The sequence below is a fragment of the Chelonia mydas genome, chromosome 1 (genome assembly GCF_015237465.2).
Source record: "Chelonia mydas isolate rCheMyd1 chromosome 1, rCheMyd1.pri.v2, whole genome shotgun sequence".
Classification (NCBI taxonomy): domain Eukaryota; kingdom Metazoa; phylum Chordata; order Testudines; family Cheloniidae; genus Chelonia; species Chelonia mydas.
Genome location: NC_057849.1, coordinates 140808304 through 140934162, shown reverse-complemented (window position 1 = coordinate 140934162; position 125859 = coordinate 140808304). Strand labels below are relative to the sequence as shown.

At 42.2% G+C, this 125859-nt stretch overlaps 1 protein-coding gene across 3 annotated transcripts; it reads right to left on the bottom strand.

Annotated features, from left to right (window-relative positions):
• Positions 1 to 21525: 21525 nt before the first annotated feature.
• PDK3 (pyruvate dehydrogenase kinase 3) lies at positions 21526 to 122642 on the bottom strand. Of its 3 annotated transcripts, none has more exons than XM_037901894.2 (11): positions 122316 to 122642; positions 85576 to 85717; positions 76535 to 76606; positions 65112 to 65296; positions 60551 to 60640; positions 48350 to 48427; positions 47681 to 47757; positions 45876 to 45977; positions 45511 to 45621; positions 36418 to 36531; positions 21526 to 34199 (listed from the first exon to the last, which is right to left on the bottom strand). In XM_037901894.2, exons 1-11 carry the CDS (start codon positions 122419 to 122421, stop codon positions 34056 to 34058), a joined length of 1221 nt encoding a protein of 406 aa, XP_037757822.1. In that variant the 5' UTR covers positions 122422 to 122642; the 3' UTR covers positions 21526 to 34055. The 3 variants fall into 3 exon arrangements, with proteins under 3 accessions (XP_037757822.1, XP_043393929.1, XP_043393928.1); XM_043537994.1 differs by lacking the exon at positions 122316 to 122642 and adding an exon at positions 121577 to 121751; XM_043537993.1 differs by lacking the exon at positions 21526 to 34199 and adding an exon at positions 36910 to 37111 and having other exon boundaries at positions 122316 to 122602.
• Between the last annotated feature and the right edge of the window lie 3217 nt (positions 122643 to 125859).

Sequence of the window (125859 nt, the reverse complement as noted above, 5' to 3'; positions counted from 1 at the left end):
CTACAGTATAGCTTCTGTTAGATGGCACCCATAATTGGTAGGCATGTAACCTTTTAATTAATTTCCAATTAATATTAAGTTGTTAAAGATAAGGGCGCAATAAAACCCAACTTAGCTTTCAGGTTCAAACTTCTAGGTCAGTTACAGAATATGTATTTAGAGAGGACCACTAGGAAACACTTTAGTGATACAACTGAACTTTATTCAGAAGGAAGATGATTAGTTAGGCAGACAGGCATGCAGTTACCACATACACAAACACTCCCACTCAAAGATGAAATGGTGTATCAATGATCAGTCCACTGACAAGAATGAAGTACTGTACACCTTGTGATCCTGGAAACACCCACCCCTACCCATGATGTTAATTGGAACTCCCATGCAATTAGCAAAACTACTTTTTATACTTCATAACACTGCTAATTAACATTAAACTCCCCTTTGTCATAATTATATTTCCACAACCTTATTGGCTCTTTATATTATACATTATTTAAATTAACATCTGCATCAATGTCCTTCCCATACTATCAATATAGACAGCGTTTTAATCAAACTTTTACAATTCTTAAAAACACTGAAAAACCTTGCTTAAAACTAGTTATAACAAAACCATAATGGTCATGTCTTTGCTAACTCTTACTTTCCCATAACGCACTTTCTCCAACTTGCCTTTAACTTCTCACACTAGCATCTTCAGTTTCCCATATTCCTCTCCACTGAGGCTCCTAACTTCTACTTATTCTTAACCCAAACCATCCGATAGGCTACAGGTGCAATGAATTTAAAATAATGCAATTCTAAAACAGCTGGGTATTTATATTCAAGAATCAGTCCCTATCCTTAGTGTAGACATGGAAAAGTTAGTTTCCACATACAAGACTATTTCCTTCCTTTGTCAAGTTCACCACCACTAGGTTTGGGCCAAGGATGCTTGCTCTTGGCTGGGTTTTGGAGAATCTTTTGTTGCTGGTTTTGAAATAGATATTTCACCTACTCCCTTTCCTCCCCCCTCACCTCTTTACTACAGCTTCTCCCTCATTCCCCTCTCGCTACAAGCCCTGATTCAGCAAAGTATTTCAGCATGTGTTTAACTTTGAAGTCAATGGGACTGCTTACTTACTTAAAAATAAACATGTGCACAAGTACCTTGCTGAATTGGAGAGCTGCAATCCACAAGAAAATTCAATTACATTTAGTGAAAGACGTGTTTTCTAAACTAGAGGGTCACACAATTGTTTCCGTAGGCCAAGTAGACTGTGTACACCAAAGGAGCTCCTTACCTTCCTCCACACAAGCTCTCTGTGCTCTACTCTCCCATCCCCTTACATTTCTTTCAGGAACTTCCTGAACCTGAACCGCCCCTTCTGTGCACATCCTCTCCTCAGGCCAGGTGCTCTATGTGCCCCCCATCTCCTGCTCTGCCACATACCAGGGTTCTGTCCCTCTCCTCCCATACCATTCTCTCCACCATCCCAGGGGCTCCATGTATGCCGCCATTGCACCTTCACAGGTGCTCCACGTGCCTCTCAATTCCACCCATGTCAGAGGCTCTGTGTGCACCCCCATTCCCCACTTCTTTAGGTCTGAGAGATAAAACATTCAGTGTCAACACTTTAAAACTGTTGGGAGGGAGGACAGAGCTGGGGTAGGAAGCGGTGTTATGCTTGAAGGCAATAATGGCTGCCATCAACCGGGTCTTTGGTCTATAGACAATTACACACTGGCTAAAGCTGTTGGCTCTGCTAACCAGATGCCATGGGCTCCATGTGTCCACCATTTTCATCCTTCTGGTTTTTCAGTTTTACCCAAAATCAACAGAGTTCTTCCCGCTGGTGCCTAGATGTTGGTATTCAGGTATGCTGCAGTATCATATACCATGAGTTTCAGGCTTTCCTTAGTCTTTGCCCAGATGCAGTGGAACCTTTGAGCTACTCTTAGCTTTCCCTTTTGATCCTGATTTCCCCCCCCTCCCCTGCACACACTTCCCCTAGCCTTCACAGTGGAGGCACTGAGGGCACTGCTGGGTGTTCTGGATTACTTGAAACTACCATTATTTAAAGACTCAATAGGAAAGTTTTGGCCTGGCTGAAGCTCTAAACAACACAGCACTTTTGACTTTCCCTTTCTCTTCCCCATTAAAAATTAGTCAAACATCTCATGACCCTGATTTCACTCTTTTCCTTCTTTGATCTTAAATTTACTTTAGCAGTTGCAGATGAAACATTCTTCTGACAGTCATAGCTATCCCTGAGCATAGGGGAGGGTGGAAGCTGCAGAGAAGAGCTAAGAGCATGTATGAGCTGGAGATACATTTTATGCTCTAAAATAAAAATAAGGATTTTAAAAATAATTGAAAAGGGCCGAGAAACAAATGATTTAAAGGTACAAGTCCCCACCAGAATCATCGGTTACACAAACTTTTCCCCTGGATAAGATGGATTTTTAAAAAAACAACATAATGACTTTCACACAGCAGACCTGCTTCCTGTGTATGTTGCTTAACAGTAGTGACCAAAATAATTTGTATTACTTTTACTCATAGGAACCCTTTAGAGCACTGGTTCCCAAACTTTAACAACCTGTGAATCCCTTTCACTAAATTGTCAAGTCTTGTGAACCCCCTCCTAAAAATGAATATTTCCAGGGATTTTCTCTTTTACCTGAGTATAAATGATAAAAGCAGTGATCATGGAAATATAAAATTTGTTTTTATGACATGCTTATTACACACTATTTATTATTATTTATCATTACAGTATTTTTATTACATTATGAAAACGGCTTCCAAAATCTCACTTTCATAGGTTGTATTACTTTGAATAAGCCTGTTATAAGACAAGGCTCCTATGTTTCATCAAGGAGTATCAGATGTGAAACAGCATGAAGGGATTTAAGAAGCCAACTCAAAGAGTTCCTCCTACACAAGCATTCAGGTCTTGAGCAGTCCAGCCAAACAACGCACGTTACAATGAAGCTTAAACTTGTTCTGCATAATAATTTTAAAACAATACTAGCTGCCTATTTAATTTTAAAAACAGCAAAAAATATCCACCTCCCTTTCCATTTTTTATCAGGAGTCTTGAAGTTTAAATCTCCTCAGTGTGATAGATATGCTTGCTTTGATCTGCTTAGCTCTTGGAAGCCCAGGGGCTCCGGGCTGCTGGCCCCGTGCTGCCCAGGGTCCCTAGGGACAGCCCTGTCTGCCATTAGGGAATTTTTCCCCCAAACCCTCCTGTAATATTTCACAAACGCCAGTCTGGGAACCACTGCTTGAGAGCCAATCCAGCTCCAGGAGAGGGAGCTGCACTCTTAATTCTTCAATACATTTGTCACACAAATGCCATTTACTAGTTTTTGACCCCATTGTCTTTAAGACCCTGATGTTTTGAAGACAACAGGCTTCATTCTTATCTCAGTTATACCAGCGTGAACTGGGGGGTGTTGCAAACCCCGGTGAGAACAATCTTGAAATTAATAGGCACTGAGGGATAGCCGGTGCCCCAACATATATCAATTATCTCCTCCAGTTTCAGCCAGGTACCAAAATAAGTTAATGAGTCATAAACCAAATGTAAACTTTTAAAAGAGTGTTTACACAGGAGCTTGAGGTGGCGTAAGTAAGTTTATTTTAAAACTGATTTGACTTGAATAGTGTGGGGCTAGGTGGATAAAATGAAACATACTCCCATTGGAGGTAGAAACCTGGAAATCAGTAATAGGAAGAAGCATGTATTGAAGAGATAAGTAGATTTATAGACATTCACAGTGTGGTGTGTAAGGTTAATGATAATTTGTCTGAATCGGCAGAGATCATATCACAAAGCAACAAGGAGAAAGCTCTTTTCCACATAGCTCTGATGTGAAAACATCTAGAATACAGTGTTCAGTTCTGTATACTTGCGTAATACATATTTAAACACATATAATATCTGTCTATACACACACCCCTAATCTAATATACACAGACACACATTGATTGGTTTAATTTATCAGGAAACATTTTAAAGATGAGCTAAACACATATAACGTGTAGGTGACAATTATGTGGGAATATTAATGACCATTTACAAATATTTCAGGGGCTGAGAACCAATGAAAGAAAGGAAATATTTAGAGTAATGCAAGAGGGTACTGATAGGCAGAAAGTCATACAAGGAAAATTTTAGCTGAATATCAGGAGACAGACATTTAAAACTAAAGTAGTCAAACATGAGATGGCATACTGCAGGGAGTAATCCTGAATTGGCAGGGATACAGACTCAAAGATCTAACAGGGCTTTTTGCCATCTCCAAAGTATGTGATTATTTTAATGAATTCTAGGCATACAGCCAGCCTGATCTCCCCTTGTTGCTCTGTCTACTCTTTCCTTTTCATCTTCTGTTATATTCTCCTTCTGGACCTTTTCATTCCTTCTTTCATGTTAATATGGGCCCAATCCTGTCTTCACTCAAGCAAGATTTCCTTAAGTTAAGTTGTAGTTTTGCCTACATAAAAAGACTGCAGGATTGGCTAATAGAGTCACCTCTTTCTTATTCACACCATTTCCCTTCCTTTCTCCTGCTCAAATTGTCTTTAGCTGTGTTTCCTCCTGTCATCCTCTTCCTTTCTGTCCTTGTTTTACATTGAAATGCTCTAAATTGGTTTAAAAATCATCCTGGTGGCTCTGCCACCACAAAGTTCTGCCCTCTCTGTTGTGAAGCCCAGGAAGAGGTCATTCTTCCCGCCAGTCATTAACGTGGGGAAATGCTGCTGGTGGCCGTGCTGAACCAGAAGCAAGAGGGCAGACAGCCATGAGAGTCATTGCAAGAGCAACTACAGTAAGAGGATTTTAAACCAACTGAAATATCTCTAAGGCACTTTTTAGAGTAGAACCACTCTTTAGGGTGGACCACAGAAAATAAAGCTCCTGTATCAACCAAAGTGAAGCAGCACAGTCTCCATACTCCCCTTCCAAAAACAGTGTGGCCGAGATTAAAACTCCCCTTGTTACAATGTACTCCTGGGTTTGGCCTTCTTTCAGTCATACACCTTGGTATACTCATCCACCCATGACTTCAGTGGAGTGACACCTGTAGAACAGAGCAGAATTTAAAGAGCTCCAGGAACCATTGCTTCAATGAACAAATTGCTTGGGAACGGATTTTTGATACATGATACAGTTTTCTACTGTGCATGCTGCGTGGGTTGGTAATGTTTTCCAGGCAAACGTCACTCTTTTTGGCAGGGCATGTGCATTAATACAAGGCAGGGCTTCAACACAGCCAGCTTGCAACCTAGTCTGGAAATACAGTCAAGAGGAAGAACACCACCAAGCAGAGACAAGTTGAAAAGCAGCTCTCACTTTATTCAACATAGACCTAAGTTCTGGATTCAAGTGCATTACAAACTAACTCCCGCACATACAGTTCCCCTAGGGCAGGGAAGAGTGTTAGTATTTAGGTCTGTTTGTTTGCCTGGGATAGAATTTTGGATTTGACTTTTTGATGCTCTTATACTAAAATGTGTAAACAAGGGACAAAGACACGTGATGTTGCTTCTGCCTAGTCAGGTGGATTTGTTAGTACAATGGGAATGGATAAGAGCAGTTGAAGTGTTACTTGAGAGCACATTTTAAGATTGCCTCAACTCCTATCTCAAGGTAAAGTCAAGCAACCAGTCAGGAGGGCCAGAATGGGGCCCCTCTCCCACCAAACCTCGTGAAGGGAATGGGGCAGGAGTGAGAAGGGAGGGAAGGCATAATTGATCCAGTCTGACCAGCTGATAACTAGGGTCTCACCCTGAGAGCAGGTTCCAAGCCCACCCCTGGAACACTACCTGATGCATTTGGTGTTGGTGCGAAAGGCAAAGAGATTCCTGATCGGAATCCCCCAATGCTGGAAAATGTCCATGGACACAGAGTCATAGAGTTCCCATTCATGTCGGCCACTAAATTCCTGCTGAGAGCATCTGCAATAATTTTCTGAGTCCCCAGGAGGAAAGCTGCTGACATCAGTATAGTGTGCGCGAACCACTTCACACAAAGCACTCTTGACCCTGTGCCCCTTTGCTTGTTTATGTAGTAAACTGTAGTGAGTCCAACATGATGAGAATGTGGTGGTATTACCCTGAAATTTAGGCTTGGGGGTGCCTGCCTATCACCCCTTTAATCTTCTCTTCCTAGGGTATGGGGGTCTCCAGGATAGCTAAGGAAATACTTGATGGACAGAGATATAACCTTCTGATAAAGTGATTGACACAGGCATTATTCTTTCCAAACCAAAGTATCTTATAACTAATAATCCCTACTACAATGTAATCTACAAATAGAAATCACACACAAATCCCTTATTGCCAATTAAAGAGCATTTAAACTACAATAGCATCCAGTTTAAATAATTCTAAGTGAGCTGCTTTGCTACAAATGGCCAGTTTGTAACAAATTGCTGACAGCTGTTCCTAACTTATACTTTAAGTTTTACAGGGATAAAATACACAAATACACACACACACACACACACCCCTTCCTCAAACATACACATCTTAACTTGTAGTTAAAAACTGACAAGCTCAGCTATCTGCTCATTCAGCGGCATTGTTACAAACGCTGCTGCTGCTACTGTAGCTGCTTAGTCAGCTCACTCTAGTCAGCTCCCTTCCTCTGTTCACAGTTGTAGTTCACTCCTCACAGCTTCACTCGCTCTGTCCTTTTGTCCCCTAGTTATTTGGTTTCCATGTTGCGGATGCGGTGGCTTCTGCTGATGTTACAGCGGCCGAACCTGCTTTCTCGAGCCTCGGAACGTGCTCTCCTCAGGATTCTAGACTCATTCCAGCAGCTCTTCTGTCCTCTTGGTCAGCCCTCCGATCTCTCTCTCTAGCCGTTCTTCCAGCAGCTCTTCTTGCTGGCTTCTGCCTGCTGGCAACTGACCTTTTATACTGTCCTAGTGGGACTTCCTTATATACCCTTATACAATTACCTCATTCGCACATGCTCAGTACCAACCATACCTCAGAATTATGATTGACAGCTCTGACCTTCAGAACAAGTTGTAACCAGTACAGACGAGCTGTGGTTAGCCAACTAGTTAGCTAGCTGATCTTTCGCTCACCCCGTACGGCACATGCTCAGTAGCTACCTATTAATATCATTGCACATGCTCGCTGCTTTGTTTACCTCAGAGCCATGATTCCCTTATCTATCCCTACTGCTCGTGCTCCAGATTTGGGCCCTTTCATGGTCATACCTCATTTATGTGATTTTTACTACTAGGCATGCTTAGCTTAGAGATCTCTCAGTTCTAGTCATGTGATTTATGTCACCCAATGGTAAGTGACCTGCAGTTATTACTTGGTCAAGTGACTCCTGCTTATTCAATAGGGAAGCCAGAGATACAAAATGGAGGTTAGGGTCACAGAATAGAGTCTGGGAAATTTTTCCCGTATCAGTGGAAGTGGATGGACGGGAGAAATGTGTGACATGCTCTCCGTACTGCCTGAAGTTCCAGGCGGTTGATGTGCATCCTGGATTCCTGAGAGGTCCAAGTTCCTTGCGTCATATGTTTGCCTATGTGGGCACCTCATCCATTGAGCGATGCATCCATAATGATCTTCATGGTTGGGGAGGATGAAAGGAAAGGCATTCCATTACGAACAAAATCTGGGTCCGTCCACCACCAAAGGGAGGAAAGAGCTTCAGGGTGGGTGGTTGGGGGCACAGTCAGTAGGGAGTGCCTGGAGTGGAGCATCAGAGAATGTGCTCTCTCAGACAGCAGAAGCGGAGATGAGCAAAGGCAGTGACATTTTCGTGCATGCCACCATGTGGCCAAGAAAGGAAAGGCAAGTTCTGGCTGGGACCAAAGGATTTCAGGTTACCGAAGCAATCAGCTCTAGCAGAATCAGGAACCTGTCCCATAGTAAAAAGAAAAGGAGTACTTGTGGCACCTTAGAGACTAACCAATTTATTTGAGCTTAAGCTTTCATGAGCTACAGCTCACTTCATTGGATGCCTAAAGTGGAAAATACAGTGAGATTTATATACACACAGACCATGAAAAAATACACATTGTAAGGAGAGTGATCACTTAAGATGAGCTATTACCAGCAGGAGAGTGGGGTGGGGGGAGAGAAAACCTTTTGAAGTGATAATCAAGGTGGGCCATTTCTCTCGTTGGAGTTTGTTTTCAAAGTTTTTTTGTTGAAGGATAGTCACTTTGAGATCAGAAATCGAGTGACCAGAGAGACTGAAGTGTTCTCCGACTGGTTTATGAATGTTATAAAGAAGTATACAAAGATGGACTAACAGCCGTCAGGAACAGTATCCCCGATAATGTCATGGCAAACCTGGTGGCTGAACTTTGTGACTTTGTCCTCACCCATAACTATTTCACATTTGGGGACAATGTATACCTTCAAATTAGCGGCACTGCTATGGGTACCCGCATGGCCCCACAGTATGCCAACATTTTTATGGCTGATTTAGAACAACTCTTCCTCAGTTCTCGTCCCCTAATGCCCCTACTCTAAAAGTGACTATTCTTCAACAAAAAAACTTCGAAAACAGACTCCAACGAGAGAGTGCTGAATTGGAATTAATTTGCAAATTGGATACAATTAACTTAGGCTTGAATAGAGACTGGGAGTGGTTGAGTCATTATACTAAGTAAAACTATTTCCCCTTGTTTATTCCTCTCCCCCGCCCTCCTCACTGTTCCTCAGATGTTCTTGTTAACTCCTGGAAATGGCCCACCTTGATTATCACTTCAAAAGGTTTTCTCTCCCCCCACCCCACTCTCCTGCTGGTAATAGCTCATCTTAAGTGATCACTCTCCTTACAATAAAAAGAAAAGGAGTACTTGTGGCACCTTAGAGACTAACCAGTTTATTTGAGCATGAGCTTTCGTGAGCTACAGCTCACTCCGATGAAGTGAGCTGTAGCTCACGAAAGCTCATGCTCAAATAAACTGGTTAGTCTCTAAGGTGCCACAAGTACTCCTTTTCTTTTTACGAATACAGACTAACACGGCTGTTACTCTGAAACCTCTCCTTACAATGTGTATTTTTTCATGGTCTGTGTGTATATAAATCTCCTCACTGTATTTTCCACTTTATGCGTCCGATGAAGTGAGCTGTAGCTCACGAAAGCTTATGCTCAAATAAATTGGTTAGTCTCTAAGGTGCCACAAGTACTCCTTTTCTTTTTGCGAATACAGACTAACACGGCTGTTACTCTGAAACCTGTCCCATAAGTAGGTAGGCATGTGCAGAGACGATGTCAATGCATGCCCCGATGAACTCCTGAGGCTGTGTGGGAGCAAACATCAACTTTCTGACATTTACACTGATTCCCAGGGAGGAGAGCAGTAGAAGCAGCAGGAAAGTCTATGCTCGAGCCTTGTGTCTGAACTGTGCTGCTAGCAGTCAGTCATCAAGAAAAGGGAAGACGAGGGCCCTTTGACACTGGAGGTAGCCCACCACTATGGAGACCACCTTGGTGAAGACCCAGGGAAAAGTTGTGAGTCTGAACGATAGGACCCTGTATTGGAAGTGCCAAGGGCCCACTGTAAACCTCAGGAATCATCTGTGGGTTGGGTGGATAACTATGTGAAAGTAAGTGTCTTGCATATCCAGTGCTGTAAACCATGTGCCTCTTTCTAATGAAGGTATGAGTGTGACCATACAGAACTTTGACTTGCATATGAAGCAGTTGAGATGACAGGTCTAGGATTGGTCTCCATCCTCCCTTTTTCTTGGGTAACAGGAAGTAGGTGGAGTAGAAGCCTGTCCCTTGGAAGTCTGTGTGCACAGGCTCTATCGCCCCTATCTGTAGAAGGGAATCCACTTCCAGAGCAAGGATACTATCATGAGAGTGGTCCCGGAGGCAGGCTCAGGAATGTGGATGATGTAGCATCATGAACTTGACTGTATAGCCATTTTTCGAATGACATCCAGGACCCACTTGTCCACTGTTCTTGCACTCCAGGCTGATAGAAAGATAGTTAGATGATCCCCAAAGGTTGTGGGGTGCAAGAACAGTGGGGTGCAAGGTGGCTGATGGCTCCCTAGATGCTTTCAGAAATATCACTTACATGAAGATAGAGTGTGTGATGTCCAGGGCTGTGGTGACGGGCCAGGTGGATGGGACCATTGAGTCTTTTGACACTTGTGGGAAGGCTCATAGGGCTGCTGACAGGAAAACGGAGGAGCTCTGTACTGTTGTGCAGGAGGTGGCAATAGAATTTGCACTTAGGTGCTGGTGTATAAAGGCCCAGCGATCACGGGGTCACACTAGAGTCTTTGAGTGTAATGAATCATCCATCTTCTGGTTGAAGAGGTGAAATTCATCAAAGGGAAGGGCCTTGACTGTGTTCTGTACCTCCCTTGGAAACCAGAGGACTGTAACCAGGATCCCCCTCCTCATCATGATCCCTATGGCCACAGTGCTCAAAGACATGTCCACCAAATCTACCATGGCCTGGAGTATCATCCTGGCAACCAATATGCCTTCCCCTAAAATAGCCTGGAAATATATGATTTTATGAAAGTATGCCGATGACTGTGAATATGATGTCACTAAAATTTGTTTCATGCAAAAGGTCTCTTGTAAGGTATCACTACAAAGCTTATAATCTACTGAGAGTGGTCATCCTATTTGTATAAATGTATCATTCTTGTATCTGAAACTAGAAATATGAAATATAACTCTGAGGGCCTATTGTAATTATGCAAAGTATGGGCCATTAATGGTGGTTTGGACTCTTGATGGCTCCCATCAACCAGGACAATTGACTGTGGATGGCTCTGTTTGCAGGCAGGCCTTCCTGTGAGTCAGGCTGGGAGGAATGAAGGCTTGGGGTCTTACAGTGACATGTGATCATGTCACCTGAACTGGAATCCATCTTTAACCTGGTGGTTTTCCATTGAGGAGGGTTGGGAACCCAGAGGGACAAAGGATTCCCACCTTATGCAAAAGATATATAAGTGGGTGGAACAGAACAAAGGGGCGCCATCATGAGAAATCCCCTAGCTACCACCTGAGCTGGAACAAAGGCTGGACCAGGGGAAAGGATTGTGCCCAGACTAGGAAGGCATCCAGTCTGTGAAAGAAACTTATTGAAACATCTCTGGGGGTGAGATTTTATCTGTATTCAGTTTTATTACTGCACTAGACTTAGACTTGCGTGTTTTATTTTATTTTGCTTGGTAATTCACTTTGTTCTGTCTGTTACTACTTGGAACCACTTAAATCCTACTTTCTGTATTTAATAAAATCACTTTTTACTTATTAACCCAGAGTATGTATTGATACCTGAGGGGGAGGGGAGCAAACAGCTGTGCATCTCTCTCCATCAGTGTTATAGAGGGCTAACAATTTATGAGTTTACCCTGTATAAGTTTTATACAGGGTAAAACGTATTTATTTGGGGTTTGGACCTCATTGGGAGTTGGGCATCTGAGTGTTAAAAACAGGAACACTTCTTAACTTGCTTTCAGTTAAGTCTGCAGCTTTGGGGCACGTGGTTCAGACTCTGGGTCTGTGTTGGAGCAGACTGGCGTGTCTGGCTCAGCAAGACAGGGTGCTGGAGTCCCAAGCTGGCAGGGAAAGCAGGGGCAGAAGTAGTCTTGGCACATCATTTGGCATCCCCAAGGGGGTTTCTGTGATCCAACCTCACAGCATGGTCCTGCTGGAGAAGTTGATCCACAAATTCTAGTAATTGGCCAAAATTCAAAAAGTCATAGTTTGCAAGCAATACCATGTAATTAGAGATGCAGAGCTGAAGGCAGACGGACTAAAAGACCTTACAACTCAGAAGGTCCAGTCTTTTTACACTCCTTGTCAGTGGGAGTGGAACATGGGTATTGCTGTCTGGCCTGCTCAGTAGCAGCTTGAATAACCTTGGGTGGAGGTAAGCAAACAAAAACTCAGACCCCTTCGCTGGTAACACCTTTGGGGTGGACAAACAAGTTGCTTGGGCCAGTTGGAGAATGGTAGCACTGATTGGTAGTGTCACTCTGGTCGGTACAAATGCATGCAGAATGTCCAGTAATGGATGTTGGAATGTGGAGGGCCTTAACCAACCTTCATAACAGGTCCTGGAACTGGTGGTAGTTATCCGGGGAGGGGAGGAGTTGATGCTGCTGCATCCAGAGACGAGGAAAGGAACCACTCCAGATCTGGCAGTACTGCTAACCCCAGTTCTGAATATCTACTCGATGAAGGCTGGAGTGGCGAGATAGGGGACTCCTCTCAGGCGGATTGAGAAGGCGGATACTGGAGCCAAGATCCCCAGTCTTGCCAACCAGGAAAATATGGCGGTTGCTGGGGCGGTCCCAATGGAGATCGGTATCAATGGGTCCTGTGCTGAGGGAAGGGAGGATATTGCCATTGGGCAGGCAGAGACTTAGGATGCTCTCACTGTTGGTACAGGAGTGGTGGACTATGTGCACAGAGTTCTCAGACGCCGAGGAAGTGCACCTGACCCTTGTTCAAACAGCAGAGCCGTTGGAACTGAATGAACCGCAGGGGAGTGCTCAGGAACATGACCTGAAGATGGCAAATGCAAAGCAGGAGAGCGGAGTCCCTTTGGAGGCGAATGCACTGGAAGATGTGGGAATCTCACCTCATTTATGGCAAACAGTTTATGCAGTCCAGGAGCCAACACTAGTCTCCCTGGTGCCAGCGGCACGTATTCCACCAATGGAACCAGAGCCAGAATGGGGGCAGAGGGCTGTCTTGGAACCGATGAGTCTCATGACTTTGGTGGTACCAAGGAAGAGGGGGTATGAGGCTCAGTGACTGGGACCAGCGTGTCCAGCATTCTATGCAACTTCTTGTTGTGCTTGTGGGCCTTGGAACGTGCCGTTTCTCCATGGCTGGAACTCAGGGAGGAGCAGTGTCTTTCTTGAGCCTTGAGGAAGACTTACTGCCACGCTTATGTGCATGCTTCCTTGCCTCATGGTTAGGCCCTGGCACAGGGTCCATAGTGCTGGTACCAGCAGAACCAGACTAGAGCTCCGTGGTAGGAGGTGCACTCCTCAAGTGCTCAGGCCAATGTACAGGGAGGGTTCCCTGGCTTGGACCCAACTGTGGCCTCATGGCAACCTCCATGAGGTGCTTCTTGAGGTGGAGTCTCCAGCCTTCCTGGGTACGGTCAGGGAAGGAGTGGCAGATACTGCGTCTGGATGCAACGTGGGCTTCCCCCAAGCAGTATAGGCAGCGTTGGTGCTCATCGCTGATTGAAAACGAGCAAGAGCAGGAAGTGCAAATCTTGAACCCCAGCATCTTTGGCATAATCCAGTACCCAGGCTTGGGTATGGGGGCCGGAGGGGGAGTAGAGGTCGGAAACTGCCAAAGCAGCACCGCAAAGTCCTTGAAAACTACTACTAACACTAAAATGTACTACAAAAACAATAAACATGCTAACATATATACAAGAATAAAACAGTTTTTTCAGAAAAAGTTGGAAAGTGCGTTACAAGGTACAAGACAACAGCAGAAGCTCCAACTCAGACAATGTGACAGTGAAAAGAAACTGAGGGCACATTCGGTCCACCCCGCCCTTTATTGCCTCAGTTGAAACCATGAGATGATACAAAGGCTCATGCATGGACCAATGGACGCTATTTGCTTTCCCCTCTGCCCAATAAATACACAGCCTGGCATTATATCTCAGGAGACAGATAGGGTTTGACTCAGCTATAGGCTCATTCATTAAGGCCAGTGATGACTACTATTAAGGGAAGTGAGTCCTATGTATCACACAATCTCCAATTAAGTAAAGGGCTCAAATGAGTCCATTACATATTCCTGAGATCTCTGAGAGTGATGAAAACAGAATTCAATGTGGAAGAGATTTGCCAGTGAGCTAACAAAAGTCCCCTCAAGACTACAAAAGGATACTTTCAGAATGTTTATGATTTTATCCTGAAATTATTTATTTTTCTGAATAATCCTTTCTTTTTCCAAAAACACAATAAGGGTTATTTTCTGCCCAAATGGCCTTACTTCAATAAAGCCTCCTTATGAGAGGAGAGCAGATAAATAATGACTCAGTAACATCCTGCATGTGAACTGAAACACAAAATGGCTGCTGCCTCACAACTGAGCCAAAGGCAGGACAGAGATTCCGCTACATGTAAACATGGAGAACAAAATTACTATCTCCTTTCAGCTGTCATTCTTAAACTGAAGAGACTTTTAGGGTATGTCCTCACTGCAGAGTTAATCAGAGCTTTGACTCAGGTGTTGGCCCAACCTGGCCACAATCCACACACAAAACATTCTCACCAGAGCTTGATGGTGATTTCACTGGCTTTTTTGGGGCTATATGCACTCGGGCTGGTAACCTGCCCTCTTTGCTGAGAGGACACAGGTTAAACCACATGAGTGCTAAGTCTTCTCATCCCTTCTGACAATTTCCCAGGTGTGTTCAGGAGGACAGAGGTTATCCCACAATTCCCTGGAAAGAATCATAGCAGGTAAGCTTTCTGCAGCACAAAGAACCATGGGATACACACACCACAGAGCAGTACCAGTGAGGACATAGTAACTTCGGTAGCACTTTGCAGTGCATGGCTAACACCCAGGGGCTGATCACCCAAGTTAACTACAGTGAAGAAACGTCCCCTTACAGAAAACAGGTGCAATGACAGACAGCACAAGTTCCAAGCTTTTTCTTTGCTGTCAACCAGAGACCACACCGGGTCTGGAACTCAAAGCATAGAGACATCTAGTGGCTGAATAATATACTGCAAGTAAATGTTTTGTGTTTCCTTTGTTTTCCTCCTATTTTACTTTAAAAAAAAACATAGTAGCTATTCTACAAGCATCCTGTTGCAATATGTAATAATTTAAAATATAGAATTTGTGCTCAAATAAAATCCTAATCCAACACATACATTACATAAAGATTTTAAAGTTTTTTTGTAAAATACAATTAAGAAGCACTTTGGAGGAGAGTCCTCCCAACCAAGACTAACTCTGGTGAATGAACTCTACAGTTTCAATTGCAGTTTTGTGTCATGGGTCTGCCACAGATTGTGGTATCTTCCAGTCAAAGTTAATATATTTGCAAGGGTTAGGTCAGTCTCTCCATTATCAACCCACCAGGGCTTCCCCAGCAGCAAAGAAGGTGTTATAGTACCATGTTAGCTAACACGTGGCAATTAACACATAGTAAAATCCTAGTGTAGACAAGGCAGCTGTAAGTTTTCTCAGATGTTGGCAGGCTCTCCCTTAGCGTTCAGCTCGACCAACTAATTCAACTGCCATGTCCACATAAAGGTTTTACCAAGTGTTAGGTCACACACCATTAGCTCACACCTTTTGCCTAGCAAACATAAGGCCTAAGCCTGGAAGGAAAACTGACCTTCAATCCATAATACCATTGTGCTCCCCTTACTGCTCCTTTGTGATATAGAATGGTGGCCTGTTTGTTTTAAAATATTTTTATTTATTCTGTATGCTAAAATGATCAGGTCCTGACTCTTTCCAGGATGACTTTAGCAATATTTGGAGAAATGGGAAGAGGACATCACAGGAAGCCAAAACTTGACTATCAGGTCTCTTCAGGTGCATCCACAGTAAGAAAAAGGGTAATTGCTTAGGTACCGCATGGTAACTAACACAGGGAAAATCCTAGTGAAGACAAAGCGCTTTGTAATTTTCACAGGTGTTAGCCAGTAAACTAGGGAGGGAGCCAATTCCACATGCTAGAGAGCCTGAGACTGCAAATGCAGGAGAAAGAGATAAAACAAATTTAGCAGGGAAGCAACAATCTTAATGTCACCTCTACCAACTCTACACCAGGTGATTTCTATCCTACCTAGGGGCAATTCTCCACTGGGAATCTTTGATCAGTTTAAAATATTCCCTAGTTCAGCCACAAGTTACTGGGCTAGATGTAGGAATATTTAGTAATATGCTATGGCCTATGTTATCCAGAAGATAAGACTAGATTGTAGTAGTCCCCTTGTGTCTTAAAAATCTATGATTTCTTTGAGGAAGGAGCTGGAGCTCATGTGAGTTGATCAGATTTGGGTATTTGGACTTTTTTGTTGTGTTTTCTGGCCTTTGTGGCTTTAACTTCGCATTTGTAGTTTGTAAGAAAAACTGGTCTCTTTAGGGATCCTTTTGGTGTGGGTTTGAGCTCCTGTGCTTAACATATTGCAATATATAATTAGAGACAAAGTTAGAGTAGATCCCTTTAAGAGCTCAGATTCCCATCCTGAGAAGAAAGGGAATCAGGAAGTATGCCAGACTCCTTGCCAAGTGATTATCACCCAGATAACTATGTGGAAGAGGATGATGGAGCTTTCCCAGGGGACTGAACTAGCAAAGATGTTACAGACTTTCCCCCAAAGATTCCTTCATCGGTGAAGCTGCAGTTGCATGGTAAATCCCAGGTGCTCACAAAGACTGACCTGCCCTTGTGAAAAAGTCTCATATCCCAGCTGGTGTAGGTCCTCACTCCAAGTCCCATCTCACTGCAAAACAAGAATTCATGGGCTGGGAGTAGTTGTGGCAGAGTGCCCTTTCTGTGGCTACTGAGAGGGCCTCCACACAGATAGAGTGCTTCTTGGCCTCCTCTGTTATGAAAGTGGACGGAGGAACAAATTCAGAGAAGTAGCAGGTTGGCAGAGTCCTGGAAATTTTAAGGTAAAAGAAAGTAAGGAAAAATGTTGCTTGCCCTTGCCCCAAAATAAGACTTACAAATGGACTGCAATGGATAAATCAGGGATACTGAGCTGCTGTTCCATTTGAATAGATGGAGGAAGAGACCATGGAAGGGGCCATCAAGTCCCAGAATCCCATAAACAAGCATGAACAGCTTCCAGCATTGGGAGGGGAAGGGGGCCAAGAAGATGGGGATGAAACCTAAATCTCTGTTTGGAGAAGAGATCAGATCCAGAAACACTTTGTTTTCCTTTAGAGGTGCCCATGGTTAATGGCACACACCAAGAATGTATGTTATAAGATGCAATCTTTTGGTTCATAAAAAACCTAGCTTTAAACTAACCCTTCAGCAGCTCAAGAAAGCAGATAAAGAAATCAAATAGTCTATTACCTCAAAATAATGATCCTCATGTTTTTAAGCATATGAAGAGGGTAAAATGCAGAGGGGAAAATTCCACATATACACAATCACCAAGCTCCACAGTGAATTAGAAGAACACATTCTATTCCTAGCAGAGATGTGCCTGTTTCAACTTAATCTATTCCAAATACAGAAAACAAGGAGGATCTTTTTAATATTCATACTGTCTGTGTACATAAGTAAAAAGTGACAGAAGACTTTTCCTGCTTAAGAATTAACATTAGTTTTCATCAGAGACAAACTCATTTTAAGTCAAAGAGTGATTCTAATAAGAGGCCAAGTTTCGTAATTTCATGAAATAGCCCCAGAGGTTTCAGTGAGACCACTCATATGAGAAAAGATTGCTGGATCAGGTGCAGTATTTGTATCTAGTTACACCAATCGTCAGTAAAATTGGTGCCAGCTACTCCAATGGCCGGCTGCCTGGAATTCTATTTTGAAACCCTAGGTCCCCCAATTAGAGAGAAATCAGAAATCAATTCACTGTTAAAGTCACATGGATAAAATGACCTCAAACGTAGGTGCACAAAACAAGTTTATTCTTTAATTAGAATGCAGCCAATCAATGATGGCCCAGTGCTATCATTACTGCACCACCAGACAAAGTGACTCCATGTGTATTAGTCGCTTGAAATAATGGCGCTCCAGGACAATGCAACAGGATCATCTTTTGTTTCAGGACTTGGGTATTTTATCTCAAAGCAGGAGACTTGTAACATTGTCCAGTGCCACAAACATTGCTTAGGTGTAATTTATGACTGGCAAAGTTATTTTCATGCCCCATTAAAATGAAGATGTTTAGTTTGTGTACTGTAAAACAAGAACTTTGAGCAAATAACACCACTTGTATAATAAAGCATACCGTGCAATATTAAAATCTAATGCTTTTAAATATATCAGCAGATTCAGACTCTTATTGAAACACATTTGAAGATCCCGAGTGCATGGTATCATGTTTGTGCAATAACACTTAAACTAGTGTGCTACAATACAGAATAAACCTTTCCGGCTTAGACACCTGATGCAGTATACACAATAGTTCTCAAAAAGTGATGTACTTAGCACAATATCGGGCACCATCTTGCAGAAGATTAAGAGTTGTTGATGCCAGCCTCTTTTAAAGATAAATAAAGGTCACCCGTCTCCTGCTGCAAAAACTAAACCTTTAGTTCACCAACATCCAGAAGTACAGAAACTACCACTCATGTAGCATAAAGAATGGTATAAGAACATAAACAAAATGAAGAGAGAAAAGAATAAAATAGGTTCCTCTAACTGAATACAAGGTTAAATAGTTTATTTGCAACAAAACGACTCACTCTTATATAATGACACAGTTGTCTTAAGCTTAGATATATAAAAGAATCATTCATGGACCAAAGTCATGTACTAAATGTGCTTCTACAGAACAGTGGGCCTATTAACATAAAACAAACATAAGATCAAGGTGAAACAAAACAGGAAAAATAAAAAACTTTACATAGAAAAAGAATACCAGTGAGAAGTCTATACCATAACACAATGTGCAGCATGCTAAAATTCGTTTCGCATTTTAAGTGCCCACACACTTCACATACATGGGGAAACCTGTGTCACTTTTTAAAGACACAAAAAATACTAGTGAGCCTACCCACTGAAAGGTTTCAGAGTAGCAGCCATGTTAGTCTGTATCCGCAAAAAGAAAAGGCGTACTTGTGGCACCTTAGAGACTAACAAACTTATTTGAGCATAAGCTTTCATGAGCTACAGCTCACTTCATCGGATGCATGCAGTGGAAAATACAGTGGGGAGATTTATATACACAGAGAACATGAAACAATGAGTGTTACCATACACACTGTAGCAAGAGTGATCAGGTAAGGTGAGCTATTACCAGCAGGAGAGGAGTGTTATCACTTTTGTAGTGATAATCAAGGTGGGCCATTTCCAGCAGTTGACAAAAACGTGTGAGGAAAAGTAGGGGGGGAAAATAAACATGGGGAAATAGTTTTACTTTGTGTAATGATACATCCACTCCAAGTCTTTAGTCAAGCCTAATGTAATGGTGTCCAGTTTGCAAATTAATTCCAATTCAGCAGTCTCTTGTTGGAGTCTGTTTTTGAAGCTTTCTGTGGAAGAATTGCCACTTTTAGGTCTGTAATCAAGTGACCAGAGAGACTGAAGTGTTCTCCGACTGGTTTTTGAATAATTCTTGATGTCTGATTTGTGTCCATTTATTCTTTTACGTAGAAACTGTCTGGTTTGGCCAATGAACATGGCAGAGGGGCATTGCTGGCACATGATGGCATATATCACATTGGTAGATGTGCAGGTGAACGAGCCTCTGATAGTGTGGCTGATGTAATTAGGCCCTATGATGGTGTCCCCTAAATAGATATGTGGACAGAGTTGGCAACAGGCTTTGTTGCAAGAATAGGTTCCTGGGTTAGTGTTTTTGTTGTGTGGTGTGTGGTTACTGGTGAGTATTTGCTTCAGGTTGGGGAGGCTGTCTGTAAGCAAGAACTGGCCTGTCTCCCAAGATTTGTGAGAGTGATGGGTCGTCCTTCAGGATAGGTTGTAGATCCTTGATGATGTGTTGGAGAGGTTTTAGTTGGGGTCTGAACATGATGGCTAGGGATGTTCTGTTATTTTCTTTGTTGGGCCTGTCCTGCAGTAGGTAACTTCTGGGTACTCTTTTGGCTCTGTCAATCTGTTTCTTCACTTCAGCAGGTGGGTATTGTAGTTGTAAGAAAGCTTGATAGAGATCTTGTAGGTGTTTGTCTCTGTCTGAGGGGTTGGAGCAAATGCAGTTGTATCGTAGAGCTTGGCTGTAGACAATGGATCGTGTGGTGTGATCTGGATGAAAGATGGAGGCATGTAGGTAAGTATAGCGGTCAGTAGGTTTCCGGTATAGGGTGGTGTTTATGTGACCATCACTTATTAGCACCGTAGTGTCCAGGAAGTGGATCTCTTGTTTGGACTGGTCCAGGCAGAGGTTGATGGTAGGATGGAAATTGTTGAAATCATGGTGGAATTCCTCAAGGGCTTCTTTTCCATGGATCCAGATGATGAAGATGTCACCAATGTAGCACAAGTAGAACTGGGGCATTAGGGGATGAGAGCTGAGGAAGCGTTGTTCTAAGTCGGCCATAAAAATGTTGGCATACTGTGGGCCATGCGGGTACCCATAGCAGTGCCGCTGATTTGAAGGTATACATTGTCCCCAAATGTAAAATAGTTATGGGTGAGGACAAAGTCACAAAGTTCAGCCACCAGGTTTGCTGTGACATTATCGGGGATACTGTTCCTGATGGCTTGTAGTCCATCTTTGTGTGTGGCCAAACTGGACAGTCTCTATGTAAAAGAATGGACACAAATCAGACTTCAAGAGTTATAACATTCAAAAACCAGTCGGAGAACACTTCAATCTCTCTGGTCACTCGATTACAGCCTAAAAGTGGCAATTCTTCCACAAAAAAAAAAAAAAAAAACTTCAAAAACAGACTCCAATGAGAGACTGCTGAATTGGAATTAATTTGAAAACTGGACACCATTAACTTAGGCTTGAATAAAGACTGGGAGTGGATGTGTCATTACACAAAGTAAAACTATTTCCCCATGTTTATCCCCCCCCCCCCCCCCACTGTTCCTCACGCTTTCTTGTCAACTGCTGGAAATGGCCCACCTTGATTATCACTACAAATGGTTTTTTTTCTCTCCTGCTGGTAATAGCTCACCTTACCTAATCACTCTTGCTACAGTGTGTATGGTAACACCCATTGTTTCATGTTCTCTGTGTAAATAAAATCTCCCCACTGCATGCATCCAATGAAGTGAGCTGTAGCTGACGAAAGCTTATGCTTTCTTAGTCTCTAAGGTGCCACAAGTACTTCTTTTCTATCCACTGAAAGTAATCCAGTGTAATACAAAAAGTAGCAACACTTGATCAATGTTAAAAGGGTGGGATTGAAAGTTACAATAAGGGTGGGATTGTCTATATGAAAACATAATTTACTTGTTTAATCATAAAGAGCAATGCCAATTTAACTTGATTAAATGTTCATTTGACTGTATTTTTTTCCCAATCATAAACAATTTCCAATCACTTAGACTAAGAGCAAAGTAAAATGAAGTGTTGGCAGCTACCAATTTAAGTGCTTTGCCTTGCTAACTTTCATTGCAGCAGAAGCAAATGAGGCACATACTGTCCTCAGAACAGGAGACACATAAAAAGGAATACGTTTGAATGAGAGATCCAAGAGCAGGTTGTCTCAAATGTGGATAGGAAACAGTCTTCTAATGAATTGCTTGGAATGAGTCACTGGCCCAGCTGATGCTTTTGATGACAATGTGTAATAGATTAAATTTACTAATTAATTTCATTTTATACTACGGTTTGAGAAATCAGTACAACCCCTACAAAAACGAACAGCCCCAATGGCAAGAGACACTATGAATAAAGACAAATTTGACTCAAACAGCTTACACATTTAATTTTTCTATTACAAAAATTCTTCAGACAAAAAAAAAACCTTGTACAAAATATTTTAAAACTGATTACTATTTAAGACTTCTGGCTACACTGGCAGAAAAAATCCACATACTAAATAACCAGATTGAATTGCATAAAATAAGTTTGCAAAATAAAAATGTATGCATAGTGTAAGGGAGATGAGTACTAGCATCATTAATTCGGTCTTTGATGTGATCCTGTGTCTTGGAGCTACACATCTTAATTATATTGCTGCTGTAACTAGTAGCTCTCTATTCTAAAGACAGCTACTGTCAGACATTATATAGTACATACTGACAGATTTTGCTATTTCAATGCTGTTATTAACCGCTTCCTACCTCTGAGATGCCAAAGGGCAAGCAGTGAGGAAATGCAATGCAGATTCCTTACAGGTAATAAAAATATTTCTTCAGGAAAAAGAAAGTGACCTCAGACCTAGCAATATGTTTATTCTTGTAATTTAGTTGAGCGGTTAGAGAAAGAGACTGGGAATCAGGGAACCTGGGTTTCAATCCCTTTATCTGCCCCAGAAGTGTTAAGTAACGAACTCCTCTGTGCCCCCCATTTTTCCTTCTATACAATGAGGAAAATTATATCGTGCTTACCTAACTTTACAAAGAGGTTTGAGGATTTCAAGATGAAAAGTGCCTGCTGTTATTTTGACAGTTCAAATGTCCAATGTTATCTAAGAACATTTAAAGCCACAAAGATGTATGCACAAAAACAAACATTACAACTCAGAAAAAAAGAAATAGCATTTAATTATGGAAAAACGTGGCAACAAGACAAACTATCCAGACATACATATAAATACTGCACATTGGAATTTTAAATATTTTGCAAGTCTATTTTTCTCAAATGTAAGTAACATATTCCAAGACAACAAATAATGCTTCTCCATGCAAATTCAGTCTTCAAAATTAAAATAATTTAGGTATGAAAAATAATCCACTATATACTCATAATAATTAACCTTCCTGCGGTTGATTTTGTCATCCTTATTATTACTGAACTGGAGTGCTTAATAAAAATTCCAGTAGAAAATATTACCATCTATAGCTGAAAATTATTCTGAATTACAGTATCCGACAAGAGTCTAGCTATATCTAATTAAACTGGATTAGCATGTCTCTGAAAAGCATTTATAACACCGGGGGGGGGGGGGGGGAAGCGCTTTGCAAATTCAGTCCCATTTCATTGTTTAATTCTTAGCTATGACAGTATCAAAAATCCAAAGTCAGTCATTCCTCATCTGCTACATTAAGCATTTTAGTTTAAAAATGCATAAAATTTAAAAATAAGATGCACGTGTAATAGAACCAGTTTGCACACTCAAATCACTCATTGCCATCACACTTACCAGAGAAGAGGATGCACTAGAATTCTAAGCGTTTTGCTAGCTACAGGCTCAATTTAGACACAAAAGAGTGCAGATACTTGTCCTTTTCAGCTGCAGAACTTTCAACAGACCTTCTACAGTTTATAGGTCATGAAGCCCAGGATTTCACAAGGCAAACACGAGCTTCTGGACAGCTCAAGTGCAGGAACTTAAACTGCCAAGGAATCACTATATCTCAATGAAATACATGGGAAGTAGCCTACACTGACTGCTGGCACGGTATCTATTCAACTGAGAGAGAACACTAATATTAACAGATGGGTGCGTCACTACGACCACGTGAAACATAGTGCTATCATCTCTTTAACATGGCTGCAGGATCTGCACTTTTTGTAGAGCCTTGAATTTGAAAAAGCCTTGAAGGTGCTTGGATACATTGGTGATGCACACAACACCTAGAAAAGTAAGTTCTACTGCCCCACCTGCAAGTGTCACAGTACGTTAGCAAATCCCCAAAGCTGCTTTTGAAGCTTTAATGGCTTAATTATTGCTTGGGCTAAAAGAATCCTTGAGCAAAACCTAATCAAGTGTCAGAAGTGGCTGTATGGATTCTTCTCAAATGCAAAATGACAGCTGGTCTGTCCAACATGCTCACAGGACCCATAAGAACACCACAGTTTGCCCAGGACACCCAGGGTTTTAAGCAACGGCAATATCCACCAGTTGCCTTTTGCCTTCCTTCAGTCAGCAACTGGCATGCCAGATCCCAGTAAATCTCAGATCTCAATTTTTTTATACAGCTTGAACCAGATTGTGATGTACAGGAGTGAAGACTATAGAAAGATATTAGAATGGCATCCTTCCCCTTTTTGCTTCACTTAGGAATCACTTATCTTTTGCTTATATGAATGGCGAGATCAATCTTTCCCTGATCGAAGGGCTATGTCCTGTCTACCAACAAGTTTCCAGAGACTTTAGCAGAAAGTTTGGACGAGTTTTAAAGACGTATCAGAAAAATTAAATTGTACAGCAAGGAATTAATTACTTAAATTTCAAGCTTTTCGGGGCAAGGGTCTTCATATGCATTTGCACAATGCCCAACAGTGGGACCCTCATTCTCATTGGGCTTCTGGTAATAAATATCAAATAAAAATGGTCAGGATTTTCGCAACTAGTGATCTGAGCCACCATGAAAGAAGCCTGATTTTTATAGAGTTGGCATGCAGCTCTTGGGAATCAGGCTGGATCTGCAATCTTTAAGAGAGTTAACAGGCCCCACTGAGCACATGGCTTCTCAGGGTGGAATATAAAAGGAAGGGGAAGCTGGGTAAAAAGGGGAAATAGAGGGAAGAGTGTGTCCTCTCCCCTGCTGGCTGGCTGAGGCAGGCAAAGCCTCTGGAGATTATTTGCCCAGTGTTTCTCAGCTGATTTGGCTTTTTGTTTTGTTTTGTGAAGATTGTGTGGAAAAGGCCTTAAAAGGTTTGGCGATTTATTTCCGTTGCCTTGCTGGCGAAATGGCCCACCAGCTTACAGACTCCTTCAAGTTGCCTCCAGTTGGGCACCCAAAATCATTTAGCAAACAGACAGTGAGATAAAAGTCAAACAACCTACAGTAATCCTTGCACCAAAAAATGCTGGACATCAAGTTTAGAGAGAGTATTACATGTACAAGTACTGAAGCTCCATAATTCTTCATATTCTTCAATATAAACCTTTTCTATATACATGCTATTGTGTACGTGTACCTCTAATAGGAGAGCTTTTTCTGGAACCCAGCATCAGAGTTTTGCTGTGGCCTCTGGACATTTCAAAAGAGCACTTCATACTTACAAACTGTCACACTGACCAACTGACTGGTAAGTGGCAACTTACTTTATTTAAATTTACCACAGGACCCTTTAAGCTAAAACAACCACTGCAGTTGAATCCACTGACATTGAGGTGAGGATAGGGAGTGTTAGGAGCGCCTGTTAGTACTATCACATTCTAGGCAATAATTTCCCAATTCCTAGCCAAGAAACCTGGGACATTCACTCTCCTATGAATATGCTGAGGGAACAGCAACTAAATTTGATTCAGGAAATATACCGTATATACTCGTTCATAAGCCGAATATTTTTGGTAAACAAGTGACGCATCAAAGAGCAGGGGTGGGCTTATAAACGGGTTTACACCAAAATTTGATGATTTTAAACTCTATGGAATCATTGAATTGAATATCTGATACATTGTCATTTTGTTTACCTGGAGCGTCTGCAGGCATGGAGCCCCTCAGCCCATGCCTGCAGACACTCCACGTAAACAAAATGTACCGACCCACCAGCGGCTTACCCTGACAGGCCGGGAGCCAAAGTTTGCCAACCCATTTATTGATGTCAATACTCCAGCCTTTTAAAGTTGCAAAGGCTTTCTTTAGTAGACTAGATTGGCTTGAAAGGAATACTAAAAGAGCAGTGCTGCAGATCTGCATGACATTTGACTCATGCGTTTCACAAAATGCTATGCCTTACAAGCCAATCAGAAAAATACAATGAACGATAGTACTACAGCACTGATGTCAGTCCGCTACTGCGTAATTTGATCTCTTCATGCACTTCTACCAATGGACCTCATAAGTCTCGAGCCAATATGAAAATATAACGTGCAAAATCGATGGAATCTCTAATGAAATTGAAATTGCCTGTTATCCCCACAGACATGCCAATCTACAGGGCTGCTTTGAAATAAAGAACAATCATTTGACAGCGATAAAGCAGGTGATATTCCTATATAAAGTCCTACAAAATCTATAACTACAATAATAATAATAATCTATTTTCATACTAGTATTTAAAATGAACAATGGTGAAATCAAAAGAAAAAGGTCTGCTTATCATGCAGCGTTCAAACTTAAAGTTGTTGAATATGCAGAAGCAAACAATAATTGCGCCGCTGCTCATGAATTCTGTATCAGTGAGAAGCAAGGAAGAGAATGGCGAAAAAATAAAACACTAAAAGACATGCCAAGAAGCAAGAAAAAATGTCCAATGAGGTGCACTTCATTTCCTGAGTTGGAGAGAGAGATCTCAATAATTGGGTTGCTGAATGTTGACAGTATGGGTACATTGTCACTAGAACTGGAATTTGTCTGCGTGCTCTGCAAATGTCGAAAGACGACAAATACAAGTCAATAAAGCCATCGGTATTTGTCGCATCAGCCGGTTGGTGTACTCGCTTCATGAACCGTCATAGTCTCTGTTTTTGTCAGTGAACAAAGATAGCGCAAAAGCTGCCGAGAGATCTGGAAGAAAAAACGAATCTTTCCAAAGGTTTATTATAAAATATCGAAAAGAATAGGCATTTGAACTGTCACAAACAGCAAATATGGACAAAACACCAATGACATTGATCTCCGGAGCAACAGAATGGTAACCAGTGTTGGCGACAAAAAAGTTTTAATTAAAACCACTGGCCATGAAAAAATCCATGTTACGGTGGTTTTATCTTGTTTGGCATATGGATCAAAGCTCCCTCCTGTGGTGGTTGTTTTTTTTTAAAAGAAAAACCTTTCCTACAAACATGAAATTTCCTGCTGGTGTCATTGTACATGCACACGAAAAGGGATGGATGGACGGAAGTGGGACTATTGAATGGCTGGAAAAAGTGTGGAATAAGAGACCAGGAGCACTTTTCAAGAAACCTGCTATGCTTGTTTGGGACATGTTTAGGGCACACAAGACTGATGAGGTGAAAAATGTGGCCAAAAATATGAAAACTAATTTGGCTGTAACACCTGGAGGCTTAACTTCAGTTCTACAACCTCTTGATGTCTGCCTGAACAAACCCTTTAAAGACAGGCTACGCAAAATGTGGTCTGAATGGATGTGCTCAGGCATGGGGAAGTTAGCAAAAGGCAGGAATCTTATGAAGCCTGAAATCAATCTGGTCGCCCAGTGGATCAAGGATGCGTGGGTGTCCATTCCCTCGGAAATGACAGGAAAAATCATTTAGGAAATGCTGTATCAGCAATGCACTTGACGGGTCAGAAGATGCCATATTTGATGATGACACAACAGAGGCTGATGATGAGAAGGAATCAGAGTCTGAAGACGACACTGTCAACATCTACAATGACAATGCAGGTGCAGCTGTGACTGAAGCAGAGTTTAATGAACTGTCTGGTGAATCAGACACTGATTCAGACTCTGAAGGATTTTAAGACTTTTTAAAGTCTCATATTGTTCTAAGTTACTTGTTTTAAATATCCATTTACTGATTTTAAATATTGACTAATTTTTAAGGTGAATACATATTTGTTCAGTTATTATTATTATTTTACAACAGGTTTTTCGTTAGATTACATTAAAATAATTCTAGCAAAACCTGAAGTGGGTTTAGCCCACGAAAGTTTATGCCCAAATAAATTTGTTAATCTTTAAGGTGCCACAAGTACTCCTTGTTGTTTTTGCTGATACAGACTAACACGGCTACCACTCTGAAACTTAATAGTTGTGTTTATTTAATAACCTGTTGATAAACTCCTCTTCCTATTAAATACTGAAATAAATCATCTTCAGTGTAAACTGCCTGCAGAAGATTCTTTTATCACTGAAACACATTAGAATATTTTCATTCGTAAGTAAGTGAATATCCAGAAAGAGGAGATGACGAGCTGTTACAAAACCACAGAATCTTTGCTACAACCAAGGAACATGCATACTAATTAAATGATTAACAATAGCCAACTTGGCATGGATATTGTCGAGAGATACTTGACCCTAAAATTTAGGGGTTTTTTTATACAAAATTATTTAAATCCATCAAGCTCAATTTGCAATTTATAGCACATTAGATGTAAGCATCTAAAAACACTTTATAAAAACATTATGGGTGAAATCAATGGGAGTTTTGCCACTGACTTCAACATGGCCAAGATTTCACCCAAATGCTTTGTCTGGCTTGTGAGATCTCACCCCACCCCACTGAAATGCTGTCAGCTTTAGGTTGTGAGCAACAACTGTTTCATAGTGAACATGAACTCCGAACAACACTTAAGGCCATTAAAAAAATATATATCCAACTGGAGATATAGGAAGGATTTATAACTGGAGGAAAAAATTGGCAAGAACACCAAGATGTACATCATAAAAACAAGAATGGCCATATCAGATCAGACCAATGGTCCATCTAGCCCAGTATCCTGTCTTCTAACAGTGACCTGCATGACATGCTTCAGAGGGAATGAACAGGGCAATTCATCGAGTAATGCATCCTGTTGTTCAGTCCCAATTTCTGGCACTCAGAGGTTTAGGAACACCAGCGCATAGGCCTGCATCCCTGACCATCTTGGAATTGATAGACCTATCCTCCAGGAACTCATCCAATTCTTTTTTGAATTCAGTTATATTTTTGGCCTTCAAAAATGCCCCTGGCAAAGAGTTCCACAGGATGACTGTGTTTTGTGTGAAGAAGTACTTCCTTATGTTTGTTTTAAACCTGCTGATTATTAATTTCATTGGGTGACACCTGTTCTTGTGTTCTGTGAAGGGGTAAATACTACCTCCTTAGGCACTCTCTCCATACCATTCATGATTTCATAGATCTCTATCATATCCCTCCTCACTTGTCTCTTTTCTAAGCTGAACAGTCCCAGTCTTTTTAATTTTTCCTCATGTGGAATCTGTTCTAAACCCTTAGTCATCTGTGTTGCCCTTCTCTGTACTTTTCCAATTCTAATATATCTGTTTTGAGATGGGGTGACCAGAACTGCAGTATTCAAGCTGTGGGCATACAATGGATTTATATGATGACATTTTTTGTCTTATTATCTATCCCTTTCCTAATGGTTCCTAATATTGTCAGCTTTTTTGACTGTGCTGCACACTGAGCAAATGTTCTCAGAGAACTATCCACAGTGACCCCACAATCTTTTTCTTGGGTGGTAAGAGCTAATTTAGACCCCATCATTTTGTATGTGTAGTTGGGATCATCTTTGAATTTATCAACATTCAATTTCATCTGCCATTTTGTTGCCCAGTCACCCAGTTTTGTGAGATCCCTTTGTAACTCTTCACTGTCAGCTCTGGACTCAACTATCTTGCGTATTTGTGTCTCATCTGCAAATGTTGCCACCTCAGTGTTTACCCCTTTTTCCAAGATCATCTGAGTATGTTAAGCAGCACAGGTCCCACTACAGATCTTTGGGGTGCCCAGCTACTGACCATTCCAGTGTGAAAATTAACCATTTATTCCTACCCTTTGTATCCTATCTTTTAACCAGTTACTGATCCATGGGAGGACATCCATACTCCTTCAAAAAGTGTGAAGGGAACTACAAAAGCATAAGAAGACAGGACCTCCATTTGAAATATTATCCAAAAGATAAACTGCAGCAGCGTAAGATTCCTTTGGTACTATGCTGGGTCACTGGGGAAAAATACTCAGATGAAGACAGCACCATTTACTAAATTCCCAGACAATACTTACTTGAGCATTTAGCTATTCCTTGAAAGTTTCATCTCCAAGTACTGACCCTGAGAGACCCCTTAGATTGAGAAATTTAGCTGAATCAAGGAGCACAAGGTTTTATGGCTTTTCTTTTAAAAGGAACTTCAATAAGTATCTATCAACATTAGGTATTTGAGCTACAAGTTAGCAGATTAACTTCAAGATAGACATGCCAGAAGATACACACCAGAAAGAAAAAAGTTAAACCACTCCAATCCAATCAGGGTATAAGATTCAGTTGTAAATTCCCAAGAAGGATCTAAGAGATGGTATGTGTAGCTCAGTCTCTCTTTGTTAATGACAGCACTGAAGACGTCTGTTCTAATCTACTGCACTGTGTAACTCAAGACAAGGGGATACAATAAAGTTAGAGAGCTATAAATCTGAAATGGATAAAAAGAAATACATTTTTACACTACATAAAATTTTACTTTTGAATTCAGTGCCACAGGATATTGAGGCAAATGGCCTCATAAGATTCAAAACAGGATTAGACACCAATGAATAAGAGCAGAATCTGTAGATACACTAGCTAGGATCAACACTTTAACAAATATCAATCTTAACTTTTCAGTATGTAAGTCAATTTTGTCTTTCTGGAAAACTCTCCTCCCTATCAAATTTTCCCTTGCTGACAATTCCTCTCCACTCCCTCAGGCCAACATGCTGCAGAGGGGGATTACTTGAGTTAGGAAGGTCAAACCTGGGGCAGAAGTGAGCTCCGTGCAGGTAGGTAGGCTGGTAGCTTAGGTAAGGCAGAAAGGGAGAGGTACTCCTGGGGGAATTCTACATAACTGGAGCGCAGCAGAAAAATGAGCTACAAGAATCCCTTTGCTTCCTTGCAGAAAATTGTTTCTGTGGGGAAACAAAGAGAAGCTTCAGCAGTGCTCACTCACCCCTCCCGGCAGCTCAGACACATCTGTTCAGGCAGCCAGGGGAAGAGGTAAATCACAGGGGGGGGGGGGGGATCTGGGGATGCCCTGGCCACCCAGGGACATTAGTCCCAGCTGGGCATGGGGGGCGGAGAAGGAGGACAGAGACCCTCCTGCTTTCCTGCGCTGAGCAGCTGGGGCTGGGTCAGATCAAGCCCCAGAAACTTCCCCTGGCTACATAAAGCTCTGCACCATGGGTCTGTGTGTGTGTGTCTGGGTGCACGGGGGGGAGGGCGGTTAGGCTCGGGGGGGGGAGGGGGGGTTCCAAGTGCGGGGAGGTGAGGTTCAGCCAGGGAGGGGGTCCAGATTCACAGGGATTGAGCGGACATGGGGAGCAGCTCCCTGTATGGTGACCCCTCCCCCCCTTTGTAATCAGGAATCCAATGCACCCAGAACCCTCCCACAGAGTCCCCAAATCCCATACGGCTGAGCTTTCCCCTTGTATCAGGAGCCACCCATACCCGGACCCTCACCCCACTGAGCTCCAACCAGCTGCACCCTGACCCCCACACCTCACCAAGTCCCACTCAGCCCTAATCACCTTCACCTTGTGCCCCCCTGCAGAGTCCTATTCTCCCTGCACCCAGACCCTCGCACCAAGCCCCTATGCATCCAGATTCCCCCCTACACCCAGACCCTCTACTGAGCTGCCCACACCCAGACTGCACCCTGGTACTCCTGAAGAAATTCTGCACCAAAAAAATAAAAAAATTAAAATTCTGCAAAGTTCTGCATATTTTGTCAAAATAACACAAACACAATAACAATATAATCACTCCATTTTCAATTATTTTGGTAATTTATTTAAAAATACTTGTCAGCAAATATCTGAAAACGGTGTGATTGCACTGTGTTATTTTGACAAATAAAATATGCAGAATTTTAAAATGTGTGCAAAATATTTAATTTTTTGGCGCAGAATTCCCTCAGGAGTAGGGAGAGAGAGATTAACCACTGGGAGTGGGATCTGCCTGCACTCAGCAAGAGTGACTAGAGAATGACAGGAAAACAGAGGAAGTAGGAGTGCCTGGTGAAAAGAGAAGAGAGTAGAATATGCTCTTATCTCCCTTCTCTGAACTATCAGGACACGATCAGGATTCAAAGAATAAATTGCCAACTGCAGCCATTTCAGAGGACATGAGTTTAAGTATCTAATAGGATGTGAAGAAAATGTATATGGCACCAACTCCTCTTCCCTAGAGCAGTAAGGAGCATCTGGTGGCCAATCTGCAAGTGACAGAGACTTTCTTTGCTTAAGGAGGACCAAAGCACTCATCCTCTTCAGTAGCCAGATTAGCCTTGAATACCAAACAAATTGTTTTAGTTAAAGTAGTGACTCAGCCATTATAATAATACTGGCCCTTCATATCTTCACTTCTGACTCACGGGCTTCTGCATTCATTTTCTTAATGCACTTCTGCTACACAAAAGGGAATTTCTGCTTAACATTCCTGGGCATGGACTATTCTATTCATTTTCATTTATAAACCAGTCAGCCAAGATTTCCCCCAAAAGAAGCAGTCTAGACCTAAAGATCACTCACTGTGTCGTAACATGACTTTTTCCAAAGAACTGCAAAAATTTTACCCTCTTCATACATTTATCCTGTTCTTTGAAGTTCGTAGTCAATTATATTTTCAAGCAAATTTTACATTTTGCCACTTCTTGTATAATCAGTTTCACAGTCTCCCTATATGACTAGTGTTCATCGGTTTTTGGGGGGAATCTTTCAAACAGCAACAAAGATGCAACTTAAAAAGGAAGATTGTAAAGGTACAAAAAATGGCAGGAACAGATTTTTTTTTTTTTTTTCAAACTGACTAGATTTCTGGTTGAATGTGTCCTTTAAAATTAAGGCTCTAGCCATTTAAAGTATTCTTCAGTGACTATATTGAGTTTTCCACAGTGACAGATGGACCACTTGGCTGTGCCACATGAATGCCAGCTTTTTCTCTCTGCAGTGGTGTCTGCAACCATGGGGGATTATTGTTTAACATAGGCCCTTAATCCTGCACACAATTTTACAGGTGGTTAACTTCCATGCAAGTATGTGGACGTGTCTGCAGGATTAGGGCTTCATCTTTTCCCAGTTTGTCCATCAAAAAATAGGGTGCTGAGAGACTGAATTGCTTACAAGGTGCTTTGAGATCCTTGGATGAAGTGTGCCATGCACGTGCATAGTAACATCATTCCTCTAACTCAAACTAATTTAAAAAAAAAAAATATCCAGGAAGTTCTCACCTTTTCCTTATTTATCTAACAGACTAATTCTTACAAAATAAATATTCAGGAGGACAAAGGGATATTTTGTGGAGTTTTAGTAAACAAGTTTTGTCTGGTTAAAATCTTGCAATATCTTTCAAAAAATATCAAAACACCACAGAGATACTGAGGGTGCATCTGCAAGCACAGTCATCATTACAACCCATTCTACCTTTACTCTTGTAGTTAGGATATTACCAGAACGCCGAACCTCTACAGTACACTCTATGGACCTGCAATATTTGGTGGAAACTTGGTACAGTACAGCTTCTTGACATTCATAAGTAACTCTCAACCAATTTTAGAGAATGCTGTTTAATGAATCTCTCTCTCTCCTTGGAAGAAGTCATCAACTTCTTATCAGCCATTTTAATTATCGTTCATTGTTTCTATTATGCTCCCGGTTTAATAATATTTAGACCAGTAATGCTTTCCAAAAGCCAGTGTGAAACAACTCTATATATAGTACAAACTCAAATTACCAGACTATTGTCCTTTGCTACATAGATAAATGACGTTGCAAATTATTTACCATTTTACAACTAATCAGGTTCCAGGTGACCAACATTCTTAAGGCAAATTCATTTACATGACTGGCTGACTGGTTTCATGGTATGCTTTCCCAAAAACAAAGCAAAAAAGTATCTGAGAGGCAAAGAACATCACGTATAAAATTTATTCTTTCACCTCTGTATCAATGGGAGTTACTTGCAAGAATGGAGAGAAGCGCTGACCCCTTATAATCTTTTCTTAAAATAATTAATGTGATTTATCATTTGGCATTTTGTGCAAATTCAGTAAAACATTAAGGTGCATATTAAGAGGTGAAACTCGCAATGCCTTATAAGAATATATATTTTTGGATGCACTTGACAAATGGATTTGGGAATGTGGGTAAGCATCAGTTTAAAACTACAGAAACCTTCTAAGAACTATGCATCTCTATCGTCACTAGCTATAAGATCTGAAGAGCCCAAAAGGATTTTATGTAACAGATGACACTGACTGTGCAATATAAAACTGCTGCAAAGAGTGGATTTTCTAAGCACACATTCAGCTATGTTAGAACTTGTCTGTTACATCATATTGCTGTATAAGATGCTATTGACTATTAAAGGGATTCCATAGATTTTGCTGATTTTTATTTCTGCATAAAAACTGGCCTTTAAGAAGTAATACCCTTTCACTGTACAGTTGTGTACTTAAGTGCAATCACAGTGCAATCCCATTTGTCAATATCAAACCAAACTAACCAAGCATATTTTGGTAAAGTTGTTATAACACTACCTACACCAAAAATGCTTAGTGCTTTTCTTAAGTCTCATACATCACTTTGTTTTTTGCAATTTCAGTGCCCTTACAGCACCTTGTATGGAAGTAATTGGCTAATATGGTTCAGAGGATTTTGGAACAAAGCAGAGACTTTAAACTGAAATCAGAAGTCATCTTCGAGAGAGACAAAGGTGGTAAATTATCGATTAGCTTTGTATTTAGACGCATCCCTGGGTTCACTGCTAGGATTGCTCCAGTCATCAGCTTCAGGTGTAGTCTTGTAGTGTCGCCATGCTGACTTATTAAAAACTGGAAGTCTTTCAAACGATTCACTTGAAAGAGCCTATAAAATGAAAGCAATGGTAAGAGACTGTTGCTGAGATATGTACAATAAGGTGGTAAACATGATAACAGACTCTTTGTGAACACTAACTTCTGCATTCAACGAAAGCTTCAACTATTTACATGTCCCCCACACATGATATTTTAGAAGCCTCTTTGACCATGCTTATGGTGACCCAGTTCAAAATGGGTTGACCATATTGCAATAAAAATCCATAAAAAAATCCATTTTGAAATTCTCCCCGTCTCCAAGATGGCTACAAAGAGAATAAAAAGAAAGCAGTTAAAAGAAAAAAGTTTTAGGGGGCCCTTTATGCGTTCTTTTTTTTTAAGCTATTTTGGCAGGCCCACTCCCCTAGATCAGTGTCTCTCAGCCTTTCCAGACTACTGTACCCCTTGCAGGAGTCTGACTTGTCTTGCGTACCCCCAAGTTTCACCTCACTTAAAAACTACTAGCTTACAAAATCTGACATAAAAATACAAAAATGTCATAACACATTATTACTGCTTACTTTCTCATTTTTACCATATAATTATAAAATAAATCATTTGGAATATAAATATTGTACTTACATTTCAGTGTATAGTATATAGAGCAGTATAAACAAGTCATTGTCTGTATGAAATTTTAGTTTGTACTTACTTCACTAGTGCTTTTTGTGTTGCCTGTTGTAAAACTAGGCAAATATCTAGGTGAGTTGATGTACCCCCTGGAAGACCTCTGTGTACCCCCAGGGATACATGTACCACTTGCTGAGAACCACTGCCCTAGATCTAACATGATTAATTTGAATCTAGAACTAAAGCCAGCTGGCTTGACGCAATCCAGACAAGACTGAGATAGTGTTGGTCGGTTGTGGGGAAGCAGGTGGAAGAGGTGGTAGAATTCAAAGAGGGATCGCAACTGCCAGTTGTAACACCAGTGCACAACTTGGGGTTTCTGTCAGAGCCTGGGCTGCTCCTGGATGTATGGGTAGCAGTTTTTTCTATTATTACATTTTCCTGGGCTGGTGAGTAAGCCCACCAAACATTCATCTTCTCTCTCCAGTGAGGACCCTGCCACACTTGTCCATACCTTTGTCAAATCAAGATTAGATTATTGTAATGCACTCGACGTGAGGTTACACTTTGGTACCATTCAGAAGATGAAGCCAGTGGAGAATTACTTATGAAATGCCTACTTAGGGCAGCTGCACGGTCTAGCACTATGTGACATGCACTGGGTTGGATTCAAATGCCCTGATTTGTCTGTGACCTGGTTACCTGAGTAATGCTTCTCCCCCCATGATATACTGCTACAATTGAGCTCAGCAGACACACTGGAGATGGAACTCCCTTAATATAAAAGAGAGGGAGCCGCTGGCAGAACGTTCTCTGTGAGGGTTTCTCTATTTTGTGATGATCTAGTCTGACCCAGCCCTGGCTGGGATGATTTAGTTGGGGATTGGTCCTGCTTTGAGCAGAGGGTTGGACTAGATGACCTCCTGAGGTCCCTTCCAACCCTGATATTCTATGATTCTATGACTTCCTGTATAACACAGGCAGTAAAATTTCCCCACAATAATTCCTACAGCGTATCTTTTAGAAAAACAGCCAATCCTGATTTAAAACTTGCCAGTGATGGAGAATCAATCCTTGGTAAATTCCAAACAATAAACTATCTAACCTTCATTGGCTAGGGGCAAGGTTCGTACTAAAGCGGTGATCCCCAAAGATGGGAGAAGTAAAAGTAAAGACTGGGAGGAGGAGAAAAAAAAAGAATAGATATGGAACATTTTAACCGGTATCATTATTCTACACTCCCATGTACACTGCGCTCCTGCTCTCCCAATTTAATTCACAAGTGTCAGAAACCAAAAGAACAAAAGTACTAAGAAAAGTTGCCTGTCACCACACCAGGGTCTTGGGTATCTCATCGCTTTAATATGGATCAAAATCAAAATATGGAACAAAGACCCAACATTAAGGGATTAAAAAAATACTGGAAACAAGCTAATTCAATATCAAAGCTGGTGGTCAAAAATGCCACATTTATAACTTCAGTTTTTAGGATTCTGCATGTCTGATTTAAATAAAGTACAATAATACAAGTTAAAACACACTGATATATATACTGGAAACAAATTTAAGTGTGAAAGCAGGAACAGTTGACTGTTCTGCCTGACGAGAATTAATTATATTGAGAGCTTTACTATCTTATGATGGAATCAAGTTGTTACCTTCAAATAAATTACAGCATCAGTACCCACGCCTTCCATCGAGTAGAGTTTGAGATCTCCTTGAAAGTATCTAGCATAAAGACGAGAGATTGGCAAACCATACCCAAATCCAGCCTACGGAACAAAATAAAAATTTGTGGTGAGGAGGTTAAAAATCAATACACTGTATAAGCTATAATTATTTATCAAAACAAGATGTTAAAGTTAAAGAAATTAGTTAAAGAAAACTAATTACCCTATTTGCATCAATTTGCCCTTCAGACTTTCTTTTGTTCCTCAGCCTATATAACATTGCAGCCTTCTTTCTGCCTATACAAGATTTACTTGCTTAAATATTAAATAGAAAAATCACCAACGGCCGTAATACATTTTGGCAACATACAAGAATAAGGACCAAATCTGATTAGAGGCTTTAGGAGACTAGCTTGTGCATTTTGTTACTTTCCCAAGAATACAGTTAATTTAGCAGCACAAACAGTAAGCAGTCCCTACCAAACAAAAGAGGATGATGTTCTGTACAGCTCTCTCATGAGATAGCTTGTGCTGCAATATTCCATTCATCGCTGGTGATACTGAGCATCTGATGGCAGTTTATTATCTTGGAACAGAATGTGGAAAAAGCAAGACACAGCCCTGCATACTTCAGCTGATCTATAATGTAGACCAATGACTGTTGACGGCACGTTGCAACATGCTGCAATGGAGGACAGAAGGGAGGTGTAGGGAAAGTAATGACTGCAACTTTATTAATAATATACAAAATAGTAATAGGCAGATAGTCCTTGCTATGGTTACCTACCATCAAAAAAATCATGCTGCAGCATAGTAGCCCTTCTATTGAACATTAAGGCCTCATTAGAAGCCACACTCTATTTGCATAGGCAAAGACTCATTCATAGGCTTGAAGTAGTTATGCACTAAGATCTATATCCCCAATTACATAGGACACAAGTCTTCCCCTTTCATGACCCTAGACTATGGAAATGAGGATTATCATACTGGCAGTCTTCTCTCTCACTGAAGATAGTGGAAGAAGTTTTTACCTGCAGATCCTAGCTTTCAGCCCCTGTGACAGACTGCAGAGAGTTACCAGAAAGAAAAGGAGTACTTGTGGCACCTTAGAGACTAACCAATTTATTTGAGCATTAGTTAGTCTCTAAGGTGCCACAAGTACTCCTTTTCTTTTTGCGAATACAGACTAACACGGCTGTTACTCTGAAACCTGAGAGTTACCAGGTAAGCTTGCACTCTGATCACTCTGACATTGTTTAGTTCGCTCAGAAAAGGCTGATTAGATAATTAACTTAAATTACCCCAATCAGGAATGGGGGAGGGGCGGGGGGATGGATGAGCTGAAGAGCCAATTGGTCCATCAGCTCAAAACTGATAAGAAGGGCACAGGAAAGCAGCGAGGGGGAGAGAGGATCAGAGCTAGCTGAATCCAGTTTCATGGAGATCTCAGAGAAAAAAAAACCTCAGCCCCTCTCAGGTCCTAGTGGAAGGGCCAAAAGCACAGGGTACACTGCAAATAGCACTGCTGAAAGAGACTGTAAAGGGTTGGTGGAGGGAACGTAAATGAATGGCACAGTTAGATAAACAATTAAGGGAGTCTAAGCAGGTTTCTGTGATGCAAGGAGGCAGGAGCGGCGCACGCCCTGTTTCAGCCCCCCACAACGTGGGCCCAGCTGAGGCAGAGAATTATCATACTTATTATTTGTTTGAATCCCCTTATATTGGCAAGGACTTTCCAAAGCAAGAAAGATAGGCTGCAATAAACAAAGTGCTTGAAAACCATGCTCTTACAAAGCAATGAACAACAAAAAACTGCCAAAAAAGTCTGAACTACAGCAAAACAACAAGAAAGGCAAACCAGAAGCACAGGAAAAGGACCAAAATGCTCATTTAACATTCAGTCATTTATGTAATCTAGTCCTTGTGAAGAATCACATCCCACAAACATGAACAAGCAAATGGCTGCTCCAGCTTCTTGGCTAACTAACTGACTGACTAGAGGAATCACTCACCTCTGTGGCTCCCTAGCAAGCCCACCCACTGTTTGGGGGGCAGTAATGATGAACAGAGCTGTTGTAAGAAATCCTGTATGGGAATTCGAGTACCACCAATACCCAGTAACACATTGCATAATAAGGCTGTTAATGTGTCATCTTGACAGACTTTAGAGAAAAGTTACTAATGAGGTTAGTGTTAATAACCCTGGCTTGAGCCAGGCATTATGTACGTGAGTTGCTGTGCTAACTTCCTCACACAGCTCTGCCAAAGAACCTCAGCCCTGACCTTTTTCAGAAAATCAACAATGGTATAAGCATCACATTGCGTACAAACTGCATTATTATAATTTTGCTCTGATTTCTCCATCTCCTTCATTTAAGACCTTAATTAAAAAGTAAAGTACATCATACTGTCTTCCCCTTGAGTGATACACTTTAAACTGTATGGAAAAGCAGCATAGCATCAAATTGCAATGAGTCTCTATACAAGTATGTATCCACTGGGGGCACAATACTTATTGCTATGGCCACCACCTTGAAAGCTGAAACTTTCAATCAGTTCAGACCCAAAATCTGCCTCCCAGAAAAGAAGGTAGATATCACGTAAGGTAAATATCATGTAAGGTCCTCAAGGAAACAGAGTAATACATGCAATGAACACACACACGATATATATGGATATACTTATACATATATGGACAAAATTATTAACATGTACCTTAACTCCTCGCTTAACGTTGCAGTTATGTTCCTGAAAAATGCGACTTTAAGCAAAACTATGTTAAGTGAATCCAATTTCCCCATAACAATTAATGTAAATGGGGGGGTTAGGTTCCAGGGAAATTTTTTTCACCAGACAAAAGGCTATATCATATACACACACACACACACACACACACACAAACACACACACACACGGTATAAGTTTTAAACAAACAGTTTAATACTATACACAGCAATGATGATTGTGAAGCTTGGTTGAGGTGATGAAGTCAGAGGGTGGAAGAGGGTGGGATATTTCCCAGGGAATGCCTTACTGCTAAATGACGAACGAGCACTCGGCTGAGCCCCCAAGGGTTAATGCATTGTTGTTAATGTAGCCTCACACTCTATGAGGCAGCACAAATGGAGGGAGGGGAGACAGCATGGCAGACAGAGACAGAGACACATACCCTGTGTGTGAAAGAGAGAGATGCGCATTGCCCCTTTAAGTACGCTGACCACACTCTAAATACATTGCCTTTTTAAGTAGATCAGCAAGTTGAGACAGCAGTGGCTGCCAGCAAGCTCCCTCCATCCTGAGCTCTGTCATGTCCCCCACTCTATGGAGATGGGGTAAGTGTGAGACAGGAGCGGGGGGGAGGGGGACACCCTGACATTAGCCCCCCTTTCCTCCCCCCTGCACAGCAAGCAGGAGGCTCCTGGGATCAGCTCCAAGGCAGAGGGCAGGAGCAGCATATGGCAGTGTGGGGAGGCACAGCTGAACTGCCGGCAACTGATAGCCAGCTGGGCAGCTGCTGCACAAGGAACTTAGAGACACAGAACTTAGGGGAGCTGATAGGGGGGCTGCTCGTCCACCTTGGTTCCAAGCCTCCACCAGCTAGCTCCAACGGGCTGCTCTTCCTGCAAGCAGTGGACAAAGCAGGCGGCTGCCAAACAACGTTATAAGGGAGCATTGCACAACTTTAAATGAGCATGTTCTCTAATTGATCAGCAACATAACAACAAAACAACGTTAACCGGGACAACTTTAAGTGAGGAGTTACTGTATACTGTGTTACAAACAAAAATGTGTACACAGAGTGGAAGAGTATCATGTGACAGGTGTACCTCCAGATTCTTTAGGGCAAGACTTGGGCATTTTATATTTTGGAAAGCCAGGAAACCTGCATTCCAATACAATGTTTCTAGCCTTGGTAGACTGCAAGATACTTGGTGTCAGATCCTTAGCTGGTGTAAAATGGCCTAGCGCCACTGAAGTCAACAAGGCAACACTGGATTTACATCAGCTAAGGATCGGGCCTGAATTTTAAAATACACAATGGGATGCTATGTTATAAAGGTTTTTCCAGCATGAGTTCGGGATGACCTACACAATGAGTGCATGGCTTCAATACTCATGAGTAATGCATCCGATGAAGTGAGTTCTAGCTCACAAAAGCTTATGCTCAAATAAATTTGTTAGTCTCTAAAGTGCCACAAGTACTCCTTTTCTTACAGCTATTCCGAACTCATATTGATAAAACCTCTATATCAGAGTTCCCATGTTCTCTCATATTGTGCAGCTTTATCATTTCTATCTTTACAGACACACACACACACATACACACACACACACATACACACACACATACACACACGCACACTCTTCCAGGGAAGTTGCCTGATTTTTACAGAATCTAAATGCAGAGACTTGGATTGATTACAGCCTTGCTCAACTTTTAAGTTGATGGCGAAAACAGTAAGTTGGAGCGAAATGGAGGAGAAAAATGGGGAAGATAATTCCTGGAAATATTTGTTATGCTGCTTGTTATATAGTTATTAGTATCTGTGCTTCCACTATGAAAATAGCTGTTTGTTTACTTGCTCTTTCTTTTAAATTAAAAAACAGCATGCCATAAACTCACTTCTCAAAGACTCCCATTAACACAGGACATACAGGCACATGCATTACTTGGAGACATCTCATTTTAAGAGCATATTTATTTCTTGTGAATCGTTAACAATGGAAGAATTTTTTCTAGGATAGCAAAATAATCAATTTCCAAAGAAATGTTTTAAAAAAACTACACTCAAGTCTTTGCTGGACATAGGACACTAGTTATTTTACTAAAGTTAAAAAGCATCTGAATTGGGAGAGCTAACAGTTGACATGATTCACCCTCAAGAGTGGATCAAGACTAAACAGAACTCACTGCCCCCAAATTTTGGGCACCCCCAGAACACACACTACCTGTCCCCAGACTCCACCATGGAATTCCATTATCACCCAGTCTTTCTTGTTTCCCGTCCCCTACTTTTGTCCATGCCATCCCACACCAATCCATTCCTAAATTTTACCTTCCCCTCCCCATATTCTCCAGCTCACCCTTCGGAAAGCAGACTTCCTATTTTTCATGCACTGTTTTGGTGGACACCTTGAAGGCCACAAGGTTCAGAGTCCAGGGATCTTGTTTTAACACGACCCTGTTCTCTCAAGTAAAAGTACGCCAACTAACACACATTAATTGCTGTGTCAGGGCTGTCCTTGCTCTAGGTCGCAGAATACAGGCAATGGGGGCAAAACTCTGGTCTTTGGGAAAACAAGCTTTCTAACACCAATCTTTCATCACGCATTAGACTGTGCACCAGATACATGGGAAATGTATTCCACACTGTATTAAACATGCTCTGTTAGCATTATCTATTAGATCTAAATTAAAGCACATTTTCCCCACTATAAATAGTTAACTTAGATTTTAAATGTGTGACTTAAACCGGTCTCTTAAAGATTTAACTGTCATTAAATATAAGTGTCAATGGACTCAATTGTTGTTTATCAATTATAAATACATAGTATGGGCAATCCCAAGACCTTGTCAGGATCAGAATGCTGGGAGCACCGGTGCTAGCCCAGTGGGGGCCCTAAGCAGGAATATTTTTGGTGCCTCCCCCACACAACACATACTAATAATTAATGGGGGCTAGTGGGGCGTGAGCTGCTTGGGGCCCTAAGCAATTGCTTAGTTTGCTGATGCCTACTGGCAGGACTGGCTGCCATGGTAACAAGGTTTCTCCACTGACCTAATTTTGTAGCAGAAATTATTGAAAGAGAAGGAATATTCATCAAAGAACTAAAACCAAAATCAAATGTAACGTTTCATACATTGTATATGGGCTCAGTTAAAAAAAATGGGAGAGAAAGTTAAAACAGAAAAATATAAGTAATCATTTTACAATATATGACAAGTTCTGATATGTGTTATATAAAGTAAAATAAGAGTATCATACAATCATTTGAAGTATAGACCTTCCTTCCTACGCAGGAGTGATGGGTCTTTACTGAGTTACGTTTTATGGTCTCTGATATTCAGTGATGGAAATATATCTTCCTATGGTTTAGATGGGCTCAATGATTCAATTTAAACAGGAAATTCTTTCCTACATTATCCTGAACTATCTGATTTTTGTGGCCAAAAAAACCTGAGCAGTTGACCATATCATCTCCCTCAACAATAGAATCAGCAGTAGGTCTTATCTCTCTCGACTCCTGCATTGGATGAAACAGGATGGTGAGCCTTGTTTTGGAAATCCTCTCCCCATGGGCCATGTAGTGATAGAGCTCAGTGACCTCTCTCTCTCTCTCTCTCTCTCTCAATATTTGGTCCACTACCCTAGAGGGAAGAAGTCAGACTTCCAGGACAATAATTGCCAGGGTCACTTTTCTTTCCTTTTTGGAAGATTGACGGGGCGAGAGAGAGAGAATGCTTTACCGACTGAAAACAATTGCTCATACAGGCAGAAGAGGGAAATGCCGCCTGAAGAGGGAGTAGAGTAGAAGAAAACTGAAGTATAAATGCTATAGAACAGATGTGTCCAAAACGCGGCTCATAAGCCACATGCAGCTCTTTTACAGTTAAGTGTAGCTCGCGGAGCCAACCACATCTCCATTCTCTGCCTATCAGACTGGGGGCGGGGGCTCGAGGCTCTGTGCAGGGTGGTGGGCCTTGGGGGTTCAGCCCCGTGGCAGGTGCCTGCTGGGCCTAGGGGCTTCTGCCCTGTGTGGGGGGAGCTCAGGGTTGGAGCCCCGGCTAGTGCTTCAGCCCCATAGGGCAGGAGCCCTGGCCAGAACGCCTGGCTCTCAAACTTCTGAAGATCATCCTATGCTGCTTGGACGGTCAGTGAGTTTGGCCACCCCGCTATAGAATTGCAACTGGCTTGTAGATTAGGAGACAATATAAGGTTCCATTCATGGGAAAAAATAGGTATGGGAAAATATGAAAGTGGAATATAGAATCAATTACAGGCAGACATAGATTTTACAGTAGAATTCCTAGTGAGAAAGTGATTTAGAGGAAAGGAGTTCCCACACAGATTGGCAGCACATGTATAATAGTAACACCTTCCCCACCCCCTGAACTTCGTAAAATCTCGGGGGAAATAGAAGATGACAAAACTGGATAAGCAAAAGCCCCAATCCTGTAAGCACTGATGCACATGCTTAAGAATAAGTATGCTTGTCAGTGGTTGCAGGATTGGGTCCCAAGTGAGAAGGTATGGATTAAGTGGATCAGAGATAAGATATTAAATGGAATGATTGTATACAGAATTAGGAAAGATAGGAAGGCAGTTTTTAACTGGATTCACAGATGGAAAAGAAGCGACTGAAAAGGATACAGGAAATAATTTGCTCAAAATAGTCTAGATCTTACAAAGTTTAAAAGAGCAGGAGTTTAGGAAAACCATAAAAGGAGAAATTAAAATAGTGATGACAAAATGTGATTAAGGAACGAATAAGATATTTTATCAGATTCATGGTATGGATGAGTTCTGGCAATTTTCTGAGGGTGGTAAAAATCAGATTTCCAGACAAAAGTGGTGCAGTAAGAAGAGAGACTGTAGTCAAGGAGGACTAAACAATTCCTGATACTGGGAACAAACTTCAGGTTTGAATTAAAGAGACCATTCCATGTTGCTGACTATCCAAGAGGATTTTGTAGAAAAAGAGCACTTCTGTTTTTGAAGCATTTGGTATTAATCTAGAATTTGAAAGAGTCAAAAGAAGCAATAGTTAGAAAGATAGGCTATAGAAAGATGAGAGTGCAAGTCAACAGAGACGTAGATTGGAGTTCATTTGCACTGCAGGAGCATCTGAGGCTGGATCAAACAATGAGATACCCAAAAAGAGAAGCAGATGGTTGAGGTAGAGCCACTCAAATAACCTGAAGGAAAACAGTAATTTTCTCTGTACCAGTGAGATTGTTCCATGCCAAACACATTACGTGTATGAACTAGATTGTAAGCTCTCTGGGGGAAGGCATCATATCTTCTTATCTGCTTACAAACAGCAAAGCAAACTAATGCAGTTCACCACCACCACCAAATACCACACAAGAACACGTTTGGTAGGAGAGTATTTAAAACATGAAGAGGAAAGTGCCCAAAATACCATTTTTTACTTTACATACTCAAGGCTAAAAACTGCATAAGAAACTGTACAGAACGAACAAGATGAGAAGAGGGGTATCTATGATTAAAGGCAAGTGAACTGTAGGTCATTAACCAACCCTCTTATTAAATAATGCCAGCCAAGTGGTACACTAGTTAGAGCAACTTTTCAATGATCCAATACATACAAAATGTATAAATTCTGTAAGGAGGAATCATACGTAACAGAAGGGCCAAATCTGAAATGTATTCAGCATCCAGCAGCTCCCATTGTTCTTACTGGGAGCTACCAGGTGCTGAACATTTTTGTAAATCTGGCACAGAAGATATTACTGAAGAGGAATAGAATGACAGATGCCACTACTAAAGAGCAAAGTCTAAAATGAGTTAGTTGATGACACCACACATTAAACAAATTTTGATTTCATTTTATTGTTACAGGACAAAGACAAACCTGTATAAAAGTCATTTTTTAAAAATCTGATACAAACTCACTTCCTACTTACGGGCAGTGCTCTGTAAGTGCTATAATATTGAAAAAAGTGGCTCAGCTAATTGGCTACTATTTGGTGTATATGCAAAACACTATATTCTAGTTAATTTAGATACTAAACATCTTTTACATTAATCTGTTTTAAAATGCTCCACTGTATATAGACAGTTATTTCCAAGCATATGGTGTTCAAAACACTCAAAGAAAAGTAATTTCCTATTCCAAAGTTAAGTTGCTAAAAATTAATAATAGTGAAGAATCAGCAGCATTTTCTCCTGATAAGTTTTGCCTACGCAGATTTCCTGATGATATCCAGTTTCTGTGATAGAAAAACTTCAAGAAGTTTTAATGTAGGAAAAAAGATTACTCTAGAAGAGAGACTAGAGGAGTGTAACTGCACTTACGTTCTGAAAAAATATTTTACCCTGACCCACAGATGCTTACCAAAGGTGCAGCTCTTGTTGGCTCCAAACTAGGCCTAGGTGCTGTTGAGTACATGTAGTTAAACAGTCGATCTATTTTTCTCAGAGGGACACCACCTCCTTGATCACTTATCTACAGAAAAAAGTCCAGGTTTTACTTGAACACTCAATATCTGCTTGGGAACAGAAAGTTCAAGCATCAAACACAGACAAAACATTATTTGAATCACTTGTATAAACATTAATGCAAATGGAATGAATGCCAGAACCTATACAGAGTACATAATTTAGTCCTTGTAAAATTAAAGATAAGTTTATCAAAAACATTACTAATGTGAGCATTTCTTTGAAAGTCATTTCAGCAGTGTAAAAATATTATTAGTTTACCTTTATGGATAGATCTTCTTTCCCCAAAGTGACTAATGTTTTAATTGATGGATAGCCTTCTTTCCTACCTTCATGTAATTCCACAGTAGCTCTCATTGAGTTCTAAAGTTAAAACCATATGTTTTAGATTCTGATATATTCTCCACCTCAACTTTACCATAAATACTTTTAGTAACAATGTACAAATCAGATACATTTTCACTGTGTTATTCTGAAAAACTTGTGAATAAAACTGCCCTAAATTTGCATACATGGATATAGAAGAGGATATACCTGAGTGAACCCAAGATGTACTTGACAGGAGATCAACTGTCAATTTATTACATTTTTATATTGTAATATTTTACTGTAAAAGTAACTTAATATTTCTATTGGATACCTCACCATAAAAGCACAAAACAATACAGTAGAACCTTGGAGTTAGGAACACCAGAGTTACAAACTGACCAGTCAATCACAAACCTCATTTGGAACTGGAAGTACACATTCAGGCAGCAGCAGAGACAAAACAAAAACAACAAAAGAAGAAGCAAATATAGTACAGTACTGTGTTAAATGTAAACTACTAAAAAGATAAAAGGAAAGCAGCATTTTGCTTATGCATAGTAAAATTTCAAAGCTGTATTAACTCAATGTTCAGTTGTAAACTTTTGAAAGAATAATCATAACGTTTTGTTCAGAGTTACCAACATTTCAGAGTTACAAACAACTTCCATTTCCAAGATGTTTGTAACTCGGAGGTTCTACTGTAAAGAAATGTATTTCTACATTAAATTATTCATACATACCAAGACTGCCCACTTCCACAGTACAGAAATTAACACTTGTATTAGTCATACAGAGTAAATAAATCACTATACTTTGAAAATGACAAAGTGCAATAGAAGTATAGTAAAGCCTTGATGTTCCTGACCCACATCAAAACTGTTATGTTGCAGACATTTAATCAATGCAATTTGCACTCACAGTACATCACAAATTGAACATCATTTTTACAGCTACTACTGTGTGTTTGACTTTTATATTAGTGCACGAATGATATCATTTTAGAGTTTTATAAACACATCTACAGCATCACTCCACAAAGTCGCACCAACTCTGTCCTGGAGTAAGTCACATATCATATAGCTCATGACAGGACAGGGGAAAGATAGCAGTCGAGTACATGCACATTAATGGAGAACACAAAAAGAAAAATATATTCTTTGGAAAAACTCCACATTGCTTTCTACTGAATGTATTTGTTTTCTTTAATTTCTAAAATGTGTCCAATTATGCCTTTCTGGGAACTTGCACATTATTTCACAAAACATACAATTTTTGCACTTTAATGTCTCTCCTATTCTCTCTGCTTTACAGTTTAACTTGTCAGTTATCCTGAACATTAGTAAACAATTTTTTTTAAAGTTACACCATTCAAAAAGAAAACTGACATCCTTCAAGAGGAGCACTAGCATCCACCCAAATATCCCAGCCTTTAAACCATCCAATAAGGCAAAAATCCTGAGCAAAATAGTAAGGTCTTGTACTGTACCATTAAGGGTAGTGTTAGAAATTTTACCACAAGCTGTTTTGAGTCAACCAGATACAGAAAGGGGTACAATCATCACTGGAGTGTAAATGAGTGTTTGAAGTATGTGCGCTAGGGAATGGCACAAGGGCTAACTTTCATCACATCACTCCAAACTTTCAGAAACAAAAAGTATGAGAACACGAGGAAGAATTATTTTTGCAAACATTATGACTGAGAAGAACCTTAACTACAACATACAATTACAATCAGAGCATTAATAAATCTTACCTACCTTGAACAACTCAAATAGCATATGAAACAGATGTGAGGGTACGTAGACTACTTGAATAGGCTTGCTTGGAGATTTAGCTAGAAATAAATAAAACTTAGCTAAAAAAAAATTTCAACATATTCCCCTTGTGGTATCACAGTTCACTCCATCTACTGCAGTAAGCTGAATTTGTAACAAATAAAGACAACTGTATAACTATGTTCTCTCTCACTTTCCAAATGTGTAATAGTGGAACTTGAAAACATACTTTACAATTAAACACAGAATGCAGTCATATCAGAAGATAAGTAGAATCAGGCCTGGTAATTACCTACACAAGATAACTCGAAGGAAAGCAAAGGCAGCTGCTGGAAATGATATCTGATTCATCATGCAGCACTTTTCCCTCAGCATCAATTATTAAACAAATGCTCCTCTATGTTAGGGTGCTCCTCCCACTGGAATCACTTTATTTAACTAATCAACTTCTTTGCTGCCCTAGAAGGGAGAGGAATTAGGAGGGCAAGGAAAGAGACCTCTTTGTATATGATCTTTGAATCCTGCAGTAACTCAATTTAAAATCTTATCTATTGACTAAACAGCTAGCAAGTATACTTGTTCTATTAAACTTCTATACCCCCCTCCCCTGTATTTCCTAGAGCACTTAAAATAAAATGAACTTCCTATTACCATTGAACTCTTCAACTTCCAACTCTGGTGCAACCAGATAGTACTGCTCACACAACATCTTAGCTGTTTCATAAGCATCTGTGAAAGAATAAAAGAGCATACTTTATCCTGAATTCTGCATTTATGCAAAAAGGCTAGCAATGTTCATTCAACATCTCAAAATAACAAGGCTGCAAGCAGACACTGGCTTACAAGTCTGAAATCAGTGTGCATTTTCACTGTTGTTTGTACTGTGTATCTATGTTCCCATCCCCCAAGAAAGGACACATTATCTTAAAAAAGGATTTACTATCCGAAGTACTGAGTTATAAGGGTTGTGCAAGTAGAGGCACACAACAGTCATCTTGCCTTGGAAATTTATAGTAGTATGAGAGCATACTTAACAGCACACAACAGGGAAAAAGGCATCCTTAGGACAAGGGCCAAAGGGTGGGTTACAAGATCTAGCAACTCTGGAATGGTTTAAACTGAGTAGGTAAAAGTAGTTGAGTATAGGCCAGCTGCCGTTCACTAAGCCTGCCCTCAATTGTTTTTTTATTTAGAAAAAATACAGTCTGACAGTTTCTCCTACTGTATCCATGTGCTGTGTTGCCAGAATGCTTCAAATCCTCTGGAAGGATAGAATGTTATAACATACGTTTGGGGATGTTGGAGCCCAAAGAGGGCACAATCAAGATTGCAAGGTGGGATTGGTGTGTACCATAACCCTGTATTTAAGAGATTTAAGCACAGGTGCACCTTGACATTCTGGAAGCGTACAAGGCACTATAGGCCAACCTTAAATCTGAATTTACAAGTTTTTAGCCCATGAACTTCCCCGGTTTTTTGAGTAAGTGGTGATAGTGTGGGGGTCATGGTTGCAGGACACCTGTGGTGGGGGGAGTACAAAGCCTTCCTGGGAACACCTCACTGCCACTCAACTACCAGTTCTGTTCTCCTCCTGGCCCCTTCATGCCCCCAGTAGGATTGGAAGGACTTGGAGAAAGGAAGAGGGGGGCAGCGAGGAGCATACATATCACCTGCAGTCAGCAAAACGGAGTGGAACGAAGCCCCAAACTTTGTACTCCAATTTGCGGGGCTAGTTTAGAGTGAGGGGGTCTATGCACAAAACTCTACAAAACAGGAGGATTGCAAAGGTGTGAAGATGCTTATTCATCTCAATGGGATGTTCTCAGATGAAGGAGAACACCCATGAAGATGAATACAGTCTGATACAATAACTCTGAGAGGGGGTAACTGATGATTTCATCTCAATGAGTGTTCTCCTCCCCTCTCTTCCCCAAAATCTACCCCAGCTTCTGTTGTGGAATACCAATTTTCACGGCAATATAACTATGCAAATGGGTTTTAGAGCCGTTTGAATAATAAAGTGAACTCCTTATTGGGGGAGTTGAGGCAGGGCTTATCCGAGGAACCCTTTCCCCAAATGACTCCAAATTCACAACCAGTAGTATATACCTTTGGCTTTAATATGGCACAGCAATATTATGATAGTCCAGTACCACCACCATAGGTAGGGCTGCACCAAGATTTCCTTTTTAACAGGGAAAAAAAAAAATCCTACAAAAATTATCTTTTGCATTAGAATATCATTTTAAAATATTTATTGTAGTTTGTACATTGCTTGATATTAGTAGTTTATATCATTTGAGGTTTGTTCTGACTATTTTAAGAAGGGCCAAGCGACCGAATTTTTTTTAATGGCTTACATTTTCTTCAAATCCCTTTATCATAGGGGAAAAAAATGGTTATTTACCTTACTTACAGTAACTGTGGTTCTTTGAGATGTGGTGTCCATATGTAGTCCTCTCAGTGTACATGGGAATCTTTTGGACAGCAGCCTGCATTGGCCCATCCCTACACCATGTGTGTCCTTGCTCCCGCTCCCAAGGGCATAAAAGAACAGAGCAGGGCCAACTGCCTTTCACTTCCTTTGCCAAAACAGAATCCAGGTGTTAAAGGACTCTGTACCAGAAGGGAAGGAGGGTGGGTCACAGAATACATATGGACAACACAACTCAAAAAGAACCACAGTTATGTAAGACATCTTTTTTTCTTCTTCGAGTGGTTGTCTACACACACAGACACACACACACACACTTTCCACTCTTGGTGACTTTCGAGAAGTAACCTGATGCTAAGAAGTGAATGCTCAGAGCCTATTTAAATAGAGATTGTAATACAGCTCTGCCAAAATGGACAGCTGGCTCTATGTGTCTTTACAGGGGAATAGTGTTTATGGAATGCATGCACAGAACTCCACGTGACTTCTCCACGAATTTCAGAAATCAGGACACTTCTGAAAGAAGCGGCATGAGCCCTTGTAGAGTGAGCTTTAACTTGACTAGTAGACTTTAATCTAGCTACCTGGTAGCATTTTAATAAACTCTGATATCCACTTAGATATTTTTTGGATGATACAGCCTGACCTGTAATCCCTTCTGCAAAGCAATAAACAATCTAGAAAGAGTGCTCTTAACACATTCAGAGAGTGGAGCTTCACTTTACTGTCACTAGAGTGAAAGAAAAACATGTAAGCGAACAGTTCTGGAGGTCTAAGAGAAACCTTGTCCTTGTGAAAAACAGTTTCCAATAGGCCTACCATGAATGCTTATAATTCTCCTTTGAGCTGATGTAATCACTACTAAGAATTCAAAAGCCAACCGCTCTCTCCCCAGTCTCTCCCCCAAAATCAACCCAGCTAAAACCACATTAAGGTCCCAGGAGGAAGGAGATTCCCATATATTGGAGGGAACACATGCATTAAGCCCTTGAGGACCTTAGTCACTTTAAGGTGTGATGATCTAGCGTGATCCTGTATTGGCGGATGGTGAGTTTTCATATTTGCTAGATGAACTCTTACAGAGCTAACAGAGTCCTAATCTCTTTAATGAGAAGAGATAATCCAAAATTGTAGAAACATCAGACTGTGAGGGAGAGGTGATGCTGCTCTGTTCAAATAATGATTTTTCTTCCCACCTGGCCACAAACAAATCTTGTGGAGACTTGTCTATTGTAAATCAAAATGGATCAAGATTTCACCATGTTGGTTAACCAGCCAGCATCCAGGCTGAGAGGTGCAGTGAAGCTGGCTGTGGCTGCAGGATGAAGAAGTTACTCACCTTGTACACTAACAATGGTTCTTTGAGATGGGTGTCCCTAAGTGTGCTCCACTGTAGCTGTGCTTGCATGCTTGCGTGACCGATCAGAGAACTTCGGTAGCAGTGTCCATTAGGCCCACACGTGCTGTCTCCCCTCATGCCCTACCACAAGGCTAGTCAGCACACGTAGGCTAACCCCCCTCAGTTCCTTCTCAACTGCCCTCGGCTAGAAACAGAGGTATTCACAGTCCGCGAGGACCACTGCTTTCAATTTGCATCTTTATAGTTAGTCTCCTAGTTCTTAGTTGTAGTTCTAATTTTTCCCTTTTTCTTATCTTTTCTCCCTAAAAATAATAAAAACAAAAACATTCCCCCCCCCCTTCTTTTTCCTTGTAGGGAACCCTTCCCCCAATGGGATGTGCCCAGGTCATCGGGCTTCAAGAAGTGCCTCTCTCTTGCAAAGAAGAGATCCCGGTCACAGACAAGCACTCCCAGTGCATTCACTGCTTTGGGAAAGGCCACATTCAACAAAGGTGTGGTCTCTGCCAACAACTCAGGCCCTGGTCTCATAAGGACAAATTGCTCAGACAGAAGATTATCTTCATGGAGCCAACTCTCCGGACCTGTGCCACGAGTTACCTGGCAGATGTGAGTCTTCAGCCCAGAGCCTTTAGATGTTGAGGCCTGAGGGGAAGAAACAAGCCACTGACTCCTCTCACAAATAATTGAAAAAGAGAGTGGGAAATCCCCTACAAGGAACCCTGAGATAGCCACAAATGCTCTCTGGTACACTTGGTGCAGACGGAACCAAGACCTTCTCAGACCACTACCCATGGCTCATGGAAGTCCTCAGTGGCAGGCACCATTGACAAGCCCATGGTCCCAATGGGCACAGGCACTGAGTCAATGGCACCAAAGGACATGAGTCAGCACTCCTCTAAAAAGATGTTGCTGGTACATGATCCTACATTGATACTGTCATCAACACCTCATTAGGCACCAGAGCGACCAGTATGGTCAAGATCTCCATCCATCCCGGTACTGCCAATGGCATCAAATTGGTCAGTACTGCTGGAATTCTAACCCTCTAGGGACCTCCGTGTATCAGATGTTCTGCAGCCTCCTCGGTACCAAGACCTTCAGACAGAGTCTTCGCCCGGCACGGGAATCTTCCTGACTGCCCCCTCACGTTCCTCCACTCTCCAGTGAGGGCTCCGATTGCAAACCTGAGGAGGTGGCATCACAGTACTCATCCCAGGATCTTTACAGTGCCCAATATCAACAGTAGTAATACTGGCAATTTTGGGCTGTATATTGCCACCGTGCCTCTTGAGCTTCCAGTCCAATCCTCAAGGCACACCTCTTCAGCCGTGGCTTCCAGAGCTTCAGAACCTCTGGAAAAAAAAAAGGAAGATCACGAGAGCACTGTAGAAGGAAGAAGTGACCCCAAGGACCATATCCTCCTAATCCCTGGATAAGGCTGCCTGCCTCTCCTGCCATCTCTGGCAGATGACTTTTGCCTCTTCCAGGTCATGGTGAAGAGAGTGACGGACACTCTCCAAATATCACTAGAGGAAGTCAAGGACACCCACCATCACCTCCTTGACATACTCCACTCATCCTCTTCCTCAAAGATTCCCCTACTATTAATGAGGCCATTCTAGACCTGGCAAGAATCATTTGGCAGACCTCAGCATTGTTGGCACCTACTTGCAAGTGGGCAGACAAATATTATGGCCCAGCGTGGGAGACTTCTTCCACCCTCCACACAATTCCATCGTGGTGGACATGGTTAATTCCCACAGCCATCAACACCAGATGAGGTCCACTGTCTATGGTAGGGACTGGAAGCATTTGGAAGTACACTCCTCAGTTCTTTTTTCTTTTGGCATGAAATTGAAGCTTTGCTGGTTCATACGCTCCTGGACAGCAGTGACCACAAGTGATCCAGGTGTTGGGTGAGTATAAAAATATTCAGATCTCGAAGAGGGAACTTATTACTACCTGTCAGCTTTCTTAGACATTGGCGGTATGGTGGGTGATGTATGTCACAAAATGTGTGTATGTTCTAAAAGACCATCATTAACTGGCATTGCCATTCTTTCCAATAATGAAGTATGCAGGATGTCTAGACATGCGATTTTTCGTGTACAACCTGTACCCGCATCTCTAATGTTTCAGCCATTCTTCTGAGGAGATCCTGAAAAGTTTTGTAGTTATCTGGATGCGATGGTGTCGATGATTGTAGACTCTATATGGCAGGGCAATTTGTCTCTGGAGTGGATAGGAGGAAGGCTTTCTAACATCTGGAGAGACCCCAGGAGCCCAGTAAGGGCAGGGGTGCGGTCCATAGGCAAACTGTGTATGGAGCCGAAAAGGGGATTGGAGAGTATCAGATAGAACATCTCTCCCTATAATCCCTATGGTTATGTTGATACACATGTACCCTAAATTCTCTGACTGAAGTATAGTAGACTCAGGAGTCATTAGGAGAAGCCTCCATACTCTGGTCTGAGGCTGATAAGGAAAAGAAATACTCCTCTAATGGTGGAGCAGGAGTCCCTGTAATTTCTTTGGGGACATCCCTTATAAACACCATATGTGCACTCTGTGCCAAGCTTCTAGTGCAACTCGGTACCGATGTGGGACAATGACTTGGGAAGCAGAAATTGCCACAGCATGTATCAAAGAGGCAGGATCCCAGGAACTGGTAGCAGAGTCAGTGCTTATCAAGGAACTCTTGGAGAAGACTGCTCAGATTTGGATGGATCTTGTTTACCGAGATCAGAGGCTGGTCTCAGATTTATCCAAGAGGAAAAGAGTTTGAGTGAGCTTTTCTTGTTTTCTGAATTTATTATGAAAATGAACAACCAACAGAACATTTGCTCATGATGTGCCGCTCACTGAATATAAAAACAAACATTTTAAGTGGCCACAATTAAGTGGTATAGCTGTCTTGTCTTGCTTACATTACTTAGCAATAATTAAAACTGCTTGGAGATTTTTGTTCAGCCACGAAGATTGAAGACCCGGTCCCAGATAACAGAAAAAAGTGTTTCAAAGCATTACCTGAAAAGAAACCTAACACCACACACTTAAACAAAACTATACTATGACTATTCTAAAAGTAATCTATACAATTTTAAAAATTAACTATGCAAGTATGCAACAATAAAACATATTGCTTGCAAGGCTGTGTCTCACCCATGGGCAATAAGAAGGAACTCAAAGACAGTTGGCCCCACTCTGCCATTTTACGCTCTCAGGAGGGAGGCTAGAGGGCACTTACGGTACAGGCCTGGGCCAACAGACACTGCTGGCCAAAAGATTCTAATCTCAAGAGCATGGGGAACGTGGGCACCAAGAGTGGAACACATATGGAAAAGCACTTGAAGAACTCACTTAGAAGGATGAAACTGATAGGTGTGGACCCTTGGTTTGTGTAGCTTAAATAAATTATTTTAGAAACTTGAAATGTGTTTTCTGTGTTTATTTTTCATGATAAATATAAGTTACTATTTTGACTAATGGCAGCATCCTAGTGCTGTGTTACAACGTCAACTTTGCACCAGTCCTTAAAACAGGCTCTCTATCCTGGGTGCATATCTTGAGCCTCAGCAATCCCTTTGATCACACTGACACGGCTCAGAGTCACAGCTACTTGCCCCCCCCTTTAAAAAAACAAACAAACAAACACACACACACACACACACACAGTCCCACTGGTCAGGAATGGGATGAGAAGCATGCATCATGATTACACTGACCAAATGCTACTGCTTACTAGAGTCTTTCATCTTCCCTCTATTTAATTAGGTAATTCAATTTTCCTTGGCAATATTTCTAACGTAAATCTGATTAAGCATGTGGATTTCAGAACACAGCTCTTAAACCAGAAACTGTATCCTCAGGGGACAACTTCCAGAAGATGACCATGCAGAGTACAGGCTGAAAGCAACTAATGATCAAATGTCTAGAAAATATGAGTTATGAGAGAAGATTGGAAGAAAAACTGGGTTTGTTTAGTCGGAGAAGAGAAGACTGGGGGGTGCAGTGGGGCAGGCTGGGGCATGATAACAGTTTTCAAATACATAAAAGACTGTTACAAGGAGGAGGGAGAAAAAAATATTCTAATTAACCTCAGAGGATAGGACAAGAAGCAATTAAACTTAAAACTGCAGCAAGGGAGGTTTAGGTTGGATATCAGGAAAAACTTCCTAACTCCTAGGGAGTCTGTGGAATCTCCATCGTTGAAGGTTTTTAAGAACAGATTAGACAAACACCTGTCAGGAATGGCCTAGTTATTACTTAGTGCTGCCTTGGATGAAGGGGACTGGACTAGAAGACCCCTTGAGGTCCCTTCCAGTCCTACACTCATATGACTCTTTGCACAAAATATACATTCTTTGAAATCTACTTAGGGCAGAGCTCAAACTCACTGTACATGGGTACTTCCCAGGTTCACTGGCTACAGCATGTCACTTTTTTGGTTTGGTGGACTATTTGGGGTGTCCCTTGTTCAAATGACCTCAAATTTTGACTACTAACCCTGCCCCCAGGCCTCCTCAATACACAGCAACTTTCAGCAAATAAACATGCGGATTTTAGAACACTTAGAAAAATCAGTAAGCTAGTCTCAACTAGAGGTGTGTGACTTTATTTGGCAAATAGTAAATTTCCCAAGCAAATGCATTTTGGGGGGTATTGAAACTGAGAATTTGGGTCAAGTTCAGCAAATAGTTTTAGCTGGAAAAAAAACCCAAAATGAAAATTTCAAAAATGTCATTTCATATCAACATTTTGTTTCAAAACATCATTTCAAACTGACATTCAAAATAATATTTCATTTTACCTGAATAAAAAAATTCAGTTTTTTGTTTTATCAAGAAAAAATGAACAAATTAAAGTTTCAGTTTGAAACTGTTTTTTTTTTCCCCTTCTGATTTTTCAGTTCAGCCACTAAATTAAAAAAAAAAATTATTCATCAACTATAGTCTCATCTTTAACTCGTGGTGCTACTGTCTCACTATAACAAAACTACTGAAGTGACTAAGGATTATATAGCCAGGCCCAAGTGATCAATACTTGTTAGATTTAAATGTTGTAATACAGTAGCTTAAATTTCAAGACTCATCTCAATATGACATCAATAATTACTATGGATTAGAACAGAAAAATAAAATCAAAGGAACATCAAGAATCCATTTTGGTTATATTTCCTGCTTTGGCAATCTATGCCATATCTCCATCTGCTGACAAAAAATTGCAACACAATGCAGACAACAGCTATCTTGAAAACACACTGGACAAAACAGCACTTCTTATAAGGCAGCCATTGTTAACCTATAAAAATAAACTGTTTCGCCAATTACTATGTAAACTGGAAAATATTAATTTATGAAGAATTTCCAACTGCAATGACTTCATAGAAAAGAAAGAGAAAAGCTGAATCTATGGCGTTAGAATTCTTTGATGATATCAAAATAACGCAAACTCTTAAAGTTTATTCTCAAGCTCTGTAATTTATAGTTACTTATAATTCATACACTAAATTTCACATGGTTTCAACAAACATTCAAAAACTGCTTTTAAAAAAGCTCAGTAAAACATGAGGTCACTTTGGGATAGTCACTTACTCCAAAAGCAAAACTGGGATAAGGTTAATATTAATTTTCAAATGCTTATAAAGCAGCAAGACTGCAGGTGAAACATTACAGACACATCAACTGATACACAAATGTATAACAAAGGGTGAAATAAAGTATCACGTTGCAAGTGGAACTGTATTCAAGCAATCAGTGCTATGCAATTAGTGTGTGTATATATATATATATACACACACACACACACACACACACACACACACACACACACACAGAGTTGCTACTTAAATATTAAAAAATGCTTTGTAATTTTGCTGTATTAGAGGCTTGAACAAACTTGCTCTGTAGGAAGAAAAGGAGTACTTGTGGCACCTTAGAGACTAACCAATTTATTTGAGCATAAGCTTTCGTGAGCTACAGCTCACTTCATCGGATGCATAATCACCCATTTTTTCATGGTTTGTGTATATAAAAACATCTTCTGTATTTTCCACAGTATGCATCCAATGAAGTGAGCTGTAGCTCACAAAAGCTTATGCGCAAATAAATTGGTTAGTCTCTAAGGTGCCACAAGTACTCCTTTTCTTTTTGCGAATACAGACTAACACGGCTGTTACTCTGAAACTTGTTCTGTAGGGTTTAAGCACATCCTTTTTCTTTCTTTTTAATATACCTGAACTTCTATACTATTGCTTACATAAATTATGTATTTTATAGCATGTATCAAAATAACATTTTCAAGTATGAGCATGGATAGATTCCGTAGTTTTAAAAAAGGTGCTTTGTGTTCCACTAGTTTCTCACGTGGTGTCTCTCCGACCTTCATAAGGATCCGAATACCCTCTCCTAGCACTAAGGATTCCCTCCAACTATTTTCTTCATTTTTCTCCCCTCCTTTAAAGCATTGAGGTCACACTCCCTTAGAGGCAATCAGTTTTGCTCCTTGAGTTAATATGGGTGAAATGAGATCAACAGGAAGAGATACCTCCTCTCATGGGTGTAAAATAGTTTCTGCTTCCACTGTGTTCATAGCCCTTGTCGACCCAAGAACTAAAGACCAAGATTTGATGCCCAACACCAGTTCTCATATGGCATCCCAATATTCTTCCACTAGATTACCATCCTGGCATAGTTGGCCACTATGTCTTCACACTGAGAATATATCAACTGAGAATTCAGATACACACATTCCATACACAGAAGGCACTAGTAGGTACCCAATGTTTGTATGTGCATATGTTCATATGTGTATGAAACACATATATGCATGTGCATTTATTCATGTGCGTATGGAACTTGTGTGATGTACACACACACACACACTCTCCATGGGAGCAACACTGTGTGACAAGGTGTACAGTTACATCAAAACTTCCCTATGTGCTTGGCGCCCAAAGACAAAAGCCAAGAGTTTCTAAATATCTGAAGATTATTCCTGTATTATATTATTCCTGGGGGAATTCTGCAACAAAAAATTAAAAATTATGCACACATTTTCAAATTCTGCAAAATTCTGAATACACCTCTACCCCGATATAACGCTGTACTCAGGAGCCAAAAAAATCTTACCGTGTTATATCGAACTTGTTTTGATCCCCAGGAGTGCACAGCCCCGCCCCCCCCGGAGCACTGCTTTACCGCGTTATATCCGAATTCGTGTTATATCAGGTCACAATATATAGGGGTAGAGGTGTATTTTATTTTTCAAAACAATATAATCATACCAGTTTCAATTATTTATCATCATTTATTTCAAAATAGCTGTCAGCAAGTATGTCTGTATCATTACAGACAACAAAAAAGATTCAGGTTTATTAATACAGAACTCTGAGTAATAATTCATTTAAAGTACAATATAGAAATATATTTCTCACATCCCTCAGAAGCAGAGCAAAGGCTTGTGGGGAGTCAGGGGTAACAGAGGGCTTGAGGGAGATGGAAGTAATTGCTGGGAAGGAGCCTGGGTGTGAACTTGGAGTGTTGTTGAGTATGGGTGGGAAAAGCATAGAACAGGTTTTTTGCGGGGGCGGGGAGAGATTGTTAAGGAGCTTCCCTCATGCAGACCCTGGCTGACCTCTAGCCTCTCCCATTCAGTCAGGCACATCTGCCCCTGTCCCACATGTGTCCTTGAACTCCCTGTCCACGTGTCCCTCCACTCCCACTCAGACATCCATTCTCCCCATCCTGATGTGGCTCTACATCCCCTCCCCTGTCCCCAGGTGGCCCTGTACCTACTCCCCCCGTCTATACGTGTCTCTATGCCCCCACTCAGCCACCCCCATCCCTATGTGTGTCTGTGCCCCCACTCAGTCACCTCCCTCTCCATATCTGGCCCTGCACCTCACTCCCCGCTGTGGCCCTACGCCTCCACTCCCATTCAGCCCCTGCCCCAGTCTGTCCTCCCACACTAGCCCTTATGAGCCCCTGTCTGACTCCCCCGCAGCCCCACACTGTCTGTCTCCCCATAGCCCCTGTCTCCTGACCTGGCCTGACAAGTGCTGTGAAGAAGGTAGGCTTTCTCGTCTCTAGCTGGCTGGGAGCTGCTGCTTTGTTCTATCACCACAGTGCCCTCTGGTGGGCAAAAGGCGGAACCGCAGCAACTTTCCACGGAAGTTATTTTCTGATGGGGATGGTGGGAGGGAGGGGGCTCTGTTCTAGCGCCATAGCGCCCTCTGGTGGGCAAAAGGTGCAAATGCAGCAACTTTCCAGCAGAAGCTTTTTTCTGCACAAAAAAATTAAAATTATGCATGGCTCATTAATTATGCACACACACAGTGGCACAGAATTCCCCCGGGAGTAATTATAACCTCACTTTCTTATGGTGTTTGTTTCTTTATCATAGAGCCTTACTTGAATAATCGTACAAGAACAGATGACTATGTATATCCCTGATTTCCTTTAGAAAGGATGTCAAGTAGAATATATATGCTTAAATACTTTTTGGAAAATAATTTGACCACCACATCAAACATAAAAGGATAAAAGACTTCGATCTGTCCTTGTAGTAGAAGATAAAGTTATAATTCCATTTTTTGTAGCTCTGTTAACATTCCACTAGTTTCAGATTTTTGGATTTTGAGGCCACTAGAAAGTGTGATCTAGTAGATAACGCAGCAGCCTAAGACACAGAGACATGTATTCTAGTTCCAGTTCTGCCCCTCGCTTGCTGGGTGTCCTTGGACAAGCCTTTACTTCACCCCTGTCTTGGTTTCCTGATATGTAAAAAGGACATAACTGTACCCACCTTCCTTGTAAAGTACATTGAGATCTACAGATGAAAAGTACTGTAAGAGCTAGATATTGTTAATATTATTAAAAACTTTGATATTTTTATGGCCTTGCTATAAGCAATTAAATGTGTATCATTCTTTAGAGTTTTTTAAAATTTTAATTAAATGGAAATACAACTTCTGCCTTGAACACCTTAACTGGTTATGTATGCAGAACTGTAAATTGGGGTTTGAAACATAATACAAATATTAAATGTATCTCCTTACCTTTTACTACCTCAGCCACGTTACAGGTAGGATCAATACTTCCAATATGCTTGGGATGAGCAGGATTAGTGTCTCCACCAAAAAGAAGTGCTAAGAGGAAAAAAAGTTGACAGTTAAGTGAATGGCTATTACATTTAAAACATAGAAAAGTTAAATCAGACAATATGTTGACAAGATTCGGTGTCACAGTGCAAAAAGATACTCCTCCATAACATTAGTCCCTGATCAAGACTATTGACCTCTCTAGAAAAAACACTCTGTTTAGTAATTATAGCTTGCAATATCTGATATGATATGAGAAATAAATGCATTGGAGTCCATTTATGTCTATCCAGAAGAAAGAAAAAAAATCTCATAGTTCTCAGGATAGACTAAAGTCAGTACAGATACAACTGAATTATAAAATGTTCCATTCATATAAATATCTGAGTAGGTAGGAACTGTAAGTTCGATGAGGTATAAAAAGTTTCTAATACTTAGCACCCATACGTCAACAATAAATTAAACAGAATTCTGTAGGGGTCAAGGCGAAATTACATGAAGCCTCTGTTTTCAAAACTTGTCCTAGCCATCTCTCTTTCAACACTTAAGAGAACCATTTGCCCTAAACTAATCAAGGCTGGATCACTAGAGTTTGTCTACACAAAGAAATTCCACCAGTTTAATTAAAGGTGTAATATTAAACTGGTTTAGTTAAACTGCTGCAACTTTGTACAAACTAATGATATAAGCCAGGTTTAAACTGGTATGAGTGTCCAGATTCAGCATTGCACCAGCTAACTAAACCGGTTAACATCACAGTTAAATGGGTGCAACTGGTGTGTTTAGACTAGGCCTACAAACTCTGATAGGATGAAACCTTTATTTATTAACAACATTTATTTTCTAAGAAGGGCCTTTTTATTTATCTAGCTTTATTGTCTTTGTTTCTATGTCTGGCCAGATTTATTGCTAAGTGGATATACTGTTCTAATCTTTTTAGCCTTGTTATACTAGTGCATTTAACACCTTTCACTGATCATATTACAAATAAAAGTTACTGGATACACAAGTAATTGTTAGTAAAATACCTTGGACTTAACGTTTTTCCTACCATATAATCCTACCATATGTAGTGTGACCATGTTTCTAAGATGTCACAAACAGCAAAATATTGGACAGGGAATGAAACCCTAGAGCCCATGACACAAATATACACTTCAAGAGATCACAAGATTGACCTTAACTTTGAAATGCAACAAATATTGATTACTGGGAGCTATGTAAGTAATTCCTTTCATACTACAAGATGAATACCAACAATGGATACTTAAACAGTACAAACCTGAGAATCTAATTTGAGTTAAGTGTGAAAATCAGAACTGCTGTGCTTATTAATAAAGGAAAGAATAAAAATGGAAATCTCAGGTGAGAAATAGTTTCTTTAGAAAAGAAAAAAGAGGCTGGTGAATTAACAGGAGACAGCATAATTTGCTAGAAACCATTTAGCTTTTAAAATATGCACAGTGAACAAACAAACAAAACTGAAAAGGTGGAAGACTTTTTTTTGTCTGATGATTAAACGTGTCAAACCTACAAGTGGACTGATAGGCAGAGAAGATGTACCATATATACTTGTTCATTAGCCCGTTCGTTTATAAGCCGACCCCGCAAGATGGATAGGTAAAAACAGCAAAAACTGTATGACCCTTTCATAAGCCACTTCCCGCAGCTCCCATTGGCTGGGAACGGTAAATCACAGCCACTGGGAGCTGAAGGGCTCTGTGCCTGAGGAAGCTCCAGGTAAACAAAACGTCCCGACCCACCAGCGGCTTACGCTGACGGGCCGGGAGCCAAAGTTTGCCAACTCCTGCTGTATTTTAAAAGCTGGCATTACAAGAAACACTCAAAAGTTTTGCTAAAATGATTTTAATGTAATCTAATGAAAAACCTGTTTTTGTTATAAGAACTGAACAAATATGTATTCACCTTAAAAATTACAGTTAATATTTAAAATCAGTAAATGGATATTTAAAACAAGTAACTTAGAATATGAAACTTTAAAAAGTCTTAAAATCCTTCAAAACCTGAATCAATCTCTGATTCACCAAACAGTTCATTAAACTCTGCTTCACTCACAGCTGCTCCTGCATGGTCATCGTAGATGTCGGCAGTGTTGTCTGACCCATCGAGTACATTGCTGATACAGCATTTCCTAAATGATTTTTCTATCATTTCCGAGGGAATGGACACCCACGCATCCTTGATCCACTGGGCGACCAGACTGATTTCGGGCTTCATAAGATTCCCGCCTTTTGCCAATTCGCCATGCCTGAGCATATCCATTCAGATCACATTTTCCATAGCCTCTCTTTAAAGGGTTTGTTCAGGCAGACATCAAGAGGTTGTAGAACTGAAGTTAAGCCTCCAGGTATTACAGCCAAATTAGTTTTCATATTTTTGGCCACATTTTTCACCTCATCCATCTTGTGTGCCCTGAACATGTCCCAAATGAGCATAGCAGGTTTCTTGAAAAGTGCTTCTGGTCTCTTATTCCACACTTTTTCCAGCCATTCAATAGTCCCACTTTCATCCATCCATCCCTTTTCGTGTGCACGTACAATGACACCAACAGGAAATTTCATGTTTTTAGGCAAGGATTTTCTTTTAAAAAAACCAACAACAACAGGAGGGAGCTTTGATCCATTTGCCAAACACGATAAAACCACCGTAACATGGATTTTTTCATGGCCAGTGGTTTTAATTAAAACTGTTTTTTCACCAACACCGGTTACTGTTCTGTTGCTCGGGAGATCGAATGTCATTGGTGTTTCGTCCATATTTGCTATTTCTGACAGTTCAAATGCCTATTCCTTTTGATATTTTATAATAAGCCTTTGGAAAGATTCGATTTTTTTCTTCCAGATCTCTCGGCAGCTCTTGCGCTATCTTTGTTCGCTGACAAAAACAGAGACTATGATGGTTCAATAAGCGAGTACACCAACTGGCTGATGCGACAAATACTGATGGCTTTACTGACTTGTATTTGTCATCTTTCGACATTTGCAGAGCACGCAGACAAATTCCAGTTCTAGTGACAATGTACCCATACTGTCAACATTCAACAACCCAATTATTGAGATCTCTCTCTCTCCAACTCAGGAAATGAAGTGCACCTCGTTGGACATTTTTTCTTGCTTCTTGGCATGTCTTTTAGTGTTTTATTTTTTCGCCATTCTCTTCCTTGCTTCTCATTGATACAGAATTCACGAGCAGCGGCGCAATTATTGTTTGCTTCTGCATATTCAACAACTTTAAGTTTGAACGCTGCGTGATAAGCAGACCTTTTTCTTTTGATTTCACCATTGTTCATTTTAAATACTAGTATGAAAATAGATTATTATTGTAGTTATAGATTTTGTAGGACTTTAGATAGGAATATCACCTGCTTTATCGTTGTCAAATGATTGTTCTTTATTTCAAAGCAGCTCTGTAGATTGGCATGTCTGTGGGGATAACAGGCAATTTCAATTTCATTAGAGATTCCATTGATTCTGCACGTTATATTTTCATATTGGCTCGAGACTTATGAGGTCCATTGGTAGAAGTGCATGAAGAGATCAAATTACGCAGAAGCGGACTGACATCAGTGCTGTAGTACTATCGTTCATTGTATTTTTCTGATTGGCTTGTAAGGCATAGCATTTTGTGAAACGCATGAGTCAAATGTCATGCAGATCTGCAGCACTGCTCTTTTAGTATTCCTTTCAAGCCAATCTAGTCTACTAAAGAAAGCCTTTGCAACTTTAAAAGGCTGCAGTATTGACATCAATAAATGGGTCGGCAAACTTTGGCTCCCGGCCTGTCAGGGTAAGCCGCTGGCGGGTCGGGATGTTTTGTCTACTTTGAGCGTCTGCAGGTATGGAGCCCCTCAATTCCCTGTGGCCCCGGTTCGCCGTTCCCAGCCAATGGGAGCTGCGAGACTTCCCAACCAATGGGAGCTGCGAGAACAGCGAACCACGGCCACAGGGAGCTGAGGGGCTCCATGCCTGCAGATGCGCCATGTAAACAAAATGACAATGTATTAGATATTCAATTCAATTATTTCATAGAGTTTAAAATCATCAAATTTTGGTGTAGACCCGTTTATAAGCCAACCCCCGCTCTTTGATGCGTCACTTGTTTACCAAAAATATTTGGCTTATGAATGAGTATATATGGTAGTTATTTTACTAGTACCTAAAAATACCATATACATCACCTTGCACACTGTATCTGCTAACAGGGTGAAAAAATTTTTACCGTCACATTGACAAAATAGAACAGTGGAGATTCACTGCAAGCCTATCACTTTGGAATACAGGGCTGTTATTCTGCTTAGTGGTTCAGATTAATTTCTAGACACCTCAAAAAAACTGCACTACTTAAATAACCAATTGTCACAATATATCATCTACCATCTTCACTTCAGAATATTAAAATTAGTCATTGATGCGAGAAATGCCAAATCAATTCTGTCAATTTAGATTTATAAGCAAAAACCAATTATTCCTTCAAGTTGAAAAACAAAGCAATTACTTACTGTGCTGGTTAATAAGCATGCGGAAAGAGATGCGATTGGTGTAGAACCTATCTAGAAAATACTGGATGTTACTGCTAACAAACGGATCAAAGCCATACTTTTCCTTGTACTCAATCACCCCTTGCGCCATGGTAGGCACCACATCATTGTGTCTGTTCCTTACTTTAATTAAAACTTCTAAAAAGCTGAAACACAAAATTAGAAACAGAATGTTAGAGTAACAGGAATCTCTGCATCTCACACTGCGGTTTTCAAATATTCACTTGCATATAAGAGTCTCTTATTGTTTATCCCCCAGAGTCTCCAAAAGTTTATCACAGAAACAAACGTCCAACTACATTACTACCTACCACATGTCATGCTAAAGGGAAATATATTAGGGTGCAACTGTATGTTCAAACTAGTGTAAACATTCAAGGCTTCTTGATAACTCTAGTTATGTCCCATAAAAATTTATTTAAAATTGTGTTTTTAAAATTTGTCTTTCTTCTCTGTGAATCCAGAACAACATATGTCATTTATTCTGCTTGGTTTACAAATTCTGCAGGAGGCAGTGGATTGGTGGGGAGCTGTATCAGAAGAGACCAGTTGGCTGTTTATCAAAATTACCAGAAAGGTGTCCTTACAGTTTGTTTTTAGAGTAGGTACCACATGGAAGGAATTTATGAGGATGGTTATGTTTAAATAAAGAGCAGTATCAGCATGTGCACAGACACAATTCTGTTCAGTTTCTTTTTATGCCTCTAGAGGGCAAAAAAAAACACACAATGGCGCTTTCTCCTTTTTCCTGTAGTATCTTGCCCTTTGAGATCAAGAAGTTTTAGGAGCTTACTTTCATTTATTTTTTAATGATATTGATGCAAGACAACAGTAGGCATATATTATAGAACAGATTTAAAATGTTACTTTCTTGTCAAAGCAGACCACAGCTTGTGATATTTAAAGAATTACCCCTTCCTTTTACATACAATTCTTCTGAGGTACAAAATACTGCAAAGAACCATTCATGTTTTAAAAAAGGATGACTTGAATATCTTATTAATCTCAAAACACGAAAAGTTAGCAACCTTCATCTCTGCCACTTTTCTCATTGACATTAATGACAATCATATACTACATTGACAATAATGCTTTATTCCTTCCTTCAGGATCAAATAGAAACAAATGCAATATACTTTTCAAAAGAAAGCAAAGATGGTGACACTTTTATTAAGTTGTAACTGTGTCTGCAAAACTAAGGAGTCTTTTTATATGCTAACTCTGAAGCAAATTCTCAATGGGTTTATAATGAGCACAGAAAAACAGTATTTGACAAATTGAGTGAATAATTCATTAAATTAGAACCTAAGCACCACCTCTGGAAGGAAATAATAATACATTAGATTGTATGAAGTTATAGAGCATGGAAGACTGATTAGTCACTAGTATTTACTTCTCCTAAGGCCTCGTTTACACTACGGAGTTTTATCAATGCAAGTTATGCTGATGATCAAAAAACACTATAATCACTTTGCTTGTGCACGTTCACATAACGCCCCTTCTGTTGGCAAAGCACATCCACGGTTGGTGCTCTAGCATCGACAGTAAGAGCAATGCACTGTGGGTAGCTATCCCACTGTGCTACTTGCCATCTCGGAATTGTGGGATGGCGGAGTGGATTGCAATGCATCATGGGTGCAATGTTCCATGATGCAGTTTTTTCCATCCCATCATTCCATAGGCTTCTGACTGTTCTGCGGCATTTTTCAATGGCCCCTGTTTACTGTGCACCTGCCATCTCAGTCTGAAAGGATGGAGCCTGCACTGCTGTCTACTGTTGTGGTCACTGTTATGAACACATTGCAGATGGTCTTGCAGTAGATCACAAGCTCCCAATCTGAACAGGAATCAGAGGTGCCTGACCTGCTGTGTGCCATGGAAACAAGCAACACCAGATTACTTTTGGCATTCATGGAGCAGCTGCACATGGTGGACCATTGCTTTTGAGCTTGGGAAACAAGTACTGAATGGTGGGATCGCATGTGATGCAGGTCTGGGATGACAAGCAGTGGCTGCAGAACTTTCGGATGTGGAAAGCCACCTTCCTGGAACTGTGTGAAGAACTCGCCCCAGCATTGCAGAGCAAGGATACCAAAATGAGAGATGCCCTCTCATTGGAGAAGCACGTGGCAATCGCTACATGGAAGCTGGCAACTCCAGACTGCTAGCAGTCGATCATGGTTTGGAGTTTGGAGTTGAGAAATCGACTGTTGGGGCTGCATTAACGCAAATGTGCAGGGCTACTAATCGCATTCTGCTACGAAGGACTGTGACTCTTGGAAGTGTGTGTAAAATAGTGGATGGCTTTGTGTCAATGGGACTCCCTAACTGCGGAGGGGCGATAGATGGCACACACATCTCAATTTTGGCCCTGGACAATTTTGCGATGGAGTACATCAATAGAAAGGGGTACTTCTCTATGATACTGTAGGTGCTTGTGGATCACCATGGATGCTTCACTGACATCAATGTGAGGTGCATACATCTTCAGGAACACTGGCCTGTACAGAAAGCGGCAAGCAGGAACTTTCTTTCCAGACCAGAAGATTCCAATGGGGGATGCTGAAATGCCCATAATGATGGACCCAGCGTGCCCATTACTCCCCTGGCTCATGAAACCTAACAACAGAAACCTAGACAGCACCAAGGAGTGCTTCAACAATAGGCTACGCAGGTGCAGAATGACAGTAGAAAGTGCGTCTGGCGAATTAAAAGCACGCTGGCACTGCTTTTATGGCAGGTTAGACCTAAATGAGGAAAATATTCCCATAGCCATAGCAGCCTGCTGTGCTCTCCATAATATTTGTAAGGTTAAGGGTGAAAAGTTTCCCCTGGGGTGGTGTATGGAGGCAGATCACCTGGTAGCTGATTTTGAGCAGCCAGATACTAAGGCGACTAAGTACAAAATTGTAAACTCTGCCACCATTTTCCACAGCCAGTATCTCATTCCCTAGGATAAGCATGGATGCAAGAGCGCATCTCATGCATGCGTGGGGTTTCAGATCAGGTCCTTATGCTGTTCGCTTGTGTGGCACTTCAGTCCCTGCACAAGGGATTACAGGAAAGTTTCCTACAATGAGGGAAGGAACAAAGCAGCTCTGCCAAGGAACCTTCGGCAGAGGACTGGTGAGTACCTCAAGGAAAGTTTCCTAGAGATCTCTCTGGAGGATTCCCATGTAATCTCTGGTTTCAGAGTAACAGCCGTGTTCGTCTGTATTCGCAAAAAGAAAAGGAGTACTTGTGGCACCTTAGAGACTAACCAATTTACTTGAGCATAAGCTTTCGTGAGCTACAGCTCACTTCATCGGATGCATACTGTGGAAAATACAGAAGATGTCAAAATTCAGAAATCTCTGTGCACATTAACACTGTTCCATTGCTCCAAAGGGGAACGTGAAGCACACGCAAACACAGCTAGTCTCATACATATCTATCCCTTCACCCACTTCTAGAATATAACAAAGAAAAGGACAACTCCACCTCATATGCAGCATCAACTCAAGAAGATCACTTATCAGAGCTCCCCATGTGTGCATCATGCACACCAGAGACGGAGTGCTGGGATTGGCTCAAACCCTCATGGGTCGAGAAGAGGTCCTGGCTTGCCATGTTACCGGATGACCCTATCGCCTGTCCCATCTCGTCCTCCAACTCAACCTCTTCGCCCACAACTTCATCCTCAGGGTCGAGCCTGCTGTCTCCAACCCTGCTGAAGTATCCATGGGGCTCTTGGTCGTGGAGGTGGGGTCACTGCCGAGGAGGGCATCCAGCTCCTTATAGAAGCAGCAAGTCTTCAGCGCAGCACCGGAGTGACCACATGACTCTCTTGCCTTCTGGTACACCTACCTCAGATCTTTTACCTTTGCACAACGCTGATGTGTCCTGTTTGTAGCTCTTCTCCAACATGCCACGAGAAATCTGACTAAGTATCGAAGCTCCTACAGCTGGAGTGAAGCTAGGACTGCACCTCCTCCTCTCCCCACAGTGCCAGCATATTCAACAACTCAGATGTGCTCCAAGCAGGAAAGCATTTGCTGTGTGGAGCCGCCATGGTTAGCTGGGAAGATGCGATATGAACTGTCCACCCCAAGCAAGCAGGAAGTGGAATTTCAAAAATTCCTGGGCCTTTAAAGGGGGAACGGTGTACCTGGGTGCAGGGTAGTAGAGGTGTAACTGCTGACCAGAGTGTTCAGAATGGACATTATGGGGCACCTCCTGGAGGCCATATACAGCGACATAACCAAGCGCAGTGTCTACACTGACACTTTGTCGATGTAACTTAGCCACAAAAAGCTCTACACCTCTTGTCAAGGTAGTTTTATTTTGTCAGCAAAGCAGGAGAGTTTTGTCGGCAGAAGGAGTATTGTAGTGTGTACACCTCCACTGTTTTGTCGATAAAAACGGACTTTTGGAGACAAAACTCTGTAGTGTAGATAAGGCCTAAAAGTCAATATATAACCTCTCAGATTAAAGTTGCAAGTACTCAAAAAGGGCTTTAATTGCTTATTTGTAAACAAAGGAATTGTCACCACATACCTGGATTTTTTATAGGGTATTCAGAAGTTTTAAACAGTCCTGTGATTAAACCCAATTACTCAATTAGAGTGGAGAGTGATGCCTCCAGTCTGTCCCTCTTTACTTTATCTCACACCATTCCTCAAAGTTAAAAAAGGGGAAAAAGCCATTTTATCAGTTTCTTAAAACTGGTATCTATTTCCCACTTTCTTATGTTCTTCAGGCCTATAGCACGGTTGGGAAGTAAAATGTACTGTGACCGTTTGTATTCCTATGTTCACCCCTTTTACAGGACTGATACATTTTGTACAAAATATGCCTTGTGTATATTTTCCCAAAAGATGCCATTTGAAAACTCAATTTGCCAATTACTGTCCTAGTCCAATGCGTGTGGGCAACGTTGTATGTAAAGGTATATGATTCTACTATATGATACTACTGAGACATATTCCAAGTCTGCAAAAACAGCCACAAACCAGTTCCTCAAAAACAAAAGGCAAACCAATACCTCAGCCAGGTGTCAACAAGATCAAATAGACTATCACCTGGTGACTATTCTTTGGCAGAAAAAAGGGCGTTAGCAAGAAATTTACATCTTGACAAAGAAACTGTTGGAGGTTCCCATCACCGCAGACTTTCTGTCTTCCGAACCTCAGTTGGAGATAATTTTCAAAGAAAAAGAGAACTATAAGAAAGGAGAACAGAAGCCCCAAAAGATTCCTCCCTTTCTCTTTGCCCACAGCACCAACACGCCCCGAACAACAAGGAAATTAACACTGAACTGGGGGAGGGGTTGTGGCTGAAAGGAATCCAGCCAGTAAGACTGCTGAAGCATGCGGTGAGAGAAATCTTTGCTTGGAATTCATTTAGCTAGTTAAATTAGATATTAATTGCATTTTACCCCTTTTTTTTTTATAACCAATTTTGACTTGTATGCCTCATTACTTGTAATCACTTAAAATCTTTCTTTCTGTAGTTGATAAACTTGTTTTATCTAAACCAGTGTATTTGAGCATGAGCTTTCGTGAGCTACAGCTCACTTCATCGGATGCATCCTGGATTATTTCAAATTAACATTTGAAATTTCATGTAGCTCACGAAAGCTCATGCTCAAATACATTGGTTAGTCTCTAAGGTGCCACAAGTCCTCCTTTTCTTTTTACGAATACAGACTAATACGGCTGTTACTCTGAAACCTGAACCAGTGTGTTTGCTTTGAAGTGTTTGGGAAACTCCATTCCACATAACAGGATTTGTGAATATAATTTTTTATTAATGAAATGATGGACTTTATATGAGCTTGTACTGTCCAGAAGGAGAGAGCCTGGCACTACAAGATGCATATGTTCGGGGAAAGTCTGGGACTGGGAGTTTGCTGGTGTCGCCCTGCAGTGTAATTCATTGGTGGTTCGCTAGTACTCGTACAGTAATATCTGGGAGTAATTCACATGCTGAAGGCTGCGTGTGAGCTGAGCAAGAGTGGTTGCTCTCACAGTGAACAGTGTAAAAGGCACCCCAGGCTGGAGAACTGAGTGGCCACAGCTGTTCTACAGTCCAGATTGTACCCTGGGTAATGTCACATGTACCTCTCCTAATGAGTAATAATGTATCTATTTTCCCTAAAGATGCTTTCCCCTTCACCCTACATGGCTGATTGTGAAGGAACGCTCCTCTTGTAAAATAACTTATTCACCATCTCCTATCTAATCAGCAATTCTTAAGTGCCTCCACAAATGGCTCATCTAGTCTTTCAAAGTGACATCTTACTTTGCAAAATAAGCAGTAATGTGGAAGTCTTAATAGATACTGCCTAATCCCAAATCTAAAGACTTTTAAAATAAAGAAGGGCTGTTCTTACATACTCACCTACCTTGCTGATTGAACAAGCATCCCCTCTTCAAAACTACTTTAATGCTTAAGGGTCCAGAGATTCTTTTAAATAGATTAGGCCTTTCTGATTATGTGTGATCTGTAACTACTGAAATCTCAAAGTTAAATGCCAAGAAAAAAGAGATTTCAGTCCTCTTCTTCCTAGCTGTGAATACCAAAATCATTTTTTTGGTTGCAAAGAAGTACAGGAACATAAACTCCTATTTTCTCTTCTGCAAATAGAGAGATAGTGCCACAAGGAAACAAACTTGAATTTCTTTATGTTTCATATCAGAAAGCATGCCTGCCTAGAAACCAGAATCCTTCAGTGCTACAGAGGACAACATATATTATAAAGGAATCCTTAGTTATTTCTAAGGCCTGGGCTACACTGTGTGGGGAGGTCGAACTAAGATACGCAACTTCAGCTACACTATTCAATTACACTATTCCAAATCGCACCTGGACCTGCAGCTAGCAAGAGATGTCAAGAGTAACGAGAAGGGTTTCTTCAGGTATGTTGGCAACAAGAAGAAAGCCAAGGAAAGTGTGGGCACCTTACTGAATGAGGGAGGCAACCTAGTGACAGAGGATGTGGAAAAAGCTAATGTGCTCAATGCTTTTTTTGCCTCTGTCTTCACTAACAAGGACAGTTCCCAGACTGCTGCGCTGGGCATCACAACATGGGGAGTAGATGGCCAGCCCTCTGTGGAGAAAGAGGTGGTTAGGGACTATTTAGAAAAGCTGGATGTGCACAAGTCCATGGGGCCGGACGAGTTGCATCCGAGAGTGCTAAAGGAATTGGCGAATGTGATTGCAGAGCCATTGGCCATTATCTTTGAAAACTCGTGGCGAACGGGGGAAGTCCCAGATGACTGCAAAAAGGCTAATGTAGTGCCAATCTTTAAAAAAGGGAAGAAGGAGGATCCTGGGAACTACAGGCCAGTCAGCCTCACCTCAGTCCCCGGAAAAATCATGGAGCAGGTCCTCAAAGAATCAATCCTGAAGCACTTACATGAGAGGAAAGTGATCAGGATCAGTCAGCATGGATTCACCAAGGGTAGGTCATGCCTGACTAATCTAATCGCCTTCTATGATGAGATTACTGGTTCTGTGGATGAAGGGAAAGCAGTGGATGTATTGTTTCTTGACTTTAGCAAAGCTTTTGACATGGGCTCCCACAGTATTCTTGTCAGCAAGTTAAAGTATGGGCTGGATGAATGCACTATAAGGTGGGTAGAAAGTTGGCTAGATTGTCGGGCTCAACGGGTAGTGATCAATGGCTCCATGTCTAGTTGGCAGCCGGTGTCAAGTGGAGTGCCCCAGGGGTCGGTCCTGGGGCCGGTTTTGTTCAATATATTCATAAATGATCTGGAGGATGGTGTGGATTGCACTCTCAGCAAATTTGCGGACAATACTAAACTGGGAGGAGTGGTAGATACGCTGGAGGGCAGGGATAGGATACAGAGGGACCTAGACAAATTGGAGGATTGAGCCAAAAAAAATCTGATGAGGTTCAATAAGGATAAGTGCAGGGTCCTGCACTTAGAACGGAAGACCCCAATGCACAGCTACAGACTAGGGACCGAATGGCTAGGCAGCAGTTCCGCAGAAAAGGACCTAGGGGTGATAGTGGACGAGAAGCTGGATATGAGTCAGCAGTGTGCCCTTGTTGCCAAGAAGGCCAATGGCATTTTGGGATGTATAAGTAGCGGCATTGCCAGCAGATCGAGGGACGTGATCGTTCCCCTCTATTCGACATTGGTGAGGCCTCATCTGGAGTACTGTGTCCAGTTTTGGGCCCCACACTACAAGAAGGATGTGGATAAATTGGAGAGAGTCCAGCGAAGGGCAACAAAAATGATTAGGGGTCTGGAACACATGACTTATGAGGAGAGGCTGAGGGAACTGGGATTGTTTAGTCTGCAGAAGAGAAGAATGAGGGGGGATTTGATAGCTGCTTTCAACTACCTGAGAGGTGGTTCCAGAGAGGATGGTTCTAGACTATTCTCAGTGGTAGAAGAGGACAGGACAAGGAGTAATGGTCTCAAGTTGCAGTGGGGGAGGTTTAGGTTGGATATTAGGAAAAACTTTTTCACTAGGAGGGTGGTGAAACACTGGAATGCGTTACCTAGGAGGTGGTAGAATCTCCTTCCTTAGAAGTTTTTAAGGTCAGGCTTGACAAAGCCCGGGCTGGGATGATTTAATTGGGGATTGGTCCTGCTTTGAACAGGGGGTTGGTCTAGATGACCTCCTGAGGTCCCTTCCAACCCTGATATTCTATGATTCTATTGGCGTAGCTGAAGTCGAAGTATCTTAGTTCGACTTACCTGGCCGTCCTCACGGCGGCGAGTCGACCATGGCGGATCCCCATCGACTTCGCTTACTCCTCCTGCCAAGGTGGAGTACAGGCATCGATTCGGGGATCGATTTATCACATCTAGACGAGACAAGATAAATCGATCCCCGACAGATCGATCACTACCCACCAATCCGGCGGGTAGTGAAGATGTACCCTAACATGCAACTGCTCCTCCTCCTATCTTCAAAGATGCTTTACTTCGCTCTTGAAGATATTCCTTTCTATGAACTAAGATAGACCTAAACATTTTTTTAAAAGGCTAACAACCTGAATATATTTATGTGTATTTATGAGTTTACCACTTTTCCTTAATCTGCTATGCTCCATGTCTGTCAAGTTGGCCCCTGATCTTTTCACTTTAGGCTGTAGACGAGCACCATTTCAAACAAAGCTCACATGACACCAGAATGAAGAAATTTATTAATATGCTGAGTTAGTCACTTGTAACCAAGTTTCAAAATACTGCATACTACTTCTCCAAAGCCACAGTGAGTAACACCGAGTTCCACAGAGCAGGAATTCTTAGAAAGCTGGTTGAACCTAGTCAACTTCATGTGCTTTGGCAGATGCGCATGAAGGCAGCATCAGTAAGAAGACGACGAGTTCTTTACCCCTTCATTTGGTAGCTGCCTATCCAGAAACAGTAGCTACATGAAGACAAGCTGAGATGATGTAACAAGATGCATAGTAGGTCTTAGTAGTAAATACATTTGGAGAACTCTATTGGCAAATAACCTTGTATTTTTCATGAAAAAAATCTTTCACTGATTCCCCCCCCACTCACAGAGATTACTTAGCATTAACCCCTTTGGAGCAAGGCTGAAGAGCTCCATAATTTGTAAACAGACTGAAGGAGCAGTTTTACCAAAATATGTATCAGATCTAACTTCTGATCTGGCTTTTGTATCAACACAAGAGTGTCACCACAGCTTTAGCAGAGTAAGCGTAGCAACCTTCTGTAATGGCAATTTCTGAATAAGACTCAATTCAAGTGACTATCCATTTAGATTACTACTGATTGGATATGTTAACCCTTTTTGGCCTACCCTCATAAACAGAAGAAAAGAGTTAAGCAAAAACTTTCATCTTGCCACATAAAAGTGGAAGGCATTTTTGATATCCAGCTTATGGAGAAAAGTCTTCCACTTGAAGGATTTAGAATGAGAGACAGGCAGAGGGACTTACTTTAAATGGAATTAGTATACAAGTTGAATAAGAAATTTGTGATGAAGTTTGAGAATCACTTAAAAACCAAGAATGAAACATGAGGACATATCTTATTTACCTTTCTGGAAGAGAATATAGCTATTAAAAATGTCAGTTTAAAGTGCAGTTCTGGTCTGCACAGGAAAAAACTAAACATGACATATTTCTCAACAGATCAGCCCCAAGTTTAATCCATTTACTTTAATGACTAAAAGAATGTATTACTTCAATACGGTTAGCACTGCAGAACCAATACAACTGATGGAGCATCAGCAGAGTTTTATTCCTTCTCATGCATCATCAACAAAATTGTCTACCAAGTTTAAAATGAAGGGCCAAATTCTGTGTTCAGTCATACCTATGTAAACGCAAAAGAATCATATGGTTATGCAGATGTAATGGAGAACTTTTGGAACTTGTTTCCTCCTCAGCTCTGTAATAGTCCAAGTCCATTAGCCTTCAGAGTCCCCCATCTTTTCTCCCTTGACTATGAAGATATGAATGTAGGACAGGGCTGAATAGCAGTGGTGTTGGATTCTGTTAATTATTTTTTGTTATGCTGTTGGTGGGTTATTTGATACGATTTGGGGTAACTGATGGGTCTACCTGTTTATTAGTATATTTTTAAGAGTGTCAGGGGTGCCTGCAGAATTGGATGGACTCTCTAAATTGCAGTTTAATAAACATCTAAAGTAAACAAAAACACAGAATCTACAGAACCTTTACTTTAATGGTAATGATACATGAGCAAGAAAGGACTTTCCAGTCTGAGGTAGAGTGTTTGTTACTATAAGAAAATCAGAATAAGACTGATCTTCAGTGGAAGTTGTGGCTTGCTTTCCTCTGATATGAATTTGGCCCATGAAACCTTTCACCTTAAAGTCATTAGTCTGAATTCAGCTCTGATAGATAGCAATGAAGGGTTAAATCCTATACCCACTGTAATCAATGGCAAAACTCCCATTGATTCCAATAGTGACAGGATTTCACCCAAAGTAATTTTTATTGTATGGTACATGTTCTGTTCCAAGTTATAGACCTGTTTGAAATATTAATACATTAACATAATACGTTAAAATACTATAATAGAGTACCTGAGCTCAAGGAAAACAGAGTACCTAAGTAGGGGGTTTTTTTGTATTAAAAGTGTTTGGTACCTTTAGTATACCTTTATTTATATATACTTTTTTCTTTTACATACCTTTAATTTAACGCATTATACAGTATTGCAAGTTAGGAACTAGCAGGATACAGCGTAGGCTGTTCAAAAAAACTTAGGTTTTATGTTTTAGTTATTACAAACTCAGTCTTAACTACCTGAATTCTACATTACAAATTTGATTATTTCTATGCTGTTACAATAAACAGAAATCCTGGCTTTTAACAGATCTTTTTTCTGGTGGTTTTACTTCTAAAATAAATCATTACTTACTTATCCAGAATATGAGGATCCTCAGGGCTTTTATTTTCATATTCTAAAAGCTCAAGAAAACTTTGCATGTACCTGAAATATAAAGAGATGTGACATTAAGAACTACAGATAAAACATTCACAGACACTTAAGTGACACAGAAGCCCACTCAGACAGATCATATCTGGCCGTGGCACTCTTACTGAACCACAACTTCAATGATCACCACTTATCCATTAAACTCTCTCTAGAACTCTTCTGCACCAATATCAACTTCCTGGACACCATGATCAGCTTCAGCAATGGATCCCTACTGACCACTGTATACAAGAAAGCCATGGCTTATCACACTTACCTACGCAGATCAAGTAACCAGCCCAAATACATCAAGAAACCTGTTACCTGCAGCCAGGCACTCAGATACCACAGAATATACTCAATGGAGAAAGTCCAGGATACACACCTTAACACACTTAAAACTGCCTTTCACCAAACAAGAACTCTCCCCCAGAGAAGTAGATGATGTCATGGAACAGGCCACTCAAATACTCCAAGAGAAACTCCTTCAAAACAGGAAAAAACCCTCTGACCGCCTACACCTAGCTGTTATCTACCACCCCACACTGGAACCCATACAGAGTATCATTTAACATATACAACCCATACCTGTTGGGGAACACATCATGAAAGAAATCTTTCCCAAACCCCCTCTTCTGGTCTTCAAACAGACACCCCGCCCTGCAATCTCACCAACCTCATTATCAGAAGCCAGTTCCCCACAGACTAGGACCCACCAACTCAACGCAGCACCAGACCCTGCCATAACTGATGAAAAACTTGCAGACATATACAATGGTCAATACCCTCCAACACACTTTTCAAGATCCAGGGGTCATACACATGCCTATCACAATATGTTGTGTACCTCTTCCAGTGCACTACATACCCCAATAATTGTGTGGGTGAAACCAAACACTACACTTTTGAATGAATTCACAGAGTAAAATAATAAAAGACAAAGACACCATATCACCTGTGGGCAAACACTTTTCACAAAATGACAACTCCATATCTGACCTCTCAGTCCTCGTCCTCAAAGGAAACCTACACAACACCTTCAACAGACAAGCTCGAAAGCTTAAATTCGTAATTTTGCTAGACACTAAAAATCAGGGTTTTAATACAGACACTGGATTTATGGCTTGTTACAACAATCTGTAACCCACTAACATCCGTTTTTTCTCCTATGACTGCAGCCATCTTAACGGGTTACTTCAAACTGAATAGTATCCTACAGTGTGTTAACTACGTATGTTAAACAATCTGTTACAACTTGTATTTAGCTGTGACACCCTGAGTAGGTTTATCAGACCTGAAGAAGAGCTCTGCGTAACTCAAAAGCTTGTCTCTCTCACCAACAGAAGTTGGTCCAATAAAAGGTATTGCCCCACCCATCTTGTCTCTCTAATAGGAACCTAAATCACTTTTGAAACTTTTACCTTAGGACTATAATTTTGTCTGAAACAAAAACATATGCAGTACACAAAAAGAGTTCCCTGCAAAGACTGCTACAAAGTGGGACATTTCCAAGGAAAGCAAAAAAAGGACAGTCAGAATCAGCATGCATGAAAAAAAAAAAATCATTTAAAAAACCAAAAAACAAAATTCCACACTTTTAAATTAAAAAAAATTCTAATTTAAATAACCAATTTAAATTAAATACAGGTTCATTTTTAAAAAATAAACCAACCTATGTTAAGGCAAATTTATAATAATCCCTAAAAATAATTTAAATTAAATACAAAATAATAATATTAAGCAGTACATGTTGGCTGCCAAGTTTTAAAGAAAGTCAAACCATTAAAATGGTTGAAGTCACTGGCTAAAGCACCTGAAACAGGAGGCCTTGGGAATATGCATCAGAGTGCAGATTGCAGGTATCAGTGGCAACTGTGATGGTAAAAAGAAAAGGAGTACTTGTGGCGCCTTAGAGACTAACCAATTTATTTGAGCATAAGCTTTTGTGAGCTACAGCTCACTTCATCGGATGCATACTGCGGAAAGTACAGAAGACGTTTTTATACACACAAACCATGAAAAAATGGGTGTCTATCACTACAAAAGGTTTTCTCTCCCCCCACCCCACTCTCTGGCTGGTAATAGCTTATGTAAAGTGATCACTCTCCTTACAATGTGTATTACCCAGAAACCCTGAGCTCTCCACACCCCCAGTCTAGTAGGCGGAGACTAGGGGCAGTGGGTTTGAGGGGGGCTCCATGAGCTACACTTTAACAGTAAAAAAGCTGCAGTTTGGCCACCCCTGCTTTATACCCTCAGCTTAAAGCATGAGGGAAGCCAGAGCGCAGGCATGGCTGCCCCATGGGTACCACTAGGGAAAACTTTCCAGCACTGATGCATGACACACACACACACACCTATGGTGGAACAGACACATGCATTCACTTGAAGAAACAACGTTGCTTAAAAATACCAAATTGTTAAAGACGTTGACAAGCATGCTTGAAGCTGCAACCGCCACCGCTGTAATTTTAGATGCAATTCTCCTATCGGCAGCCAGCAAAATCCATGCATTCTTGCCCTTTGGGAATGCCTTACTTTTAAAAGCAAATTAAATGTGATGTTTCCCATTTATATTAATTCAGTATACACAAAAGTCTTGTACTTCTTGTGACACTAGCTGATTAAAACATGACCATACAGATCATTATTGCAACCACTGTTATACATTTGCAACAAATCTTGTACGAAATGTGGTATGTAAGATGTCTATGGAAAGGTTATGATTTGCTGAGTATGATTATGCTATTTGTATGCATCATTTTTGTATTTAATGTTATGAGTATTGGCTCTATACCTGTATTTCTAATATGTTTGCTTCTGGGAAACACCAACAAGATGTTTAGCCAGCACATTGTGAACTATACAAATTAAGTGGCTCATTAAGAAACACTTAACTGACATTGGACCATGGACCATGCCCATCTACACTGAATGGACTGTCCTGCAAACGTACTGTCTGGAGTATAGGTAATCAGCTCAGTGGTAGCTGATGACAGAACGAGGAGTAATGGTCTCAAGTTGCAGTGGGGGAGGTTTAGGTTGGATATTAGGAAAAACTTTTTCACTAGGAGGGTGGTGAAACACTGGAATGCGTTACCTAGGGAGGTGGTGGAATCTCCTTCCCTAGATATTTTTAAGGTCAGGCTTGACAAAGCCCTGGCTGGGATGATTTAGTTGGGGATTGGTCCTGCTTTGAGCAGGGGGCTGGACTAGATGACCTCCTGAGGTCCCTTCCAACCCTGATATTCTATGGTTCTATGATAATGGCTTCCTGCAATGACTAGGGTAGAGAGCTCTCCTAGCACTGTAAAAAAAAACCCCACCACCACGAGGGGAGTAGCTCCCAGCACTGGTTGCACTGTCTACACTGCCACTTTACAGTGCTGAAACTTGCAGTGCTCGGGTTGGGGGGGGGGGGGAGGGGAGGTGTTCCCACACCCCTGAGCGAGAAAGTTGAGGCGCTGTAAAGTGGCAGTGTAGACAAGGCCTATGTGAAATCACGCATCCACAGGTGACTTGCCCATGTGACTCCAAACTCTCATCTTGTCATCTGTAACTTTCCACTAGCTGTGCTCAGGGCTTTGTTTGAAACAATGGGTTTCCCTCCACATGGCAGAAGATATAAAAGGCCCTGGAAATCCCTCCATTTTGCCTCTTTCCTGCTCAAACCTCTGGACAATGGACTAACGGGAGCATTCTAACCAATGGACTGAGGACCTTCCAATGATTCGGAAGCAGCCAGAGACTTGAGTTAAGCCAGCAGTTGATTCCATCACTGCTACAAGCCTGAACCAAGAACTTTGCATTTATTGTACGTATTTGATTCCTTTAACCAATTTGAACTCTTGCCTTTCATTCTTTTCTTTTTATAAATAAACCTTTAGATTTTAGATACTAAAGGATCGGAAACAGTGTGATTTTTGGGTAAGATCCGAGTTGTATATTGACCCGGGTATGTGGCTGCTCCTCTGGGATAAGAAGAACCTGTTATTTGACGAAATTGGTTGTAAAGATCCACTCATCTTCGAATCTAGTGTTTTTGGTGGTGATATAAATATCTAAAGAAACTGCTTTTATGGCTTCCTGTTAGCCAATGTGGTCAAACAGAAGTTTACTTTTGTAGCTGGTTTGGTATTTCTCAAGGGAGAATAACCTCCAGTTCTGGGGTATATCTGCCACATTTCTAAGCAGTTTGTCCTGAATTTGGTATTCTCAGTTGTGTCCCACAAAGGCATGGTTACACTTGTGAAAAATTCACAGGTTGATGGATTTATGACAATTTGAAAGTACTAGACAATATTTAAAATATGAAAAAACATTTAGAAGGTGACTAATTTCAGGTATAATAAATTTTGTCCAAGATTCTTCATCAATAAATTTTTAAGGTGACCTGTTAAGACCCTTGAATTTCAGCACCCCCCCCCAAAAAAAAAGATTTATACTTCTGACAATATTAATGAGTTAGTAAATTTGGTCCTAATACGGGTAAATATTTTTCTTTTTAAAAAACATTTGGTGGTCAAAACAAAATATTTGAGAGAGAAACATAACAAACATCATTTGAGGAAATACAAACATCAATACCTTTTAACAACTGTTTAGAGTCAACACTTGGATATGGAAATACAAAGCTGAAAATATTTGTTGCAATTTCTCACAATAAAATCTTATCTGTTACAAGTCCAAAACCACATGTATTTCTATTTTCTCAAAAAACAGCTCTCTTTCTGATCTATTATTTCACACATGGTGTTTTTATTAAACAGAAGATAAAGAATTTAATCTTCCAAAAAGGAACCCATAACAATAAACATAATATCTTCCTCTAATCATGGACTTCAAATGTCATTTCCTGAACTATCAGAAAAAACTCCATCTGTGAGTTTAGCAATCAGATGTCTGCGTCATCTTGAAGACATTGGTGAGCCACTAATATGCTGACAATAAAAGATGGTTACCTACTTTTTTGTAACTGTTGTTCTTTGAGATGTGTTGCTCCTTCTCGGGTGCCCGCTGTGCCGGGGGCAGGTTGTCTGATGCAGCCTGGGAGGAACAATGGGAGTACGGAACCGGTACAACAGGTACACCCCACGGGTTCCAGTACTGCCACTGGACAGGCCATTGCCCCCGCCTCCACACCACTGCCACAGGAGCCACACTGGTCTTGCGGGTCAGTGGTGATTTGCCTTTTATAGGTGAGGGGCTGAACTCCCCTTGAGGCTTGGACCCTTCCCGTGTTAACTTTGCCCTTCCGATGACCAGGGTGGAGCCATAGATGCCTGCATCTGCTGATTGACCCTAGTCGGTGTCCGGTAAGGAGAGAGTGAAGACTGGTGCCTGTCCAAGGAGCGGTACCGGGGAGCCAGAGATTGTTGCCATGACCGGGAACGATCCCGCACGCAGGGGGATTGATGCTGGGAGACTGCCTACGCCAGAGGTGGGCAAACTTTTTGGCTCAAGTGCCACATCTGGATATGGAAATTGTATAGCGGGCCACAAATGCTCACAAAATTGGGGTTCAGATGAAGGAGGGGGTGAGGGCTCCAACTGGGGGGGGGGCGGGCTCTGGGATGGGCCAGAAATGAGGAGTTCAGAGTGTGGGAGGGGGCTCCGGGCTGGGGCACAGGGTTGGGGTGTGGGAGGTGGTAAGAGCTACAGCTGGGGGTGTGTGCTCTGCGGTGGGGCTGAGGATGAGGAGTTGGAGGTGCAGGAGGGTGCTCCAGGCTGGGACTGAGGGGTTCGGAGGGCGGGAGGGGGATCAGGGCTGGGGCAAGGGATCGGGACACAGAAGGAGGTCGGGGTGCAGGCTCTGGCAACGCTTACCTCAAGCAGCTCCCAGAAGCAGAGGCATGACCCCCCTCCGGCTCCTACACAGATGGGGACTGAGGATACAGTGCTGGGATCCAAGGCCAGAGCAATGGGGACTGACACCTGTGGTCTGGGGATCAGGGACGCTCTGCTGCTTTAGGGGGTGGTCCCATAACTGGCTTGCCCATAGATGCCAAGGCCTTGGCTGGGTCCATCATCTGGCTTGGCTTCTGCTGTGCCGGTCGGCCTGCTTGCTCTTTTCCCACGGGGCCGACTTCAGGCACAGATGACCATACTAGGGGCCGGGACCCGTTGCTGCTCCCAGGAGCAGGAGGCGGGCCTCTGGCTGGACTAGGGGGTCCGACTGCAGCAGTACCCACAAGCAGCTCCGGGGTGGCCATGTGGCCTGACAGGTCTTTTGCCCGAAGTCCCCTTTTCCTGCACTGCTGGAGGCCCAGCAACTTCAACTGCTTCTTAGGCACCAGGGAGGGAGAATGGTGCCAGGAGGGTTCCGGTGCCAGTGATGAGCTGCGCACCAATCCCAAGATTCCAGGCATGGAGTCCAATCAAGAGGGACAAAGCACAGCCTCCACAAGGAGAGTCCTCAGGCAGATATCCCGCTCCTTCTGAGTTCAAGGGTGAAAGTTTTTGCAGATCCTGCACTTATCCTTTCTGTGGGACTCCCCCAAACACTTTAAACTGCTCTTGTGGGGGTCACTAATGGCAATTGGCCGGCTGCACGATGAACATGGCTTAAAGCCTGGAGAACAGGGCATGCCCAGCTCCGAGGCGAAGTCCCAGCCTAGACTCTAACTCCTAAACAACTACTCTAACACTTAGACTTAGTTAGACCTTTAAGTTAACAACGAACAACAAAGGTGACAGAATAATGGACTGTAAGAACCGCTAATGCTCCTAAGAAGGAACTGAGAGGATGTAGGGTCAAGCAGCGCCTAATATACCAGCACATGAGCGTGGCATTCAAGAGGGCACTACAGCCAATCCTACGGGTACCGCTAAGGCAAAAATCTCCGATCACTGTGCACATGGGCATGCACACACCTAGAATGGAATCGACATGAACAAGCACTCAAAGAAAAACTAACTATACACATTTGCGTATCACAATACAGAGAGGCAAGGATAGCTCAGTTTAAAGCAAGATCTTAACTCAGAATGCAAATATTCCTAACTTCCATAGCTCTACTGTATTTTTCACACATTAATTCACTTTCAAATTTCATGTACACCACTACCCCGATATAACGCGGGTTTGCATACAACGTGGTAAAGCTTCGACACGCTGCTCTGAGCAGCGTGTCAAAGGTGCCAGGCCGGGCCAGGACCAAAGGGTTGGATAAGGGGCAGAGGGTCTCGGGGGAGGTCAGGGGCTCCCCCATCCCCAGGGTCTGGGAGGCAGGAGCTCTGGGGGGGCATTTCAGGGGGCCCCACAGTCCCAGAGTGGCCTGGGGAATTAGTGGAGGGCCGGAAGCAGCCCGCTCCGCTTCCCTCACCCCAGCCCCAGCTGTGTTGCTCAGGGGAGGGGGTTTGGGGGAAGGGATCCCCCCTGCACGCACTGGCAGCGGCAGAAGCGGAGCAGCCCGGCCCCAGCCTGCTCCACTCCGCCAGCTCCCAGCCGCAGGATTCCGTTTGCCGCTGCAGGTGAGTGCGGGACCTTTCCCCAACCCTCCCCGCAGCAACACAGCTGGGGCCGAGGCAAGGAAAGCGGAACGGTCTGGGGCCGCATCACTCCAATTCCCACCACAGGTGAGTGCGGGAGGCGTCCTTTCCCCAACCTCCCAGCACTCAGCATCGGCTGGAAGTGGAGAGCCGCGGCTGGGAGGTGGCGGAGTGGAGCGGGTTGGGGCTGCGTTGCTCCGCTTCCCGCCGCTGCCAGTGAGTACCTGTCACGGGGCGGGGTGTGCGGATAGGGGTCAGAGCAGTCAGGGAACAAGGAACGGGGGGGCCAAAGCAAGTTCGATATAACACGGTCTCACCTATAACACGGCGAGATTTTTTGTCTCCCGAGGACTGCATTATATCGGGGTAGAGGTGTATTTGGCATATAGACTTACTGATTTGTAGGTAATGAAGTTTGAAATGATCTGTAAGAAAACAGCTGGCATTGCATGATGTTTTTACATGAATAAGACAAGTTTAAACCAAATATTGCACAAAATCTAACACTAATCTAGATTTTTTTAGGTCTGAAGTTTGAGATACAACCGAACATTAAATAATTAACCTATTACTTTACCACCTGAAAAGACTAAAGTTACTGAATTCCCATCAAGGTAAGATGCAACTTATGAATACAAAAATTGTGGTCAAATTCACTCGCAAAACTCTGCAGAGTATGCAAAGATATTTTTACATAAATTTTGTGGATTAATTCTTCTCAAACATGAACAGCTGTGCCTTGTGGCAGAACTTGTTCAGAGCCCAATGAATGTAGCCAAGGAAGAAGTTTACAGACCTTTGCTCAACTTACAAGTAAAGCAGAGATAAATGGTATTGAGTAGATGCCAGAATTTGGTATTAACACTAATACAAATCAGCTGAGAAGATAAGACGAATAGTTTGTCTCAGCCAACTGGACAAACTACAGAGTTTTGCAGTTCCAAGGTACCAACTGAATCAAAGCTGCCATTTTAAACCTTTAAAAACACAAGCTATGAGAGCAGGAAAAGCTTAAATCAGTTTTCAATTTTTGTGATGAGGGGATAGCTGGAGAAAAAGCAAACATTTAAAATATATGCAGGGACTTATTTCTTCTGATGCAAGAATCCATGACAGCTACAATTAAATTAGGTTGATGTTTAGTCTTTCCTTTAAAAATGAAGCAGGCCTTGTAGCAGCTACTGATTTAGCACTCTAAACTCTTCCACTGAAATCACTCGTGCACAGAATTTCTGGGCTCCAACTCAAAAAACCAATTTCTGAGTCCCCATTCTATCTCTGAAAATTGTATTAGACTATTTGTTTAGTATCAAACAGCAGAAATGAGGCCTCATTTGTATAGGTATACTAGTTCAACAGGGGAAAAATGTTATAAAAATAAATTATTCAAATTACACAACTGGATAATAAGATCCATTTTCACAAGTACAACTTTTAAATACATTTACAGTAGCAGAAATGTACTGATTTCTTAATCCACTCTCCATACTTACCAACTCTGAACTAGCCCAACTGAAGGCCTGTTTAGCAAGTTATCAGGCAGCAAATTGACTTCTCTCATGGTATTAGCTAGCCGCACAGGAAGTTCTTTCCGTAGGAACATATATGATGTTTTCTCACATGCATTATCACGTCCTGTTAGAAAAAATAAAGAATTCTATTGCAATAGACTATTGTTTAGAATTTGCAACTCTAGAATGAAAGTACCCTTAAGTCTGGTCCCCCTTTGATCCCTCCAGTTCCCTTCTTCAGGACACCACATTTATCTTTACCTCTTTAGCTCCTTTCCCATTTCCATCTGTCAGTACGCCTTCCAAAGCCCTCTTTCCCTCATATCTTCAGGTTCCACCTGTCTGAGAAGGTCCTGCCCCGAATTCATTCTTCCAAGCTTTACCCAATCACAATTTGTCTCTAGTGCTCAAAACCTCTATCCCAGCCATACTCACATGATTGAAAAAAACTTACTGTAAAAGAAAAACAATTTACAGTAATTTTCTCTAATACAAGGAGGCTTTTTTCTATTGCTTTAGCTGTAGAAGCAATTCCATAATAATTGTACTTCTTCAATGCTCTTTACTAGAATGCTAGCACTTCTGTTCTAGAAAAGCTACTATTATTGTAGAATCATTTGGTACAAGGATTACTTAAAAAGAAAAGGAGTACTTGTGGCACCTTAGAGACTAACCAGTTTATTTGAGCATGAGCTTTCGTGAGCTACAGCTCACTTCATCGGATGCATAGCATATCGTGGAAACTGCAGAAGACATTATATACACACAGAGACCATGAAACAAAACTTCCTCCCACCCCACTCCCCCGCTGGCAACAGCTTATCTAAAGTGATCATCAAGTAGAGCCATTTCCAGCACAAATCCAGGTTTTCTCACCCTTCCCCCCTCTCCCCCCCCCCCCCCACACATACAAACTCACTCTCCTGCTGGCAACAGCCCATCCCCCTTTGAAACCCCTCTTTATAATGCGCATGATAATCAAGGTGGGTCACCTCCAGCACTAATCCCGGTTTTCTCACCCCCCCCCACACCCCCCCCCCCCTTTTTCAAAAACCACACACACAAACTCATTCTCCTGCTGGCAACAGCTCATCTTACAATGTGCACAGCAATAATCCAAGTTTAACCAGAACGTCTTGGGGGGGGGGTTGCAGGAAAAAAACAAGGGGAGACAGGCTACCTTGCATAATGACTTAGCCACTCCCAGTCTCTATTCAAGCCCAAATTAATAGTATCCAATTTGCAAATGAATTCCGATTCAGCAGTTTCTCGCTGGAGTCTGGATTTGAAGTTTTTTTGCTTTAAGATAGCGACCCTCATGTCTGTGATTGCGTGACCAGAGAGACTGAAGTGTTCTCCGACTGGTTTATGAATGTTATAATTCTTGACATCTGATTTGTGTCCATTTATTCTTTTACGTAGAGACTGTCCAGTTTGACCAATGTACATGGCAGAGGGGCATTGCTGGCACATGATGGCATATATCACATTGGTGGATGTGCAGGTGAACGAGCCTCTGATAGTGTGGCTGATGTTGTTAGGCCCTGTGATGGTGTCCCCTGAATAGATATGTGGGCACAGTTGGCAACGGGCTTTGTTGCAAGGATAGGTTCCTGGGCTAGTGGTTCTGTTGTGTGGTATGTGGTTGTTGGTGAGTATTCGCTTCAGGTTGGGGAGCTGTCTGTAGGCAAGGACTGGCCTTTCTCCCAAGATTTGTGAGAGTGTTGGGTCATCCTTCAGGATAGGTTGTAGATCCTTAATAATGCGTTGGAGGGGTTTTAGTTGGGGGCTGAAGGTGACGGCTAGTGGCGTTCTGTTATTTTCTTTGTTAGGCCTGTCCTGTAGTAGGTGACTTCTGGGAACTCTTCTGGCTCTATCAATCTGTTTCTTCACTTCCGCAGGTGGGTATTGTAGTTGTAAGAATGCTTGATAGAGATCTTGTAGGTGTTTGTCTCTGTCTGAGGGGTTGGAGCAAATGCGGTTGTATCGCAGAGCTTGGCTGTAGACGATGGATCGTGTGGTGTGGTCAGGGTGAAAGCTGACATTCATAAACCAGTCGGAGAACACTTCAATCTCTCTGGTCACGCAATCACAGACATGAGGGTCGCTATCTTAAAGCAAAAAAACTTCAAATCCAGACTCCAGCGAGAAACTGCTGAATTGGAATTCATTTGCAAATTGGATACTATTAATTTGGGCTTGAATAGAGACTGGGAGTGGCTAAGTCATTATGCAAGGTAGCCTGTCTCCCCTTGTTTTTTTCCTGCAAACCCCCCCCCCAAGACGTTCTGGTTAAACTTGGATTATTGCTGTGCACATTGTAAGATGAGCTGTTGCCAGCAGGAGAATGAGTTTGTGTGTGTGGTTTTTGAAAAAGGGGGGGGGGGGTGTGGGGGGGGGTGAGAAAACCTGGATTAGTGCTGGAGGTGACCCACCTTGATTATCATGCGCATTATAAAGAGGGGTTTCAAAGGGGGATGGGCTGTTGCCAGCAGGAGAGTGAGTTTGTATGTGTGTGGGGGGGGGGGGGGGGAAGGGTGAGAAAACCTGGATTTGTGCTGGAAATGGCTCTACTTGATGATCACTTTAGATAAGCTGTTGCCAGCGGGGGAGTGGGGTGGGAGGAAGTTTTGTTTCATGGTCTCTGTGTGTATATAATGTCTTCTGCAGTTTCCACGATATGCTATGCATCCGATGAAGTGAGCTGTAGCTCACGAAAGCTCATGCTCAAATAAACTAGTTAGTCTCTAAGGTGCCACAAGTACTCCTTTTCTTTTTACGAATACAGACTAACACGGCTGTTACTCTGAAACCAAGGATTACTTAGATTCCCTTTAAATAAGCATTAAATAAACTAGCCTATACAGGATAAAATGCCTACCTACTCTTCTAAGTACTACGACAGGTCTGTGTGTATGTATAAAATCTCCTCACTGTACTTTCCACTTTATGCATCCAATGAAGTGAGCTGTAGCTCACGAAAGCTTATGCTCAGATAAATTGGTTAGTCTCTAAGGTGCCATAAGTACTCCTTTTCTTTTTGCGAATACAGACTAACACGGCTGCTACTCTGAAATCTGTATACAAAACTACTCGAGATAGTTAAGTCCCAGGCAGACAGCTACAAAAGGATCTCTCAAAACTGGGTTACTGGGCAACAAAATGGCAGACAATATTCAATGTTGATAAACACAAAGTAATGCACATTGGAAAACATAATCATCTATACATATAAAATGATGGGGTCTAAATTAACTGTTACCACTCAAGAAAGAGATCCTGGAGTCATTGTGGATAGTTCTCTGAAAACATCCACTCGATGTGCAGCGGCAGTCCAAAAAGCTAACAGACTGCTGGGAATCATTAAAAAAAGGATAGATAAGACAGAAAATATCATATTGCCTCTATATAAATCCATGGTATGCCCACAACTTGAATACTGCGTGCAGATGTAGTCACCCCGTCTCAAAAAAGATATATTGGAACTGGAAAAAGTTCAGAAAAGGGAACCAAAAATGATTAGGGATATGGAACGGCTTCCATATGAAGAGAGATCAATAAGACTTGGACTTTTCAGCTTGGAACAGAGATGATTAAGGGGGGATATGACTGAGGTCTATAAAATCATGACTGGTGTGGAGAAAATAAATAAGGAAGTGCTATTACTCCTTCTCATAACACAAGAACTAGGGGTCACCAAATGAAATTAATAAGCAGCAGGTTTAAAAACAAACAAAAGGAAATATTTCTTCACACAACACACAGTCAACCTGTGGAACTCTTTCCCAGAGGATGTTGTGAAAGCCAAGACTATAACAGGGTTCAAAAAAGAACTATATAAATTCATGGAGGATAGGTCCATCAATGGCTATTAGCCAGGATGGGCAGAGATGGTGTCCCTAGACTCTGTTTGCCAGAAGCTGGGATTGAGCAACAGGGAATGGATCACTTGATGATTACCTGTTTTATTCATTCCCTCTGGGGCACCTGGTATTGGCCACTGTTGGAAGACAGGATACTGGGCTGGATGGATCTTTGGTCTGACCCAGTATGGCCATTCTTATTTATCAAAGTTGAGTGGTATAACATAATTTTGTGTGTGTGTATATATATATATATATATATATATATATATATATATATATATATATCCTTAAGTTTCCTTTGCCAAGTCTCACACTGATGACTTGGCAGATCCACTAGGCTAGTTCTACTGCTTAACAATTTGTCAGTACGTAACAGAACCTCTTTAAACAAAAGTCTGTTTTTTATTCTCAACTAATACCTTGATCTACCTGCATACCCTCTCCTCTATTTTTTCTAACATAAAATATAAGTTTTATAGATAACCAGTGGCTCCAGTAACCTAACCAATTTATATGCTAACTTTACTTTTACACTCTTCATATTTTATGCAAGCTGGAAAGCTTTGGTTGCCATTATACATAAAAATCTTGCCCATAATCAGAGTCCAATTAAACATTTCAAAGACCTAAAACAAACATACATATAATCAACACAAACATGAGGCCCACTTCTGCCCTCAGCTACACAAGTGAAGCTCAATTTCAGTTGCAGTCATAAAAGCAGAACTGGACTCCTTTTTACCAACCCTAATTTTGTAAATTCACATACACAGGATGTTTCCAGAGTGGTGGTTAGGAAAAAAAAAATCTTAAATTGTAATATCATCAAGCAAATTTAATTGAGTAGAACCATACAATGCCATTTTTATAATCACTTTTTCGACTATAAGCACTTTTTAAACTGTACTTTATGAGTCTAAGTCTGCCTTTGTCCAGTTAAATTATTAAACCTTTACATTCCTGTAAAGTCAATTGTGTTTAGTATTAGCAGAAATATTGAAAACTTCTGGCAAACTCAGTTGGAATAGTACTGTAAAGACAGCAACTTTTTGACTGTTAATATTTGCAATACTCAGGGTAAAAGATGCAGAACGAAAACTAATTTCACAGCAGTGAATCTGCGGCACTAAGTTTCCTGGTTTAGCTCCATAGCTTAAAAATGTTTCATGATCAAAATATTCCTTTCAATTTCATTTCATTTCTAAGGTGAATTTTTAAAACTGTCATACTTCAAGACTTTGCTTTGGAAACTATTTATATTCTGTGCTTCCAAAGTCAAAGTTTAGTTAACACTGCTATAAAAACTGCCTTTTGCATTCTAATAGCAGTACTAAATAGGGAAAGCAAAATAAAATTAGGCCCTGGTCCACCAAAAAAGTTAACTCTGTAGTTATTGGGCTACAAAAGCTTTGTACCATAGCTAGAGAAACCTATGAGCAAATTATTTCTGAATGGCAGCACTCTGTGCATCCTTTTCCCTATACTTACATACAATGGAAGTTGTGAACGGCCAGACTGCCATACCAGTATCTCGCAACCTGGTTTCTGAAAGGGCTTTTCCAAGAATATCCAAAGAGGAGGCATCGTCAACACAGCCTGTTAACTTGTGAAGAGGGCAGAAGGGGGAGTGAGCTAACATGTTCTTTCCAGCTGTCACGGGCCGCAGACTGCCCACCGCTGCTCTCAGGCCATGTCTACTCTACCACTTTTGTTGGTATAATTTATGTCGCTCAGGGATGTGAAAAAACATACATCCCTGCATGACATAAGTTAGACCAACAGAAAAGCCACTGTGGACAATGCTATGTCAGCGGGAGAGCTTCTCCCACCGACATAGCTACTGCCAGTCATGGAGGCAGTTTTATTATGCGACAGGAGAGTTCTGTCAGCATAGAGCGGCTAAACAAGCAATCTTACAGCAGCCCAGCCGCATCGGTACAGCTGTGCCACTGTAAGCTTTCTAGTATAAACTTGGCCTAAGAAAATTGAAATTTCCTTTGAGTTTCCACTTTAATCTTAAAATGCATCATTTTACTGGATTCCCATTGTGTGAATAAACAGAAGCATTCATTGGAGACATCTGTGTCAAAATATATACACAGGTATTTGAAAGCAATGGTGATGCTTACAGACACTATCCTTCACTGCAGAGCTTAATTGAGTGATTAGGTCAGTGACTATGCCTATTTTCAGATTTCCCACCCTTTCTCCAGGAGTATAAAAATCTATGGCAATATGCAAACAGACTGGGTAGGCTCAGACACCTGTGTTTTACTTGTCATGGGCTATAAGTATTCCACTATAGGCAAAAGAGAAATTGAAAGTGTCTTTTGTGACTACGACCAACACAACTGCCTGCAAAATGAACCAAAAATACAAGGTACTGATTAAGATATGTTCAGGCAGCCCAAGAAAGGTTAAAAGCATTGCTATGCATATAATAACTAAGATTTGCAATTTGAAAACCCCTCAAGCACATTGCAACTGGCACAATCAAGGTCACACTTTAAGGCAGTCCCATTATAATCAGTTGAACAGCACAGCATTCAACATCTGTTCACTGATGGGTACACTGGCAAGACAGCCCCCAATTGGGCTTTAAAACAAGCATTTGAGGCTTTTGTGTGCTCATTTAAGGCGTGTCAGTCAATGGACTGTTATGCTCTATTGGCATCAGTAATTATTAATTTAAGGCCCAATCCTGCAAATTCTTAATTATTTTACTCACATATGTTTTTGCAGGATCTGTCCCTTCAGTTACACATAAGTAAATTCTGTAAATGTTGTATTCGTCAGCAACTCTTAGCCACCAAAGTAACTAATTATGAAACTGTATCGTTGCTTTCAATAAGATACACTGATGATTAAGGCTGCGTGTCAGTCACGGATTCCGTGACTTTCTGGGGCCTGTTTGACTTCTTCAGCAGCCGGTGCAGCTGACTTTGGGGCCAGCTGCACCGGCTGCTGCTTGGCCGTTGCCCGCAGTAACTGGTCCCGGGCATTGCGGCAGAGCAACAGTAGCGTCCCGAGCCAACCTCCCACCTGGAGCAGCAGCAGTCGGTGCTGCCACTCCTCCCTCCCCAGCAGCAGCAGCAGGGGGGCCCCCGGAGCACACCCCGCACCCAGAGCAGCAGCAGCCCCGGGGCCCCAGAGCGCCCCACCCCCACAGAGAAGCAGCATCCACGGGAGTGACCCTCCCCCAGAGCAGCAGCATATCCATGATTAAATCGTATCCTTACTGAGGATATATAACAGGAATCCTATTTTGTCATGTAATTTATTAGATTAAAAAATCTTAGCATTTTGGCCCCCCATGTAACAACCTGGTATTGGTTTTCTCTGTGTAGCTACTTTAAAAAATTCCTGAAGAAAATGGGAAGGAAACTCAGGTAAGGGACAGGAGTTTTATTAGTCAATGAAGTGGCAGATTTGGCGCCCAACCCATAGATTTCTGGCCACCCTAAGGGGACAGAACAATTTTCATGTAGTCCCAGGACCTCTGCAGAGTTTCCTTGACTCCCAGCTACAGTCTCAGCAGTTGGGCTGCCATGCATCAAAAGCCATCCTCAAAAACGAATGAGGAGGTAGGGAAAGAGAAAAGAGGGATTATTGCTCATCTGACAAGCACTAACTGTGGATGTTTTTCCAGACTCAAATCCCCACACACATGCAGGAAGCATGCCATGTCCAGGGGTTGCTCCTTAGCAGTTCCTTTTCCCATCCAGAGCTGCAAAAGGACATCCCACAAAGTCTGGGGCAATGGAAGAACACAGCTGAGCCATTAATCTTTCTTCACCATGGATCTGGCCCCTAATTTAGAGCATATTTTGTTACCTTAAATTCTGTGAAGCAGAGGGTAGGATATGGTCCATTATTTTATTCATAACCATCTTAATTATCACTACAAAAGTTTTTTTCTCCTGCTGATAATAGCTCATCTTAACTAATTAGCCTCTCACAGTTTGTATGGCAACTTCCACCTTCTCTGTATGTATATAATCTTCTTACTATATGTTCCATTCTATGTATCTGATGAAGTGGGCTGTAGCCCACGAAAGCTTATGCTCTAATAAATCTGTTAGTCTCTAAGGTGCCACAAGTACTCTTGTTTTTTTTGCGGATACAGACTAACACAGCTGCTACTCTGAAACCTGTCATTATTTTAGGGAATTACTTCTGAATACAGATATAAAACACTTTTCACAATCAAGACTGACCAAGATGCTCCCCAGGAACCATCATTTATTAAATTTCACAACCTTTTTAACATGTTCAAACTAAAACCAACCTTTGAAAATGAAATTTCTGAACTTATTGTAGTGTTCTTCAAACTTTTTGTTATACTGATCCATTTTTTCTTTAAAAAAGTATCTCATCTCCTGTCTCCTACAAGTATTAAGTGTTGTCATGGTTTTATTTTTATCACTACAGTTTAGCCAATACACATACTTCAGGTCAGATTTTAGTACCAGTATTTAGTATTCTGGTATAAATATGGATCAACTCTATTAGCACCAACAGAGTAACTTTGAAATTACATTGGTGTGGTTGAGATTGGAATCTGATCCTAAATTTATAAAGCAGCCTCTTCTAAGGCACTACACTATAATATAGAGGTATAAAATATAATAAAGACATACCACCATGCTTTTAAGACTTCGCATTAAAGGAATAAATAGCAGAGGAAAAGCATGTCCAACAAAGAAAAAGCCAGGCATTGGGAGGGAAGATTTTAAACATGAAGGCCAACAGTGATCATACTTTATATTTTCCCAAAATGTGTTTAACATTTTTTAATTGAGTTGTGTAGAAGAGTTGAAGACTTGGTAGATTTCAAGGAGGAACAAATTACAATGGTATAGAAAGGTAAACCACATGGTACCATAAACATAGCTCTTGTTATAAAATTACTACTCAACAGCCTGCTGTTTTCACAAATACAGATTTATGTTGTCTTGTTAAATTATATGAAATTAAAAAGCATATATAGCTCTGAGGAGTCATGAATTCCTGCCTAGAAGATGCTAAATTACAAGATATCAAATTCTGCTGAAGTGTGATAAGTAGAACTGTGTTTGAAGAAAAACAACAGAATCTGAAAGTCACTATTAGGGATAAAAAAAGACTGCATCCTAAAAATATATTAGTGAGTAACTTTATTCATTTGAGTAGTTCCCACAATGTAAGTGGAACTACTGACAGCTGGTTGGGAATTTTTCAAACCGGTTTTTGCATTGGACAATACAAATTCATCAACACAAACATTTTACAGAAAAAGTTTCTGAGGTCCAGGAGGGAAATTCTGATGTGAGATTGTCTTTAGAATAGCCAACAGGCCCAGGTTCAAGTCCCAGCTCTGCAATTCTACCTCATCCCAGATGAATACCCAAACTACCAGGTTACTGGCTATCAGAGATAGCGGTTGTTCATTGGGCAAAAGAGAGAATTACTCTATAGCCTGGTGGTTAGGGCACATACCTGGGCTGTGGAAGAATGGCAAAGCACAGACTTGAACCTGGGCTTCCCACATCCTAGGTGAGTATCCTTGCCACAAGGCTATTGGATGGGTAGATCTCTCTCTATCCCTCCCCTCAACCTCCCAATGCAGAATGGGAAAGATTTTTGAAATCTGAAAGTTGTGCAGCACAGAAGAACTGTTTCCCATCCAGCTCTAACTCAGATGAGTAAAGAGCTTAACTGTTTGCAGAAATGGAACCTAAAAGGAAAAAAGCCTCAGATTTAGGAGCTCAAAAGCTATGGGATCCACACAGCCTCGTGCCTGTGCACAGACAAGTGCTGACTCTGATACTAAGGGAGGGGAAAGAGTACACAAATATTCAAGTAGGGAGTTATGACAGCTGGTACATGGATTGTTAGTGCTTTTTAACAAAATAAATTTAAAAGGTAATACCGTGATCTGTATCAAATTCTCACTTTGGTATTAAATCCACCATTGCCTCAACTATAGGTTATTAATCCTAGCCTCACATTTCTTGTTTGGTATTTTCATTTTTAGATTTTTTTTAAGATTTATAAATTAAACTCTTCCCCTTTCGTTTTTTATTCTTGTCTGTATTTCTTAAATTATTTTTAGCGGTCACCTTTTCATCTATGTTTATTTTTGTAGAAGCTTAACTAGTTTATATTCAAGTGAATACAAGTGAGTTACCCTCAAACTCTTAATCAGATTTTACTTTCTCTAAGTGATGGATGTACCTTCTTTGAATTATTATTTAATATGTTCCTTAATGAGAAAGAACTTTTGTACAGAATTTATAGTCAAAAGCTGAGTTATGTTATATGTACATATATACATATTTCTAACTTAACAAGCACAAGTAAAGTGCTTTTTCCACAGAACAACAAACAGATTCCAATGTACTGAATAATGTATTTCTATTAATCAATCTCCTCATCAGAGGAATTCGGTCTGCTGAGGAAGCATACATCTTTTTCATACTGACTGACTGATTCTGGTTCCGCATGGTGATAACTCTCTTTCATCTCGGTGGTGGGGTTTTTTGGTGACGAATAGTTAAGTACGGAGAACCTCCCATGTTTTAGTCACATGTTTATTGATTAAGCACAATGGAACTGTAACATCTAAAGTTGTTGATTCAAGACTTTTCTTTTAAAGTTACTCACTCTTTAAAAACACTGAACCCCCATGGCTACTTTAACTTACACTGGGCACATTTTGGCCCATTCAGCTGCCCAAAATCTGACGGTCAGATAAGTGGTATAAAACCACATTTGCTCCCCACCCAGCGTCTGTGCCTCACTTCACCAGCTATAGCTCAGTATGAAAAGTCCTAAGTCTTCTGACGTTGTCAGAGGCCAAGACATTATTCGGTTAGACAATTCAACTACTTTTTTTTATATTATTTTTAGCTTTCACCTTTTTCATCTATGTCTATTTTGTAGGAGCGCAACTAGTTGGTATGCAAGTGAATACTACTAGTGAGTTATCCTCAAAACTCTTAATAAAAGGCCAGATTTTATGTATACCAGACACAAATTAAAAGTCCACTAAAAAAAAATAAATAAATATTTTTGGGAGGGAGAACATTCTTTCAGCAGTTTTTTAGTCCGGAAGTGTCAGTTTTATAAAGATTTTAAAATACCATTTCAGATGTAGTCAAGCTGCTAAGATATTCAAGAATCTGCTTCAGAAAAAAAGGCTTCAAGATCGTACATCGGAAATGCAATGTATTAAATGTGTTTTTACAGATCCCTGCATGTTTAATTAAGAGTCTGAAAATAAAACATGTGCAGAGATCCCTACTGAGGAATTAGTAAATGCATTGTATGACGGTTGCAGCTCCTGTAGAGAATGTAGAGCGGTGAGATAACAGTGTTGTGAATTCAGCACTTCCGTTCTTAAAATGTCCCCTCATTCTAAGCACTTATAGTGTCCCAATCAAAATTCCTACTGAGCAGCTTGATAAACACATTTACAGAGGGGATTTGAAACAGGAATTGGGGGCGGGGGGGGGGGGGGGTCTAGATTTTATACATGCACATGATAAGCAGGGCCATTTGTTTTGGCTATGTTTTGGATTCTCTTCATCACACTTGGCAACAAAAAAAACACAATGCATTTCCTGTAGAAAACTATTGGAAAAAACCACCTGAAGAAAATCTGCTAAAAAGAAAGCAACTTCCTAAAGAACAGTGACTCTTAAAACCATGCAGCCAAGAAGGAAAGCTAGAACTACTGCAACCAGTTTAATAGGCCTCAGCCTCAGGCACTGAAAGATACTATAACAAAGAGTCTGGATTTTTATATAAGATTATACACTTTATTAGGTGTATCAGGCACAACTGAAAGCAAAACAAAGATTAATACTAGCTAGCTACAAAATGTAATGGCTATAAACAATCTGTGCCGAATTCAGTTCCGGTGTAAAAAGGTACATTGGCATCTGTGTGAAATGGGTCTATGTCGTAGAACTGACTTCAGCCTGCTCACTTCTAGCTAAAATGACATTTACAATAGTTAAATTTTAAATAAATTAAAAATTATTTTAAAAACACTTTCAGAAAAAAGTTAGAAAACAACAAGAATTAGAAACCTGAGAACTTGGGTGTATACCCAGTTCCACTGGAACCTTGGTAATTTACTTCCAAATGGCGGATCTACTTAGCCCTTCACTAGCTAATTACTCAGTTTTCTCAAGTGGTCAAGATACCCCCACCCACAAATGTTTACAGAAACATTTTACCCTCCAAGAGTTTTATTTCCTGAGCAAATCTCTGGCGCCATAACAAAATTCAAGTGTTTGTTGGAGCTCCAGGTAAACGGAATGTGCTGATGTCCAAATTATATACATTCATCTTCTCTGATTATGCCCAAGTGCTCTTCATGAAGCAACAAACTTTTATTTAATTCCATTTGAAAGAAAGAACAACAAGACCAAATAGTACTTTATCCAGAAAAATTCTTTGTGGACAAGCTTTTTTAGTTCAGACCTTGGAACCAGCTTCCATGTTTGTTCAGAACAAGGACAGATTAAGGCAATATAAAATCCTAACCATGTTCCACATGATCCCACCCCAGCAGCATGGCCCTGAACCTCTTCAAGGTGATACTGGCAGGGGCTATGAAAACCAGAGCAGTTTGCTGAGCTGGTTGGGAGACCAGCAACATTCCTCTATGAGCAGACTGGGACTCCCTTGGAGATTGGACAACACTGTTCCCACTCAAATGAACAAAGAATCATAGAACCACAGCGCTGGAAGGGACCTTGAGAGGTCATCTAGACCAGTGGTTCTCAAAGCCGGTCAAAGGGCACTGAAAGGGCAGCCAGCAGATCCCTCGGCCCGCGCCGCTTCCTGCAGCCCCCATTGGCCTGGAGCGGTGAACTGCGGCCAGTGGGAGCCGCAATCAGCTGAACCTGCGGACACAGCAGGTAAACAAACCGGCCAAGCCCACCAGGGGCTTTCCCTGAACAAGCGGCGGATCAGCTTTGGGACCAACTGATCTAAACCAATTCCCTACACTCATGGCAGGACTAAGTATTATCTAGACCAGGGGTCAGCAACCTATGGCACGCGTGCCAAAGGTGGCACACGAGCTGACTGTCAGTGGCCCCCTGCCAGCCAGGGTCCCGGCCGCCGGCCCCCTGCCAGCCAGGGTCCCGGCCGCCGGCCCCCTGCCAGCCAGGGTCCCGGCCGCCGGCCCCCTGCCAGCCAGGGTCCCGGCCGCCGGCCCCCTGCCAGCCAGGGTCCCGGCCGCCGGCCCCCTGCCAGCCAGGGTCCCGGCCGCCGGCCCCCTGCCAGCCAGGGTCCCGGCCGCCGGCCCCCTGCCAGCCAGGGTCCCGGCCGCCGGCCCCCTGCCAGCCAGGGTCCCGGCCGCCGGCCCCCTGCCAGCCAGGGTCCCGGCCGCCGGCCCCCTGCCAGCCAGGGTCCCGGCCGCCGGCCCCCTGCCAGCCAGGGTCCCGGCCGCCGGCCCCCTGCCAGCCAGGGTCCCGGCCGCCGGCCCCCTGCCAGCCAGGGTCCCGGCCGCCGGCCCCCTGCCAGCCAGGGTCCCGGCCGCCGGCGTCGGGTCTTGGCCACCGGTCCTGGGGGCTCCGCTGCCAGCCTAGGGTACCAGCCGCCGGCCCCCTGCCAGTCAGGGTTCTGCCTGCCAGTCCCGCTCAGCCCACTGCCAGCCCCAAGTACCGGCCACCAGGTATTTTCACACATTAAATCTGTCCTCTGTCCCTCTTGGAGCCAGAAGTTATCTGATCACTCAGAAGCCTGTGTGCAGCTTAAAGTATCCATATACGTGCCAGACACTGGAAAACTCAGCAAGGAAAAGCAAGGGCGAGGATGACACTAAACTAATAAGATCTGCATTTTAATTTAATTTTAAATGAAGCTTCTTAAATATTTTTAAAACTTTATTTACTTTACATACAACACTAGTTTAGTTACAAATTATAGACTTATAGAGAGAGACCTTCTAAAAACATTAAAATGTATTACTGGCACATGAAACCTTAAATTAGAGTCAGTAAATGAAGACTTGGCACATCACTTCTGAAAGGTTTCCGACCCCGATCTAGACCATTCCTACCAGGTGTTGTCTATCCTGCTCTTAAATATCTCCAATGATGGAAATTCCACAACCTCCCTAGGCAATTTATTCCAGTATTTAATCACCCTGACAGTTAGAAATTTTTTCCTTATGTCCAACCTAAACCTCCTAAACCAATTTAAGCCCATTGCTTCTTGTCCTATCCTCAGAGGTTAAGAAAAACAATTCTTCTCCCTCCTCCTTGTAACAATCTTTTACGTACTTGAAAACTGTTATGTTCCCCCCTCAGTCTTCTCTTTTCCAGACTAAACAAACCCAGTTTTTTCAATCTTCCCTCATAGGTCATGTCTTCTACACCTTTAATCATTTTTGTTGCTCTTCTCTGGACTCTCTTCAATTTGTCCATGTCCCTCCTGAAATGTGGCGCCCAGAACTGGACACAATACTCCAGCTGAGGCCTAATCAGAGCAGAGTAGAGCGGAAGAATTACTTCCCGTGTCTTGCTTACAACACTCCTGCTAATACATCCCAGAATGATGGGGTTTTTTTTGCAACAGCGTTACACTGTTGCCTCATATTTAGATTGTGATCCACTATGACCTCCAGATCCCTTTCCACAGTACTCATTCCTAGGTAGTCATTGCCCATTTTGTGTGTGTGTGCAACTGATTGTTCCGTCCTAAATAGAGTACTTTGCATTTGCCCTTATTGAATTTCATCCTATTTATTTCAGACCATTTCTCCAGTTTGTCCAGATCATTTTGAGTTTTAAGCCTATCCTCCAAAGCACTTGCAACCCCTCCCAGCTTGGTATCGTCTGCAAACTTTATAAGTGTACTCTCTATGCCATTATCTAAATCATTAATGAAGATATTGAACAGAACCGGACCCAGAACTGATCCCTGAGAGACCCCACTCATTAGATCCTTCCAGCATGACTATGAACCACTAATAACTACTAACTACTAACTAATAACCAGTAAATGGTTTTCCAACCAGTTTTGCATTCATCTTATAGTAGCTCAATCTAGGCTGCATTTCCCTAGTTTGTTTATGAGAAGGTCATGCAAGACAGTATCAAAAGCTTTACTAAAGTTAAGATATACCACGTCTACCGCTTCCCCCCTAACCACAAGGCTTGTTACCCTGTCAAAGAAAACTATCAGGTTGGTTTAACACAAATAGTTCTTGACAAATCCATGCTGACTGTTACTTATCGACTTATCTTCTAGATGTTTGCCAATTGATTGCTTAATTATTTGCTCCATTATCTTTCCGGGTACAGAAGTTAAGCTGACTGGTCTGTAATTCCCTGGCTTGTCCTTATTTCCCTTTTTATAGATGGGCACTATATTTGCCCTTTTCTAGTCTTCTGGAATCTCTCCCGTCTTGCATGACTTTTCAAAGAATCACTAATGGCTCAGGTATCTCCTCAGTCAGCTCCTTGAGTATTCTAGGATGCATTTCATCAGCCCCTGCTGACTTAAAAAATACTTAGACAAATTAGATGTCTTCAACTTGTTCTTTCCCTATTTTAGCCTCTTCTGATCCTACCTCATTTTCACTGGTATTCACTATGTGAGTCGTCCAACCACCACCTCCTCCTAGAACCTGGAGTCAGGGGTGGGGAGGATCCTTCCTGACAACCCTTCATGCATATCCATGATCCCATGAGAGCAGACACTTTTTTGAAAAAAAATGTAAGCTCAGATTTTGAGCTATCAAGTGACTCCAAGAACTCAATCTCTGGGCACAGGCTTATGGGGCTTATGCCTTTATCCGGCATTAGTTGAGAATAAAGAACTTGAGAGGAAGGAGTGAAAAAAAACACACTTGCAACCCTTAGAACAGTCTGCACACCTGCAAACATTCAAAACAACACGTCTTCATGTGTTTTTAAAACATCCTTAACTATTTCAGAGCAAAATTTCTTCAAATCAAAGAATATGACCTTAGTTCAGGAATATATACCCATGCAAAGTTTGAAACCAAGCTTAGTTGTTAAAGTATGAAAGATAATTAATAAGAACAGCTGGGAAATTATTTTTATTCCTATTAAGATAATTCAGTGGCCAAATGGATATTTTAAACTTCTTGGCGCACATACACACAAAATCTCTTCCAGTTTCAGGGAATGTATGAGCAGTTTCAGTTCAAAAGGTAACCTGAGAAAGTTATAACCAACTTAACCTGTATTTGGCAATGGAAAAATCTTACCACAACTAAAGAGACAATAGTGGTATCCAGAATGAAGATAATTGTGGTCTGCAGAATTCTTCCCTGGCTGTCTAAAGAGTGAAACATTTAGGAAAACAAGTAGTTGGGGACTGAAATGTTATGATGGGAGCTTGTTCATTTCTCATAAAATGGCTTACAAAACAAAAAAGTTTGATAAACCACTAAATTAGCCCTTCACATGAGAGCATCAAGACAACCACATCTATACAAAACAATGCACAGACAATAATGCAAGAGGGTTTTTTAGGTTCTAGTGTTTCCACTTCTACATTTTTTCTACTAGACAAATTTGTCGTGACAAAAATACATATGTCAATTTTGCAGATGTTTTGGGAGTCAATCATGCACAGGTCAACCTCATCAACCTGGGAAAGTCATACTTGTATTACCCACATTTTTCCTTCTTTATTGTAAAGATGTTCAAGACAACAAGGTAAAGGACTTTTACCAGTGGAACAACATTCTACAGCAAGGAGTCTTAATCACCATGATGGACAGAAGAAAAGTACTACATAATATTCCTAACTGGGAGAAGGAAGAAAGTGGACTTACTAGGCAGCTACATTCCCTATAAAGTGCGTGTCTGGGTGACTGTGCACAAGGAAACAAAGTGCCATGGACCTAAATAGCGCAGCCGTTCAGGAGTGGCTGTGGCTCCACTAATTAGTGCCTCCTGGACCTTGCAGAGGGCGTGGAAGGTGAAGTGGTGAAGGAAATAGCGGGTGGGAGTCAGTGGGGTCAGGTGGGGACTAAGTTTGGGACAAAGTAAGCCGGCAGAGGAGTCCAACTTGGTCTGTTTCAGCCCCAGCTGGGCTGTGGGGGCTGCGAGAGACTGAGTCCCACTCTCAGATCTCCCAGCTCCAGCTGCACTGTGGGGGCTAGGAGGGGAGAGACTTCTGGCTGGAGAATAACTCCGGTAACTGTGGATTATTTGTTTGGATTCCTTTAAAAAAAAAACAAAAAAAAAAACCAAAAAAACAATCTCTTCTCCTCCCCAAAACTGTCATTACAAATCACATTTAGTAACTGTTTTATAATCACAGAAGTGACAATGTATTATTTATGCCTAGCTTTTGCATTGAATGGCATTTCATAATTGCTTAAGTGGTACATAGGTTAATTAATCTAGTTCCTAAAATGAATGCTTAAAATGTTTGGATTTAGCTTTGTCTGGGAACATGTATTACAGCTTTAAAGTTTGATTTGCAGTATCACTCTTCTATTTTCTAACCCAGGGGTCCCCAACGTGGTGCCCACGGGCGCAATGGCGCCCACCAGGGCAGTTGTGTGCGCCCACAGGACACCGCGCTTCCGAAATGCCACCGCCGAGCGCGCCCGATGGAAAACCGCCAGCTGAAATGCCGCCAAGAAGCGTTGCCGTTTCTCGGCAACATTTTGGAGGCAACACTTTGTTCTGCTGCCGCTTCTCGGCGGCATTTCGGCGGCAAGGTATCTGGTGCCCGCCACAGTCTTGTGGGAATAGGAATGTGCTATTCTCACATAAAGGTTGGGGATCACTGTTCTAATCTGTCATGTTCCAGCCTGAGCTCAGGGGCTGCAGCGGCCAGGAGAAATGCCTCTCCCCAAACAATTTCTAAAACTTAATGGAAAGCACCTGGATTCCAGACAAGTGATTTCCATTAAGTTTTAGAATTTGTTTGGGGAGAGGTACGGGAAATCATTAAGGCCAGATCTTTGCTATCTAGTATAGTTCTGGCTCTCCAGAGTACTCCCATTAACTCATAAGTAGCAAGCACTAGGTTTGGTGTTAGGTTCTTTGTAGGATGAAGATCTTATTTGCAAGCTCTTTGAAGCAGGGATCTGTCTGCAAACTCCGAAGCCATGTGTTAAGGTGCTCCATTTACTTAAGGGGCTTGTAAAAACTTAATAAGCCTACTCTGAATTTTTAAGTTGGTGACACACCGTGTGAAACCAGGAAAACTCTGCCTGTTTCTACAGGGCTCTGTTGCATTTGCACAGCTTTGGTTCTAAACACTAATTTAAAATATCCATAACCAACCACTTGATGTTTTACTTCCCTTCATATTTTCAGTGTTGTCATTTCTTTGTTTATGGTTTTGTTTGCTCTCTGTGTTGCTTTATTATTTAATTGTACTATTCTGTGTGTGTGTGAAGTATTAAATTAAGATAGGTTTCAGAGTAACAGCCGTGTTAGTCTGTATTCGCAAAAAGAAAAGGAGTACTTGTGGCACCTTAGAGACTAACCAATTTATTTGAGCATAAGCTTTCGTGAGCTACAGCATCCGATGAAGTGAGCTGTAGCTCACGAAAGCTTATGCTCAAATAAATTGGTTAGTCTCTAAGGTGCCACAAGTACTCCTTTTATTAAATTAAGAGTTGACATCCCACAGAAAAAGTATAAGCCTGAGTGAATGCCTTCTACTCTCCCTTCCAGTATCAGAAAATATTGTATTAATATTTGCAAATAGAGCATGACTATTTCTAGTTGACTCATATTTGTTTAGCATTTTAAAGCTGAGCTATGTGTGCAGATAATATGCGTGCAAGAGGGATAGTTTTGTGGACTACAAAAATCTGTAGCATGCTGGTGTTTCGGCAGATGCTTTTATGCTTTTTTAGAGCAGCTTTCCCTGAAGATGTAGTGGTCTATGATAGTAGGTTATTAAATTGGGCCTCTGGTGCATATTTTTTATGCTTTCACTTAATGGCCATGTTTTTTTTATTTATATAGCTGTTTTCAGTATGCCACATTTTGGTGTGTTTACTAGCTTGAGTAGTTAGAAAGGATGATAAAATACATGTACTCTAAGGGCAGTGTTAATTTTCTTTTTATTTGATTTCATATTAAACATCTTAAGTAGTGTACCTTGTTAATTATCCCTTGTTTTAATATTCTCCTCTTCTTCCATACCTAAGAACTTTTAAAAAATATATATTAAATCTAGGTTGTTTATTTGTACTGGTGCCGCACATCCACACATTACCTCAGTATTGGCGCTGCACGTAACAGAATTCATTCCACACATGGATGGAAAAATCAGAGGGAACATTGCTAGGCAGCCTTTAATGTATAGTCTATAGACAGCTGCTGCTGACGTGTAGTCTACAGGTGGTCTTAACCCACTGTGCTATTAGAGGGAGAATGCAATTGGAATTGTTCTCTCTGATACATAATTTGAAATTTTTTCCTAACAGATATTAGCTTGAGGATGACTTACGAGCCTGGGTGAAAGGTACCTATTCCACCCACTCAATGCAGCGGTCCCCAAAAGCCGTATGTATTTAATTTACACTGCCACATCTCTTCCCTTACACCACACACCCCTCCCTCCAACCTCACTCCTCTTCCCACCCTGCTTTGAGGCAAGGAGAAGAGGAAGGAGGCATGTGAAGGCTGCTGCCGCAAGCTCCAAAACATTAAGGGACTCTCTACCACATAGCTATTCTACTGCACCTGGTTCTGATCCCCAGTGTCCTATCTCCTCCAATAAAAAGAGAAGTGGCTCTGGTTGCTCTCAACACCAGTTCCAGTTGCACTGATTGCCAGCTCTCCCCTTACCCTGAGAAATGCAACAGCTCCTCATCCCAAATTAACTCAATTGCCTTGGCAGGTTTTTGAACCCTGCTCATACATCACTACTTCCTCTAGAGACTGTAGGCATTCAAAATACAACACTTTATTTTGATCACAATTAAATTAGTTTGAAATTTAGTGTCTTTATTGCAGACTACATCACAAAGTACCATCACAAAATACCAGGTTTCAAGAGTCTTGGTTCACACAAAAAATTGGAGATCATATTGTACCCAATAAAAGAATGTATGAATCTCCCCAAATGACAACTACTTCATAAATGGATGAAGAAGGTGGGAGGTAAAGAGAAAAGTCAGGCCCCATAATAGGATTAGAATATCCAGTCTTCAGGACAAAGAGGCTTGCCTTTTTATTTATCTTCCAGTGCCACATATGCCAAGGATGATTAAAAAATGCAAGCAATGCCTCATTCATGCTAGCTGTTTGTGTGCACAAATATTTATTTCCTCTGCACTTATATATTATCCAGCCACCAAGCAAAAAGCTACCGTTTAAACCAAGTTCAGTGAAAGAGTTACAGTTTGATTATAAACAAGATATCAGTGTGAATTAAGAACACACTTCCTATCTAGGAGTTGGGGATTAATATATTATCTTTATTAATTATTTGTATTGCCATAGTGCCTAGGAGTTCCAGTCATAGACCTGTACCCCAATGAGCTAGGCACTGTACGAATATAAACCAAAAGGATGGTCTCAGCCCAAGAGAGATTACAATCTAAGTATAAGATGAGACAATAGATGGATACAGACAGATTGACAGGGGAGTACAAGGAAACAATAAGGTAATACTGATCAGCATGATAGGTAGAGGTCTCAGCATATCAGCAGCCTAACTGTTGTCAAGTTTTTTGTAGGCATCACGGAAAAGGAGAGCTAAGGAGGGATATGAAGAAAGAGAATACATTAGATTTGCAGATGTTTAGAGGGAGCTTCTCTCAAGCATGAAGTGCAGTATGGGAGAAAGCACAAAAGTACTTGTTTGAAAATTTAAGAAGTGGGAGATGGAGGCTGGCATCCAGGGCTAAGACGCAAGAGCTGACCTTTCAATAGCACATGAGAGAAAAGTAAGGTGGGGATAAATTGTGAATGGCCTTAAAAGTGAAGTCAAGTAGCTTATGTTCGATGGAATAAGGGGAGAGATAGTGGAGGGATGCAGAGACAGGGATGACATGGTGAAAGTGATGTGCTAGGAAAATGATCTTTGCAGCAGCTAAATGCACATGAGCACAGCATGATTGCATTTGTCAAAGGCAGAGAGAAGTAATCGAGACACAAGATGATGAGAACTTAGATTAGAGTTTGGCAGTGTAGATGGATAGGAAGGGCTGTATCTCAAAGATATTATGCAGAAAGAATATGCAAGATTTAGACATAGCCTGGATAGGAGGTCCTAGAGAGGGGTCCAAGTTGAAAATGATCTCCAGGTTATGGGCATGAACGACAGGCAGGATGGTGATGGTGTCCACAATGACAGAAAAAGGAGGTGGGGGGGTTGGAGGGGAGGATTACGAGTTCCATTTTAGCCATGCTGAGCTTGAATTGATGGCTAGACATCCATGTGGAGATGTCAAAGTTTGGTCTGTACAGGAAAGAAGACTGGAGTACAGAGGTAGATCTGTGTCTTTGTCACAGAATTTATGTTGACAGGTGAGATTAGTCAGAGATAAGGTTTAGAGGGAAGAGAGAAGGTGACCAAGACACAGATCTGAGGAAACTTAAGAGAAAGTTGGAGAGGGGGATGAAGATGATCCTCTGAAGGACTTGTTACAGAAGTCATCAGAGAGGCAGAACCACCAGGAGAGGAAAGAGTCATGGAAGCCATGGGAGGATGAAATTTTATTAAGAAAACATGGGCTGACTGCGTCAACAGTAGTTAACAGGTCAAGGACAATGAGGATGGAGTACAGATTCTCAGATTTGGTTAGAACAGTGCTACTCAAAGTGGTCGTCTGTGGACCGGTGCCGGTCCGCGAGCCATCGGCTGCCAGTCTGCGCACACACTGGGAAAAAAAATTGCTGGTCCCCCACATCAGATAGCTTGAGAAGCACTGGGTTAGAACACAGAGACTTTGGCTAAAGTGATTTCAGTGAAGCAGAAGGGGTGGGAGTCAGATTAGACACACACTAGAATAGAACTGGAATAGAGGAATTCCAAACAGTGATTGTAAACAGAGCATTCCTGATCTTAAAGATGAAAATGATTAGGTGGATGGGTTGGTAACTGGGAGGGAAGTGGGTTTAAGGGTGTTTTTTTTTAAAATGGGAGAGAATTAAGCATTCTTGTATTTTGTAGGGAAGAGCCAGAGGAGACTGACAAATTAAGGAAAAGAGTAAGCAAGGGGATGAGAATGGGGAAAGGAGAGATCAGGAAATGGGATGGGGTCAGTGGGGCACAAGGAGGGATTACACCAGGAGCAGCAGATGAGAAACTTCTGTGTTTGTGATGAGAGGTGGAGAAAAATTGTAAGAGGGAAAGGGAAGAGGGATCGTGTTGTGTTTTGTCAATTTACTCTTGGAAGAAACTGGCAAGAGACCCTGTGCAGAGAGAAAGGAAGAGGGTAGGGGGTTGAGGAGTGAGTTAAAGTTGGCAAAAAGGCAGTTGGGCTTGTGGACATGGGATTCAATAAGTTGGAAAAGCAGAATTGGTTACCTAGGAAGATGGCAAAAGTGGAGAAGGAGAGAATAAATTCATCGTGGAGGAAGTCAGATTGGTCGTGCGATTTCTGCTAGAGATGCTCCACAACACAAGCAGAGGATGGGAGGAAGCAGATGTTGGGAGTAAGACCCAATCCTTCCTACTCCCAGAGCTCCCATCTTTGGTTCTTAAAATCGTATAGAGCAAGCCTCAGCTTCAGTCCAAGTTCCATTCTGCTTTCTTATGGCTGTTCTATTCCACTCAGAAAGAGTGCCCCATCAGAGGATAATACTTCATTAGTCATGGGTAAGGCTGTATTTTAGTCACAGGTATTTTTAGTAAAAGTCATGGACAGGTCAAGGGCAGTAAACAAAAATTCATGGCCTGTGACCGGTCCATGACTTTTACTGTATACCTCTAACTAAAACTTGGGCGGTGGGCCGCAGGTGCTTGGGGGCTGGTCTAGGAGCACTGCGGGTGGAGGCCGGCGGCCGGGACCTTCACTGGTGCTGGGAGGACGGGCAGCAGCGTGCAGCCACCAACTCTTGCTGGTGGCCGCTCTGAAAATTTTTCCTAAAATACTTAATTTTAGGAAAAACAAATAAATATGAACATACACATGTCCGAATCATTGTAATTTACTTACGTAGGGTTTTTTTTTTTTTGCACATTCAATAAAAATAATGTACAGTGGTCTCTATTCTTTACTGGACCTGAACAGAATAGAAACACAAATAAGGTGTTTTGCACGTTCTTGTATTCTTTGTTGTTTCTTTTGCTTCTTTGGTCGCTTTTTATAAAAGACTTACTAGCTGTTAAGTCTGCTGCTATGAAACCTGATACTTGTATGTTAATATCACTTTTCACAGCCTCCCAGCTAGCTACTAAATCTGCTGTAAAAAGTGATATTAACAAACATACAAATATCACTTTTCACAGATTTACTCAGCCCCGGCAAGCGCAGAGACAAATTAAGCCCTGGATGGGGAGGTTTAGATATTAGCATGAGTAACAGGCCAAAAGCATGTGACCTTTCTTATGATTTCCTTCTTTTGGGGGGGATTGTTTGTGTTAAACTTGTAGTGACTCTTGAAATACCAGTATTATATTATTTAAGTTAGGGATGAGGTCATAGAACTACAGGAAATATGGTTTATTAGGTAACTGGTGCAGTAAATATTTGGTTTGTTTAGGTTATTATAAAGAAATGCTTAGCTCTCTAGTTAGGAAGAAATATGGTAAAATGAGATAAGAAAGCCTTGAAGAAAGAGGCCCAGTCATTAATCTTGTCTTGATCAGGGTAAAGAATACAACTTCATCTGGCCTTAGCTAAGGTTCAATTACCAGCAGTGACATCAGTTGTTTGTTACAGTGAAGGAAAAACCCAAGGTTTCTTATGTTTTTTTTGTCAGAACGTTCCTTAACACCCCCCCCTTGAGTCACACCACAATGGGAAGGTACCTCCCCCACCTGATCCTGTTGTAAATATTTTGCCCAGTGCTTGTAACTGTAATGTTGCAAGGATATGGAATATAGGCATGTATATGCTTAGATTTGCATTTTGGATGTAAGCAACAAGTGGCCTTTGGACTAATAAAGGAATGCTTGTGTGGAAACTGAGTCATGATAGACCTTAAAAACTTATTAGGAAAATTATTTCCAACATACTTGGTGCTTTCAAAGGGACAATTTCACATAGCTGAAAACAAAGATGACCTTTCAGCTGGGAGGAAGAATTTTAGTTAGAGAAATGTGAAAGATAATTAGGAATGTTTAAGAATACTTTATTAGATACCCAAAAAGCCACAATTGGGGAAGAAGGTCAAAAAACCGATCTGATTTAGAGGGGAAGCGAAGGCAGCTATAAAACATAAAAAAAATTAACAAATGGAAAAGAGAGGAAGCTGACAGTAATAAAGATAAGTCAGAAGCTAGGAAATGTGGAAAATTGATAAGGGAAGCAAAGGGACAAAAGGGAACAACTATGGCCAGCAGAGTTAAGGACAATATGAAGGAGTTTTTTAAATGTATATCAGATACAAAAAAGAATCTTAACAATGGTATTGGTCCACTACTAGAGGGAAATGGAAGAATTATCAATAGTAATACAGAAAAGGCAAAAGTGTTCAATAAACATTTATGTTCTGTATTTTGGAAAAAAGTAGATAATGTAGTCATCTCATATGATAACACTCTTCCCATTCCACTGGTATATCAGGAGATTGTTAAACATCAGCTATCAAAGTTAGACATTTTTAAATAAGCAGGTCCAGATAACGTACACCCAAGAGTTCTAAAAGAGCTGGCTAAGGAGCTTGCTGAACCATTCATGATGATTTTCAGTAAGTCTTGGCACACTGGAGAAGTTCCAAAACACTGGAAGAAAGCTATGTTACGACAATTTTTAAAAAAGGTAAATGGGATGACCCAGGTAATTATAGGCCTGTCAGTCCGACATCAATCTCAGGCAAGATAATGAAACGCCTGATACAGGACTTGATTAATAATATAATGAATGCCTATCAACATGGGTTTATGGAAAGCAGATCCTGCCAAACTATCTTTTTTATGAGATTATAAATTTGGTTGATAAAGGTAATAGTGTTGCTGTAATATACTTAAACTTCTGTAACGCGTTTGACTTCGTACAGCATGACATTTTGATTAAAAAACTAGAACAAGTTAACATGGCACACACTAAATGGATTAAGAACTGGCTAATTGATAGATCTCAAAAATTAACTGTAAATAAGAATCATCACGGAACGGGTGTGTTTCTAGAAGGGTCCCACATGGATTAATTCTTTGCCCTACTCTATTAACATTTTTATCAATGACCTAGAATCATCACTGATAAAGTCTGCAGATGACACAAAAATTGGGAGGATTGATAAACAATGAAAAGAAGAGGTATTGATATAGAGCAATCTGGACCGTTTTGTAAGCTGGGCACAAGCAAACAACTCATGTTTTAATATGACAATGTAAATGTATACATCTAAGAACAAAGAACATAGGCTATATTTACAGTATGGGGACTCTATACTTGGAAGCAGTGATTCTAAAAAGGTTTGAGGGTTGTAGTGGATAAGCAGCTGAACATGAGCTCCCAGTGTAATGCTGTGGCCAAAAGAGCTAATGCAATCCTTGGATGTACAAATACAGGAATCTCAAGTAGGAGTAGAGAGGGTACTGTACCTCTAAACTTGGCATTTCTGCTGGAACACTGTGTCCAGTTCTGTTATCCACAAATCAAGAAAGATGTTGAAAAATTGGACAGGGTTCAGAAAGGAGACCCAAGAACGATTAGAGGATTAGAAAACCTACCTTGTAGTGACAGACTCAGGGGGCTCCGTCTATTGAATGTACCGAAGAGAAGATGAAGGGGTTTTTATACTCTGAAAGTACCTAAATGGGGAACACATATTTAATAATGGGCTCTTCAGTCTAACAGACAAAGGTATAACATGATCCAATGGCTGGAAATTGAAGCTAAACAAATTCAACCTGGAAATAAGGCATACATTTGTAAGTGAGAGTAATTAACCACTGGAACAGTTTACCAAGGGTCATGGTGGATTCTCTATAACTAAAGCTGCAAATCATTAACGGATGTCACAGCTTCCATGCATTTCCATGACCTCCGTGAATTTTTCTGCAGCAGGTGCGGCTGACCCCAGGGCCATACCAGCAGTGAGGAAGCCCCAGAACCAGCCGCACTGGCCACTGCTCTGGCAGCCCCAGGCAGCTGGTCCCCGGCGCTGCCCTGGACCAGTGGTCCGGGACCAGCAGCAGTGTCCTGGGCCAGCCCCGCGCCCAGAGTGGCTGCAGGGCCCGGGCCAGCCCCCCCAGCAGAGGTGTGGGGCCCTGCGCTGCCCCCCGCCAGGAGCAGCAGTCTTCAGGAGCGCTCGTCTCCCAGCAGGTAAGATTCAGTCACAGGTATTTTTAGTAAAAGTCATGGACAGGTCACAGGGCCGTGACCAACTTTTACTAAAAATACCCATGACTAAAATGTAGCCTTATCTATAACTGACCATTTTTAAATAAAGAATGCATGTTTTTCTAAAAGATGTTCTCTGTATTGTTTTGGGGAGGTTCTGTAGCTTGTGTTATATAGGAGGTCACACTAGATGATCACAATGATCACTTCTGGCCTTGAATCTATGAATATTACTTTTCTGTGACAAAAAGAAAAGGAGTACTTGTGGCACCTTAGGGACTAACCAATTTATTTGAGCATAAGCTTTCGTGAGCTACAGCTCACTTCATCGGATGCATACTGTGGAAAGTGTAGAAGATCTTTTTATACACACAAACCATGAAAAAATACCTCCCCCCATCCCACTCTCCTGCTGGTAATAGCTTATCTAAAATGATCACTCACCTTACAATGTGTATGATAATCAAGGTGGGCCATTTCCAGCACAAATCCAGGGTTTAACAAGAACGTCGGGGGAGGGGGGGGGGGGTAAGGAAAAAACAAGGGGAGACAGGCTACCTTGCATAATGACTTAGCCACTCCCAGTCTCTATTCAAGCCCAAATTAATAGTATCCAATTTGCAAATGAATTCCAATTCAGCAGTTTCTCGCTGGAGTCTGGATTTGAAGTTTTTTTGCTTTAAGATAGCGACCCTCATGTCTGTGATTGCGTGACCAGAGAGACTGAAGTGTTCTCCGACTGGTTTATGAATGTTATAATTCTTGACATCTGATTTGTGTCCATTTATTCTTTTACGTAGAGACTGTCCAGTTTGACCAATGTACATGGCAGAGGGGCATTGCTGGCACATGATGGCATATATCACATTGGTGGATGTGCAGGTGAACGAGCCTCTGATAGCGTGGCTGATGTTCCATCCCCTGAATAGATATGTGGGCACAGTTGGCAACGGGCTTTGTTGCAAGGATAGGGTCCTGGCTTAGTGGTTCTGTTGTGTGGTATGTGGTTGCTGGTGAGTATTTGCTTCAGGTTGGGGGGCTGTCTGTAGGCAAGGACTGGCCTGTCTCCCAAGATTTGTGAGAGTGTTGGGTCATCCTTCAGGATAGGTTGTAGATCCTTAATAATGCGTTGGAGGGGTTTTAGTTGGGGGCTGAAGGTGACGGTTAGTGGCGTTCTGTTATTTTCTTTGTTAGGCCTGTCCTGTAGTAGGTGACTTCTGGGAACTCTTCTGGCTCTGTCAATCTCTTTCTTCACTTCTGCAGGTGGGTACAGAATGCTTGATAGAGATCTTGTAGGTGTTTGTCTCTGTCTGAGGGGTTGGAGCAAATGCAGTTGTATCGCAGAGCTTGGCTGTAGACAATGGATCGTGTGGTGTGGTCAGGGTGAAAGCTGGAGGCATGTAGGTAGGAATAGCGGTCAGTAGGTTTCCGGTATAGGGTGGTGTTTATGTGACCATCGTTTATTAGCACTGTAGTGTCCAGGAAGTGGATCTCTTGTGTGGACTGGACCAGGCTGAGGTTGATGGTGGGATGAAAATTGTTGAAATCATGGTGGAATTCCTCAAGGGCTTTTTTTCCATGGGTCCAGATGATGAAGATGTCATCAATATAGCGCAAGTAGAGTAGGGGCGTTAGGGGACGAGAGCTGAGGAAGCGTTGTTCTAACTCACCCATAAAAATGTTGGCATACTGTGGGGCCATGCGGGTACCCATAGCAGTGCCGCTGATTTGAAGGTATACATTGTCCCCAAATGTAAAATAGCTATGGGTAAGGACAAAGTCACAAAGTTCAGCCACCAGGTTAGCCGTGACATTATCGGGGATAGTGTTCTTGACGGCTTGTAGTCCATCTTTGTGTGGAATGTTGGTGTAGAGGGCTTCTACAACCATAGTGGCCAGGATGGTGTTTTCAGGACGATCACCGATGGATTGTAGTTTCCTCAGGAAGTCAGTGGTGTCTCGAAGGTAGCTGGGAGTGCTGGTAGCGTAGGGCCTGAGGAGGGAGTCTACATAGTCAAACAATCCTGCTGTCAGGGTGCCAATGCCTGAGATGATGGGGCGCCCAGGATTTCCAGGTTTATGGATCTTGGGTAGTAGATAGAATATCCCAGGTCAGGGTTCCAGGGGTGTGTCTGTGCGGATTTGATCTTGTGCTTTTTCAGGGAGTTTCTTGAGCAAATGCTGTAGTTTCTTTTGGTAACTCTCAGTGGGATTAGAGGGTAATGGCTTGTAGAAAGTGGTGTTGGAGAGCTGCCGAGCAGCCTCTTGTTCATATTCCGACCTATTCATGATGACAACAGCACCTCCTTTGTCGGCCTTTTTGATTATGATGTCAGAGTTGTTTCTGATGCTGTGGATGGCATTGTGTTCCGCACGGCTGAGGTTGTGGGGCAAGTGATGCTGCTTTTTCCACAATTTCAGCCCGTGCACATCGGCGGAAGCACTCTATGTAGAAGTCCAGTCTGCTGTCTCGACCTTCAGGAGGAGTCCACCTAGAATCCTTCTTTTTGTAGTGTTGGTAGGGAGGCCTCTGTGGATTAGTATGTTGTTCAGAGGTATGTTGGAAATATTCCTTGAGCCGGAGACATCGAAAATAGGATTCTAGGTCACCACAGAACTGTATCATGTTCATGGGGGTGGAGGGGCAGAAGGAGAGGCCCCGAGATAGGACAGCTGCTTCTGCTGGGCTAAGAGCATAGTTGGATAGGTTAACAATATTGCTGTGTGGGTTGAGGGAACCGTTGCTGTGGCCGTGGCATGTAGTAGTTTAGAAAGTTTAGTGTCCTTTTTCTTTTGTAGAGAAGCAAAGTGTGTTTTGTAAATGGCTTGTCTAGTTTTAGTAAAGTCCAGCCACGAGGAAGTTTGTGTGGAAGGTTGTTTTTTTATGAGAGTATCCATTTTTGAGAGCTCATTCTTTATCTTTCCCCTGTTTGCTGTAGAGGATGTTGATCAGCAATTGCTGTAATTGCCACAGAAATGGAAAGGGAAGGAGGTCCATAAGACCCTCTCATATTAAGACATGGACATCTCATCTATTAAGACATTTGAAGAAGTCTGAAAATCCAACCCCCAAGGCGTTATATCTTAACGGACTGCTACAAATCTACAGTCTGCCTTCCCATTCATTGCTAGCTCTTCTGCACATTACAAACATAGGTTCTGATTCATGGATGTCTTGTTCCCAGAACCACAACACTACACACATTGCTAACTTCAAAATCAAATAATTAAGGCTATGGCTTCACTAGAGAGCTGACAGTGGCCCAGCTGCATCGCTGCAGCTGGGCCACTGTCAGCTCTCTAGTGTAACCACTCTAAGCCAACAGGAGAGAGCTCTCCCATCAGCTTAATTACTCCAGCCCCCGCGAGCGGTGGTAGCTATGTTGGTGGAAGAAGCTCTCCCACCAACATAGCACAGTCCACGCCAGCACTTAAGCTGCCATAAGTTATGTCGCTTAAGGGGTTGGCTAATTCATACCCCTGAGTGATATAATTTATGTCAACAAGCTGTAGTGTAGCCATAGCCTTTAGTCATAGGACATTAATTATTTGGATGAGTTCCTTCCCACCCCCCCCAATCCAAGTAGTGGCTATTTGATATTTGAATTTTTATGTATTGTAATTTTAAAAAGGAGGGGAAAGTCTCATCCCTACTTTTTAAGCTACATTTAAATTTAACCTTATTACTGCAGAATCCATCTCACAAATGTGTTAATGCTGAACTATAGCCCTAATGAAGGAAAAATTAGGGTAAATGGCCAACCCAGTTCTATTGCTAGCCTAATAGCTCCAAAACACTTAAATTATGGGTTTCAGATAACTCAATCTATTTTTCTAGACTGAGCTCTACAATAGCCATGATTGTATTTAAAATTTGGGAAGTTACTATGTGAGCCATTCAAAAAAAAAAAAGTTAAGGCCTGAAGTAGGAAAAAAGGGGCACCTCTTTGGATGAATGTTGTTTAAGGAAAAACATCTAAGTGCATGGATTGATTTAAATGAAAGCCCAAAACTACTTTTGGGATGAATTTAGGGTATAGTTTGAGTATAAGGTTGTCTCTGTAGAAAACTGTTCCAGTCACAAGGGTTTGTAATTCATCCATTCTGTGTACTGAAGTGATTGTCACAAGGAAAGCAGTCTTCACAGACTGGAGAATTAACAAACGAGAAGCTAAAGGATTAAATGGAGGACCCATCCAAGTGAGGGGAGATTTCCAATGCTAGAAGGAATGCCCTAATAAATCCTCTAAAAAACTTAATCACTGAAGGCGGAGAGAACACTGTATAACCTTGAATACTAATAGCTGCACATCACACTATTAACTATTTACAATAAAAGTTACTAAAAGAGTAAAAAGGAGCACAAGTGCAAGTGACAGCTAGCTGGCTCCACAGGAGACAAGGAGGAACTGAGGGTTGGTTGGTCACTCAGCCCCCTTTATACTCTCAATTGAGGGGTCCCCACAAGGGCATGAAGAGCACACATGGATAGTGCTGGCTAAAGTGTTGTGATCGCCAGCACACTGGGTTCATGCACACCAGAAGTGGAACACAACAGTGAACTTGTCTGCACTTACAGAGCTGCAGTGGCACTTAGCGAGGATGCTACCTACACTGACAAGAGCTTCTATCCTTAAACTGCATCATAGGTACTCCACCTCCTGGAGAGGCAGTAGCTATGTCAACAAGAGAAGCCTTCCCACTGATATAGCTGTCTACATTGGGAGTTAGGTCGATATAACTGCATTGCTCAGCGGAGTGTACACCCCTGAGCAACACAGTTATGCCAACACAAGTTTATAGAGTAGACCCAGGCAATGACAAGCACTCAAAGAAGAACATTTAAAAAAAAAAAACACTGGTGAGAATACATTTAACACTTGCAAAATTCACAAAGGGATAAAGGACAGCTTCAGGTTAAAAATTGTTATTTTGACCAAAAAGTTATGTTATACTTTAGAAAGGGTAGTACTTTCAAAGTCTATATTTTTGCATGCAGTGTTGTTGTAGCTGCGTTGGTCCCAGGATATTAGGGTATCTCTTAACTGGCAATGTTAAAGCTCTGTGGCTGCGTAGTCGCAGCACCAGCACTGGAAGAAAGCTCTCCCAATGCTGTAAAAAAAACCACCCCCAGGAGTGGAGTCACTCCCAGCACTGTAGCACTATCTACACTGCCACTTTACAGTGCTGAAACTTGCAGCCCGGGGGGGGGGGGGGGGGGGGTGGTTCACACCCCTGAGCGAGAAAGTTGCAGCGTGTAAAGTGGCAGTGTAGACAAGGCCTTAGAGAGACAAGGTGGGTGAGGTACAAATGAACTCTCACAGGAAAATGATAAAAGATAAAAACACCACATCAGTGGTGGGTAAACACTTTTCACATAGCAATCACTGCATCTGACCTACAAGTCTTCATCCTCAAAGGAAATCTGCACAACACTTTCAAAAGACCAGCCTGGGAGCTTAAATTTATAACTTTGCTAGATACTAAAAATCATGGACTGAATAGAAACAAAAAGAAAAGGAGTACTAGTGGCACCTTAGAGACTAACCAGTGGATTTATGGCTTATTACAATCTGTAACCCACTCACAACCTCCTCCCCAACTGCTCCCCCACCCTTTCTTCCCTACGACTAGACAGGTGTTAATGGGCCACTTACCACACATTTCAAGGGACCATTCAAGGTGAACTACTTATACTGAACAATCTGTTTCACCTTGTATTTGAGAGACAAGGTGAGTGAGGTAATATCTTCTATAGGACCAACTACTGTTGGTAAGAAAGACAAGCTTTCCAATCTTACACAGAGCTCTTCTTCAGGTCACTTTGTATTTAGCAACAACACCCAGACTATATAGGGCTTGGCTACACTTGCAGATGTAGACCGCTGGGACTTAAACCAGCCTTCAGAGTCTGCAGCAGAGAAAACACTGCTGTGTGTTTACACTGTCAGCTGCAAGCACACTGGCGTGGCCACATTAGCAGCTCTTGCAACGCCACAGAGAGCAGTGCATTGTGGTAGCCATCCCAGTGTGCAAGTGGCTGCAGTGTGCTTTTCAAATGGGCGGGGGGGTTGTGTGTATGTGGGGGGAGAGACCGTGTGTTTTGGGGGGCAGAAAGTGTGTCAGCATGCTGTCCTGTAAGTTCAGAAAGCAACAGACCCCCGCCTCACACACACACACACAAACAGCAGCAGCATTCCACAGTAATGGTTTGCTTTGTCCTGGAGCAGATAAGCATGCTAGCGATCAGAAACAGAGCTTTGAAAGGGGATATCCGTATACCTGCAGCCAAGTTCGGGCTTGTCTACATTTACATTTTATAGCACTCTAAAGCTTGTTGGCTCAGGGGGGTGAAAAATAACCCCCCTGAGCGCAGCAAGTCTGAGCACTTTAAAGCGCTAGTGTAGCCATGCTCCCAGCACTCGGAGCCATGCTCCCAGCACTAGGAGCTAATCCCCTCGTGGAGGTGGATTACCAGGAGCGCTGGGAGAGCTCTCACCCAGCGCTCATGAGCGACCACACTCACACTTCAAAGCGCTGCCGTTCCCACGAAAGCACTTTGAAGTTTCTAGTGTAGCCATGCCCTTCAAAACAATGACAAGAGTGGCCACTTGACTTCAGGGCATTATGGGATGTTTCCGGAGGCCAAACAGCACAGTAATGCAACACACTGTCCACACTGACTCCCAGGGGTTTCAGCTGGGGCGCAGCAAGCTTTATGCCTCTCGTGGAGGTGGATTACCAGGAGCGCTTCAGCTGCAGAGTCCAGGCGCTCTAAGTGCCTTGCCAATGTGGACACGTCAGGAGTCAGGGCACCCGGGGCCGATTTAATGCGCCCTAACTTGCAAATGTAGCCAAGCCCTATGTCTACACAACGGCAGCTGCACCGCTGTAGCACTTCTGGTGAAGATGCTCTGAGGCAGGGGTGGCCAACCTGAGCCTGAGAAGGAACAGAATTTACCAATGTACATTGCCAAAGAGCCACAGTAATAAGTCAGCAGCCCCCCCATTAGCTCCCCACCCCCCTCCCAGCGCCTACCGGCAGTCCTACCGGTCAGTGCCTCTCCCTCCCTCTCTGCACCTCCTGATCAGCTGTTTCGTGGTGTGCAGGAGGCTCTGGAGAGGAGGGTGGATGGCATGGCAGGCTTAGGGGAGGAGGTGGGAAGGGATGAAGTGGGGGCAGGGCCTGTGGCAGTGCCAGGGTTGAGCAGTGACCACCCCCTGGCACATTGGAAAGTTGGCGCCTGTAGCTCCAGTCCCGGAGTCGGTGCCTATACAAGGAGCCGCATATTAACTTCTGAAGAGCTGCATGTGGCTCCGGAGCCACAGGCTGGTCAACCTGCATCTGAGAAGGAACCAGAATTTAACAATGTGCATTGCCAAAGAGCCACAGTAACACATCAGCAGCCCCGCCCCCCGTCAGCTCCCTCCCTGCCCCCAGTGTCTCTCATCCGCCAACAGCACCGCCGATCAGCACCTGACCCTCTATCCCTGCACCTCCTGCCCGCCGCCATCAGCTGTTCTGTGGCATGCAGGAGGCTCAGGGGAGGGAGGAGGAGGAGCAAGGGCACGGCAGACTCAAGGGAAGGGACGGAGGCGTTGGAGGAAGGAGTGGAGTGTGGCTGGGGCCTGAGGCAGAGCCAGAGGTTGAGCAGTGAGCACCCTGTAGCACATTGGAAAGTTGGCGCCTGTAGCTCCAGCCCCAGAGTTGGCGCCTACGCAAGGAGCTGCATATTAACCTCTGAAGAGCCCCATGTGGCTCCGGAGCTACAGGTTGGCCACCCCTGCTCTAAGGCTATATCTACATTAGCCCTTTTGTCAGTATAACTTATGTCACTCAGCGGTGTGAAAAAACACCCCTCAGAGCAACGTAAGTTACACCTACAGAAGCGCCGGTGTGGACAGCGCTATGTTGACAGGAGATGCTCGCTTGCCTATATAGCTACCACCGCTCGACAGGAAGACTCTCCCGTTGGCATAGAGCAGCTACACAAGCGATCTTACAGCAGCACAGCTGCATCAGTATAGCTGTGTTGCTGTAAAATCGCTAGTGTAGACATGGCCTAAGCTGACAGGAAAGAGCTCTCCCTTCCAGGACTTTGGAGCGGAGCCCACGGAGCAGCGGAGCTGCAGGTTTTTGCCTGGAGCTGGAGCAGAGCCGGAGCACAGCTCCAAAGCCCTGCTCCCTTCGGCTTAATACATCCTACCTTCAAGAGAGGCACTAGCTATGTCGGCGGGAGAAGTTCTCCCACCGACATAGTGCTGTCCACACTGGTGCTTGGATCAGTATAATTTACATCAGTCAGGGGTGTGGATTATTCAAACTCTGCTCCGAGTGACATATGTTATGCCAAAGTAATCTGTAGCGTAGACATAGCCTGAGTTAGTTTCCCAGACCTGAAGAAGAGCTCTGCGTAAGCTCGAAAGCTTTTTTGTCTCACCAACAGAAGCTGGTCCAATAAAAGATATTTTGCACTCACACAGGCTAACAATGAAAACTGACTGGTCAGTCTGACTTTCTGGGTTGTCCGCAGAGGGGAATCAGGGAAAGATCTAAAAGTAGTAGCTGAAGAACATTGTATTGGAACAATACCTTATTGTTTGGGTTGCAAACACACAATATCGAAATATTTAAGTTCCAACAAAACATTATTGATTTTAGGTTGTTTCATTCTGTTCCCAACCCCATTTACACAGACCTAATTCTGGGGTTATTATGGATACCTGACAGTTTCCCTTCAAATAATTAATATTTCTGTCACAGGAAATTTCAACTGCGAATAGAGATATAGCAGGGGCTATTTTAAAGATAAACAGCAAAAAAAAAATTATTTTGTGCTTTATTTTACTTATTTACTGTGTATAAAGAACTAAAACATTTTTCCTCATCCTCCCCCTTTTTTTTTTTTAATATTGGAAATCAAGCCTAGAAAATGCCTGAAAGACTATAATTACTTGGGGAACATCAGAACAGCCAAGGGAGTGAAAGTTGTCTAAGAGGCGAAGGAATTTTAAATGAGACTATTTAAAACTATCTTTTTCTACATAACTTCAATCATGAATAAATGTTTTGGAAAAAGGAAGCCTTTGCTAAGGATTCAATACCTTCAACGAACATACTGAAGGCCCCAGAAGTCCATCATCAAAAGCAAGGAAGAACAAACTCAACATTCCTGATATATCTAATACAAACAGCAAACAGAGAAAACTCCTTTCAAATGATCTTTATTGAACAAAATGAAGACGTTTAAGAGCACAAGCCCAATTTTAAAAAATTCTTTGCAGATCATCTTTAAGTTAAGCAGAGATCTTTTTAAAGCAGTACCAAGAGGAACGAAAGCCCACTACCCTACACACTGAGTTAGAGTCAAAGGCACAACTCCACTCACAGGTCTCAAGGAATTGAAGAGAAGAGGATATTTGCTACCAACCACCTGCACAGACATAAGGCTTGTCCTCACCGCAGCGTTAGCATGAGACACAACTCAAGTGTGACCCTCACCCAATTCTTGTTCACACACACAAATCTCCAGCTCAGTTTAAGTGGTGCTTTAAATCCAAGCTAGCTGGCCACTCAGGGAGCATGGGTTAAAAAACACTCAAGTGCTGCTGCTGATGCTTGAGTCAGTAAGGCAATGAGGATGCAGCACTCTGTGCAGATAATACAGTCACTCTGTACAGCCTGCCATGTGATTGCTCTCACTTGAGCTAGGCTAACTCCCGAGGAGCGAACTGGAGCGCAGGTAGCTCGAGAGAGCACTGCAGTGAAGACAGCCCATACAGTCACAGAAAAAGTAGCCCCCATCTCTTCCCTGTCTCATGTAGGACATCTCCTCGCAGCCAGTTTCTCTGTCCCCCTGACCCCCTCCAGCTCTCAAGGTTCCTCAGCTGCAGTAACAACAGTAACCCCCAGCCAGGCCTCTGCAACCCTCCTCCGCCGGGTATTTCGGCGACTCCTAGCTCCGGCCACAGCCGCAGAGGCGCCGCTCGGAGGCCAAGCCGGGGCGTGCAGCTGTCGGGGCCGGTTCCGGGGAGCACCCGGAACAACCCAGGAGAAGTTTTCCAGGCGAGGGAGGCGCAGGAGAGCGGCCGTTGCCACGGGGGACGCAGGAGCCCGCGTGGCAAGGAGGCGGCGGCGGCGCTGGCGCCTCCAACCTGGGCGGGCGGCGCTCCCTGCCCAGCGGAGGCGAGAGGCAGAGGGGCCTGCTCACCCACAGCGGGGCTGGGCGCATCGCCGCCCCGTGGCGAGGCACGTGCCCGACACGCATCACCCCGCTCAGCCCCCCCCCACCCCACCAGCCAGGCGGTGCCGGTGCCACCCCCCCCAACCGGGCGGCTGCGCATCCCCCCCCCCCCGAGAGACCGAGCAGCCCGGGGGGGTCCCGCTGCGAGGGCAGCTGGGGCTGACACCCCCGCGGGGGGGGCAGGGGGGCGCCACTCACCGAAGTCCAGGAACTGCTTGATGGAGAGCGGCGAGGGGGAGAAGCGCGAGTAGTGCTCGATCTGCTTGGGGATGGGGCTCTTCAGCAGCGCCCCGCACAGCCGCATGGCGCGCCGCTCCCCGGGCCCGCCTGCGCGGCTCGGCCGGGCTAGTGAGCGCGGGCCGGGGCACAGCCGCCCCCCGTCATGCCGGGCAGCCGCGAGGCCGGCTCCGTCTGTCACCGGCAGCCAACGGGGGCCGGCGGCTGAGAGGGAGGGAGGGAGCTCCCCGCCCGGCGACAGCACCTGACGCGCGCGCGCACCCCGGCAGCCGCTCGCACGCAGCCCCGCCCGCTGCTGGGCGCGTGCGCCAACTGCCCCTGGCCGCGGGCCCGGGCTGGCGAGTGTTCGGGTCTGGGGGAGTGAGGTTGGCAGGAGAGGGGTGTAACAGCGAGGCAGACGGGGGAGAGGCTGTCTCTCACACACACACACACACACACAGAGCAACATCCTCCATGTCCCTCCTGTCGCAGGGGGAGAGAATGAGACTGTCACACACACACACAGCAACATCCATGTCTTTCCTGGCATGGGGGAGAGACTATCACACATACACACACACACACAGCAACATCCTCCATGTCCCTCCTGGCACGGGGAGAGACTGTCACACACACAAACAGCAACATCCTCCATGTCCCTCCTGGCACGGGGAGAGACTGTCACACACACACACACATACACACAAACAGCAACATCCTCCATGTCCCTCCTGGCACGGGGAGAGACTGTCACACACACACACATACAGCAACATCCTCCATGTCCCTCCTGGCACAGGGGGAGAGACTGTCACACACACACACACACAAACAGCAACATCCTCCATGTCCCTCCTGGCACAGGGGAAAGACTGTCACACACACAAACAGCAACATCGTCCATGTCCTTCCTGGCATAGGGGGGAGAGACTGTCACACACACACACATACAGCAACATCCTCCATGTCCCTCCTGGCACAGGGGGAGAGACTGTCACACACACACACACACAAACAGCAACATCCTCCATGTCCCTCCTGGCACAGGGGAAAGACTGTCACACACACAAACAGCAACATCGTCCATGTCCTTCCTGGCATAGGGGGGAGAGACTGTCTCACACACACACACACACACACACACAAACAGCAATATCTTCCATGTCGCTCCTGGCACCGGGAGAGACTGTCACACACACGCAGAGCAACTACCTGCATGTTCCTCCTTACACAGAGGGAGAGACTGTCACATGCCCCCTTCCTTCCTGCCCCCACAGAAGAGAAAACACTGTCACAGGCCCAGCAACCACTCTCACGTCCACAGGAGGGGAACCACTGAATGAAAAGACACCCAGCAAAACTCTCTTCTCTCCCTCCCTCCATCACACAGGAGAACAGCCTGTAGCACACCCTTCGCCCCCACACAGGGAAATAGGTAACATGTTCACTGCAAAAAAAAAAAAAAGTGTATTTTTACATAAAGATGTTGAATGGTGTAAAATCCCAGTGGAGACAAAGCATTGATAGTTTTATCTAAGGTAGCCTGGTGGCGGTGTAGGTTCACCTCAACTAGCTACATTCAGGTAAAAACTACTTGTGATTTATCTCCATTGATCTTGTTTCTGGAGTTAAAAGAAAAGGAGTACTTGTGGCACCTTAGAGACTAACCAATTTATTTGAGCATGAGCTTTCGTGAGCTACAGCTCACTTCATCGGATGCATACTGTGGAAACTGCAGAAGACATTATCCGATGAAGTGAGCTGTAGCTCACGAAAGCTCATGTTCAAATAAATTGGTTAGTCTCTAAGGTGCCACAAGTACTCCTTTTCTTTTTGCGAATACAGACTAACACGGCTGTAACTCTGAAACCTTTCTGGAGTTAGGTATCTCAATGTAAAACTAACCTCTTTTGCAGTGAAAAAGCCAGAGACTCTAAGGTCTTGTGATCTGGGAGTAATGGTGTATTTTTAACCCATGTTAAGGTAACTCGTGTTTGAATTTTAATGTAGATAAGGCAAATTGTAGTTTCAACCCATATTAGCTGGTCAAGGAAAACCTTCACATCCCCCCTCCCCAGGCATACGCCCCTGGACAAGCGTAGATAGGTTAAAACTATAGCTGCTTAAGTGGATTTTAATATGGCTTAAATACCCTTTTCCCTAGTGAAGTCACAGCCTAACTCACCCAGTAATACTGCCAGTCTCCACATAGGTGGGGACACTAACACATACAGTAATATCCATCTCAGAGAATATAATACAGCAAAATCTTCTAATCTGAGGAACAGTGAGGAGCACACAGGCAGCTCTCACATTTGTCCATGGTAAGGCAATCTCTCCATATGCATAAAAGGTTAGGATTATCAAGTGTAGAAAGGTGACAACTGTTACTGTCTTTATTCGCCATACATAGCAAAAAGACTTCTGAATACTGGCAGGTGACCTAGCCTAGAGTGACACTATTAACAGCAACTGCATAGATAACGGTGGGAGTTGATGAATTAGTTGTTACACCGTTGGGGGTCATTTTATCTCAGTGGGTAGTAATGAGTTGGGCAAGAAGGAGCGGTGCTCTTTTGTGGGGGTGGGAAATTATTAATGTAGGTGGGTGTATTAGAATGGACAGGGCAATTAGGGGCTAAATTTAGTATCAAAGTAAGCATTAACTTTAGGGCGAGAAGTTAGCGAGCAAAAAGCTCGAGGCAATGTTATGAGGAGGAAAGAGAACAGCCTGATGTAGTGCAAAAGAGAGAGAGAGAGAGGATTTGGGCCAGCTGATGCTATATAGAGAGAAGAGGTTGGACACACCAGTATATAGTACTCACTTATTAAACGAAATATTGGAACCTGTATCTGGAATTTATGGTGCAATCTGGTCCTTCACAATAAAGCATAATTTATTGATATGCAGGGAGAGGGCTGCTCCATAGCTAGTTTCAGAGTAGCAGCTGTGTTAGTCTGTATCCGCAAAAAGAAAAGAAGTACTTGTAGCACCTTAGAGACTAACAAATTTATTTGAGCATAAGCTTTCGTGAGCTACAGCTCACTTCTTTGGATGCATGCAGTGGAAAATACTGAATATACTATATTTTCCACTGCATGCATCCAATGAAGTGAGCTGTAGCTCGTGAAAGCTTATGCTCAAATAAATTGGTTAGTCTCTAAGGTGCCACAAGTACTCCTTTTCTTTTTCCATAGCTAGTGTATCAGATGTAGTCTGATATACCCTTTAGAGCCCTCATAGGTAAGGACTATTGTCAGTGTATGCAGACACAAATGAAGCATTATCTATGTTATTATGTCACAGTAGCACTTGGATGCTCCAGCTGTGACCAGGGTCCCATTGTGCTAGGCACTGTATAAACACATCATAAGAGAAAATTCCAGCTGCAAAAACCCTCCATCTAAATAGGTAAGACAGGCAGAGGATGGGAAGGGAAAGAAAGGCAAAATGATTTGCCCATGGTCACAAAGCACATCAATGGCAGAGCTGATATAGAACCCAGGTGTCCTGGGTAGTGTCACA

What these genes read in the sequence shown, in the direction of transcription:
- PDK3 (XM_037901894.2), bottom strand. Translation starts at nt 122,421, where the DNA reads ATGCGGCTGTGCGGGGCGCTGCTGAAGAGCCCCATCCCCAAGCAGATC. An exon ending in CAAGCAGTTCCTGGACTTCG is followed by an intron (nt 85,718 to 122,315) that starts GTGAGTGGCGCC and finishes TTTTTCTAACAG; the next exon opens with GACGTGATAATGCATGTGAG. An exon ending in ATGCTGTAATTTATTTGAAG is followed by an intron (nt 34,200 to 36,417) that starts GTAACAACTTGA and finishes TTCATTTTATAG; the next exon opens with GCTCTTTCAAGTGAATCGTT.